Source organism: Hypomesus nipponensis, chromosome 19 (genome assembly GCF_054491055.1).
Source record: "Hypomesus nipponensis isolate SF chromosome 19, ASM5449105v1, whole genome shotgun sequence".
NCBI classification, from domain to species: Eukaryota; Metazoa; Chordata; class Actinopteri; order Osmeriformes; family Osmeridae; genus Hypomesus; species Hypomesus nipponensis.
The window spans coordinates 1,252,850-1,394,406 of NC_140379.1; the positions used below are offsets into that span (position 1 = coordinate 1,252,850).

General features: G+C 50.9%; 4 protein-coding genes across 13 annotated transcripts in view; 2 read left to right on the top strand and 2 right to left on the bottom strand.

The window, feature by feature from the left end:
• Positions 1-18,063: 18,063 nt before the first annotated feature.
• On the bottom strand, positions 18,064-34,139 carry immp1l (inner mitochondrial membrane peptidase subunit 1). The gene is made up of 6 exons (XM_084682319.1): positions 34,011-34,139; positions 27,177-27,287; positions 25,398-25,486; positions 24,908-25,034; positions 19,079-19,189; positions 18,064-18,232 (listed from the first exon to the last, which is right to left on the bottom strand). Exons 2-6 carry the CDS (start codon positions 27,279-27,281, stop codon positions 18,158-18,160), a joined length of 507 nt encoding a protein of 168 aa, XP_084538445.1. The 5' UTR covers positions 27,282-27,287; positions 34,011-34,139; the 3' UTR covers positions 18,064-18,157.
• A 39-nt stretch (positions 34,140-34,178) lies between these two features.
• On the top strand, positions 34,179-90,788 carry elp4 (elongator acetyltransferase complex subunit 4). 2 transcript variants are annotated; one of them, XM_084682316.1, is made up of 10 exons: positions 34,179-34,368; positions 34,913-34,948; positions 40,376-40,497; positions 41,191-41,322; positions 44,022-44,164; positions 49,491-49,575; positions 50,892-51,080; positions 55,124-55,232; positions 58,490-58,596; positions 90,059-90,788. In XM_084682316.1, exons 1-10 carry the CDS (start codon positions 34,191-34,193, stop codon positions 90,191-90,193), a joined length of 1,236 nt encoding a protein of 411 aa, XP_084538442.1. In that variant the 5' UTR covers positions 34,179-34,190; the 3' UTR covers positions 90,194-90,788. The 2 variants fall into 2 exon arrangements, with proteins under 2 accessions (XP_084538442.1, XP_084538443.1); XM_084682317.1 differs by lacking the exon at positions 50,892-51,080.
• Positions 90,789-97,528: 6,740 nt separating this feature from the next.
• On the bottom strand, positions 97,529-111,007 carry pax6b (paired box 6b). Of its 8 annotated transcripts, none has more exons than XM_084682249.1 (13): positions 110,995-111,007; positions 107,965-108,018; positions 107,156-107,179; positions 104,764-104,894; positions 104,427-104,468; positions 104,122-104,337; positions 103,285-103,450; positions 99,858-100,016; positions 99,655-99,737; positions 99,381-99,531; positions 98,906-99,018; positions 98,460-98,598; positions 97,529-97,644 (listed from the first exon to the last, which is right to left on the bottom strand). In XM_084682249.1, the coding sequence occupies exons 1-13, from the start codon at positions 111,005-111,007 to the stop codon at positions 97,559-97,561; spliced, it is 1,377 nt and encodes a 458-aa protein (XP_084538375.1). In that variant the 3' UTR covers positions 97,529-97,558. The 8 variants fall into 8 exon arrangements, with proteins under 8 accessions (XP_084538375.1, XP_084538373.1, XP_084538376.1 ...); XM_084682247.1 differs by having other exon boundaries at positions 107,156-107,185; XM_084682250.1 differs by lacking the exon at positions 107,156-107,179.
• Positions 111,008-132,794: 21,787 nt separating this feature from the next.
• rcn1 (reticulocalbin 1, EF-hand calcium binding domain) overlaps positions 132,795-141,557 on the top strand; it is a 10,572-nt gene continuing 1,809 nt past the window's right edge. Inside the window, exons 1-5 of one of the 2 annotated variants that reach the window (XM_084682937.1) lie at positions 132,795-133,004; positions 133,202-133,381; positions 134,498-134,691; positions 134,898-135,076; positions 138,413-138,473. In XM_084682937.1, the coding sequence (XP_084539063.1) occupies positions 132,820-133,004; positions 133,202-133,381; positions 134,498-134,691; positions 134,898-135,076; positions 138,413-138,473 (799 nt within the window). In that variant the 5' untranslated portion in view covers positions 132,795-132,819. Of the gene's footprint in view, positions 133,382-134,497; positions 134,692-134,897; positions 135,077-138,412; positions 138,474-141,557 lie in introns of both variants that reach the window. The other variant, XM_084682938.1, reaches the window with a different exon arrangement.

Consider the following 141,557-nt stretch of genomic DNA (forward strand, 5'->3'; position numbering starts at 1 on the left):
GGACACACACTCACTCACTCCATACACACACCCACACACACACACACACACTCACACTCACTCCATACACACCCACACACACACACTCACTCCATACACACCCACACGCTCGCTGGTCCAAATACATGATGACACCATATTGCAGTGTAGCAAGTCCCCCAGTCCTCCAGTCCTCCAGTCCTCCAGTCCCCCAGTCCTCCAGTCCTCCAGTCCTCCAGTCCTCCAGTCCTCCAGTCCCCCAGTCCCCCAGTCCTCCAGTCCCCCAGTCCTCCAGTCCCCCAGTCCTCCAGTCCTCCAGTCCTCCAGTCCTCCAGTCCCCCAGTCCCCCAGTCCCCCAGTCCTCCAGTCCCCCAGTCCTCCAGTCCCCAGTCCCCCAGTCCTCCAGTCCTCCAGTCCCCCAGTCCTCCAGTCCCCCAGTCCCCCAGTCCTCCAGTCCCCCAGTCCTCCAGTCCCCCAGTCCTCCAGTCCTCCAGTCCCCCAGTCCTCCAGTCCTCCAGTCCCCCAGTCCTCCAGTCCTCCAGTCCTCCAGTCCTCCAGTCCTCCAGTCCCCCAGTCCTCCAGTCCTCCAGTCCTCCAGTCCCCCAGTCCTCCAGTCCTCCAGTCCTCCAGTCCCCCAGTCCTCCAGTCCCCCAGTCCTCCAGTCCCCCAGTCCTCCAGTCCTCCAGTCCCCCAGTCCTCCAGTCCTCAAGTCCCCCAGTCCCCCAGTCCTCCAGTCCCCCAGTCCTCCAGTCCTCCAGTCCCCCAGTCCTCCAGTCCTCCAGTCCTCCAGTCCCCCAGTCCTCCAGTCCTCCAGTCCTCCAGTCCCCCAGTCCTCCAGTCCTCCAGTCCCCCAGTCCCCCAGTCCTCCAGTCCTCCAGTCCTCCAGTCCCCCCAGTCCTCCAGTCCCCCAGTCCCCAGTCCTCCAGTCCTCCAGTCCTCCAGTCCTCCAGTCCCCCAGTCCTCCAGTCCCCCAGTCCTCCAGTCCCCCAGTCCTCCAGTGCTCCAGTGCTCCAGTCCTCCAGTCCTCCAGTCCCCCCAGTCCTCCAGTCCCCCAGTCCTCCAGTGCTCCAGTCCCCCAGTCCTCCAGTCCCCCCAGTCCTCCAGTCCCCCAGTCCCCAGTCCTCCAGTCCCCCCAGTCCCCCCAGTCCCCCAGTCCTCCAGTGCTCCAGTCCTCCAGCCCCCCAGTCCCCCAGTCCTCCAGTCCTCCAGTCCCCCAGTCCTCCAGTCCCCCAGTCCTCCAGTGCTCCAGTCCCCCAGTCCTCCAGTCCTCCAGTCCCCCAGTCCTCCAGTCCTCCAGTCCTCCAGTCCTCCAGTCCTCCAGTCCCCCAGTCCTCCAGTCCTCCAGTCCCCCAGTCCTCCAGTCCTCCAGTCCTCCAGTCCCCCAGTCCTCCAGTCCTCCAGTCCCCCAGTCCTCCAGTCCCCCAGTCCTCCAGTCCCCCAGTCCTCCAGTCCTCCAGTCCTCCAGTCCCCCAGTCCTCCAGTCCCCCAGTCCTTCAGTCCCCAGTCCTTCAGTCCCCAGTCCTCCAGTCCCCCCAGTCCTCCAGTCCCCCAGTCCTCCAGTGCTCCAGTCCCCCAGTCCTCCAGTCCCCCCAGTCCCCCAGTCCCCAGTCCTCCAGTCCCCCCAGTCCTCCAGTCCCCCAGTCCTCCAGTGCTCCAGTCCTCCAGCCCCCCAGTCCCCCCAGTCCTCCAGTCCCCCAGTCCTCCAGTGCTCCAGTCCTCCAGCCCCCCAGTCCCCCCAGTCCTTCAGTCCCCAGTCCTTCAGTCCCCCAGTCCTCCAGTCCCCCAGTCCTCCAGTGCTCCAGTGCTCCAGTCCTCCAGCCCCCCAGTCCTTCAGTCCCCAGTCCTTCAGTCCCCAGTCCTCCAGTCCCCCCAGTCCTCCAGTCCCCCAGTCCTCCAGTGCTCCAGTGCTCCAGTCCTCCAGCCCCCCAGTCCTTCAGTCCCCAGTCCTTCAGTCCCCAGTCCTCCAGTCCCCCCAGTCCTCCAGTCCTCCAGTCCCCAGTCCTTCAGTCCCCCCAGTCCCCCAGTCCCCCAGTCCCCCAGTCCCCAGTCCTCCAGTCCTCCAGTCCTCCAGTCCCCCCAGTCCTCCAGTCCCCCCAGTCCTCCAGTCCTCCAGTCCCCCCAGTCCCACAGTCCCCCCTTCCCGCTTGTGATGCTTGCTCCCCCAACACACAGGCCGTTTATCAATCCACGTTTTTTTCCGTTCTTGTGTTCTTGCAAACTCGTTGGACGTCATTTTTCATTGGTAAGTACAGTTCCAATCCAAAGAACACAAGTCACCAAGAACGCCAGAAATAATTGGAAATGTTCTTGATCCGCCCCTTTTATCGAGGATGCATCGGATGGTGACTTGGTCAGCGAGAACGCATCTGATTTCCCAGAAGTCATTGCAAGAACACACGCATCTCAAATCAGTCCCCGTCCTCACGGTCTTGCAAGACAAAGGCAAAAATAATTCTCTCTCTCACAGCACATGTTTGATGTGTGCGTCAGGGTTGAAGTCATCAGGCCAGCCGACAGTTCCTCTCCGCAGCGCCCGCCCTCCTCCAGCCTCTAGGTGGCAGTGTTGTCATGTTGACTGCAGGGCTTGTAAACCCTGATCAGTCCACACAGCTGTCTCTACCTCACAGTGCAACGCCACCTCCACACACACACACTGCTGTGGGTCCAGCCTGTTGCTCGTGGCGACAGTACCCAAACTCTCAAGGTCACGCTATGAAGCAACTTTGACCTCTAACATCACTTGACACACAAGATTATAAAAAATATAAGAAAATCCTGTTCATGCATCCACATGAGGCCCAACATGAGCACCCAGTGAATATACAGTTAGAAATGTGACCAGCGAGGCATGTTTCCGGCAAATGAATTGTTCTTGGATGTAGCGTGGACGTGAGCTGAAGGCCCTGGCTTGACCTTGCGGCCCGTAAGTCCGGGATTCTCTCAGAGACATCTGGAGCTCAGAGCAGCAGCAAGTGGAGGCACCATCACCAGACCACCATGAAGCCACCACGACAGTGCGGTGTGCAGGCAACACTACCACACAGGAAACAAGGCAGGGAAACGAGGCAGGGAAGAGACAGCCTCAAGGAGATGGAGAGAGACGGTGTGGGAGGGGGGTGGGGGTGGAAGGAGTGAAATGGGGTTGGAGTGAAGAGAGAGAGAGAGAGAGAGAGAGAGAGAGAGAGAGAGAGAGAGAGAGAGAGAGAGAGAGAGAGAGAGAAAGAGAAGGAGTGGGGGTGGGGACAGAGAAGTGAAAGAGAGGGAGGGAGGCATGGGGGAGGCATGGGGGAATTAAAGGGCCGGATTGCGTGCAAAACTGTGTTTCTGCTGATGAGAAGAAAGAGAGGAAGGGAAATGTATAAAGAAAGAGAGAGGGAGAAAGAGAGAGGGAGAAAGAGAGAGGGAGAAAGAGAGAGGGAGAAAGAGAGAAAGCAAAAAAGGAAAGAAAGAGAAGTAGTCCATCACTGTGCCCGCTCACCTTGTTACTGTATATCCCCTACACACACACACTACCACATAACACACACTACTACATAACTCAAATTCACACAAACTACTACATAATATACACTACCACATAGCACGCACACACACACACACACTACCACATAGCACGCACAGACTACTACATAACTCACACACAAACTACTACATAACACACCCAATGTACACACACGCACACACACACACACTACATTATCACACTCACCACCATCAGTACCAGAGAATCCCTTCCATGGCGATGTGTTGGGTCAACTGGCTCTCCAAGCCTCAAGGCCCACACAGAGCTCCCAATGCTGGGCTGGGGACTCAGGACAGCCCCCGGCTGAAGAGAGGCCTAGTCCTGGGTGAATCCTGGCCTGTATGTCCTGCTTCCCTCCCAGGCCTGCCACAGAGCTGACTAGCCATGCTGGAAAGTTGAGGTATTTATACAGACAGGCCCAATGACATCCCCCCAGTCTCCTGTCATCCTCCCCCTCTCCCCTCCCTCGTCCCTGGGTGCTGGGCTGGGATGCACCTGGGAACCCCAGGAGAGGGTGGCCCTGGCAGGCAGTGACCAGCACTGTGCCGTAGCTCTGATTGTTTTGTTTTCCTGTTTCTCACAGATGAGTTGAAAACCAGCCTGGCTTGAAGACCTGCAGTCTTTAGTATCTGTTCAGGGGAGCTGATAAACATGATGTCACTGTCGTGGAGATCCCAGAAAGGGTGTGTGTGTGGGAGGGGGGCCTGGGCAGTGGGTGGGGGGATGTTGGGCGTCACAAAGGGAGTTCGGTGGCATGTGTCTTGCTCATTGGCTCTTAAGTGCTTCCGATGCCCTCAAACAACAGCTCCACTCACGAACGACAGAGTCGATCCAGATGTCAGAGCAGGTGTGACATCATCCACACTCCACCTCCACAACCTGTTGCTATGGGAAACCGTGGTGTGGGGACCAATACATCTCCTTCCTGCTTTACTCACAGCTGGCGCTGTCAGTTTAACGCATTATTAACGGCGTTAACGCAAAGCCATTTTAACGGTGTCAATTTTTTAATTACGCGATTAACGTTCTTTATGGAAAAAACGTTCGTTTTTTTCACATGCTGTTGCAACTACTGATGTTAGAAAAACGACAACACCACACAGGATCTAGCTGGACCGGAAGCAAAACAACAGGCACGCCGCATACACTTGTCTAGGCTTGCGAGCCGGCTAAAGAGTAGTAGACTAACGTTACGTTTTGAGTGGATGGCAGGCGCGAGACGCCGAAATGGATGCCAACAAAATTCTGAATGGAAAATGTACTTTTAAAAAGTTGACAAATGGTTCCATTGACAAGACCAAAGTGATCTGTGTGTTTTGTCGTTGTGAACGGAACTATCATCTCAGCACATCCAGTCTGAAATACCACTTGATGGCCAAGCACACAGCTGATGAGAATTCTCCGCCCCCTCGTCAAAGCCAGGCGATTGAAATGTTATTTTCAATAAAAAAAACATTTGCACTAAGCAATACTGTCCACTTTTCCATGTTGACAAGAGCATTAAAATGAGCAAAAATAATGGGACAAAAATAAATCAATGGACATTTAGAATAGATGAAAAATGTACGATTAATTGCAATTAATCGCGAGTTAACTAAGACATTAATGCCATTAATCGCGATTAAATATTTTAATTGTTTGACAGCACAACTCACAACGTTAAACGTTAACGTTAAGACTAGGGGACTGGAGCGTGCATCCCACTGATCTGGACTGGAGAGTAGAACCACAGAGTAGAACCACAGAGTAGAACCACAGAGTAGAACCACAGAGTAGAACCACAGAGTGGAACCACAGGTCGTACCAACAGCAGCACCCCCCTTCAAACCACAGAGAGACAAACCCTGTCTGTCTCACCCAGACTGGAGTCAGCTGCTCTCTCCTCTAACAGGAGGCTGGAGACGTCTCCCAGAGAGAGAGGGGGGAGAGACATGTGTGTGTGTCTGCTGCTTGGCAGAGAGGACGGAGGCGGCTGACTGGCAGGAGAGGGAGAGGAGGAGCCTGGTTCAGCTCTCCTTACACTCCTGCTGCCCTCCTTCCCACAGGCAGCACACACCAGAGTTACACTGAGGGAAGATGTGTGTGTGTGTGTGTGTGTGTGTGTGTTTGGGAACCCTTCACGGGGCAACAACACTGCCAGGGAACACAAACGTCAAGGTGGGAGGAGAACATGGAGAGAGAGAGAGGGAGAGGTGGGGAAGAGAGGGAGAGAGTGGGTTAGCATACATCCAATGTAGGTCCAGGTGTTTGTATAGAGAATGACGTCTCACCAGGGAACAAAAGCCTTGTTTTCGTCACACTCAGTAAACACACAGAGCTTCAGATCAAAGCCAGTTCCTGGTCCAGGTGGCTCTTCAATGGAGGACCATCACACATGCAATATTATTAGAACTGAGGCCTCGAAACCACAGAGATCCTGTAGAACTGGCGGTTCTCCCAGGGGTGGGTAAGCAGAACCACAGCTGATGCAGCACTTATCTGGACGGAGAACGAGGAGAACCTTCTGACGGGAGAGAGGAACAACCTAGCTGTGTCATCTGTCTCACACACACACACACACACACACACACACACACACACACACACACACACACACACACACACACAAACATGCTCCCTAGACAGCCATTAGGGTTGTAATGTTTTGATCTGAAGCCGTCAGAGACAGTTAGCCGAGACAGTTAACTCTGTTCCCCGTCACTGTGACTGACAGGTGACCCTCGTGCTGGAGCAGCAGGCAGAGGGATCCACATTCACATGTTCATCCAGCTGACACTTTCATTCAAACACACAACACAGAAAACTAGAGAGGGTATGAGGCGTGCAACTCCAAACCTTTTGGTAAACTAATATCAAACATCCAAACATTTGGAAAAAGACAAGAATTTTCATACCTTTACTTACATCGATGGCTTTCCAAACCAGGACATTTGACGGCCCTCTCGTAGTTTATTGCTTTATTATCTATAGCTGAGCAAAAACGCACATGCATGGACCACATGGCCATTGCTTGTAAACGGGCTATACAAATACATGGGATGTTTTGATAGTAACAGCTAGCATAATGAATGCCTGCGGTCTTTTCGTTGTGTACCTGGTCTAGTCGCATAGTGGTAGACTGATATACAGCTTGAGCTAATACAACTCCCAAAAGCTAGAGCTAGCTAGCTAACAAAAAAATATCGGCAAATCAAACTGCAAAACCGCAGATGTAGCAAGCTATTTCTTGCAATACCACCATGGGCTGTTTTGTCAGCTGTAGCAATATATGCTGGTAAAAAAAATTCGGAAGACTTTCGTTAACTCGAGTGGGTCTTCACTAAACGCAGGCCCTGTTATAACGCGTGCGGCGTGTGACGTTGTGACTTTTTACTGTGGCAAGCTAGTTAGCTACCCTTAACTTCACTTTTTGCCACAAAAACTTTAATTCTGCCTAAACCGTGCAACGGAACTTCGGAGATACAAGCAATGATCGGTATCGAGCATATACCGTTTTAAAAAGACAGGAAAATAATAAGAAATAAATAAAGAAAGCAAAAATATGAGAGAGAATACAGGTTTACAGTTTACAGCAGAAGATCAAGGATCAGAAATGTGTAGTTCTGACTGTGTTTTGGTGCTCAGAGTCAAGGAATGGTGGTGCTGGGGATGTTTCAGATTGGTTAGCTTTTAATACTGTACAACTTGAGACAACTATCAACTCGGGAGGAATCTGCGCCTTGTCCATTAAATGTAAATAGCGGGACACCTTCTCTGCCCTTCTCTGCTTTTCCAGCCCTCGTATAGGGGTTCAGTAATGTCACTCGCCTGTCGTCTCTGAGGGGGGATGTGGTGTCAGGAGTTGTAGTGTTGACATAAAGCCTGTTTACTCGTCTCTGTACAGCCTCTGTTTAGACACACAGCCCTCATTCGGGGTTGAGGGGACCCCCTTTCAGCAGCTTTCAAATGGGATGGCACCTTCCAGGGGGGCCGGGGGGAGGGGGGGCTCAGGCCCCGTCAAGACGACTGACCGGCCCCTCCCAGGATAAAGGAGGTCTGGGGGGGGGGCCGGGCTAGAGGCCAGACAACTGTCACTCAACTACGAGATCCTGCTCCCTCCTTCCCTCCTTCCCTCCTTCCCTCCTTCCCTCCTTCCCTCCTTCCCTCCTTCCCTCCTTCCCTCCCTCCCTCCCTCCCTCCCTCGTCTGACTTTGACATGGATTGATGAGCTTCAGATGAACACAAACATCAGTTCCAGCTTATTATGAATGAACATGCCCTTTTAATGGGTCAGCCATCCTATATTGGCACGCGCATCTGACTCACAGACACAGAGCGAGAGGGAAGAGAGCGGAGCGGTCCTTTCTGCCCAAATTGTGTTCTTAATTATACTCTCCACTTCCAGCCTCCACGCATCCGACCACAAACAACAATCAACAGTTGTGTATCTTTTATATTTAATTGGTAATTACCAAACTGATAATTGCGTGACTGTGCAGTGGCATGAAACTAATTGTTATGGGGATAAAGTACACCGCCTTTTCAATTTGTTGCTTTCAGTCGGAATTATCCATCCATCATTTCTGAAAAACAAACAAAAACGGGGGGGAAAACAAACTTGGAAACAGGAAACGAAGTGTTTCGGCAGTCGGGTTTTACCCATGTGGTCCGACAAGCCGATTGGTGTTCCAAGCAAACAACCTCAAACTCTCATTGGCAGTTTGGGGTTGTGAACCAATCATTAAAGTAGTAGGAAGAGGGTTCTGAGTGACAGGGCCTGTACTTCCTGTCAGGTGACAGGCAGGATGGCAGGCGTCATTGGCAGCAAGGATAGATCATGTGCCAGAGTGTCTGAGCTGATGAAGGATTAGGATTAAGACAGCTGCCTCGCAACCTCCCACAGTCAGGCTCTGAATGTGCCAGAACACATACAACAGAACTATGACTAACACTTCTTACAAGACAAGATATAGCTCAGTGGTGGAGCATTTGGGTGGAGAGGAAGGAGGCTGGGTGGAGAGGGCTGGGTGAAGAGGAGAGGAGGGGTGGAGCAGAGAGGAAGAGAGGAGGGGAGGGATGGAGAGGAGAAGAGGATGAGAGGAGGGGTGGAGGGGGAAGAAGATGAGAGGAGAGGAGGGATGAAGAGGAGAAGAGGATGAGAGGAGGGTTGGAGAGGAGAAAAGAGGATGACAGAGGGAGAGGATTAGGGAGAGAGAATGCATCTGCTTGGGAAAGAGAGAAAAAGATTGTAAAAGTGTATGAGAGAGTATTTGTGTGTGTGTGTGTGTGTGTGTGTGAGAGAGAGAGAGAGAGAGAGAGAGAGAGAGAGAGAGAGAGAGAGAAAGAAAGAGTGAGAAAGATAGAGAGACACACAGAGAGAGAGAGAGAGAGAGAGAGAATGAGAGAGAGAGAGAGAAAAAGAAAGAAAGAGTGAGAAAGATAGAGAGACACAGAGAGAGAGAGAGAGAGAGAGAGAGAGAGAGAGAGAGAGAGAGAGAGAGAGAGAAAGATGAAGGGTTGTGGCATTTAAAGTCTTACAGCCCACGGCACATTTTCAAGAAAAGTTTAAATGATTCATTTCTGTGTTTCTGTTCTAATTTCACTCAATTGATTCTGGGAAAGGAACCAGGTCACACTGGCGGTTCCATATTCTCTTTTTGCTGAGCCATTTTAGGCCCGGAAGGTTCTGCATGGTTCCGTAGGGTTCTGTAGAGCTGTCCCACACCAAACACATCCACTCCACAGCTGTCTTCAAACTGTGAGACTTTTCAGAGCCCCTGGTACTACAGGACACAGCAGAAACAGACCCTACTGGACCGAAGTTTCCCAGCAAGCAGAAACACTCACAGCACACATACTGTGAAACCCCATTAGGAGATGAAAGTTAATAATTAACGGAGATGATTATTGAATTTTGAATGCAATAATTCAGCTAGGGAAAAGCACTCGGTTGAAGCAACATTGTCACCTTTTTTACTGTCATAATAAAAAGACAAAAACCCATGATCTCTGACTGTCTTCTGGTGTTTCCTGCAGTCATGTCGGCTGAGTTTGAACTCTTCATGGCTGAAGCTGTGAATCCAGCCCTGAGCCAGATGGAGGGGGTCTGGGGGCTGGGTTAGATGGAGAGGAGAGGAGGAGGGTTATCTAGGTTAAGTAGCTACATGGGTACTGGAATTGCATGCTCCCACAACTCCCCCAAGCAATGCATTGTGGGATAATCCCGTCAAACCCAGGGAAAATGTCACCGCTGCTTTTAAAGTAGGCTTTTTACATTTCTGAACAACAAATGTGTGTGTGTGAATGTATGTGTGCATGTATGTGTGTGTGTGTGTAAATGTATGTGTGTGTGTCCCAGCAGTGCACTATGGGCAGGGCAGCAGCTCTGTGCGTCTGTGAGAGCGAGCCGTGAATATGTTAAAAAAGGAAACCCCAACATTCATGAAATATGCAGAAACACACACAGCCTGGCCGGCTGACACATCATGCTGCAAACATGGATCCAGTCACAGCACGGCCAGCTCTGCACCTTCACCTCACCTTCACCTCACCTTCACCTCACCTTCACCTCACCTTCACCACACCTTCACCGCACCTTCACCACACCCTCACCTCACCTTCACCGCACCTTCACCACACCTTCACCTCACCTTCACCGCACCTTCACCTCACCTTCACCACACCTTCACCTCACCTTCACCGCACCTTCACCTCACCTTCACCTCACCTTCACCTCACCTTCACCGCACCTTCACCACACCTTCACCTCACCTTCACCGCACCTTCACCACACCTTCACCTCACCTTCACCGCACCTTCACCTCACCTTCACCTCACCTTCACCTCACCTTCACCTCACCTTCACCGCACCACCCGTAGCCCCGCCCCTCATCACCCCTGCCCCCCCCCCCCTCATCCCCTGGCCCCGCCCCCTCACCACCCCCTAGCCCCGCCCCTCATCCCCATGGCCCCGCCAACTCATCACCCCTAGGCCCGCCCCTCATCACCCCTAGCCCCGCCCCTCATCACCAGTAACGAGCCCCTCTCTCTCCAGGGTGTCTGGTTTGTCCTTCTGCTGATACCGCAGGCCGGACAGAGAAGCCTTTCATGTCCACCCGCTCGACAAAGTGGAAACATCAACAAAAACACACAAACAAAAACACACAAACAAACCTCCAGTCATGCACGGCCAACCCTGACATTCTAATTAGTTTTAAAAGTAATTGCTCGAAATGATTAGTTGAGTTGGGTCACTCTACCCTGCAACCTCCGAATTGGAAATATAATTGTGGCGGACAGTAATAAGCCAGAGAGGGCCTTCTGGGTTTAGTAGTGTGCGGTGGACGGCTGCACTACTGCCGTCCTTGGATGCGGTTCAGCTTTTGAACTACAGCGACCAGAGGGGAACACAAACACACACGCACGCGATGCCCTGCTTCCCCCCACCAGCCCCCCTCCGGGGGCCCCTGCACCCTCGGACGATCTGCCCTGTCTTCATCCCGGCCTCATCCTCCACTCCTCCTCTATTCTAACTCTCCTCCTCCTATTCCTTTCCTCCTCGCTTCCTCCTCTTCATCTCCTTCTCTTCCTCCTCCCTCCTGTGATAGAAAGAGAGAGAGAAAGGGTTGTAGTCAGAAAGCTGTTTGCATCTGTGTGGGTGTGGGGGCCTATGTGTGCTGTCCCGTCTCTGTGTGTGCGTGTGTCTGTATCTTTGTGTGTGTGTCTCTGGGTGTGTGTCTCTGGGTGTGTGTGTGTCTGTGTGTGTGTGTCTCTGGGTGTGTGTGTGTGTGTGTCTGGGTGTGTGTGTGTCTGTGTGTGTGTGTCTGGGTGTGTGTGTGTCTTTGTGTGTGTGTGTCTGGGTGTGTGTGTGTCTCTGGGTGTGTGTGTGTCTCTGGGTGTGTGTGTGTCTGGGTGTGTGTGTCTCTGGGTGCGTGTGTGTCTGGGTGTGTGTGTGTGTGTGTGTCTGTGTGTGTGTCTGTGTGTGTGTGTCTGGGTGATCTTTCCAGGGTTGCTGGGTTCCTCAGTATGATGCGATCAGCATGTTTGTATTTGTCGTTCTGAGAGACTCTTGCTAAATTGTCCGTGAGAGAAGGAGCTCGGTCACCAGGCAGAACCCTGACAGCCAGAGGCCCCTGGCTCAGGATTGGCTGCACAATCAGACACAGAGTTAGTCAAGGTTTGTTTAACGAATTACTGAGTAGTCTTTGTCTCATTTCAGAAGGGAAGTAGCTTCCTGTTTCTCTGGCACATACCAAGACGTACTGCAGGTGAACAACACCTGTGAGTGAGGAAGCTTGGGGAGACGTCTGGTCTTGAAGGGAGGACAGTGTGTGTGTGTGTGTGTGTGTGTGTGTGTGTGTGTGTGTGTCTGGCATGGAAGTGAGTATACAGGAAGTGACGGGAGGATATGAGAAGGAGAGGAACAACCCAAATCAGAAGACTGAAGATTGTTGCTCCATCACTGTGTGTGTGTGTGTAAATGTGGAGATGTGTGTGTAGCTGGGTGTGTGTTGAGTAAAAGTGGGATATAGGTCAGACTTGTCAGACTGAGGTTGGAGCCCTCCCTCCCTCCCTCCCTCCCTCCCTCCCTCCCTCCCTCCCTCCCTCCCTCCCTCCCTCCCTCCCTCCCTCCCTCCCTCCCTCCATCCCTCCCTCCCTCCCTCCCTCCCTCCCTCCCTCCCTCCCTCCCTCCCTCCCTCCCTCCCTCCCTCCCTCCCTCCCTCCATCCATCCCTCCCTCCCTCCCTCCCTCCCTCCCTCCCTCCCTCCCTCCCTCCTTGAGTCTACTGCACATGCGCAGCAGAGACTGTCAACACGCTGAGCACATACAGTACACACACACGCTCACATCCCCCATACAAGGCGACACCATTAGGAGAAGCACTTACAAGATCACTGCCTTTGGGGGTAAACACTGTCTGCTGACTTACACACACACACACACACACACACACACACACACACCACACACACACACCACACACACACCACCACTAAACACTGTATCTTGACACACACACCACCACTAAACATTGTATCTTGACACACACACCATACACCCATCTCACCATACAGTATACAGAACTTAGACAAACTCCTCACCGTTTGAAACCGGTAAAGTTTGTCTGGAATACTTTCAGTGTTGTGTTGTGCAGAAGAGCTTTGATCACTGGGCTGTGTGTATTGACAGCCTGCTCTGTCAGATCATAACAAACAGACAAGAAAGAGCTGGATAGCCTTGACATGGCTCACCATGGTCTCCTGAGCCCATCCCCTGCTCTGGGAGGGACCAGGACGCACTGACACACATGGCTGTATCTCTCTCACACAGACACGCAGACACAGACACACACACTGAGAAACAAAACACTGGAACACACCACACACAGTCCTAATTTGCTGTGATCAAACAGGGCTGTGAAGTCTTAATTAAGGATCCTCATACAGGCTTGATTAAAAGGACAGAATGAAAGGACATCTTCATGAAAGGAATGATGTCCTCATCAGTTAAGAGAGAGAAGGAGGAGAGCAGGTAGAAAGTTAGTATTTATGTATGTGTAGACCTCCTGTTTGTATGAGTCTGAGTGTGGAAGTGTGTATGTAAGTAAGTGTGTTTGTGTGTGTGTGTGGGACAGTGTGTGTGTGTGTGGGGGGGACATGGAAACAGGGCTGCTGCAACAAGTCACCTCACTTGGTTTTTGGGTCAGGCTTTCTGCAACAGATATGAAAATAACAAACAAACAAACCCTTGACATTACCATTGACAGGATAACCCTCACCCTATATCTCTCTCCCCCTACCTCTCCCTATATCTCTCTCCCCCTACCTCACCCTATATCTCTCTCCCCCTACCTCACCCTATATCTCTCTCCCCCTACCTCACCCTATATCTCTCTCCCCCTACCTCACCCTATATCTCTCTCCCCCTACCTCTCCCTATATCTCTCTCCCCCTACCTCTCCCTATATCTCTCTCCCCCTACCTCACCCTATATCTCTCTCCCCCTACCTCTCCCTATATCTCTCTCCCCCTACCTCACCCTATATCTCTCTCCCCCTACCTCACCCTATATCTCTCTCCCCCTACCTCACCCTATATCTCTCTCCCCCTACCTCACCCTATATCTCTCTCCCCCTACCTCTCCCTATATCTCTCTCCCCCTACCTCTCCCTATATCTCTCTCCCCCTACCTCTCCCTATATCTCTCTCCCCCTACCTCACCCTATATCTCTCTCCCCCTACCTCACCCTATATCTCTCTCCCCCTACCTCTCCCTATATCTCTCTCCCCCTACCTCTCCCTATATCTCTCTCCCCCTACCTCTCCCTATATCTCTCTCCCCCTACCTCACCCTATATCTCTCTCCCCCTACCTCTCCCTATATCTCTCTCCCCCTACCTCACCCTATATCTCTCTCCCCCTACCTCACCCTATATCTCTCTCCCCCTACCTCTCCCTATATCTCTCTCCCCCTACCTCACCCTATATCTCTCTCCCCCTACCTCACCCTATATCTCTCTCCCCCTACCTCTCCCTATATCTCTCTCCCCCTACCTCTCCCTATATCTCTCTCCCCCTACCTCTCCCTATATCTCTCTCCCCCTACCTCTCTCCTGCATTCCTCAGTCCCGTCTACCCTCCAGTTCTTTCTCTCCTTTCGTGTCCACTGTTGTTTCATAATTCTACCATTTTGGAGTGAGAAAGGGAGAGAAAGAGGGAGACAGAGATAGAGAGAGGAAGGTCGATTGAGAGAGACCGAGGAAGAGACAGAGGGAGATGAAGTTAAGTTATGTCAAGGAATCAAGATTATTCAACCAGTGCCATTTTAAGCCAGGCCTTGTCTCTCTAGCTACCTGTATGACTCCATCCTTTCTCACCCCCCCCCCTCTCTCTCTCTCTCTCTGCAGGGCTGAGTGGAGGACACCTCAGCCATCCTGTCAGCTCCTAGCCTGACCCCTGACCTCCTCACTCAGCACAGCTGTCTGTCTTGTTTCCTCTCTTCCTCTCCTCATCTCTCTCCAAAAGCAGGATCCAGGACTAAGGCTCCAGACCCAGACCCCAGGCTGAGCACCTTGCATGGGGAAGCAGACTGTGAGAACATGAAGATTCGCCTTCTGTCAGCATTTGGACACTGAAACTGTGTTGACACGAAACAGATGAACATAAGCTGGAGAGAATAGATGTGCTCCAAGCAAAACCTTGTGTAAATATTCTCCTCACACACACACACACCCCCCCCCCCCCCCCCCTCCTTCCCCGGACACACACACAGCGTCTTGGTCCACTCTCCCAGAAGGCACGATGACACTCATGCAGATGATGTCTTGTCTCAGAGAGCCAGTTGTCCCTGACCCGGCGGTCCTCCAGGAGAGGCAGCTGGACAGGGAGCCCGCGGCTGCCTTGGACGCTCTGCCCCTGGGGAGCCGAGAGGAGGAGAGTTCCCTGGAGGACCACCACCTGAGCTCCGCCACAGCAGGGGAGGGGAGGGGGGGGTAGAGGGGTTCTCTGTGTGTGTGTGTGTGTGTGTGTGTAAGTGTGATTGTGAGAGGGGAGGAGAACAGAGAAGACTAAAACTGAGTAGATTAAAGCAGCGCACAATAGAGTACAGAACAGTATAGCTGAGTCCTCATCAAGTATTCAATAATGTAAAACCTTTTGGAGAATTTGTTTTTCAAAAATATTTTTTCAACCTTTCCAAATATTTATATCTAAAAGTACTTTTCAACCTCTCAAAACTTTTTTAGAAACCTTAATATTATATATATATATATATATATATATATATATATATATATATATATATATATATATATATATTATAATATTTATATATTTTGAATCATCCTTTTGAAAGAAATTGAAATATTTTTGTTCATCCTTTTGAAAGAAATTGAAGCATTTTTGGGGAAATATTGTTTTAACTTTTCTAAGGTTAAAGCTCCTAACTTTGACAGTAGTTTAGATTTTTTGATTACATTTGAGTGAAAGTAAAAAGATGTGAGAGGAGGACAGATAAGCCTAAAACAGAGTAGAACATTTTGCACCTCAGAGTCAGAGTTAGCAGGGGTTGCATTTCTTGGCACGACACACCAGCCCTGCCCTGAAATGCCCCCCCCCCCCCCCCATGTCATTTCTGTTCTGTGTATCCCAGCATCAAATGATTCTCATTGTACATTGAGGGGATTCGTACCAGTAACCAGTGCAGCTTTCATGCATGTGGCACTTTCCTAGTCAGAGTTACCTGGGGGTGCATTTCTTTTTGAAAGTTTCGAAAAACATTCAAAAGATTTCAACGAAATCTTTTATTGTATCACTGTAGTTGACATGAGGTCATTTTGTGCTGTTCCTGGTATATAAATACAGACTGTTCCTTGATTCTGACCAATGAAACTGCAAGAACTCATCCTTGATCTTCTGCTTTACTTCCTATAGGCACTATGTCTATGTCGATCTGGCTGAAAGCACATAGGCTACTTAAAGACTATAAATGTAAAATGTGGATGTGAGACTGTGGACAGATATTGTGGCTACATGTACTGTACTCTAAGGTCTGTAACGTAACCATAACATCCAGTATGTGTGTGCCTGTGTGTCTGTGTGTGTGTGTGTTCCTGTGTGTGTGTGTGTGCCTGTGTGTGTGTGTGTGTGTGTTGAGTCTTCTAAACAGCCCTCGTTCCTTCCTGAGCTGGAGGAGTCACCCAGACTAAAGCGTTGACTAAAGTAAGTGCCCATAAATATTTCATGTTGAAATGGGAGATGTTAACATTTTTCGATTTCCTTGGCGGATTGACATCAAATATTAAACGTCGAGAGAGCTTTTGTTTTACCACAAGAGTGAGAAAAGGTAAACACAAAATTAATAACGTTTTTTTTCTTTCTTCTTGACAGAAAGAATTAGAGAATTATCTTTGTAGTTGCTGAGGCACGTTGATCACGTTTGCTCTCGTTTTTCAAGTCCCACAAGCAGACATGAAAGACGAGGACTGCGCAGTGGAGTCCACAGTGAGGGGTCCACATGACTTGCAGGTCCAGAAGTTCCACTCCTCAGGACTACAGAGGGGGAACCAGGGTTCCACTCCTCAGGACTACAGAGGGGGAACCAGGGTTCCACTCCTCAGGACTACAGAGGGGGAACCAGGGTTCCACTCCCCAGGACTACAGAGGGGGAAGCAGGGTTCCACTCCCCAGGACTACAGAGGGGGAAGCAGGGTTCCACTCCCCAGGACTACAGAGGGGGAACCAGGGTTGCAGGGAGCAGTGATGACTGGAGAAGGTTCTCCACACAAGATCTCAACTTTTACAACCATGAAAGAGTGTGTTGATGCTCCGGTTCTGAAGTATTTTTTGCAAAGACCAGTAAGGGGGGGGGGGGGGGGGGCACTGTCCCGCACGACCCCCACCCCCCCTCTATCCCCACTACACTACCCTCCCATCACCTCCTCAACTCCAACCCCTTCCCCCCACCCCTTCCAACCCTCTACTCCCCCTCGCTTTCCAGCATAACCACCTCCTGAGGGGGAGAGGGAGGGGAAGCCTGCAGTTCTACTCTCTCCATCACGCGATGGTGTTTCTGTTGTCCATGGCAACCGGGCAGACCCCCTGGTGAGCCCGGGAGGAGACGACCCAGAGACTCATGAAATAATAAACCAACTTGGCTGCAGGGGGCTGTGAGGGGCAGGAGGGGCTGTGAGGGGCTGTGAGGGGCAGGAGGGGCTGTGAGGGGCTGTGAGGGGCAGGAGGGGCTGTGAGGGGGCTGTGAGGGGCTGTGAGGGGCAGGAGGGGCTGTGAGGGGCTGGAGGGGCTGTGAGGGGGCTGTGAGGGGCTGTGAGGGGCAGGAGGGGCTGTGAGGGGGCTGTGAGGGGCAGGAGGGGCAGGAGGGGCTGTGAGGGGCAGGAGGGGCTGTGAGGGGGCTGTGAGGGGCAGGAGGGGCTGTGAGGGGCAGGAGGGGCTGTGAGAGGCTGTGAGGGTCTGTGAGGGTCTGTGAGGGGCAGGCGGGTCTGTGAGGGTCTGTGAGGGTCTGTGAGGGTCTGTGAGGGTCTGTGAGGGGCAGGAGGGGCTGTGAGGGGCAGGAGGGGCTGTGAGGGTCTGTGAGGGGGCTGTGAGGGGGCTGTGAGGGGCTGTGAGGGGCAGGAGGGGCTGTGAGGGACTGTGAGGGTCTGTGAGGGTCTGTGAGGGGCAGGCGGGTCTGTGAGGGTCTGTGAGGGTCTGTGAGGGGCAGGAGGGGCTGTGAGGGGCAGGAGGGTCTGTGAGGGTCTGTGAGGGGCAGGAGGGTCTGTGAGGGTCTGTGAGGGGCAGGAGGGGCTATGAGGGTCTGTGAGGGTCTGTGAGGGTCTGTGAGGGTCTGTGAGGGGCAGGCGGGTCTGTGAGGGTCTGTGAGGGTCTGTGAGGGTCTGTGAGGGGCTGTGAGGGGCTGTGAGGGGCAGGAGGGGCTGTGAGGGGGCAGGAGGGGCTGTGAGGGGCAGGAGGGGCTGTGAGGGTCTGTGAGGGTCTGTGAGGGGCTGTGAGGGGCTGTGAGGGGCTGTGAGGGGCTGTGAGGGGCTGTGAGGGGCAGGAGGGGAAGAAAGATCAAACAAATTCAAGAAGTTGTAAATACTTATAAATACTGCTTTATTAAAACCAAAAAAAAATTATAATATTACGAATAGAAAATTACAAGTCTGTACACAGCTGGTGAGAATCAGTCGTTCCGAGTCTCGATGATTCTTCCTGTTGGGCTCTGGTCGAGCGGCCCGAACTTCTGAGGAGGCCAAAGCTGCAGGAAGAGAGAGAAGAAGTGAGCGAGACAGGAGCCACAACGACAAGACCACCAGGCCTGAGTTACACAACGTGTTCATCATTACTGACTCCCTATTCAGAAAGCCCTCGCTAGCGCCATGCTGACCCTCGCTAGCGCCGCGCTGACCCTCGCTAGCGCCATGCTGACCCTCGCTAGCGCTGCGCTGACCCTCGCTAGCGCCGCGCTGACCCTCGCTAGCGCAGCGCTGACCCTCGCTAGCGCCGCGCTGACCCTCGCTAGCGCCGCGCTGACCCTCGCTAGCGCCGCGCTGACCCTCGCTAGCGCCGCGCTGACCCTCGCTAGCGCCATGCTGACCCTCGCTAGCGCCGTGCTGACCCTCGCTAGCGCCGCGCTGACCCTCGCTAGCGCCGCGCTGACCAAGTGAGCTGCTTCAGAAAAGTATCTTGTTATTATGACGGCCGTACTCATTGGGCCTCTGCTGCCGTTGAACTGGCCAATCAGAGGGGCAGATGGCTGGATGACCCGTTTAGAGGGTCACAGTCGTTATGACATCCAATGCCGTGACAACCGTGGTGAGTTGGAAGCAGGACGATGAGGTGAGAGGGCGATCAGAGACGATTGCCTTTAATTCCCAACTCAATCACCGCTCCGATGAATGCTACTCTTAGACATGGATTACAGTCATCGAAAAACTGTATTCTAATAAAAAGTGAATTATATGCTGCATTTTCAAATCCGGCCCTCCCCCTCTCCCCCTCCCCCTCTCTCTCTCTCTCTCTCTCTCCCCCCTCTCTCTCTCTCCAGAAAGGCCCTAGAAATAAAAAAAGAGAAAAAAAGGCGTGGGCGAGGCAGGGGGGGTACCTTGAGGCAGACACGCCCCCGGATCAGGGCGTACGGAATTGGACCGTAGCTCCTGGAGTCTGTAGAGTTCCTCAGGTTATCCCCCTCCAGCCAGATGTGACCTTTAGGAACCTGGACACACAAAAGGACACACACACACATGATTCCTTTCCACCCTAAAAACCTTACAACACGCACACACAGCACTGATAAGGCAGGTCCTGAGATCTCCTAGTTCTGTCACACACACACACACAAACAATGCAGCAGTTACATCAAACGCACCAGGAAAGAAAATAGCATTTTTGTGCATAAAAAAAAAACTAAAAATGTTCCCCACCCAATAACACGGCACACAAAAGTTATGTTCTTGTTTTTTTTTTAAGTTACACACCACACACACACCCAACAGCAAGCCCTGGATTAATTACTTGGGGGATTTTATATCACCTCACCCCCCTCTCGCCACCTCAATTTAGCATCCATCTCCATCCTACCCCTCTTTACCCCTGCCTGGGCCAGGAGAAAGGTTAGGGGTAACAAGAGGGGTCAGGGGTAACAAGCGGGGTCACAGAGATTTGAAGGGACTTCAAACGGGTCATTAGTCTGCTGGTTGAGAATAGTTGTATCCAGAGAGACAAGCCTGTCTTTAACCCAGAGAGACTAGCCTGCCTCTAACCCAGAGACCAGTCTGCCTCTAACCCAGAGAGACTAGCCTGCCTCTAACTCAGTGAGACCAGCTCGCCTCTAGATAAAGGATAGAGAGTTTGAGAGGGCGGAGAGAGGGAGAGGGGAATAGAGAGTGGGGGGGAGAGAAGGGAGAGAGGGATGGTATATAGAGAGGGAGGAGAGAGGGAGGGTATATAGTTAGGTAGAGAGAGTGAGGGAGGGGAAGGGGGCCTGAGACAGGGCCAGAGAGAGTGAGGGGGAGGGAGGGAGGCCTGAGACAGGGCCAGAGAGAGTGAGGGGGGGGAGGCAGGGAGGGAGGCCTGAGACAGGGCCAGAGAGAGTGAGGGGGGGGGGGGGAGGCCTGAGACAGGGCCAGAGAGAGTGAGGGGGAGGGAGGCCTGAGACAGGGCCAGAGAGAGTGAGGGGGAGGGAGGCAGGGAGGGAGGCCTGAGACAGGGCCAGAGAGAGTGAGGGGGAGGGAGGCAGGGAGGGAGGCCTGAGACAGGGCCAGAGAGAGTGAGGGGGGGGAGGGAGGCCTGAGACAGGGCCAGAGAGAGTGAGGGGGAGGGAGGGAGGCCTGAGACAGGGCCAGAGAGAGTGAGGGGGAGGGAGGGAGGCCTGAGACAGGGCCAGAGAGAGTGAGGGGGGGGAGGCAGGGAGGGAGGCCTGAGACAGGGCCAGAGAGAGTGAGGGGGAGGGAGGCCTGAGACAGGGCCAGAGAGAGCGAGGGGGAGGGAGGCAGGGAGGGAGGCCTGAGACAGGGCCAGAGAGAGTGAGGGGGAGGGAGGCAGGGAGGGAGGCCTGAGACAGGGCCAGAGAGAGTGAGGGGGGGGAGGGAGGCCTGAGACAGGGCCAGAGAGAGTGAGGGGGAGGGAGGGAGGCCTGAGACAGGGCCAGAGAGAGTGAGGGGGAGGGAGGGAGGCCTGAGACAGGGCCAGAGAGAGTGAGGGGGGGGAGGGAGGCCTGAGACAGGGCCAGAGAGAGTGAGGGGGAGGGAGGGAGGCCTGAGACAGGGGCCAGAGAGAGTGAGGGGGAGGGAGGGAGGCCTGAGACAGGGCCAGCAGGAGTCCAGGGGTCTAGGGCTGACAGGGGAGGTCACTGGAGCAGAGGCTGATCTACACTGACACCAATTATGATTAATCTCATCACTGCAGGAGAGTGGGCTTGTCAAGCCCCTAATTAAGTGTGCTGTCCCCTTATATGCGCAGACAGGATCAACAACACATTAGATTGTCATAATGGCATCGCAAGCCACGGGTCTATTTTTGTGTTGCCTAACTTTTTAACGGCTGAAGTCTTGGGCCAGGACAGGACAGGAGGCAGAGGGGACGAGGCAGGGCAGGAGAGGAGGGAGATGAGGCAGTGGGGAGAGGAGACAGGGCAGGGCAAGGGGGAAAGGGGATGAGGCAGTGAGGACTATGGTCAAGTCTTGGTTCACGTTGAGATCAGTGTCTTCAGATCACTCAGCTTCCTGTCACCCCCCTCCCCCTCCCGCCGTATTGATGATGGAGACGGATGATGTGACACAGACAAGCTGAGGTGACAAGCTGGGAGGGGGCAAGCCTGACTGGAGAGGAGGAGGAGGGGAAACTGACTACCACCTCACCTGAGGAGGAGGGGAAACTGACTACCACCTCACCTGAGGAGGAGGGGAAACTGACTACCACCTCACCTGAGGAGGAGGGGAAACTGACTACCACCTCACCAGAGGAGGAGGGGAAACTGACTACCACCTCACCTGAGGAGGAGGGGAAACTGACTACCACCTCACCAGAGGAGGAGGGGAAACTGACTACCATCTCACCTGAGGAGGAGGGGAAACTGACTACCACCTCACCAGAGGAGGAGGGGGGAAGTGGAGGAGAGGAGGAAGGTGGAGGAGAGGAGGGGGGAGGTGGAGGGTGGAGGAGGGTGGAGGTGGAGGAGAGGAGGAAGGTGGAGGAGGGTGGAGGAGAGGAGGGGGGAGGTGGAGGAGAGGAGGAAGGTGGAGAAGGGTGGAGGAGAGGAGGGGGGAGGTGGAGGAGGGTGGAGGTGGAGGAGAGGGGAGGTGGAGGAGAGGAGGAGGTGGAGGAGAGGAGGAGGTGGAGGAGAGGAGGAGGTGGAGAAGAGGGGGGAGGGAGTCATCAGCATATGGCAGCAAGGAAGATTCCCACCATTACACCTCATCGTCATGGCAGCATATGCTGCCTCCCAAGAACCACCCCTCCTACTCCTCCACCCATCTCCCTCTCCTCTCCTCCTCCAACCATCTCCCTCTCCTCTCCTCCTCCAACCATCTCCCTCTCCTCTCCTCCTCCACCCATCTCCCTCTCCTCTCCTCCTCCAACCATCTCCCTCTCCTCTCCTCCTCCACCCATCTCCCTCTCCTCTCCTCCTCCAACCATCTCCCTCTCCTCTCCTCCTCCACCCATCTCCCTCTCCTCTCCTCCTCCACCCATCTCCCTCTCCTCTCCTCCTCCACCCATCTCCCTCTCCTCTCCTCCTCCACCCATCTCCCTCTCCTCTCCTCCTCCACCCATCTCCCTCTCCTCTCCTCCTCCACCCATCTCCCTCTCCTCTCCTCCTCCACCCATATCCCTCTCCTCTCCTCCTCCAACCATCTCCCTCTCCTCTCCTCCTCCACCCATCTCCCTCTCCTCTCCTCCTCCACCCATCTCCCTCTCCTCTCCTCCTCCACCCATCTACCTCTCCTCTCCTCCTCCACCCATCTCCCTCTCCTCTCCTCCTCCACCCATCTCCCTCTCTTCTCCTAGCTAGCTAACGACTAATCAAGATAGTCTAGATTCTGGACAGAACTGAACTAAGTGAGTCCGCCAGCAAGGTCAATCAATATGTACTGATCAGGGTTCATCAAGAATGACCAACACACACACACACACACCACACGCAGATACACATGTAAAGATCCAATTGATTTTGCACCTCATAAACTAATTACTCGCTAGAGGAAAGTGCATTAGCAGTCAGACACACTGCCCTGGAGGTCACAACTAACCCAACACACAGAACTACCCCAGAGCAGAGACAGGTTCTCTTCCTGTTTGGATAACAGAGAGGAGGAGGGGGAGAGGAGGGGAGGGGATAGGAGGAGGAGGAGGAGAGGGGAGAGGAGGAGGGGATAGGAGGAAGAGAGGAGGAGGAGGAGAGGGGAGAGGAGGAGGGGATAGGAGGAAGAGAGGCGGAGGAGGAGAGAGGAGAGGAGAGGAGGAAGAGAGGGTTAGAGGAGGAGGAGGAGAAGGGGATAGGAGGAAGAGAGGAGGAGGAGAGGGGAGAGGAGGAGAGGGGAGAGGAGAGGAGGAGGAGAGGGTTAGAGGAGGAGGAGGAGAAGGGGATACGAGGAAGAGAGGAGGAGGAGAGGGGAGAGGAGGAGAGGGGAGAGGGGAGAGGAGGAGGAGAGAGCAAACTGACTACCCCCTCCCCCCCTTTCCGTCACACCTGCAGCCCACCAGGGGGGAAAAGATCCCAGTGCATTATGGGAGATAAGCCACTCTATGAGTGACAGGCTGGAAGAGATGCACACTGTGAGTTTTCTCCAGTCTAACCCAACACACACACAGACACAGACACACAGACACACACAGACACACACACACACACACAGGTTGTTAGCATGTTGTTCCCCAGCTCTGCAGCTCTCTGCTACAGTCACTTTCTCTCTGTCCGTCTCTCCGTCCGTCCGTCTCTCCGTCCGTCCGTACGTCTCTCCGTCCGTCCGTCTCTCCGTCCGTCCGTCTCTCCGTCCGTCCGTCTCTCCGTCCGTCTCTCCGTCCGTCCGTCCCCCTCCCCCTCCCCCTCCTTCTCCCTCTCTCCAGAGTGGAGGATTGGGTGTCATTGTTTTGACATGAAATCTCAGACGTATAAATGAGTCTTTCAAGGTGACAAGCCAATTAGATCTCAGCTCTGTTACCGTGGACACGAAAGCCGGCCTGTCAGTCACAACCTGTGTGTGTATACGCGCAGACACAGGCCCTCAGGGAGGCTGAGCGTGTATGTGTGTGTTTTGTCAGTTAACCTGTCTGCTGTCATACAGGGCCTCAATTTCATTAGCACCACCACAAACCCCTCAGACACACACACACACCCTCACACCCTCCTTGGCTGTGTGTGTGTGTGTGTGTGTGTGTACCCACACAGCCCTCTCCACCCAGACAGGTGAGAGCAGAACCTTGAGGACAGTTTTGTAGTCTAGGGTTAAAGGTCATTCATTGACACAGTGTATGTATACCAGCAGAGCCTAAACGTGTGGACAGAACACACCATACACGTTTACACACACGCTCATGTGCACACACACACACGCACGCACACACACCCATGGCACATCACACCTATGCGCGTGCACACATACACACACATGCACAAACACACACACAGATTACTGGTCCACCCACCCATCAGCCTGTCTATTCAGCTGGCACTAACTTTAACAGGCTTCAGAGAGATTGCAGGAGAAGAGGAGGAGAGCAGAAGAGGGGAGGGGAGAGGAGTTGGAGTGAGAGGAGAAGAAGAAAGAGGAGAAGAAGAAAGAGGAGAAGAAAGAGGAGGAGAAGAAAGGAGATGAGTGTGAGAGGAGGGAGAGAGAGTCGGAGAGGAGGGGAGAGGAAGAGAAGGTGGAGTAGGAGAGGAGGGGAGAGGAAGAGAAGGTGGAGTAGGAGAGGTGGAGAGGGGGAGGAGAGAAGAAAGAGAGGAGACGGAGAGAGCGGTAATAGTAAAGCAACAACAATAGTTTCCCCATCAGAACCCCCTGCTAGCTTGCTAGCTTGATCACTGTTCTGAGGAGATAGCTGCAGTCAGAAGATGATGTTTGGACCAATGACTGGAAACAGATATGAGCAGTGTGAGGTGTAAACAGCTCCAGCACTCCAGGCGCCAGGGGGCAGAGGAATAACACCACGCATCAACACACCAGCGGATAGCTTCCGCACAGAAACCAAACTTTCCTGTTTGTTGGAGGAGTGAACTCTGATAATTTCAAAAGTCACTGCTTTTCACAGAAAGCTGTTGATGGTCTGTCTTTGTGTCAGTCTGTCTCTGTGTCAGTCTGTCTCTGTGTCAGTCTGTCTCTGTGTCAGTCTGTCTTTGTGTCAGTCTGTCTCTGTGTCAGTCTGTCTCTGTGTCAGTCTGTCTCTGTGTCAGTCTGTCTCTAACAGTTTAGCTGCTCGCAGCAGGTGCACTACTTACATAAGTGTGTGTCTTGAAGACGGCTGAGGGTCCACTCGTACAGACCTTGTCCCCCTCCAAGCCCACGACCCGTTTACAGATGTTCATGCGGGGGTCGAACGGGCTCTTGGCGATGATGATGTCTCCCCTGAGGAGGGATTAGGAGAGGAGTCAGTCTCTCTGGGTCAGGGTTAGGCTGGGTTTAGGGGAAGATTACAGGTTAGGCTGAGATTAGAGGTCAGAGTTAGGTTGGTGTTAGATAAAAGGGTAGAGTTAGAGAGAGGATAAACTGATGAGTGGTGGAGAGAGAGGAGAGGAAGAGAGAGGGGGACTAGAGGGAGATGGGGAGGACAGAGATAGGGAGGAGAGAAACATGGAGGAGAGAGAGAGAGAGAGAGAGCGAGAGGAGAGAGGAGAGAGAGAGAGAGAGGAGAGAGAGAGAGGAGAGAGAGAGAGAGAGGGAGAGAGAGGGAGGAGAGAGAGAGGTGAGGGAGAGAGAGAGCGTACTTACTTTTGGATCCTATAGAGATGTCGACTGACTCTTTCTGAGAAGACCACATCATGGTTCACTATGGTGGGCTCCATGGAGGGACCGGAGCACTGGGAGAGAGGGGGAGGAGAGGGAGGAGAGAGGGGGAGGAGAGGGAGGAGAGAGGGGGAGGAGAGAGGGGGAGGAGAGGGAGGAGAGAGGGGGAGGAGAGGGAGGAGAGAGGGGGAGGAGAGGGAGGAGAGAGGGGGAGGAGAGGGAGGAGAGAGGGTTGGCAGAGGGAGGAAAGAGGGGGAGGAGAGGGAGGAGAGAGGGGGAGGAGAGAGGGGGAGGAGAGAGGGGGAGGAGAGAGGGGGAGGAGAGGGAGGAGAGAGGGGGAGGAGAGAGGGGGAGGAGAGGGAGGAGAGAGGGGGAGGAGAGGGGGGGAGGAGAGGGAGGAAAGAGGGGGAGGAGAGGGAGGAGAGAGGGGGAGGAGAGAGGGGGAGGAGAGGGAGGAGAGAGGGGGAGGAGAGGAAGGAGAGAGGGGGAGGAGAGAGGGGGAGGGGGAGAGAGAGGGGGAGGAGAGAGGGGGAGGAGAGAGGGGGAGGAGAGAGGGGGAGGAGAGGGAGGAGAGAGGGGGAGGAGAGGGAGGAGAGAGGGGAGGAGAGGGAGGAGAGAGGGGGAGGAGAGGGAGGAGAGAGGGGGAGCAGAGGGAGGAGAGAGGGGAGGAGAGAGGGGGAGGAGAGGGAGGAGAGAGAGGGGGGAGATGGAGGAGAGAGGGGGAGGAGAGGGAGGAGAGAGGGGAGAGAGGGGGAGGAGAGGGAGGAGAGAGGGGGAGGGGGAGAGACAGGGGGAGGACACAGGGGGAGGAGGGAGGAGAGAGGGGGAGGAGAGGGGAGGAGAGAGGGGGAGGAAAGAGGGGGAGGAGAGGGAGGAGAGAGGGGGAGGAGAGGGAGGAGAGAGGGGAGAGAGGGGGAGGAGAGGGAGGAGAGAGGGGGAGGGGGAGAGACAGGGGGAGGAGAGAGGGGGAGGAGAGAGGGGGAGGAGAGGGAGGAGAGAGGGGGAGGAGAGAGGAGAGAGAGGGGGAGGAGAGAGGGGAGAGGGAGGAGAGAGGGGGAGGAGAGAGGGGAGAGGGAGGAGAGAGGGGGAGGAGAGAGGGAGAGGAGAGAGGGGAGGGAGAGAGGGAGGAGAGAGGGAGGAGAGAGGGAGGAGAGAGGGAGGAGAGAGGGAGGAGAGAGGGAGGAGAGGGAGGAGAGAGGGAGGAGAGGGAGGAGAGAGGGGGAGGAGAGAGGAAGGAGAGAGGGGGAGGAGAGGGAGGAGAGAGGGGGAGGAGAGGGAGGAGAGAGGGGAGAGGGAGGAGAGAGGAGAGAGGAGAGAGAGGGGGAGGAGAGGGAGGAGAAAGGGGAGAGGGAGGAGAGAGGGGGAGGAGAGGGAGGAGAGAGGGGGAGGGTGAGAGACAGGGGGAGGAGAGAGGGGGAGGAGAGAGGGGAGAGGGAGGAGAGAGGGAGGAGAGAGGGGGAGGAGAGAGGGAGGAGAGAGGGGGAGGAGAGAGGGGGAGGATAGAGGGAGAGGGAGGAGAGAGGGAGAGAGGGGAGGAGAGAGGGGGAGGAGAGAGGGAGGAGAGAGGGAGGAGAGGGAGGAGAGAGGGGAGAGGGAGGAGAGAGGGGGAGGAGAGAGGGAGGAGAGGGAGGAGAGAGGGGGAGGAGAGAGGGGGAGATCATGTGAGACGTGTGGAGCAGGGACAGAAGAGAGAGAGAGAGATAGAGAGAGATAGAGAGAGATAGAGAGAGGGAGGAGAGAGAGAGCAGAAGAAGGGGTCCGTACCGACACAAACTCTCCCAGGTACTCGAAGGCACAGTGAGCTATGCAGCCATACTGCAGCGTGTATCCTAGGAAACCAAGCGTCTTCCCCAGCGCCCGACCAAACATCTCCACCTACACAGGAAGACAAACACACACAGTGGTGAGTGCAGGCAGGCACAGGCTGTCTGCTCTGTCCACACACTGACTGTCCTTCTACAGGATGTCAGCACTACATGTACAGCAGGGGATTCTGTCCACACCCGGTGCCAGACAGGGAGGTGTGTGCGGTGTCACAGACCCCCCCCCCCCCCCCTCCCTGGCGACGTGAGCAGTTGACACCCCCAGCACCAGGCTGACCTTTAACCCTGAGAGAGACGGCCCAATCGACACATCGCCCACAGGTCAACTCTTCCTGTTTGGGAGACTGGCGTCCACGGACGACCCTGACCTGCCTCTACCATGGTTACCAAGCAGCCCCGCTGCCATGGAAACGGCTGCCAGGGGTCTGTGTTGACCGCCACCTCACACACACACACACACACAGATTACAGAGTATCATCTGAACAAACACGTCAGGACCACTCAGTGTGTTGACTTTCACTCCAAGCTGCAGGATGGAGAGAGAAAGTCTACCGAGACACACTCTGTCAACACACAAACACACATTTGCCCCCTACACACACACACATATGTACACACAAACACCAAATGATGAAAGTAGGGTAGGTGGTTGTAATTGAATCCTCCCTTTCAGAGGACGTGTTCTGAATCTCACAGGTTTATAAAGTCCCACCCTGATTTGGGCCACATTACAGCCTCACTCGTTACTCTGGAGAGGAAAGAATTCTACTGTCTCTCTCTCCCCCATCCTCCTATCTCCCACTGCTCCTCCCTCCGTCTCTCCATCCACCCCCTTTTCCCCTTCCCGCCCCCCCTCCCTCCCTATCTCCATGACTACCATGTCACCCCTGGTATTAACCAAACCAGCAGAGTGGAAACTAAAGATCCTTCAGCTCTGGGAATGACTTCCCAAAGATGGACAGGGATTACCCCCCCCCTCCCTCCTCCCCCCTCCCCCAGACCAGGTGTCAGGTGTCTCTCCATTTCCTGCCAAAGGTGTTACCCCTAATCCCCCCCCTCCCACAGCACCTCCTCCAGATCTCAGCACCTTCCATCCTCCATCCCCTCTGCTGTTCCTTCACCTCCCTCATCTCTTCACCTCCCTCATCTCTTCACCTACCCCCACCCTCACCTCCACCCCAGCCCTCACCTCCACCCCAGCCCTCACCTCCACCCCAGCACTCTCCTCCACCCCAGCCCTCACCTCCACCCCAGCCCTCTCCTCCACCCCAGCCCTCTCCTCCACCCCAGCCCTCTCCTCCACCCCAGCCCTCTCCTCCACCCCAGCCCTCACCTCCACCCCAGCCCTCACCTCCACCCCAGCCCTCACCTCCACCCCAGCACTCTCCTCCACCCCAGCCCTCACCTCCACCCCAGCCCTCACCTCCACCCCAGCCCTCACCTCCACCCCAGCACTCTCCTCCACCCCAGCCCTCTCCTCCACCCCAGCACTCTCCTCCACCCCAGCCCTCTCCTCCACCCCAGCCCTCTCCTCCACCCCAGCCCTCACCTCCACCCCAGCCCTCACATCCACCCCAGCCCTCTCCTCCTTAATTCTTTCTTTTCAGATATATTTGGGGGCATTTTCCATGCTTTACTGGACAGTTGTTAAGTGAAGTGTGACAGGAAAGGCAGGGGGGGTAGAGAGAGGGGAAGACATGTAGATAATTCAAACCCAGGCCCCTGCAGTAAGGCCCCTGCAGTAGGGCCCCTGTAGTAGGGCCCCTGCAGTAGGGCCCCTGCAGTAGGGCCCCTGCAGTAAGGCCCCTGCAGTAGGGCCCCTGTAGTAGGGCCCCTGCAGTAAGGCCCCTGCAGTAGGGCCCCTGCAGTAGGGCCCCTGCAGTAAGGCCCCTGTAGTAGGGCCCCTGCAGTAGGGCCCCTGCAGTAAGGCCCCTGCAGTAAGGCAGCTCTGGCTCCAGCCAGTCAGGGGGCTGACCTGGGAACTGTGGCCCAGCCCGGGCTGCCCTCCTCCAGCCACGCCTGGCCCACAGCCCCCTGGTGGTTGACCCCTGTATCGCTGCTCCACTGATGATCTCTACATCTCAGCCCCTCTCCGCAGCTCCGGTCACATGACACCCCCCCCCCCCAACCCCACCCCGTGTCCGTCTCCACCCTCCCGCCCGTGTGCCTGCCGCCCCTCCTGCCTGGGCCCGGGGTGTGCGGAGGGATTAGGGGCTTTGCATAATAACATCACACAGCCACTGGCTGATATCTAGAGGAAGTCCGTATGTAGCCGCCTGGTTTACCATGGCACCCTCTGTCACCAAGAGAGTGTCCATGCAAACAGATGCATGCCTCATTGTCTGTGTGTGTGTGTGAGAGAGAGCGATAGACACACGTGTGTGTGTGTGTGTGTTCAATCAGAACCCATTTGGGATTCAGAATAAGACATTTCCACAGAGACGTCTGATTGGATCTCTATTACTCCGAAATCCCCCAGTGAGGGCCGCACCAGCCCTGACACCACTGAGAGGGGAGGGGGGCGTTAATTGAATGCTGTATTACAGCTGGAAATTAACACAAAGTCTTTCCCTTAATCTGGGATTACAAGGCAAACATGTTCATGAGAGAACAAAAGTCTGTCCTGACCCTCTCAACAGAGCCTTCTGGTGGGTCAGGGGTCCCGGGGGGCAGGGGGGAAAGGGGTCCTGGGGGGCAGGTGGGGGGGGCAGGTGGAGCAGGGGTCCTGGGGGGGGCAGGGGGGCCAACAGAGTCCCTTGTGTGCTTTAACTCTGTGATGGTCTTACTGGAGGACTCTGTCCGTCACTGGGCAGCACGGCTCTGGAGGACTCTGTCCGTCACTGGGCAGCACGGCTCTGGAGGACTCTGTCCGTCACTGAGCAGCACGGCTCTGGAGGACTCTGTCCGTCACTGAGCAGCACGGCTCTGGAGGACCGCCAGGCACACAGGACACGAGAGCAGACACTGACATTCCGCCCAAATACTGTCTGTAAAAAAAATACGACCAGTATGTTGCAATCTGAGTTGATGTGTTGGTTCTCCAGCGCCATGGTAACCCTGAGGGACGCACGCTGCCGACTAGGACCAGAAGAGGAAGTGAGACGCAGATCTGGGAGCGAGCACTGGTGTCCCAAGGTGCGGCTGGAACAGACTTGCTGCATAACCCAGCGCCCAATCAGCCTGTGGCTCAACCACAGAGAGAAAGAGAGGCATCCCTTGTTCTAGTCATCTTACAAGGCTGAATTAGAAAAACATGGCTTGAGAGAGGGTTGGACCACAGGGGGGGTAAGAGGCTTAGAGATCCACGAATGATATGACTTCTCCCCCTGAGAACCCCAGATGGGAGTCTGGAGGGGGGGCAGCGATGGCCTGATTGAAGCCCGCCTCTGATGTCCCCTTCCTGGGCAGCAGAAGGCACGGAGGGTGGGTGCTGGTCCCTGGGCACAGAGCTAGATTTGATCTTAATGCGAGCCTTAAAAGGGGAAGGTCTGTGGACATGCAGGGGGTCCTTGTGCAGCTATCAGTCCAATCAGAGCTAATCCCTGTGATTCAGACACCAGCACCTGCCTGGGTCTGGGGTGACAGATGTAGAACTCAGTCACACCCAGAGAAGCTGGCCTCTATCTCAAGATCTGGACCGACACCCTCCCCTCTCTCCTCTGCTCTCCTCCCCTCCCCTCCCCCCTCCTCCACCACTCTCCTCTCCTCTCCTCCACCACTCTTCGTCTCTCTTCTCCTCTCTCCTCTCCTCCACCACTCTGCTCCTCTCCTCTCTCTCTTCTCCTCTACCACTCTCTTCTCCTCTCTCCTCTCCTCCACCACTCTCTTCTCCTCTCGTCCACCCGACCCACCTATCTCTGCGATGCTCCTTTTGCCGTAGCCGCAGCAACGCGGCCTTGAGAGAGGCTGAGAGTGTTACCACGCCTGTTTGAGGCGTCTGGCTTCTCACCCTGCTAGCACAGTCGAGCACAGACCTAATGGCAGCCTGCTGACATGAGTAGAGGCGCTCTGGACTCTGGTCCCCTACAAAGACAGGGGATGGAAACAGGGCGAGCCAGCTGTGCTGTGTTGACTGGAGGGTGGTAGTCGTGCTTCTGTCGTGGAGTCGATGAGAGAGCTGGCGGATCTTATCACGGCCTGTATTGGTTTCAACAATTGAGTTTGTTTTCTCTAAGTTGTATCTCCCTCTCCCTCTCCCTCTCCCTCTCCCTCTGGAGGTCGGGAGGTCTTCCACCACTCTGAACTGAACCAGTATATTTATAGCCTTATCACTCAGAGTCTCAATATTCCACACAGACCTAGTCTGTAGGGCCAGCTATATTAAGCTGTAACAATAATAAAGTTTCATTCTCCAGCTGTTTAAACCCACAACAATCCCAAAACACAGGACTTGGGCCCGCAGCAAGTTTTCAACATGGAAAAAAATCCCTCACTCCACAGTCAAAAAACAACAATGGCTTACAACAAAAAGAAAAAAAAACGTTCCACTAATTGTCTATTCACCCTTAGACTATTACTTTCCTCCCAGCGCTGAGCAAGCAAACACAGAGTCCGATGATGGCAATCTGCCTCCCCCCGGACAGCCAGCCTGCTCCTTCTACCACCCACACTCCTTCTACAGAAGAAGGAAAACCAGACAATCGTCCGGGGAAACAGCCTGACATGTTTTGACTGCCAGCATTATGAGGCACAATCAGAAACACCGATCGATACAGCTGACATCACTGAAACAATATACAAAGACGGCCACATCGATGAGGGGAAAGGCTGACCGCCATGTTTATGCTACCGCAAACCGACCTTCACTGCCAAGAGAGTGCCACATCCAGGAGAGTACAGTCCTGGGGACACAGCTGTCCTCAGACCCCAAGGAGAGGCCTGCGTGCCTGCCTGCCTGCCTGCCTGCCTGCCTGCCTGCCTGCCAGCCAGCCAGCCAGCCTGCCTGCCTGCCTGCCAGCCAGCCAGCCAGCCAGCCAGCCTGTCTGCCTGCCAGCCTGCCTGTCTGCCTGCCAGCCAGCCAGCCAGCCAGCCAGCCAGCCTGTCTGCCTGCCAGCCTGCCTGTCTGCCTGCCTGCCTGCCTGCCTGCCAGTCTGCCAGTCTGCCTGTCTGTCTGCCAGCCTGCCTGCACTGAACACTCTGGAGGAACTTTCCACTGTGGCGTGGTCTGTCCTCCCACACTAGGCGAGAAAGAGACATCTTTCTTTAGAAAATGTCTTTGGGGCGATGCTGGGAGTTGACAGGCCCGGTCTGTGTTCCCCAGGATGTCAGGGGGTGTAAACCTCCAGGGATGTCACATCCTGTCAGGGGGTGTAAACCTCACGGTGATGTCACATCCTGTCAGGGGGTGTAAACCTCACGGTGATGTCACAACAGCAGGACAGACTCAGATGAGTCTGTGAGGTGAGCAGTCCGACTAGCCAGCTCCTCTAGAGCTTCCTGCATCCTAAACTGGGATTGGGCTGTTTCTGGAACGTCAACACGTACACACACACCTGAACACACACACACCTGAACACACACACACAACTGGAAAGACACACACCTTAACACACACCTGAACACAAACACACACACACCTATGTGCCTGACCAGTGTTTGCTGAGCTTTGTTCCTCTGCGGCCTGCAGGTCTACATGACAGGTAGAATCAGAGTTAGCACTTCACTGTGTTCCCTATGCCCTAAGGGTAAGAGTTAGCACTTCCCTGTGTTCCCTTTGCCCTAAGGGTCAGAGGTCAGAGTTAGCACTTCCCTGTGTTCCCTATGCCCTAAGGGTCAGAGGTCAGGACACAGCAGCCAGACAGTCTCAGCCAGACAGTCTCAAGCAGACAGCCAAGCGTGAGGTACAGCTGTATCATGGATCATATATGATGACATATTGTGATGACTGTGCAAGACTCTAGGCTGACTGGGGATTGTTCAAACATGCACACACTCTGTGCCTTATAGCTCCTGTGCTATGAGAGAATAATATAATGTCATAATAATGTGTTAATTTAACAGGTACTTTTATCCAAAAGTGACATGCTAAGGAGTATTTGAACCTGAGAGAGAGGGAGGGGGGTATTTGAACCTGAGAGAGAGGGAGGGGGGTATTTGAACCTGCAACCTTTTGATCTACACGACTCAAATGCTCTAACTACTGAGCTAAACCCATCCCCATAGACTTGATTGGCCCTCAGGGGGAATGGCATAGTAACCCTGCAAACATCCTAGAATTACGAGAAACGTTTTCAATATGCAGCCTCGTGATATTGTAGTTTCCGAGTATCCTGTTTAGATTTTGTATTTCAAAACACAAGTCTGCCGGACCTTTCTCATACTTCATCGCCATCATCTACACCTAGCTGGCTAATCAGACAGATTATGGCTGGTTATGTTCATTTCTTACACGCCCACAACAAATTCACCTTGTTGAATCCAAAGTAGCGAACGCTTGGTGTTGTGAGGAAATGTTGTGTTAGGACTATACATTTGCTTCATGTTGTGGCCAACTAAGCTATTTTATGGACCGTAAATATATCACGTTTATTTCTGCTGCAAGGTCATGCTGCCTGCTACACTTGGTTACGTGACTGTCCAGTTACTGTATAATGCTAGCTGGTAGCTTTATACATCTTGCGTTTAACTTCCGTGGCACATAGGACGTGTATTATCAAGAAATATGAACAATTTAATGTCATTTGAAAAGTCAGATATCGCTAGGATAGCTTACATTGTGTAGACAACAACTGATATGGCTGTATTTAGTTTTGCAAGGACGTCAAACTCACTCACCGGTTAAATGTTTCAGGAGTCGCTTTGAAACGTGACCGCCCGCATAACGCTGTCAGCGGACCGTTCACACTCCCCTTAACAACCGCTGTAGCGATTGGCTGCAAGTGAGCAATCGGATCTCCTACTGGTTCATGTAAGGTAAAGATTAACAAACGTCACAACATCAACGTCATAGAAAACATGGCGGCTCCCGTGAAAAGCATGAATAAACCTACCGGAGAACGGACACCGTGTAATACCACAAGTTTTCAAAAGAAGTCACGTAGTAAATTAGTTTCAATACCTGGTACTAGACCTTCGATCCAGAATGGGCAGCTTATTGTTTCTACAGGTGTCACGTCGCTCGACTATTTGATCGGTCAGTTTTGCTAACTGGTTAGCTAACAAACTAACTAGCTAGCTGTTTACAATGTTGTCAAAGCCAGCAGGTTGGTCAGCGGTGCTGATAGCCCCTGTGACTTTTATCAACGACACTGCATTAGAGTATTCATTGTTATATGTGTCCATAACTCTCCTTGCCGTAAAAATTTGAATGTAAATATGAAAAATAGATAGCGTCAACCCCCTTTTCGACTTTGAATGAACTCACCCATACAACAATCAGTTATAAAGTAGCACATTAGTATAATCCAGCATTGTAATATTCCTCAGTCATATTTTTGTAGTCTCATAGGAACCATTTAAATTCTCTGAACATAATTTCTTACTTGCTGATATGATAAGACTGTATTCGTGTTAGAAACCCGATAATTCACCAGGTGATGCGTGATAGACCATATATTCAGAATCACAGGGGGAGGAAAGATAGGCCTACTGGAGAGTAAACAGGGCCTTTTTTTCATGATGCCTCCTGTGATCCTACGCCGCTGACTGCATTGCACGTTGTGCTTCCAATCTTCCAGGTGGCGGACTTGCGGTTGGAACGGTCCTATTGGTCGGTAAGTAAATCAGTCCCTCATTCCGTATCACATTCCAAGAGCGAATAAATATGGTACTTAAAGTATGAGAATACAAACATACACTGAAGGTGTCTGTGAGTACGTTAATATACAAAATCACTGCATTTCAACTACACTTCCAACTATGTGGGAAAACATAATAATGAAAATGGATTCGGCTCTCATCTGATTAATTTAAATGTGACTTAAGGATTCTCTTCTTAGCTTGGGTCCCTGGCCTCCTGTCTTGTGGCTTGTCTGTGTCTCACCTGCTCCAGGGGGTTACAGGAAGTTAATACGTGTTGAATAACAAATAGAAAGCGTCACACCTGTCCTATAACTCCTCTCTAAACAACCCCAGTTGTAGATAACTATGTCACTACAGTAGATAATACTGTCACCAAAGTAGGGAGCAGATCTCACAATCTCTCAGTTGTGCTAGTGTTGTAATCTCTTCATCTGGGCTGTGTTAGCTAAGGTTGTTATCTCAGTGATTCAATCCAGAGAACACATCCAAAAGATGTTGTTTGTAAGTCCTGTTTGAATTATAAAAGTTTCAGCGACAGTTTAAGAGATACGCTGTACATTTATTCATTTAGCAGACGCTTTTATCCAAAGCGACTTCCAAGAGAGCTTTACAAAGTGCATAGGTCACTGATAATAACAACAAGATGGCCCCAAAAACATTGCGAGTAGCCAAAGCATGAAGCACATATTGTGAATAAGAGCATATAGTTAAGCAAGTTACAATTAAACAACATTAACTGCTATAAGTGCTAGTGTACTTGTAGAAAAACAAGCAACAATAAAAACAATAGCTCACAGCGAGTACAAAAATGTAAATCAGTTACCATTAACCATAAGAGCAACAAGTCTCTAAGCAAGAGTCATTGTGATCCTTGAGGAAACTAACACTGGGTCCAGCAAACCATTCGTAAGTACCGTTGTACTCCCGGAACAAGTGCGTCTTGAGCCTTCTCTTGAAGGTGGAGAGACAGTCAGTGTCTCTGATGGAGGTGGAGAGACAGTCAGTGTCTCTGATGGAGGTGGAGAGACAGTCAGTGTCTCTGATGGAGGTGGGGAGACAGTCAGTGTCTCTGATGGAGGTGGAGAGACAGTCAGTGTCTCTGATGGAGGTGGAGAGACAGTCAGTGTCTCTGATGGAGGTGGGGAGACAGTCAGTGTCTCTGATGGAGGTGGGGAGACAGTCAGTGTCTCTGATGGAGGTGGGGAGACAGTCAGTGTCTCTGATGGAGGTGGGGAGACAGTCAGTGTCTCTGATGGAGGTGGGGAGACAGTCAGTGTCTCTGATGGAGGTGGGGAGACAGTCAGTGTCTCTGATGGAGGTGGGGAGACAGTCAGTGTCTCTGATGGAGGTGGGGAGACAGTCAGTGTCTCTGATGAAGGTGGAGAGACAGTCAGTGTCTCTGATGAAGGTGGAGAGACAGTCAGTGTCTCTGATGAAGGTGGAGAGACAGTCAGTGTCTCTGATGGAGGTGGGGAGACAGTCAGTGTCTCTGATGGAGGTGGGGAGACAGTCAGTGTCTCTGATGAAGGTGGAGAGACAGTCAGTGTCTCTGATGGAGGTGGGGAGACAGTCAGTGTCTCTGATGAAGGTGGAGAGACAGTCAGTGTCTCTGATGAAGGTGGAGAGACAGTCAGTGTCTCTGATGGAGGTGGGGAGACAGTCAGTGTCTCTGATGGAGGTGGGGAGACAGTCAGTGTCTCTGATGGAGGTGGGGAGGTGATTCCACCACTGGGGGGCCAGACAGGAGAAGAGCTTGTGTCGGGACCGGGCGGTCTTGAGCAGTGGGACCACCAAGCGGTTGTCTGAAGAAGACCATAGGTGACGGGTGGGGGTGTAAGGCTGCAGGAGAGACTTGATGTAGTCGGGTGCAGTCCCGTTCACTGCTCGGAAGGTCAGTACCAGGGTCTTGAATCTGATAACTATTAGTTGTCTATCCATACTTTCTTTCATACCTGATCCAGGTATGAATGGATGATGAAAGTAATGCCAGGGGGTTGAAACCAGAACAGTCTATCCCCAACCTGGGTACTCCCCCCCCCCCCCCCCCACTCTCCTGATCCTCCTCCCACATCCAGGGCCTGTTGGCCAGGCCTCCCCTGGGTTCCCAGGCCTCAGGTAGTGTTGCTACACCTTGAAGCTGTAATGTGCCTGTGTGTATTTGTGTGTGTGAGTGTTTGTGTGTGTGTGGACCCGCTGATGGTGTTGGATTGCCCTTTAATTCATCCCTGGAATTGATGTGGATGTCGCTGATTACACACTAATGCATTTTTCCCTTCCATTTTGTGAATCAACGTATGGTTGATTTAATCTGGTAATGAGAGACTGTAAAAGCTAAGTGTGTGTGTGTGCGCGTGTTTGTGTGGGTGGGCTGTGGGGTATATATGTCAGTGTGTGTGTGTGTGTGTGTGTGTGTGTACACATGAGTTTCTGCAGACATGCATTTGCTATTTTATGACAGGGTTTTCTGTATGTCGTCACTCACCTCATGCAGACCACAGTGGCATCACCAGGCTGTGACTGGCCTCCTCTCTTGGGCCCCTGGCCTGTCCCTGGTCTGCCCCTGGCCTGTCCCTGGTCTGTCCCTGGCCTGTCCCTGGCCTGTCCCTGGCCTGTCCCCGGCCTGTCCCTGGCCTGTCCCTGGTCTGTCCCTGGTCTGTCCCTGGTCTGTCCCTGGTCTGTCCCTGGTCTGTCCTGGCCTGTCCCTGGTCTGTCCCTGGTCTGTCCCTGGTCTGTCCCTGATCTGTCCCTGGCCTGTCCCTGGTCTGTCCCTGGCCTGTCCCTGGTCTGTCCCTGGCCTGTCCCTGGTCTGTCCCTGGCCTGTCCCTGGTCTGTCCCTGGTCTGTCCCTGGTCTGTCCCTGGTCTGTCCTGGCCTGTCCCTGGTCTGTCCCTGGTCTGTCCCTGGTCTGTCCCTGGTCTGTCCCTGGTCTGTCCTGGCCTGTCCCTGGTCTGTCCCTGGTCTGTCCCTGGTCTGTCCCTGGTCTGTCCCTGGTCTGTCCTGGTCTGTCCCTGGTCTGTCCCTGGTCTGTCCCTGGTCTGTCCCTGGTCTGTCCCTGGTCTGTCCCTGGTCTGTCCCTGGCCTGTCCTGGTCTGTCCCTGGTCTGTCCCTGGTCTGTCCTGGCCTGTCCCTGGTCTGTCTCTGGTCTGTCCCCTCAGACACAGACAAGCTCCTAATCCCCCGGCCTCTGTCCGACCTGTCTTATTTGCATCTTCATAACAGCACCAAGCTAATCAGCGTTTAGCTAAAGCATCCGACTGCGTTGTCATGGCTACTTGACATGCTCTCAGCCAGTTCTGCCCTGATTGCTTTATGGTAATTATAATCCTGTTTACGTTTCTGCATTACTGATGGCGTTGATCGTCCACTTTCAGCACACGCACGTAAACGTGTTTACCGTGTAGTCCTGTGTGGGTCACATGGGGTAGGCCGGTCCTGGGCCTGCTGAGGTACAGTAACTGAAACACCGCAGATGGTCGTTGCATGTGTGCACTAATTACAGGCTTCTGAATGTGCAGCGTGTGTGTGTTACTGTAACAATACAGGACTCAGCTCCACAGAGTCAGGATGGAGGGCAAACGTTGTGACCTAGATATACCCTCCCTCCCTCCCTTCCCCCCTCCTCTCCTCCCCCTCCACCCCCCGAGCCTCAGCCAGTGTTATTCAGGACCTTTTATATCCTCCCTTCTCTCCTCCCCTCTCCTCCCTCTCCTCCCCTCTCCTCCCCTCTCCTCCCTCTCTCCTCCCTCCTCTCTTCAAAGGCAAGAGGAGGCAAAACTGAATTCTGATTCATTGAAAATGCGCCAGAAAAAAAAGGAAAAAACAAGAGTTGAAATAGTCCCTGTGACAGTCTAGAGTGATGGATCTGGATACACCACCCCCCCTCCTCCACCCACCCCCGCCAATATGACCCCATTCCCCCCCCCCTCCTCCCCCAGGCACCCCCAGATCGCCCCCCGCCCCCGCCAGCCTAATGACTCCTGAAGGTTCCATTTGTAAGGCGTCCATAGAAACGCATCCACAATAGTCATGTCTGGAGAGGGCCCATCTGGGAGCCTTTGTGGGGCTGAAAGCCACAAAGGCCTGGTGACCTAGAAAGCCATCAATAAGGGGACAGGGAGCCCCACCGACAACAAATAGAAGAGCAGAGGAATGTCCTGGGCCATCCTTAGTCCCTGTGGGTGGAGAGGACGACTGGAAGCATGTGTGTGTGTGTGTGTGTGTGGGGGTATGGACTGTGTGTGTTAATGTGGTTTAATATGAGGTGTGTGTGTGTGTAGGAGGTGTATGTGTGTACGTCCTGTGTGTGTGTGTGTGGGGTGGCATTCTCCGCATGCTTGAGGGTGATGTGTGTGGAGAGTGGTTCCTGAGCTGTCAGCCGTAGGAGGGCTGCATGGCTGTCAGCTTCCCCCTGTTACCCCCTCCCTGTTTAGCCCACACGGTGAGCTCCAGCCAGCCTCGAGAGATGCCATCACCCATCAGGACCTCCAGGGAACAGGAAGTGAATCTGCGTCGACCTGGAAGTCATGGAACAGGAAGTGATCGCTGTGCTGGGTTTGTGACCAGGACAGAGTTAGGCTACCTGTGTCATTTGGGGTGACAGGTGGCACCTTCCTCTCCGGTCGCCCTGGGAGACCAGGGGACCTGTCCTGACAGGTGCCCCCCCTCCTCCCTTCATCCTGGGCGGAGGAGGCTGCAGTCTCAGGTGTGCAGGTGAGGTGAGGGCGGCATACCTGTCACCGCGTCTCCCTTTCCAGGCGACACCCCTGCTCTTGTGTGTCACAAAGCTGTGTCTCTTGTCCCTTACTTGTGAGGGGGACAGTCATTATGTGCATTCCAGACAGGCACTGTGACACACAGCCCTGCCTCCTCAGCCTGAGACAGTGACATGGGGCCTGATACCTCTGAAGGCAGGAAGTGTGTGTGTCTCTGGCTCCATTATCTCGGGAAGCGGACTCTTCCAAGTTGAAGATTGTCAGGCGTGTTCCTCAGGACCCACGGAGACGCAGGCCTGTGAAGTCTGGATGAGCTTGGCGACAAATACATCTAAATATATGAGCTCCTTCACCACGTGTTGGGCTGCACTGAGTGATTTGTTGTTGATTCTGTCAGACTCTAGTCAGAGGTGTCTGTTGTTGCTGTGGAGAGACACTGGGATTTTCTCCTGTGAGAAAGCAGTTTCTCCCAGCTGTGTGTGTGCGTGCGTGTGCTCAGCTTCCAGCCTGCTCACAGACTTCTGCTGTGTAGTGAGCTCAGTGTGGCTCAACTGTGTGAAACCCTGTGTTCGCACAGTGATACCAGACCAGTACATTAATACTGTGTTCCTAGGCTACATGAGTTCTTCAGCAGTGTTCATACTGTGTTCATAATAATCATGATGCTCTTGTTTCGTCTTGTTTCCAGAGGAGGATCGTTACGACAGCTACTCCAGGATGCTGCTGAAGTACTTCCTGTCAGAGGGCGTGGTCTGTGGTCACGAGATCTTCATAGGCTCCGCCCAGGACCACCCCCATGATTTTCTACAGGTGTGGCAGGGTGGTGGGTGATTGTGGAAGGTGTGTGTGTGTTTACAGTTATACTGAGTGTGTGTGGTATTTTGATGGTAAACTTTCAAAAGAAATGCCAGTTCTCAACCCACCAGTCATTCACACATGTGTGTGGAGGGGTGGATGAGGGGTGGATGAGGGGTGGATGAGGGGTGGATGAGGGGTGGATGAGGGATGGATGAGGGGTGGATGAGGGGTGGATGAGGGGTGGATGAGGGGTGGATGAGGGGTAATTGTCAGTGTGTTTCCTCCCGTCTCCCAGTATGAGTCTGTATGCTGCTTGTGACAGGAAGCAGATTTCCCCAAGCTGGAGGGGGGGCAGGGGCAGGGGCAGGGGCAGGGGAGGGGGTGATTGATAGTGGGAGGGGCCACCCCCTCACCCCTCCTCTTTACATATGAAAGGCTCATGAAAAGGGACCCTCCCCTGTGGAGCTGCATCCTGTGTTTCCTCTTCCTGGTTCCTGTTTCTCTCAGCTCCTCCTGAGGTCATCCCTCAGATGACGCCTGATTGGAGGATATGGATGTGTGTGTGTCTCCAGGTGTGTGTGTGTGTGTGTGTGTGTGTGTGTCAGCTGTCACCAGGAGTCTGAGATGAGGGTTTGAGTAGGGAGGCATGTGAGGACAGACAGAGGAATGAGAGGAATGTCTTCATCCCTGCTTCCTGTCTGACAGGAACTTCCTGCTCCCATCCTGGACGATGTTGCCAGCTCCAATCCCCTGGAGGCGCGAGCCAGGTCATGTGACCCCGACTGTCAAGACTCCATGAAGATCGCCTGGCGCTACCAGAACCTTCCCAGAGTACAGGTAACCTGGTCACCACGACAACAGCCTGGTCACCGTGACAATAACCTGGACAGGGAAACTGAGAGAGAAGGGTTGTAGGAGGAGAATGAGATGGAAGAGAGAGGAGGAGGAGGAGGGGAGAGGAGGAGGAGGGGGGAGAGGAGGAGGAGGGGGGAGAGGAGGAGGGGAAGCCGTCTACCGCCTCCATGTTTTGTTGCTCTGATTGGTTGTATCTATCCAGTTGAGTCCGGAGTGAGAGGGAGCAGGATATGGTGACCCAGACCCTCTCTCTCTCTCTCTCTCTCTCTCTCCCTTTCTCTCCCCCCCCCGCCAGGTCACCATTGCAACACTCTTTCTTCTCTTTCTCTGTGAGGAGAGGGGGACCCTCCCCTCCCTCCCCTCCCTCCCTCCCCAACACCCCTATAATCCATATCGCTATGTGGATTAACATCACACCAGAGATTCCCTGGAGACCCCCACCTCCACCCCCGCTTGTCTCCCTGGAAACGTCTTCATGTGTGGGTCCTCACTCCCCCCTGCTCTCCTCCCCTCCGCCCTGCTCTCCTTACCTCTCCTCCCCTCCCCCTGCTCTCCTTACCTCTCCTCCCCTCCCCCCTGCTCTCCTTACCTCTCCTCCCCTCCCCCCTGCTCTCCTTACCTCTCCTCCCCTCCCCCCTGCTCTCCTTACCTCTCCTCCCCTCCCCCCTGCTCTCCTTACCTCTCCTCACTCCCCCCTGCTCTCCTTACCTCTCCTCACTCCCCCCTGCTCTCCTTACCTCTCCTCACTCCCCCCTGCTCTCCTTACCTCTCCTCACTCCCCCCTGCTCTCCTTACCTCTCCTCACTCCCCCCTGCTCTCCTTACCTCTCCTCCCCTCCGCCCTGCTCTCCTTACCTCTCCTCACTCCCCCCTGCTCTCCTTACCTCTCCTCACTCCCCCCTGCTCTCCTTACCTCTCCTCACTCCCCCCTTCTCCCCCCTGCTCTCCTCCCCTCCCCCTGCTCTCCTTACCTCTCCTCACTCCCCCCTGCTCTCCTTACCTCTCCTCACTCCCCCCTGCTCTCCTTACCTCTCCTCACTCCCCCCTGCTCTCCTTACCTCTCCTCACTCCCCCCTGCTCTCCTTACCTCTCCTCACTCCCCCCTGCTCTCCTTACCTCTCCTCCCCTCCCCCCTGCTCTCCTTACCTCTCCTCACTCCCCCCTGCTCTCCTTACCTCTCCTCACTCCCCCTGCTCTCCTTACCTCTCCTCACTCCCCCCTGCTCTCCTCACCTCCCCCCTTCTCCCCCCTGCTCTCCTTACCTCTCCTCACTCCCCCCTGCTCTCCTTACCTCTCCTCCCCTCCCCCTGCTCTCCTTACCTCTCCTCACCTTCCCCCTGCTCTCCTCACCTCTCCTCACCTTCCCCCTGCTCTCCTCACCTCTCCTCACTCCCCCCTGCTCTCCTTACCTCTCCTCACCTCCCCCCTGCTCTCCTTACCTCTCCTCCCCTTCCCCCTGCTCTCCTTACCTCTCCTCACTCCCCCCTGCTCTCCTTACCTCTCCTCACTCCCCCCTGCTCTCCTCACCTCCCCCCTGCTCTCCTCACCTCCCCCCTGCTCTCCTCACCTCCCCCCTTCTCCCCGCTGCTCTCCTCACCTCCCCCCTCCTTCTCCTCACCTCCACCCTGCTCCCCCCTCCTCTCCCCTCCTCCCCCCTGCTCTCCTCACCTCCCCCCTTCTCCTCCCCTCCTCTCCTCACCTCCCCCCTGTTCTCCTCACCTCCTCTCCCCTCCTCCCCCCTGCTCTCTCCTGTGTCGTCTTTACAAACTGCCTGTAAGCCCACCGGAGGATTTGCATCCCAAATTCACAGCCAGAGTCCAGCCTTAGCATCCCTGCCCCCACCACACACACACACCCCTACACACTTTCACACACCCCTCCAGACACACACACCATCACTACCCCTACACACACACACACACACACACACCATGGCTCTTGTCCAGTGAGGACATCAGATCAGAGGTGAGGCTGTGTCTGAGCAGGTCGCCGCTTACAAAGAGAAGATGAGCCCCCTCCGCCCCCCTGCCCCCTCCGCCCCCCTGCCCCCTCCGCCCCCCTGCCCCCTCCGCCCCCCTGCCCCCTCCGCCCCCCTGCCCCCCCACCAGGAGAGTGACACAGTGGGGGCCCTAATCCAGATTAGGAGTAGATTAAGGGCCTCTCTGACAATGGAATCCCTGCTTTCACTGGTGGAGCTGAGTTGAAACTCTCTCTTACAGCAGTGTAACTTCCGCCTCTCCCCCTAACACACACACACACCACACACACACACACACACCGGCCCCCATCCCTGTGTAGTCAGCCACAGGTGTGTGTGTGTGTGTACAGAGTGCTACACTCCTCTGCTGTCTCCTATTTTAAGACGACTGAAAATGGGATTTGATCTCTGATCTGTCTCTTTGTCCAGTCAGATAATCATAAGATAATGTGTCCAACTCAGTGGTTATAGACATGACTGCAGATCAACAGGTCACAGATTTGAATCCCCCCCCACTCTATCTACGTTTCTGGATACAATTGTTACATTGAAATGACACTAATAGATCAAATGAACACATTATCAATCATATCAAATGATAATGATTATTATTGTTCCAGGACGATGTATCTAAGTCTGTCTCTCTTGGCCGGCTCCTGTGGTGTGACCTATGACCTGTGACCTCTGACTTGTGACTTCTCCAGAGTGCGCTCTCCTCCTCCTCCCGGTTCGGACACTACTACGACGTCTCCAAGACAATGGACGCCCAGATACGTCAGGCGGCCAACTGCCACGGCTTCTTCCTTCCGGAACATTCCGCTGCGCCGAACTCGGACTCAGAGCGCAGGTACGAACCCGTCCTGGAGTGGCAGTCTGTAACCCAGGGTTACGAGTCCTCTACCTTCACACAGGGCTGCCTCTGTTGCAGCTCGGTGGTTAGACCATTTGACGGGAGGCCAAGAGGTCGCAGGTTCAAGTCCTCGCTGTTGTGCTGCACTCGGGATAACGGCATCCTCTAATGATCACAGTAAAACGAGTCTGAGATCCACCGTAGCCTTGCAGAGCTTCTCGCCCTCGCTGAGGCAGGATGGAGGCACAGCTTAGAGGCAGGGCCTCGCTGAGGCAGGACGGAGGTACAGCTTAGAGGCAGGGCCTCGCTGAGGCAGGACGGAGGCACAGCTTAGAGGCAGGGCCTCGCTGAGGCAGGACGGAGGCACAGCTTAGAGGCAGGGCCTCGCTGAGGCAGGACGGAGGCACAGCTTAGAGGCAGGGCCTCGCTGAGGCAGGACGGAGGCACAGCTGAGAGGCAGGGCCTCGCTGAGGCAGGACGGAGGCACAGCTTAGAGGCAGGGCCTCGCTGAGGCAGGACGGAGGCACAGCTTAGAGGCAGGGCCTCGCTGAGGCAGGACGGAGGCACAGCTTAGAGGCAGGGCCTCGCTGAGGCAGGCTGGAGGAGTGGGAACAGAAAGGCTTGTTTGCCTTTGCCTTGTTGATTTTCTCTGCTGTTGGAGTGTGTTCAGGGTTCAGAGGTCAGGCTGGCTCTTTACATTAGAGAGCGCCGCTCGGCCACACACACACAAACACACACACACACACACACTCTGACTGAGTACCCCCCCCCAGGCTGGTGAGCAGCCTGCTTTATAGATGTCCTCTGCTTTTATATCTGCAAACACTGGTGTTTAACTCTGCTCCACGCAAACACATTAAGGCCTGTGTGTGTGTGTGTTTTCTGTCTGTTTAAAGTAAGCTTTTAAATGTATTTCTTTAGACTCCGCCAAGTCTATTTCACTTATCTACTGTTCATGAACCAGTCTAATACGAGCAGGGCTTGTGATAAGATTGCAGTTGGAATGGTGTGGTTCCCTGTCTCAGTCCTGTGGATCTCTAATTAAGATGGTCTGCCCTCTCTGTTACTCAATAGGTCGCTTGTCTGACAGACAAACTGTCAGCAGGATACTACACCTGCACTGGGTCTTTCTGTCACTCACACACACACACACTCTCACATCACACACTCACACACACACTCACTCTCACACTCACACACACACTCACACACACAAATCAAATCAAATCAAATTTATTTGTATAGCCCTTTTTACACGCAAGCATGTCACAGAGGGCTTCACATACGCCCATAGAACTGCCCCTCAACCAACCTAAACCCTCAAGGAAGACAAGGAAAAACTCCCAGAAAAACTCCCAACGGGAGAAAAAATGGAAGAAACCTTGGGAGGAGCAATTCAGAGAGGGATCCCCTCCTCCAGAGACGGTTGGCAAGAGAGAGGAGCAGAACACAAGCTAAACATAGTCATACAGTGTCAATGGGTTTTAAAACACCAAAAATCCATTGTTCGGCTTTATAGACGTTGGATGGGACCTGGAAACTCGCTGTTGACCGTCATGGAGGCTGGTTTCCGGTTGACGACCTGGTCCAGCGTTGGTAGACCGACGACCAGGCAGGTCCTGACAGCTCAGACCCCCCACACCACAAGGGATGTGTGGGGGGGACAGAGAGGAGAACAGGGATTAGAGAATGCCAGGAGCAGCTAACAGTTTCAGTCGTAATAGAATGAGATCCCCACCGGTCAAGTGTGGACTAGTGCAGCAATTTAACAAAGCTAAGAGGGTATGTGATGCAGCCCCACACACCAAGACAGCGACAGCCCCCCTTGGTTGGAACATGAAATCTGTTCCAGGGGAAACAACTCTAAAATAGGTTATATTTATACGAATAAGGATGAAAACAACCAGCCCCCCGTTGTCTCCAACTAGTAAACTATAACAATTAAAATATACAGCAACGGAACTATTACAGTAACAATATACAATAACAGGTTTACTTTATTTGTAACATTTAAATGGGCAGTGTGAACATAAGCTAAAATTACAATTTAAAAGTTACATGTGATACACACATAGGCAAACGCACACCCCAGGTTTACATAGAAAGTACACACATTTAACAATCATAGGATTGACTAAACAGGAACGTTTTTAATCTAGTTTTAAATGTCGAAACAGTATCAGCCTCCCTAATTGAGACAGGTAATTTGTTCCAGAGAAGAGGTGCTCTATATGAGAACGCCCTACCTCCAGCAGTTTTTTTCTTAATTTTGGGTATTACCAGATAGCCGGCATCTTGAGATCTTAGAGTCCTTGCGGGGCAATAGGGTGCAAGGAGACCGGAGAGGTACAGTGGTGCCAATCCATGTAGAGATTTGTAAGTTAGTAGTAAAACTTTGAAATCAGCTCTGGCTTGGATAGGGAGCCAGTGTAAAGAGATAAGAGTAGATGTTATATGATCAAACTTTCTTGTTTTTGTCAATAGTCTAGCAGCAGCATTTTGTACCCGCTGTAAATTTTTCAAGTAGGTAATTGGGAGGCCAGAGAACAACACATTGCAGTAGTCCAATCGGGACGTAACAAAAGCATGTATTAGTTTTTCAGCATCATCCTTTGAGAGGAATTTTCGTATTTTGGCAATATTACGTAGATGGAAAAATGCAGTTCTGGTGATTTGTTTAATATGGTACTCAAACGAAAGGTCTGGGTCCAATGTGACTCCTAAATTTTTTACCAACTGGCTTTGAGATACTTTGACACCATCTAAGTTTAAGGTCAGATTGGATAAATTATTTCTGTATTTTTTAGGGCCGAAAATTTGAACCTCGGTTTTATCCGAATTAAGAAGAAGGAAATTTGCTGTCATCCAAGTTCTCAACCCGGAAACACATTTTTCCATAGCATGTGGAAATTCTCCAGGCTTTATGGACATGTATAGCTGAGTATCATCTGCATAACAGTGAAAATTTACCCCAGAGCTTCTAATTATGTTTCCTAAAGGCAACATATAGAGTGAAAATAACAGAGGGCCTAGAACTGAACCCTGTGGTACTCCGTATTTTACAGTAGTGCTCCTGGATGAGCAACCATCATAGTGGACATATTGTGATCTATCAGATAGATACGATCTAAACCACTGAAGTGAAGTACCAGAGATCCCAACATAGTTCTCCATACGCTCCAGGAGAATCTCATGATCCACAGTGTCAAATGCTGCACTAAGGTCTAGAAGAACCAGAACAGAGATAGAGCCCGCGTCAGAGGCTAATAATAGATCATTGACTACCTTAGCTAATGCAGTTTCAGTGCTGTGGTGAAGACGAAATCCAGACTGGAGAGGTTCATAAAGCTGATTTGAGGAGAGGTGCTCAGTTAGCTGTTGTGCCACAGCTTTTTCTAAAATTTTGGAGAGAAATGGCAAATTTGAAATTGGCCTATAGTTGCTAATACAACCTGGATCCAGGTTTGGTTTAACACACACACACACTCACTCTCACACACACACTCACACTCACTCACACCGCAGCCTCTCACTGAAATACTGGCTGATAAATTGCTCTGTTTCACCCCGTGGTATAATTGGCAGAAATTGCTCTCTTGGTGATACAGATCCTGCTGTTTAAGACTAAGCACCCCCCTCCCTCTTCTTTCCTTCCCCCCATGTCCGTCCCTCCTCTCCTCTCCTCCTCCCCCCTCATCTCTCTCTTTCTCTCCCCTCCTCTCTGCCTCCTCCCTTTCTGTCTTTTCCCTCCCTCTTCTCACCTCCCATCCTCCACAACTAGCCACCTAGCCTCCACAACTAGCCACCTAGCCTCCACAACTAGCCACCTAGCCTCCACTACTAGCCACCTAGCCTCCACAACTAGCCACCTAGCCTCCACAACTAGCCACCTAGCCTCCACAACTAGCCACCTAGCCTCCACAACTAGCCACCTAGCCTCCACAACTAGGCACCTAGCCTCCACAACTAGCCACCTAGCCTCCACAACTAGCCACCTAGCCTCCACAACTAGCCACCTAGCCTCCACAACTAGCCACCTAGCCTCCACAACTAGCCACCTGGCCTCCACAATGAGACACCTAGCCTGCAATGCCTGCCAAGTGGAGGAAACCAGCTAGTGACAAGCTCTCTCGACGACACACCCCGCGTCAATCAACTCAGCACGGGGGCATGGGAGGCCAGAGAGGGGCGTTCCCTGCCCCCCAGCCCCCTCCGTCATTACCCTCAGCAGGGTCACAAACCTCCATTGTCTGGGAGGGGGGGGCGCTGAAAGGCAGAACATTCTAGACCTGCGCGATCTGCGTGCTGCACGGGTTCAAACTGAAAGATCTTTGTGTGCCGGGGCGTGAGGCCGGGGGCGTGAGGCCGGGGGCGCGAGGCCGGGGGCGCGAGGCCGGGGGCGCGAGGCCGGGGGGCGCGAGGCCGGGGGCGCGAGGCCGGGGGCGCGAGGCCGGGGGCGCGAGGCCGGGCTGGCAGTTAAAGGCCGGGGGCGTGAGGCCGGGCTGGCAGTTGAAGGCCAGAGAAGAGGCCAGATGTGAGAGAAGGGAGAGAGCTTGCTACTGTTGAGTAGTGATCTGAAGGCCTGGGTGTAAAATGAGGGGTTAAGTTGGGGGGGAGGGGGTTGGTTGTTGAGGAAGGCCAGGTGATGAGATGGTGCTGAGGCCTGCTGGTTTGGGCCATGTCCCCAGTCAGCTATGCACATCTTACCCATGATTAAACACCACAACACTGGGCCAACCTGGCCTGGCTGACTGCCTATTAATATGCCCCTCCGAGCTATTATACTACTGACTGTGTGTGTGTGTGTGTGTGTGTCCACGTGTGTCCGTCCATCTGTGTGTGTGTGTGCCTGCATGTGTGTTAGTTTGTTAGTGTGTGTGTGTTGGCTGCCTTGTCCAGCCCTTAGGGTGCTGACAGCACCAGTCAGGTTGTAATTCAATCAACCAAATAAATTAATTGAATCTCTTGATATGGTTTATCTGTCTGCTCTGCTGGTCATAGAACAGCAGTGTCAGTTTCAGTCCTGGGGGGGTCGGGGGAGGGGGCAGGGGGGCAGAGGAGTAGTTAGTGAGCTTGGTAGGCAGGTGGGGGGGGGGGGTGCTTGCTGTACTTGCTGTGCTACTGAGCACTGCATGTCATGATATACATCCTAACATTGATCTTTTCCCTGAATTGTACCCCCCCACTCTCTCCCCTTCTCTCTCCCCCCTCTCCCTCCTCCCCCTCCTCTCTCCCTTCCCCTCCCCCTCCTCCTCTTTCTCTCCTTCCTCCTCTCTCCTTCCCCTTCTTCCTCCTCTCTCCTCTCCCCCCTCCTCCTCTCCAGTCCACTACTCCAGTCCTACTCTGCTCTGCTGCAGAGTCTACAGGAAGTCATCCACAAGGAGGGCTTTGACACAGCAGCACCCCCGGTCAGTATGCACACCCTCCCAACCACCCTGCCTCCCTGCTTCCCTCCCTCCCTCCTCTGGTGGAGACATACAGAATCCTCTCCAGGCGTGTCCTGGGCCCACTCCATCTGTCCTGGCATTTCTGTTTTGTTGTTTGTGTGCATGCCTGTGTGTGTGTATATATGTGCCTGTGTGTGTTTGTATATGTGCGTATATCTGCATGTGTGTGTGTGTGTGTGTGTTTTGCTCTGTGTTGGCACGGCACCCTGTCTCTATAGGGTCAGCTATAGGAGCACTCTCAGGCCTCACCCGCCCCAGGTTACCACAGCAACAGGCATGTTACCACGGTTTCACTCATGCTGGGTCTGGGAGACTGGCAGGAGAGGATAGAGAGACTGTCTGAGGGGAGAGGAGAGGAGGGGAGGGGAGAGAGATCTGACCCCTTACCTTCTTCTGGGAACGTGCAAAGCTAACGATGGAAAGCCACAGAACAATAAAGTTTATTTATCTTAGATGGTCCTGGTGCTGATAACAGATTCAGCCCAGGGCTAGGGGGAGGAGATAGAGGGAGGAGGAAGAGAGAGAAAGACGGGCCAGGACCTTAGTGTAGGAGAGAGAGAGACAGAGAGAGAGAGACAGAGAGAGAGGGAGAGCGAGGGGGCAGGAACGTTCAACTCCTCTCTGTGGAAGACTCCCTGACTCTCCTCCCCCTCTCTCCCCTCTCCTCTCCCCCCTCCTATCCCATGACCCCCTCTGGCTGGCTAGCCTGCTAGCGGTGCCAAGAATGTGCCTGTGTTCCTGGGTGGCAGCCATGTTGGAAGCTGCTCTGACAGGTCCATTGTGCCCATGTCAGATGGACCCTGTGATTGGACGCTGCTGTCCAATCTGGTTTGGGCGCTGTGTTCCGATGGTGTGTGCTGGGGAGCCGACCCCTGTTGCTCTCTCACCGCTCTCTTCAGCACTGCGGCCGAGATACAGGCTGACTCTGCAGATCAGCCCTTCTCTGATCCTCCTGGTACAGATGTTCAGCCCCTCTGATCCTCCTGGTACAGATGTTCAGCCCCTCTGATCCTCCTGGTACAGATGTTCAGCCCCTCTGATCCTCCTGGTACAGATGTTCAGCCCCTCTCTGATCCTCCTGGTACAGATGTTCAGCCCCTCTGATCCTCCTGGTACAGATGTTCAGCCCCTCTGATCCTCCTGGTACAGATGTTCAGCCCCTCTGATCCTCCTGGTACAGATGTTCAGCCCCTCTGATCCTCCTGGTACAGATGTTCAGCCCCTCTCTGATCCTCCTGGTACAGATGTTCATGTTTGTCTCCTTCTCCCCCCCCCAGTCTAAGTCGAGAAACGTTCTGAGGGTCGGCCTCCACTCTCTAGGCTCCGCCCTCTGGGGCGACGACCTCTGTTGCCGTGACAATCCCAGTCATGGCCACGCCCTCTCCACCTTCCTGTACGGCCTCAGGGCGCTGCTGCGGTCATCCCTCTCCGTCGCCATGGTGACTGTGCCCTCACACCTCATACAGGTACGCGTGTGTGTGTGCCCCATGAGTGTGTGTGTCTGTGTGTGTTTGGCCACACCAGCATCCTACACCAGCATCCTACACCAGCATCCTACACCAGCATGCTACACCAGCATCCTACACCAGCATGCTACACCAGCATCCTACACCAGCATCCTACACCAGCATCCTACACCAGCATGCTACACCAGCATCCTACACCAGCATCCTACACCAGCATGCTACACCAGCATGCTACACCAGCATGCCACACCAGCATCCTACACCAGCATCCTACACCAGCATCCTACACCAGCATGCTACACCAGCATCCTACACCAGCATCCTACACCAGCATCCTACACCAGCATCCTACACCAGCATCCTACACCAGCATGCTACACCAGCATGCTACACCAGCATGCTACACCAGCATGCCACACCAGCATGCTACACCAGCATCCTACACCAGCATCCAACACCAGCATGCTACACCAGCATCCTACACCAGCATCCTACACCAGCATGCTACACCAGCATGCCACACCAGCATCCTACACCAGCATCCTACACCAGCATCCTACACCAGCATCCTACACCAGCATCCTACACCAGCATGCTACACCAGCATCCTACACCAGCATCCTACACCAGCATCCTACACCAGCATCCTACACCAGCATCCTACACCAGCATCCTACACCAGCATGCTACACCAGCATGCTACACCACCATCCTACTCCAGCATGCTACACCAGCATCCTACACCAGCATCCTACACCAGCATGCTACACCAGCATCCTACACCAGCATCCTACACCAGCATCCTACACCAGCATCCTACACCAGCATGCCACACCAGCATCCTACACCAGCATGCTACACCAGCATGCTACACCAGCATCCTACTCCAGCATCCTACTCCAGCAAACTACAGAGAAACTACAGTATAGAAACTACAGCATAGAAACTACAGCAGAGAAACTACAGCAGAAAAACTACAGCAGAGAAAGGAGACTGGGCGACAGGGAGATCCTGGTCTGCCCTGGTTGCAGGTGTGTGTGGTCAGACTGGAGACATGCATTATGAAGAGGCTGGTAGGAGCAGGACGAACACAGGCCCTCTGAAACATTCATTCTCATACACACACAGACACCCCACACCGCCCTACACACACATACACACACATGCGCCCCACACCACCCTACACACACACTAAACAAGCAAACAAACCTTGTTAGCATATGTGTATGAGTGAGTGTGGGCCAAACAGGACATGTCTCCAGATCCCAGCCTGCTCCACCCCACAGACAGGCAGACAGGCAGACAGGCAGACAGACAGACAGACAGACAGACAGACAGACAGACAGACAGACAGACAGACAGACAGGCAGACAGGCAGGCATGCATGCAGACAGACAGACATGCAGACAGACAGGCAGACAGACAGACAGACAGACAGACATGCAGGCAGACATGCAGACAGACACAGGCAGGCAGGCATACATGCAGGCAGACAGGCAGACTGACAGACAGGCAGACACAGACAGGCAGACACAGACAGGCAGGCAGACAGACAGACAGACAGACAGACAGACAGACAGACAGACAGGCAGACACAGACAGGCAGGCAGGCAGGCAGACAGACAGACAGACAGACAGACAGACAGACAGGCAGGCAGGCAGGCAGGCAGGCAGGCAGACAGACAGACAGGCAGACACAGACAGGCAGACAGACAGACAGACAGGCAGGCAGGCAGGCAGGCAGGCAGGCAGACAGACAGGCAGACACAGACAGGCAGACAGACAGACAGACAGGCAGACAAGCAGACACAGACAGGCAGACTGACAGGCAGACAAGCAGACACAGACAGGCAGACTGACAGACAGACAGGCAGACACAGACAGACAGGCAGACACAGACAGGCAGGCAGACAGACAGACAGGCTCCAGTCCTCATCATGTCACTGTCCTCCCTGAGCAGTTTAACTGGCTTCCTCATCCATTATAGAACTCTCTCCATCTCTCTCTCTTTCACTGTGTGACCCAGTTCTACCTGTTGTGATCCAGTCGCTGTGGGTACATGTAGGCTTTGACAGTGTGTGTGTCTGTGTGTGACTTCAGACAGCCCGCCCCCCCGGCCCAGCACAGTTTGGTTGGCCAGACCACAGACCACACCTACAGCCACGACCCCTAAATCTCCTGGGTGTGGCTGCTGTGTGTGAGTGTGTGCGACCTCAGACAGCCTGCTCTGCTCTGGGCAGCAGGATATGAGCTGCTCTGGGCAGCAGGATAGGAGCTGCTCTGGGCAGCAGGATATGAGCTGCTCTGGGCAGCAGGATATGAGCTGCTCTGGGCAGCAGGATAGGAGCTGCTCTGGGCAGCAGGATAGGAGCTGCTCTGGGCAGCAGGATAGGAGCTGCTCTGGGCAGCAGGATAGGAGCTGCTCTGGGCAGCAGGATAGGAGCTGCTCTGGGCAGCAGGATAGGAGCTGCTCTGGGCAGCAGGATAGGAGCTGCTCTGGGCAGCAGGATAGGAGCCGCTCTGTGTGTGTGACCTCAGACAGCCTGCTCTGCTCTGGAACTAGGACACCCACGAGGAGGGAGAAGAAAGGAGCACAAACGGGACATGAAGGCATGAAAACTGCATTAGACTGCAGCCACACAGAGCAGGATGTTAATGATTCAGGAGACCTGGGGATGAATAATGAAGGGCTCTCCCTTCATCCCTATGTCCCTCTCTCTGTCTCTCTCTGTCTCTCTCTTTCCTTCCATCGCGTCATCCCTCGCTCCTTTCCTCCCTGTGGCCATTTCTCTGCTACCCCTCCTCTATTTTTTTCTACCTTTTTATGATCTATGTCTCCTTCTGTCTCTCCTTCCATCCCATCACCCCTTTCTTCTTTCACCCTTATTGAACACTCCCTCTCTCCCCCTCTGTACCTCTCTCTTTCCCTCTCTCTCCCTCTCTCTTTCCTTCTCTCTCTCTCTCTCTCCCCCCCTCTCTCTCTTACCCCCTCCCTCTATTTCTCTCTCTCCCCTCTCTCTCCCCCTCTTTCTCCCTCTCTCTCTCCCTCTCTCTCTTCACCCGCTATCTCATTTCCCCTCTCTCTCTGAGTCATTATAGCAACCTGACCAGTAGATGGAGCTCTGCTCATCAAGCCTTTCTCTGTCCCCCCAACACACACACTGTTTGGTAGACGTCTTTATTCAGTTTGCATCCCTGTAGCTACTGTGTTCATGTCCATAATCCTGCCCTAGCTGTCCTCCTCCCCTTTCTCCCCTCTCTGCCTCACCCCTCTCTGCCTCACTCCTCACCCCCATCTCTCTGTCTCCCCCCTCTCTGTCTCCCCCCTCTCTGTCTCACCCCTCTCACCTAATCGGCGGGCAGTGACCTGGCGGCGGGTAATGATGACCTCACTTAATTTTTGTGCTGATTGCCCGTCAGGAGGTTTTTAATTACCTGTACGTGCTCACCTCTCTCTCTCCCCATCCCTCTCTCTCTCCCTCCCCTCTCTGTCTCCCCCTCTCTCCCTCCCCTCTCTCCCTCCCTCCCTCTCTCTCGCTCCCTCTCTCCCTCCCCTCTCTCCCTCCCCTCTCTCTCCCTCTCTCCCTGCCTGTCTTCCTCTCTCTCTCCCTCCCTCTCTCTCCCTCTCTCCCTACCTGTCTCTCTCCATCCCTCTCTCTCTCCCTCCCCTCTCTCTCTCCCTCCCCTCTCTCCCTCCCCTCTCTCTCTCCCTCCCTGTCTCTCTCCCTCCCCTCTCTCCCCCTCTCTCCCTCCCTCTCTCTCTCCCTCCCCTCTCTCCCCTCTCTCCCCTCTCCTCTCTCTCTCTCTCCCTGCCTGTCTCCCACCCTGTCTCTCTCCCTCCCCTCTCTCTCCCTCTCTTCCGGCCTGTCTCCCTCCCTCTCTCTCTCCCTCCCCTCTCTCTCCCTCCCTCCCTCTCTCTCTCCCTCCCCTCTCTCTTCCTCTCTCCCTGCCCGTCTCTCCCCCTCTCTCTCTCCCTCCCCTCCCTCCCTCCCTGTCTCTCTCCCCCTCTCTCTCTCCCCTCTCTCTCTCCCTCCCTGTTGTAGAGCAGAGCCCTGCTCAGCAGGATCACCAGGCTGTGTGACACGGCCGTCTGTCTGGAGTCCTTCAGGGGCTCAGAGAGAGAGACCAACCCTCTCTACAAAGACTACCATGGTAAGACCATCACTCACACTCTCACACACACACACACAGAGAGGCAGCCCATTACTGCTGGGACTGGGGCCGAGGCTGGGGGGCCAGGGCTGGAGGAAACAGGGAGAGGGTGGGAGGAGAGGGAGAGAGGGAGGGCAAGAGAGAGAGAGGGAAGAGGTAGAGAGGTATAAATAGAGAGAGGGAGAGGGAGGGCAAAGAGAGAGAGAGGGGGACAGGTAGAGAGGTATAGATAGAGAGAGAGAGAGGGGGAGAGGTAGAGAGGTATAGAGAGAGGGGGAGAGGTATAGAGAGAGAGGGGGAGAGGTATAGAGAGAGAGGGGGAGAGGTATAGAGGTATAGATAAAGAGAGGGAGAGGGAGGGCAAAGAGAGAGGGACAGGTAGAGAGGTATAGATAGAGAGAGAGAGAGGGGAAGAGGTAGAGAGGTATAGATAGAGAGAGAGAGAGAGGGGGAGAGGTAGAGAGGTATAGAGAGAGGGGGAGAGGTATAGAGAGAGAGGGGGAGAGGTATAGAGGTATAGATAAAGAGAGGGAGAGGGAGGGCAAGAGAGAGAGAGGTGGAGGGAGAGGGAGGGCAAATAGAGAGAGAGGGGGAGAGGTAGAGAGAGAGAGGGGGAGGGAGAGGGAGGGAGGGAGGGCAAAGAGAGAGAGGGGGAGGGAGGGCAAAAAGAGAGAGGGGGAGGGAGAGGGAGAGGGAGGGGGAGGGAGAGGGAGGGCAGGGCGGCAGGGCAGCCCTCCTCCCAGGCCAGGCTGTCAGAGTGAGTTAGGCTGCTGCTGCTCAATCAGACGTGTTCCTCAGCAGACACACACACACACACACGCAGAGACACACAGACACACAGACAGACAGACAGGCCGGGGGGGTTCAGCTGCCACGATGCCCCCTCCCTCCCCCCTTCCCCCTTCCCTCCCCCACCCTCTCACCCCCCCAGACCCATGCCCCTAGGGTTTGAAGAGGAGCAGACACACTGGGGAATCGATAATCTCCTCGCTCGCTCTCTCGCTCTGCCTCTCCTCCTCTCCACAGCCATGGGAAGGGAAGGATGAGGCTTTACTTCTTTACTTCTGGGGATGTGAAAATAAAAGACTGGTGGAAAGAGGTGGGTCAGAGAGGCAGAGAGAGAGAGAGGCAGAGAGAGAGAGGCAGAGAGCGAGAGAGGCAGAGAGAGAGAGAGGCAGAGAGCAAGAGAGGCAGAGAGAGAGAGGCAGAGAGAGAGAGAGGCAGAGAGAGAGAGAGGCAGAGAGCGAGAGAGGCAGAGAGCGAGAGAGGCAGAGAGCGAGAGAGGCAGAGAGCGAGAGAGGCAGAGAGAGAGAGAGGCAGAGAGCGAGAGAGGCAGAGAGCGAGAGAGAGAGAGAGAGAGAGAGAGTATAGTTTTATCTGTCGTTTCTCTTTCTACTCAATATTTCACCATTCCTAGGTTTTTTCACATACTCTCTCTCTTGCTCTTTTCTGTCTCCTCTGCCCTCTCCCTCCGCCCCTCCTCTCCCTCCTCCCTTCCTCCTCCTCCCCTCCTCCCCTCCTCTCCCTCCTCCTCCCCTCTTCCCCCTCTCCCACCTCTCCCTCCTCCTCCCCTCCTCCCCTCCCCCTCCTCTCCTCCACCCATACAGCCACAGCAGATTATGGTTGGAGAAGTGAGAGCCTTCTCCTTCATACAGCATGTTATAGTGAAGACAGCACAGTACACAACACTGCTATTATATCATGATCAACTTATGAAACAATATTCCTTATTCTCAAATATTCTACATTTTGAATACAAATAAATCAATTGTAATGTCAAAAGACAGGCATGAATTGCATCTCTCGGTAAAGATATGTATAGGAACATATCTAAAAGATATCAAGAGTAAAACAAATGTGTGGTTGTGTTTTCATCTGCACTCACGAGTGCTTATGCATCTCTGTGTGTGTGTGTGTGTGTGTGTGTGTGAGTGTGTTCGTGCACGCATGTGTGTATGTTTGCGGCAGCAGTTCAGGGCTGCTCAAAGCATGCTGGGACGCCTGTCACAGTGAATCAGGAGAGAGAGAATCACCCAAGTGCACAGAGGAGAGAAGCCACCATCCCCCTCTCCCTCCTCTCTCTCTCTTTCTCTCTTTCCCTCTCTCTCTCCCTCCTCTCGCTCTCTTTCTCTCTTTCCCTCTCTCTCTCCCTCTCTCTCCCTCCTCTCGCTCTCTTTCTCTCTTTCCCTCTCTCTCTCCCTCTCTCTCCCTCTCTCTCTCTCTCTCTCTCTCTCTCTCTGCCTCTTTCTCTCACGTTCTTTTTATACCACTTGCTTTTACTTTTCCATTTGATAAAAATGTCACTTTGTGAAGGGGAAGAGAGAGACAGACTCCCCTCACCACACACACACACACACAAACTCCCCTATAACACATTTACACACAAACTCCCCTATAACACACACACACACACAAACTCCCCTATAACACACACAATCTCCCTTCACATGACACATACAGACACATACACAATCTCCATTTACATTACACAGACACACACTGAATCACATACACACTAAGAACACCCCCCCCTTCCCAGTGTCCACTGTCATTCTTGCCTCTGCAGATCTGAAGAAGACGAAAGCAATGAGTTAGTTCTCTGGAACAGCAGTTTGTGTTAATCTTGTTCTGCCTCATTACAGCAGCACAGTCCCTTCTCTCTCCCCTCAAGCTCTCTCGCCCAGCTTGGCTCTGGGAGGGAGGAAGAGAGAAGTAGGATTTGTGAATCTATTTGAGTTCAATTGTCCCTTTTGAAAAGATGAGTGGATTTGACAGGTAGCAAATGCATTGCGGGACAGGGCGTGTCAATCTACAGAATTCACCTGCTCTGATACCTGATGTTCTCCACCATGTCCTGTCAAGTGGAGCTAATCCTTCTTCTCTCTCCTCCCCTCTCCTCCTCTCTCCTCCCCTCTCCTCCTCTCCCCTCTCCTCCTCTCTCCTCCCATCTCCTCCTCCCCTCTCCTCCCCTCTCCTCCCCTCTCCCCCTCCCCCCCTCCCCTCCTCTCCTCTCTCCCCTCCCCTCCTCTCCCCTCTCCTCCCCTCTCCCCCTCCCCTCCTCTCCCCTCTCCTCCCCTCTCCTCCCCTCTCCCCCTCCTCTCCCCTCTCCTCCTCTCCCCTCTCCTCCCCTCTCCTCCTCTCCCCTCTCCTCCTCTCCCCCTCTCCTCCCCTCTCCTCTCCACCTCTCCTCCCCCTCTCCCCCTCTCCACCTCTCCTCCCCCTATCCCCCTCTCCTCCTCTCCCCCTCTCCTCCTCAGGACTTCTTCATGTCAGACAGGTTCCTCACCTGAACTGTCTGGTCAGTGAGCTTGCTGACCACAAGGACCTGGCCTTCCAACTGAAGAGGAAGCAGTTCACCATCGAGGTAGGCCCCGCCCTCAACCCCCCCCCCCTCCTCACCAACACTCCTACCTCATCAGGGAGTAGCCCCCCCCCCCCCTCCTCACCAACACTCCTACCTTATCAGAGAGTAGGCCCCGCCCCCTCCTCACCAACACTCCTACCTCATCAGAGAGTAGGCCCCGCCCCTTCCTCACCAAGACTCCTACCTCATCAGGGAGTAGGCCCCGCCCCTTCCTCACCAAGACTCCTACCTCATCAGGGAGTAGGCCCCGCCCCTTCCTCACCAAGACTCCTACCTCATCAGGGAGTAGCCCCCCCCCCCTCCTCACCAACACTCCGACCTCATCAGGGAGTAGGCCCCGCCCCTTCCTCACCAAGACTCCTACCTCATCAGGGAGTAGGCCCACCCCTCATCAGGGAGTTTGACAATGTTTCATTATTATTCTTGAAATCACTACTGCTTCCAGTAAAAAAATAATAATAAATATGTCAAAAAATATGATGGATTTTGCTTCCATGGTAGCTGCACACGCACTCTCACACACACACACACACCCCCACACACACACACCCCCACACACACACCCCCAGTCACACACACACACACACACAGACAAACTCACACCCCCCCCCACTCACACTCACACAGACACACACTCCAGTGTGATCCTTCAGTTACTATCTTACTAAAGCGGCTTAGTGTCTGTGGTCCTGTTGAACTTGAAGACTCTTTAAAGAGTTTCCTGTAGCATGAGGCTCCAGCGGTGAGGCGTGGTTCTGAGACTCGGAGCAGGAACGCCAAACTGACTCGGCCGCAGAGCGTCTGTTGACGTTGGCATGTCACATGATGTTCTTCCAACCAGGCCCTCCGGCCAACGGCTGTCTTCTTGTTTGGGGAATTTCCATGGACACATCGAAACACATCACCACTCACCAATCTCACATCCCACCAATCAGGAAAGAGACGAACCCTCATAATCCATTGTTTTGCGGCATTCTTTGCCGTACGGTGTTGTGATTGGCGAGTGACAGCTCACATGTCAGGAGAGATAGCTGAGGTGACTAGGAGAAGGGGGGGCTGCCATCTCTGCTGATTCATTGACACACCCCGGGTTGATGTGTGTGTATACAGGTATGTGTGCGTGTGTATGTGTGTGTGTGTACAGGTATGCGTGTGTTTGCATTTGCACATCCTCGTGTGTGTTTACGCTGGCGTTCCCACAGCATGTCTCAGCATAGCTGTGACCCATTGGTCAACCATCTCCAAGGCCAGGTGATTGACAGGTGAGATAGGAATCGGATTCCCGCCCCCTGAGTCTGGAAGGGTGTCTTACTAATCACCTCGTTAACTCCTGCTGTGAGACGAGCCTCGGGACATATCCAGCTACACACGCTCTCTCTCTGTCTGTCTCTCTGTCTGTTAGTCTGTCTGCCTGTCTATCTGTCTGTCTCTCTATCACTCCCTCTCTCCTACACCCTCCTCACCCTCCCTACTCCTCACCCTCCCTCCTCTTCACCCTCCCTCCTCCCTCCCCCCTCCTCCCTCCTCCTCACCCTCTCTCCTCCCCCTCTCTCCATCTGTCCTATACCATGACCCCTGAGCAAGTGACAGTTGATTGACAGCTGTAGTCTTCGTCAGCAGGGTCAGATAGCAGTGGCAACACGTCATCCAACCTCTCTCACCACACGCACACACACTCACTTACACACTCACACACACACACAGTTGACTCAGGCTCCTATGACCCAGGTCCTCTGGAACGTGGACGTTGTCAGGGTGACGAGGGGGTAAGGAGACAGCCCTCTGCCCTGCCCTGGTCTGCCCTGGTCCAAACCAGCCCTCTGCCCTGCCCTGGTCTGCCCTGGTCCAAACCAGCCCTGATCTTTACCATACGACACAGAGAGGTGCTGCTGGGGGAGGGGGGGGGGGGTTCCATGGTTACCGTGGGGAGAGTTCAGGCTGCGGTTGACGTAGTTACCCATAATGCCCCGAGACAGGTTTAACCCAGGGCTCTGTCTGAGCAGGTAGAAGGCTAGGTGTTCACACAGGATTAGCACACTTACACTTGCATACATGAGAATGCACACAAATACACTTTCACACACACACATCTATGAAACGCTTTCAGACATAGCTATACTCCCTGCTACTCATCTCTCTCATCTCTCTCTCTCCATCTCTATCTCATCTCTCTCCATCTCTCTATCTCATCTCTCCATCTCTCTCATCTCAATCTCATCTCTCTCCATCTCTCTCATCTCTCCATCTCTCTCTCTCATCTCTCCATCTCTCTCTCTCATCTCTCCATCTCTCTCATCTCAATCTCATCTCTCCATCTCTCTCATCTCTCCATCTCTCTCTCTAATCTCTCCATCTCTCTCTCTCATCTCTCTCTCATCTCTCCCTCTCTCATCTCTCTCTCTCCATCTCTATCTCATCTCTCCATCTCTCTCATCTCTCTCTCATCTCTCTCTCATCTCTCTCTCCCTCTCTCATCTCTCCATCTCTCTCATCTCTATCTCATCTCTCCCTCTCTCATCTCTCTCTCATCTCTCTCTCTCTCATCTCTCCATCTCTCTCATCTCTATCTCATCTCTCCCTCTCTCATCTCTCTCTCTCCATCTCTATCTCATCTCTCCATCTCTCTCATCTCTCTCTCATCTCTCTCTCCCTCTCTCATCTCTCCATCTCTCTCATCTCTATCTCATCTCTCCCTCTCTCATCTCTCTCTCATCTCTCTCTCTCTCATCTCTGTCTCTCATCTCTCCATCTCTCTCTCTCATCTCTCCATCTCTCTATCTCATCTCTCCATCTCTCTCATCTCAATCTCATCTCTCTCCATCTCTCTCATCTCTCCATCTCTCTCTCTCATCTCTCCATCTCTCTCTCTCATCTCTCCATCTCTCTCATCTCAATCTCATCTCTCCATCTCTCTCATCTCTCCATCTCTCTCTCTAATCTCTCTCATCTCTCTCTCATCTCTCTCTCCCTCTCTCATCTCTCCCTCTCTCATCTCTCTCTCATCTCTCTCTCTCTCATCTCTCCATCTCTCTCATCTCTATCTCATCTCTCCCTCTCTCATCTCTCTCTCTCCATCTCTATCTCATCTCTCCATCTCTCTCATCTCTCTCTCATCTCTCTCTCTCATCTCTCCATCTCTCTCATCTCTATCTCATCTCTCCCTCTCTCATCTCTCTCTCATCTCTCTCTCTCTCATCTCTCTCTCTCCATCTCTATCTCATCTCTCCCTCTCTCATGTCTCTCTCTCTCCAACTAGTCTCCCAGTCTCATCTCTCTCGCTCTCTCTCCCACTAGTCTCCCAGTCTCATCTCTCTCGCTCTCTCTCCCACTAGTCTCCCAGTCTCATCTCTCTCGCTCTCTCTCCCACTAGTCTCCCAGTCTCATCTCTCTCTCTCCCACTAGTCTCCCAGTCTCATCTCTCTCTCTCTCCCACTAGTCTCCCAGTCTCATGTCTCTCTCTCTCCCACTAGTCTCCCAGTCTCATCTCTCTCTCTCTCCCACTAGTCTCCCAGTCTCATGTCTCTCTCTCTCCCACTAGTCTCCCAGTCTCATCTCTCTCTCTCTCCCACTAGTCTCCCAGTCTCATCTCTCTCTCTCTCCCACTAGTCTCCCAGTCTCATCTCTCTCTCTCTCCCACTAGTCTCCCAGTCTCATGTCTCTCTCTCTCCCACTAGTCTCCCAGTCTCATCTCTCTCTCTCTCCCACTAGTCTCCCAGTCTCATCTCTCTCTCTCTCCCACTAGTCTCCCAGTCTCATCTCTCTCTCTCTCCCACTAGTCTCCCAGTCTCATCTCTCTCTCTCTCCCACTAGTCTCCCAGTCTCATCTCTCTCTCTCTCCCACTAGTCTCCCAGTCTCATCTCTCTCTCTCTCCCACTAGTCTCCCAGTCTCATCTCTCTCTCTCTCCCACTAGTCTCCCAGTCTCATCTCTCTCTCTCTCCCACTAGTCTCCCAGTCTTAGGCCCTCTGCTGTAGAGGACTTGAAGAATGTAAACGTTTCGCAATCAAGTTTCCTGTGGCCCCACCTGACCTCTTAAACTGACAGACAGGGTGAGGAGGGGAGGGGTCGGTCAGGGGTCAGGGGTGGTGTACAGTACGTCTGGGGAATTAGTGTCAGAAGGGTCTGCTGCTGAGGGAGAGGCTGAGGAGGGAGGTGTCTGGAGGGATCCACACCGCAATGTCAGTTATCTGGATGGTTGGGTTAGACTGTGTGTGTGTGTGTGTGTTAAACCTGTTCAGAAGGTGACATATCTTTCTTGAGCAGGTCCAACTTTCCTTTTAAGGTCTGAGGAACTACGGAGAAGAGAGGAGAGGGAGGGAGGGAGGGAAAGAGGGAGAGACGAATGAAGAGGAAGAGAAGGAAGGAGGAAGGAATGGAGGGAGAGGAAGAGAATGATGGATGGAAAGAAGGAAGGAAGGAGGGAGAGATGGAAGGAGGTCCAGGAAGTGTGGAGGAGGGGCAGGAAGTGTGGAGGAGGGGCAGGAAGTGTGGAGGAGGGGCAGGAAATGTGGAGGAGGGGCAGGAAGTGTGGAGAAGGGGCAGGAAGTGTGGAGGAGGGGCAGGAAGTGTGGAGGAGGGGCAGGAAGTGTGGAGGAGGGGCAGAGTAGGTTAATGCCCCTGGCGTGTCCTCAAAACGTCTCAATGAGCCTGTTAGAGCCTGGGGAGGGGGGAGGGAGGCTAGGAGGCTGGGGGGAGGGAGGGGGTTAGGGAGGGAGGCTGGGGGGGAGGGAGGGAGGCTGGGGGGGAGGGGAGGGTGAAAGGAGGGCTGTTAATGGAGCTCTGAGAGGAGCAGAGCGGAGGGTTTGGTAGGGGTGGAGGAGGAGGAAGGAGGGGAGGGGGGAGGGGGGGAGTTAAGTGATTTCCGGGTCAGGTCTAATTAAAATGAGGGCTTCCCCTCAGAGGCAGTCTGAGAAACAAAAAGGAGGGAAAAGCAGACAAGGAGAGTGGAGCCGAGGTTCTGGCTGGGACTGTTTGCTTACGTGTGTTTGTTGTCGTTCTACACCCTGTCACACATCCACAGACGAGCGTGTGAGGGGGTGTGGGTGTGGGGGGGTGTGTGAGGCTAACTGAGACTGTCTCATCTAGTAGTTACTGTATTTTCCCAATATCTGTCCATGATAGATGACGCTTCCCCTGGTGCAAGGAAACACTCCCTTGGTGCAGGGAAACACTCCCCTGGTGCAGGGAAACACTCCCCTGGTGCAGGGAAACACTCCCCTGGTGCAGGGGCAGCAGCAGCAGGGGCAGCAGCAGGGGCAGCAGCAGGGGCAGCAGCAGCAGGGGCAGCAGCAGGGGCAGCAGCAGCAGCAGCAGCAGCAGGGGCAGCAGCAGCAGCAGGGGCAGCAGCAGCAGGGGCAGGAGGGGCAGCAGCAGCAGCAGCAGGGGCAGCAGCAGCAGGGGCAGGAGGGGCAGCAGCAGCAGCAGCAGGGGCAGCAGCAGCAGGGGCAGGAGGGGCAGCAGCAGCAGCAGCAGGGGCAGCAGCAGGGGCAGCAGCAGCAGTGGCAGCAGGTCATCTGCTCATCTGTCAGCCGTTCTTTTACACACTTTGGGAATAACAATCGGATTGAAATGGACGTCTTAAATAAAAACTCACAGTGAATAATTCATACTTCCTCCCTTAGTGCACTCTGGCCCCTGACGCGTTTTGGGATGAGGTGTGCGTGTGCGCGCGCGTGTGTGTGTGTGTGTGAGAGGGTGTGTGTGTGTGTGTGTGCGTGTGAGAGGGTGTGTGTGTGTGTGTATAGGCCAGTCAGTAGCACGCGATCGAGCCCCGTCATACCCCAGTTGAACACTTTGCAGTGGGGGAATATTCACCACATACATCAGATCTGCATTCATAATTCATCCTGGCTTTTTTATCGTCATCTATTCTGTGTGTGTGACTGGTTGCATTTTTCAGTCCGGTATCCAAAAAGTGTTTGTGTTTATGTTAAAGTGTCTCTTGGAGTTTGATTATGGATAGATGGATTATGGATGGATGGATTATGGATGGATGGATTATGGATAGGCTATATCACTAAGATCATGAGAGAAGAGAAGACATGCCCATTTATTACCCGAGAGCCTTTGTGGGAGTGACTTGCTCAGGGACTGTGATAGGGGCCTTGCTGGATGCGTTGGACAGCAAGATGAGCCAAAGGATTCACATCTACATAGTTGTCATTGTGTATAATTACGCAAAATTAAAGTCCTGTTTTTAGATTGACTTTATATACATTTGTATAATGATGTAATTTATATGGATTTTTTTTGCATATTTTGTTTTTTTAACGAGCAGCAGTTAGGCAAGGTTAGCTTTTAGCTAATTTAGCGTTCTGTTGCTAAGCATGACAAGTCATCGCATAGCAACATCCCAGGAAAGCCAAAGTTCTGCGTTGCCATGACGTCGATGTCTGATACTTGATATATTCAACCTGACTGCATCGTGGTTATTTGGCTCTGAATATCAGAGGTCATTAAAGCCTCAGTATGAAAACTCTAACTTAAGGCTGTCTTGTTAAGTAACTGAACATGAATCCTTGTTTTGTTTGTTTCAATTATCCGCCGGCTAATCCTTACGCACTGATCTACCCGTCATTCCTGGTCTTGATTCAGACGAACCTCAGCAAAGTCTTAGTTTTGATCCTTCTGCAATAAACCCCGGCTCGTCCTGCCCCTAGTGGCTGAACGCAAAACCGTCTTTTATAAACCGTCTTTTGCAACACCAGCTTCCTGAAGGTTGGAGGTGAACCACGCCGGTCCAGGCACATCAGCTCCCTGCAGAGAGCTCAGAGGTCAGGTTTCCTGCTGCCCTGCCTCCTCCTGCTGCCCTGCCTCCTCCTGCTGCCCTGCCTCCTCCTGCTGCCCTGCCTCCTCCTCCTGCTGCCCTGCCTCCTCCTGCTGCCCTGCCTCCTCCTCCGGCTGCCCTGCCTCCTCCTCCGGCTGCCCTGCCTCCTCCTGCTGCCCTGCCTCCTCCTGCTGCCCTGCCTCCTCCTGCTGCCCTGCCTCCTCCTCCTGCTGCCCTGCCTCCTCCTGCTGCCCTGCCTCCTCCTGCTGCCCTGCCTCCTCCTGCTGCCCTGCCTCCTCCTCCTGCTGCCCTGCCTCCTCCTCCTCCTGCTGCCCTGCCTCCTCCTGCTGCCCTGCCTCCTCCTCCTGCTGCCCTGCCTCCTGCTGCCCTGCCTCCTCCTCCTGCCTCCTCCTCCTGCTGCCCTGCCTCCTGCTGCCCTGCCTCCTCCTCCTGCCTCCTCCTCCTGCCTCCTCCTCCTGCTGCCCTGCCTCCTGCTGCCCTGCCTCCTCCTCCTGCCTCCTCCTGCTGCCCTGCCTCTTCCTGCTGCCCTGCCTCAGCGAGGCGGCCCTGCCTCCTCCTGCTGCCCTGCCTCCTCCTGCTGCCCTGCCTCCTCCTGCTGCCCTGCCTCCTGCTGCCCTGCCTCTTCCTGCTGCCCTGCCTCAGCGAGGCGGCCCTGCCTCCTCCTGCTGCCCTGCCTCCTCCTGCTGCCTCCTCCTGCTGCCTCCTCCTGCTGCCTCCTCCTGCTGCCTCCTCCTGCTGCCCTGCCTCCGAGGCGGCCCTGCCTCCTCCTGCTGCCCTGCCTCAGAGGCAGCCCTGCCTCAGCGAGGCGGCGCTCGGCCTGCAGCCTGGAAGATGAACTGCTTCAGGGGTGAGCAGTGAACCCTAAACACCGTCCACGCTCCGCTCACCATCCATTAGTTTAGACTGGCTCAGCGGAGCCAGAATGCTCAGACCAGATTAAACGATGTTCAGCTCTGATTAGGATGAGAATGCCGTGCTTTCTGGGTGTCGTCCAACACAGAAGTGTTGTGTGTACTGTGTGTGTGTGTGTGTGTCTGTACTGTGTGTGTGTGTGTCTGTACTGTGTGTGTGACTGTACTGTGTGTGTGTGTCCGTACTGTGTGTGTGTGTCTGTACTGTGTGTGTGTGACTGTACTGTGTGTGTGTGTGTGTCCGTACTGTGTGTGTGTCTGTACTGTGTGTGTGTCAGTACTTTGTGTGTACTCACTGTGTGTCTGTGTGTGTATAATGTGTGTGTGTGTGTGTGTGTGTCAGAGCGCAGCGTTAGCATAATGGTAGAGACTGGAGTAACCTCCACTCACTAGGGTTTGTTGTTTGTGTTGATGTGGATGAAAGCCTGCGACACGACCATCATGTGTGAGTTACTGCGTCAGCACTGCTGGCTGCATGCTGCATGTAGGCCGCAGCCTGTCCTGGGATGACTGTTCTGGAGAAACTGGTTTCCCCTCAAGTCTACAGATAGTATATTTATATATCTAGACCTCTATATATCTAGACTTTTTATGCAGACCTTTATATTACTTTAAAAAAAAAGTGTAATTCATTTAGCAGATGCTTTAATCCAAAGCGACAAAAAGTGCATTTAGGAAGGCCATCAGCAGCGTGCAGTTCAAACAGTGTTGTGATGGTCTGTGTTTACCAGGAACAGGGTCAAGTAACCACATCTCAGCTAGCAGACACAGAGAGCACATCTAGACCTCAAATCAGTCTATGACTGATTCAGGACGTCCTCCCTCACCACCCTCACCTTCCTCCATCCCATCATCTTAGTGAAGCTGAGCTGGTCTCCATGGTCACAGGAAGAAAGAGTGTGCTGGTTGGAGGGGTTCAAAGGTGGAATGTTGATCCCAAACAGCAGTGTGGAGGCCAGGACACGCCCCTCTCCCATCCTCAAAATAACTTTCCCACACTTTCCCTCTCGCTCTGCCAGGGGGGGTTCGCTCTAGGGGGGGAGGTATTTGTTGCGATAGCACGGAGGTGTGTGTGTTTAAGCCTCAGAAAGTGTCTAAAATAACGGGTGGATGCTGGTGTTGTTTCTGTTTAGCTGACTGGACCATGTTCCTGTTCTCACCCTGGACCGTACGTGTGTGTGCGAGTGTGTGTGTGCCTGTGTGTGTGTGCCTGTGTGTGCGAGTGTGACCACAATCCTCAGTAGTCAGTGTATTGGAACCTTGTAGCTCCAAGAAAACAAATCATGTATCAGTTTAGTTCTTATTCAGCTAACACTTTTATCCTCCTCACCTGCCCACAGCCTCCAGCTAACCTGCCCACAACCTCCACCTAACCTGCCCACTACCTCCTCCTCACCTGCCCACAACCTCCACCTAACCTGCCCACAACCTCCACCTAACCTGCCCACTACCTCCTCCTAACCTGCCCACAACCTCCTCCTAACCTGCCCACAACCTCCTCCTAACCTACCCACAAGGGGGGGGGGGGGGGGCTGGAGGGGAGGGGCTGGTGATTATGTCTTTATCGCCCAAGTGTGTATTTGTGTGTGTGCGTCTGCATGTGTGTATGTAAGCATGAGTGTGTGTGTGTGTGTGAGAGAGAGTGACAGAGGCCCAGAATAAACACTCTTACCGCTTTTCCACCGACGCGTTTTGGGTGATGGTTCGGAGCCGGTGCTTTAATGTCAAACCAGTTTTACTTTCAACAGCCTGGGAACCGGCTCCGAACCAGGGACAGTGGTTCGCAACGGGCAGCACTTTGAAGCTGGTCTTACCGTGACCAACAACAACAACCTTTATTTATGAAGCACATTTATTACAAACCTCATGGATCCAAAGTGCTGTACATAGTACATAGCAGAACTACGAGAACTAACAAGTTGCACTCTACAGCAAAAGTTTATAAAATGTTGCGCTGACAATGCCAGTGTTGTCACACTGCTGCGAGTCCAGGGTATTGCGCAATAGCCATGAAAACACGCATCTCAACCTGCATTCTCAGGATTGATAAACAGCCTTTAGACTCTCTCCCCCTCCCCTCCTCTCCCCTCTCCCCCTCCCCTCCTCTCCCCTCTCCCCCTCCCCTCCTCTCCCCTCTCCCCCTCCCCTCCTCTCCCCTCTCCCCCTCCCCTCCTCTCCCCTCTCCCCCTCCCCTCCTCTCCCCTCTCCCCCTCCCCTCCTCTCCCCTCTCCCCCTCCCCTCCTCTCCCCTCTCCCCCTCCCCTCCTCTCCCCTCTCCCCCTCTCTGCTTTGTGTTTGGAGTCTCTGCCGCGCTAGCGTTGCTGGGACAGAGGAGACGTATACAGTGACGTCATGACGTCACTCTGTGGTGGCTCTCTAGCCCCTGGAAAAACAGACCCGTTCTTAGAAGGCTCCCAAAAATTGAACCAGCTCCAAACAGGCTCTAGCACCAGCTCTCAACTAGCTCCCGGTTCACCTTGGTAGGAAGGGGGTACTGGAGCAGTCTGTGAGGGGTGACACAGGTGTTTGCCACTTGGCTGGGGGACAGAGTGACTGGACCCCTCAACACACCCTGGGACCAGCAACTCACACCCTTTCTTCAGGCTTTACCAGATCGTTTATTGTTGTACTTCAGGACGTCGCTTTTACTGCACTGTATGGTGGAATATCCATTTACAACACTCGGACAAGGACTACTGAGCTAGTCAGCCGAACTGGAGAGGGAACTAACTGTGTGTGTGAGGGAGGGAGGGAGGGAGGGAGGGAGGGAGGGAGGGAGGGAGGGAGGGAGGGAGGGAGGGAGGGAGGGAGGGAGGGAGGGAGGGAGGGAGGGAGGGAGGGGAGGGAGGGAGGGAGGGAGGGAGGGAGGGAGGGAGGGAGGGAGGGAGGGACTTACAAAAGAAATTCTGCACATTATCTCTCTCTCCCCTCTCCCTCCCCACCCCTCCAGCACGTAAAATTTTAATCAGCACAGCACTTCACTACTGGGGGCAACATCTCTTAAAACTGCCCCTCTCTCCCTCTCTTCTCTGTTTTGAATCTCTCTATGTCTGTCTCTCTCTCTCTCTCTCTGAAACAGATAAGAAGCTTTTGTCCAGTTCGTCTTCCTGTTCAGATTCTGCTCACTCAGCAACCCCCTCCACACACAAACCCAGCCCCCCCACACACACACACCCAGCCCCCCCCACACACACACACACCCAGCCCCCCCCACACACACACACACCCAGCCCCCCCCACACACACACACACCCAGCCCCCCCACACACACACACACCCAGCCCCCCCCACACACACACACACCCAGCCCCCCACACACACACACACACCCAGCCCCCCCCACACACACACACACCCAGCTCCCCCCCACACACACACACACCCAGCTCCCCCCCACACACACACACACCCAGCCCCCCCCCACACACACACACCCAGCTCCCCCCCACACCCCCACGTCACAGGGCCTGGCTGCCTGGCTGCTCCTCTCCTCCTTACTACCTCAACCTCCCTCTTCTCTCCACCTCCTGTCTTCCTCATACCTCAACCTTTCTCCTCCACCTGCCACCCACCCCTCCTCTCTCCCCCCTCCCCACCGCCTCCTCTCTGCCCCATCCCCTCCCCCTCCTCTCTCCCCCCTCCCCTCCCCCTCCTCTGTCCCCCCCTCCCCTCAGCTCCTCTCTCCCCCTGTCAGAGGCGAGGTGGTGATGGATATCTGGGGTGACAGCTCTCCTATCCCTGGCGTGCCTACAACCCTCAAAGCGCTAGACCCCTCCCCCCTCCCTCCCCCCTCAAAGCTCCCTCCCCCAGAAGGGCACTAAGGTTACTCCATATGTTCGTCTGACAATTCTTAGGATTTTTCTTTCCTTCCTATCATTTGTGTGTGTGTACGTGCGTGTGTGCGCGTTTGTGTGTGTTCCAGTCCTCTCATCATTAAACCTCTGTGAGGGAGGGGGGGGAGAGGTTAGGAGGTCGGCTGCACTTTGAGGTGTGACTTTTTTGATTGGATGAGAGAGATTTGGATGTGTGTGAGTCTCTGAGCTGTGAGTCGTAGTGTGAGCTGCAGCATGCAGCCCTCTATCGTACCGTCCTGAACAGCCCTGTGACAGCCCTCTATCGTACCGTCCTGAACAGCCCCCTGACAACCCTCTATCATACCGTCCTGAACAGCCCCCTGACAGCCCTCTATCGTACCGTCCTGAACAGCCCCGTAACAGCCCTCTATCGTACCGTCCTGAACAGCCCTGTGACAGCCCTCTATCGTACCGTCCTGAACAGCACATCGCTTCATGACTCATTTTCACGCCGGTGACAGAAGTGTCATCTTGTGAGAGTGTTTTCTGTGAGTGTGTGGTGGTGGGGGTATAATATGGCAATCTGACAGCTGACATCTTCACATAAACGTATTAATTTACATTCCAATTAGAGGACATTTCCATGTTAATCACACAGGGCGTTTGCTGGCCTCGTTGCTACGGTGACGAGGTGGGGGTCTCCGTTGTGCTCTCTCATCCGGAGGTTCAGGACGGTACGATAGAGGGCTGTCGTAGGGCTGTTCAGGACGGTATGATAGAGGGCTGTATGGGGGCTGTTCAGGGACGGTACGATAGAGGGCTGTCAGGGGGCTGTTCAGGACGGTACGATAGAGGGCTGTCAGGGGGCTGTTCAGGACGGTACGATAGAGGGCTGTCGCAGGGCTGTTCAGGACGGTATGATAGAGGGCTGTCACAGGGCTGTTCAGGACGGTACGATAGAGGGCTGTCAGGGGGCTGTTCAAGACGGTACGATAGAGGGCTGTCGCAGGGCTGTTCAGGACGGTATGATAGAGGGCTGTCACAGGGCTGTTCAGGACGGTACGATAGAGGGCTGTCAGGGGGCTGTTCAGGACGGTATGATAGAGGGCTGTCACAGGGCTGTTCAGGACGGTATGATAGAGGGCTGTCAGGGGGCTGTTCAGGACGGTACGATAGAGGGCTGTCGCAGGGCTGTCACAGGGCCCTCAGCTCTCAGGATGCTCGTACCTACGGGTGGCAGCGCACACCTTGCTGGTAGATCGGTTTGAACGTCTGTTACCGGATCACGCTGGCGGCTGGCTAGCGGTGGCGTCTGTGTCTCTGCCGGTACCGGGAGCTGTCGTCCGGCGGATGAGCTCCGGATGAGAGAGCACAGCGGAGACCCCCACCTCGTCACCGTAGCAACGAGGCCAGCAAACGCCCTGTGTGATTAACATGGAAATGTCCTCTAATTGGAATGTAAATTAATACGTTTATGTGAAGATGTCAGCTGTCAGATTGCCATATTATACCCCCACCACCACACACTCACAGACAAAACTCTCTCTCACACACACACACACAGGTTTGTGGCTGAGACCATAGCTCTCGTTGAGGGATCTAGAATGTGTCGATGTCCGTCAGCCTGTCTCATTCATCCTTTCATTTTACTGCACCTTTTTGTTTGAATTTTTATTTCCTCTGGCTACCAGTGTTTGTTCCTCCAGGCGTGTGTGATGCTTTGGGCTTCAGGGAGGAAAGGGGTGGGGGGGAGGTGGGGGGTCATGTGGTAGTGTTATGGTGTGTGTGCATCGATTACTTCTGCTGAATGTTCCTCAATGCAAATAAGGCTGTGGCTCAGAGCATAAGCACATGTATCTGAGGTCATTAATTTGATCCTTGAACGCCAGCTGAGTTGAGTCGCCGTGTATGACTTTTTTGCCAAATTGAGTCCTCTCGCCAAGAAAAGGGTGCTCATTTGGGGATTTGGCAGCCAGCACAACGAGAGAAGCTTTCAGGCGCGTAGAATGTTTTCTGTACGTAGAGAACATAGAGAGGCCCAGACACCTTGGATCACCTACAGACTGAAGTCCAGATGTGAGACAGATCTTAGAGATCTGAGATAGATATTAGCGATGTGAGACAGCTATTAAGATATAGCCTTCCTACTGATCTGCAGTCAGAGACAGTTTGTCAATATCTAGAATACCTAGCCTTTGCTTGTATGGGTTTGTATGCCTGGTAGCTAGCTAGCGAGCTCACTTACTAAACCAGAAAAATGTCAAACGTTATCATTGTGTTTGTAGAGTGACCAAACATCCTAGCTGGAGATGGAGGAGAGTCTGAACATTGTGGTGTTTGCAGACTTGACGAGGGAGGGAGGGAGGGAGGGAGGGAGGGAGGGAGGGAGGGAGGGAGGGAGGGAGGGAGGGAGGGAGGGAGGGAGGGAGGGAGGGAGGGAGGGAGGGAGGGAGGGAGGGAGGGAGGGAGGGAGGTGTAGGCAAGGGTGTGTGTTTGAGCATCCTGCATAGTTGCTGTGCGTTGCTCCCAGGGTCACATGGTTGTCATGTGACCTAGCCTGGTCACATGACCCAGCGCTGGTCTCACGCATGTTGTCTCACGCGTGCTGTCTCTCACGGCAGGCACATCGTTGGCATGTTTGGATCTGCATCCCTTGTGTTTCTCACACACGCTGCATAGCAGTCATTTCCTCTTTAGAAAGGAGTCAAATACCTGACTGGGGTGTAAAGGAGAGTGTGTGTGTGTGTACTAGCCTATGGCAGAATAGGCGGGTGTGGGAACATACTGTCTAGGTACCGTACACCTGGTGTCGTACACCTGGTGTCGTACACCTGGTGACCCTCTGGTCTTTGGCTTGTTTGACTGTGTGTGTGTGTGTGTGTGTGTGTGTGTGTGTGTGTGTGTGTGTGTGTGCGTGTGTGTGTGTGTGTGTGTGTGTGTGTGTGTGTGTGTCAGAGTGTCAGCTTCCTGAAGTTCCCCTGTGCCAGTGTCAGACTCCTGGAACCCTGACTGTGCTGAGCTGCCTACCCTAACCCACCCTCAGGGTCCACCCTGCCCACCCCGCCCTCGTCCAATCCCCCTTCATCTCCCGCCATCCTCGTCCAATCCCCCTTCATCTCCCGCCATCCTCGTCCAATCCCCCTTCATCTCCCGCCATCCTCGTCCAATCACCTCTCCTTACACAGGAGTTCCCATCAGCCTGTCTCCTCCCCCTCTCCATCCTTCACCTCCTGCTCCTCACCTGAGCTGACGGAGCGGAAGGCAGGCTCGCTCCCAAACTGCTCCTCACCTGAGCTGGCGTCCACCTGCCGCTCACGTGACCTGCTCGGGGGTGTGGCTTTGTGGGCGTGTCTGGAACGGTGCCATGTGATTGGTGGTTGGAAGAGGGTGACCTATCAGAAGTGAGACACACCCAACTCAGCCTGACCGAGCCAGGTGGAAAAAAACACGTTAAATATGTTAGGACAGAGGTCTTCAACCCTGGTCCTCAGGGACCCCCTGTCCTGCACGTTTTAGATGTTTCCCTGCTCCAACACACCTGATTCAAATGAATGGTCGTTAACAGGCTTCTGATTATGCAGATAACGACCCATTCATTTGAATCAGGTGTGTTGGAGCAGGGAAACATCTAAAACGTGCAGGACAGGGGGTCCCTGAGGACCAGGGTTGAAGACCTCTGTGTTAGGATATACCGGACCTCCAAAAAACTAATATAGTTAAAAAAATAAGAAAGAAAGTTTGCATCGATGAAGACTACTTTACTCTACTGTGCTCTGCTCTGCTTTACTCTACTCTGTTTTAGTATTTTCTGTTCAGTGTTCCCCTCCTTTCACTGTGTGTAGGGAAAAAGGTTTTAAAAAAGGTACGTTATGGATGTCGACATGACTGAGAATAGTGACCTTCCTGATCACCCATGGCCACATGAGGGAGATGTTCGAAATTGTAGGTGTCAAAAAGGATTCCTGGCAAATGCGCTGCGTGTCTTTTTCTATTCATATATTAATATGATGTGAGTTCCAGTTACCAGCGAGACACTAAATCAGGTGTAGTAATGGTTACGTTCTACTTAAGTGTATGTGTAGGCTGTACTTAACCTTTGACCAGAGTCTTTTTATACATGAGTATCTGTACTTCTACTTGAGTGAAGGATGTGTGTACTTTTGCCATCTCTTTGCCTCCTCTTTTCTTCTTCTCCTTCCATCCTCTCCCCCTCCTCTCCCCCTCCTCTCCCCCTCCTCTCCCCCTCCTCTCCCTCTCCTCTCCCCCTCCTCTCCCCCTCCTCTCCCTCCCCTCTCCCCCTCCTCTCCCCCTCCTCTCCCCCTCCTCTCCCCCTCCTCTCCCCTTCCTCTCCCCCTCCTCTCCCCCTCCTCTCCCTCTCCTCTCCCCCTCCTCTCCCCCTCCTCTCCCCCTCCTCTCCCTCTCCTCTCCCCCTCCTCTCCCCCTCCTCTCCCCCTCCTCTCCCCCTCCTCTCCCCCTCCTCTCCCTCTCCTCTCCCCCTCCTCTCCCCCTCCTCTCCCTCCCCTCTCCCCCTCCTCTCCCCCTCCTCTCCCCCTCCTCTCCCCCTCCTCTCCCCTTCCTCTCCCCCTCCTCTCCCCCTCCTCTCCCTCTCCTCTCCCCCTCCTCTCCCCCTCCTCTCCCCCTCCTCTCCCTCTCCTCTCCCCCTCCTCTCCCCCTCCTCTCCCCCTCCTCTCCCCCTCCTCTCCCCCTCCTCTCCCTCTCCTCTCCCCCTCCCAGAGGTAGAGAGATGGGAGAAAAGGGAGAGAGAGAAAGAGGTGGGGGGGTCTGGAAAAAAAGACAGCAGTTTGTCCCCCAGGTCCCTTAGAATCACTCGTGCAGAAGAATCCTTCATGGAGAGAGGAAGAGAGGGAGGTGGAGGGGATGGGGGTGTTTATATCTCATTATACCATGGTCTGGTTAAATACTCAATTCTGATTGGCTGCAAGGGTGTCCATTATCAGGTGATATACGGACACCTATTACGTAGTTGCAGCAAAACTGTTCTAGTCTGTTCAAGTTCTAAGTTCTACAAGTCTGTTCTAAATGATTACGCTGGCTACATAGCCTATACTCCACGAAACTGTACGTGTGTGTGTGTACTGTGTGTGTACTCACTGTGTGTGTGTCTGTGTGTATAATGTGTGTGTGTGTGTCAGAGCGCAGCGTTAGCATAATGGTAGTGACTGGAGTAACCTCCACTCACTAGGGTTTGTTATGTGTGTTGATGTGGATGAAAGCCTGCGACACGACCATTATGTGTGTGTTACTGCGTCAGCACTGCTGGGTGCTCCGCTGCACGTCGGACGGTTCACGCCTCCGCATCGTCCATGATCAGGTGATATTGTTCACCTCGTCGCATTGTCCCTTACACAGCTCCCATCGTCTGTACACACATCTGTCTCCCTCACTTGTCTTTTCATCACTCGCTTTCATTCTCTTCATCCATCTCTGCCCCTTTCTCCTCAGAACAAGTTTCCTCTCAGTGTTTCTCAGTTTCCCAGCATGCAATTGTCCTCGTTCCACCTGCCATGTGGAACTGCGCTCACGGTGTCTGACCAGAGAGACACTCTCTCTGCTCTGTCTTTTTCTATTTCATATTCTCACTCTCATTCTCTCTTTCTCTCTCTCTGTGCTTCCTGTGTGTGGGTGTGTGTGTGTGTGTGTGTGCGTCCGACAGCTCCTTGGCCCGTGTACGTACGCTGCCAGTGTCTCTCCCCAAGCGGTCCGCCTGACATGCAAATATGAGTCGGCTCTAAAATGATCACTATTTCAGTCTTTAGAGGACAGATCTCATGGCTGCCTGCATTAAAACAATTAAACTTTGCCCCTCCTTCCCCACAACAATCATTTTCGGATGTGTTGGGTGCAATTTAGCACGAAATGATCCTTTTCTGAATCACTTCACTTCTTCTCCCCTATCCTTTTCTTCCTCTCTCCTCCTTTTAGCTCCATAAAGCATCCAGCCCCCCTGCCTCTGTGCCCTGCTGCCTCGCTCTGCCTCGTCATTATCCAGCAGGCTGTCTGAACAGCCCCCCTCTCCTCCCTCTCAGCCTGGACCTCATTGTCGCAGCCTGTGGGGCTGGGGGTATTTGTTTAGGGGTAATTGCTGTGTGGATCTAAGAGGTAATGAGGTGCGTCAACACTTGGCTTCTTCCTCTTTTCTGAGAGGCTGTGACAGACGCAGCCATGCCTGGTCTGGGTCCTGGGTCTGGTCTGGGTCTGGGTCCTGGGTCTGGTCTGGGTCTGGTCTGGGTCTGGGTCTGGTCTGGGTCTGGTCTGGGTCTGGGTCTGGTCTGGGTCTGGTCTAGGTCCTGGGTCCTGTGTCTGGGTCTGGTCTGGGTCTGGTCTGGGTCTGGTCTGGGTCTGGTCTGGGTCTGGTCTAGGTCCTGGGTCTGGTCTGGTCTGGGTCTGGGTCCTGGGTCTGGTCTGGTCTGGTCTAGGTCCTGGGTCTGGTCTGGGTCCTGGGTCTGGTCTGGGTCCTGGGTCTGGTCTGGTCTGGGTCCTGGGTCTGGTCTGGGTCCTGGGTCCTGGGTCTGGTCTGGTCTGGGTCCTGTGTCTGGTCTGGGTCCTGGGTCTGGTCTGGTCTGGGTCCTGGGTCTGGTCTGGGTCCTGGGTCCTGGGTCTGGTCTGGTCTGGTCTGGGTCCTGTGTCTGGGTCCTGTGTCTGGGTCCTGGGTCTGGGTCTGGGTCTGGGTCCTGGGTCTGGGTCTGGGTCTGGGTCTGGTCTGGGTATTAATGCAGGTGGGCAAAAAGGTGATGTGTGTGTTCCTATTCAGGATGTTGTAGCTGTGTGTGTTGCTGTTTGTTCTGAGTCAGGGAGTGTGTGTGTGCATGGTCGTCATGGTGACTACGGTGTGTGTACCGGATCTCAAGGAGGATGTACTCTGTCTCCCCCCCCAGCCCTCCCTCCCCCTCCCCCCAGTGTTGCCATCCAGAGCTACCTAATGATTTCAGTTTCACCTCGTCTCTCTCTCTCTCTCTCTCTCTCTCTCTCTCTCTCTCTCTCTCTCTCTCTCTCTCTCTCTCTCTGTCTCTCTCTGTCTCTGTCTCTCTCTCTGTCTCGTGTCAGGGTACTGGGTCAGAGGAGGTCTCCAGGGCTGAGTGTGTCTTGGTGTGCTGTGTGAAGGACAGTCATGGTGTCAGCTCTGTCCACAGGTGTTTCACAATATTATGCGTGTGCTTCTTTGTTGTAAACAGCATAATAGGAGTAGGCCTGGCCCGCCTCCGGCCCCCCTCACCCCGACCCCCTATACCCTGGCCCCCCTCACCCCAGCCTTGCACTGGAGGTGTAAGTGACCCATTACAGAGGAGGGATTTTGAGTCGCAAATGGCGCATTATTCAGCTTGTAGGTCTGTCCTCAAAAAGTGCCCCGACCAAATCAAACGTGCCGCTCCGGGGTAATTGAGGCCCGCTCCCAACCCCCCTGTGGAGAGCCGAGGGCAGGACTCTAATCCCCGATGACTCGGCTACGGTCCCAAACCTGGCAACCCGCCTGGTTCCCAGCAAAGCTCTGTGCCTCCCCTCTGTCCTCCTGGCTACTCCTCACTCCTCCTCGCTACTCCTCACTCCTCCTCACTCCTCCTCGCTCCTCCTCGCTCCTCCTCACTCCTTCTCACTCCTCCTCACTCCTCCTAACTCCTCCTCAATCCTTCTCGCTCCTCCTCGCTCCTCCTCACTCCTCAGTCCTCGCTCCTCCTTGCTCCTCCTCCTCCTCGCTCTTCCTCCTCGCTGCTCCTCCTCCTCGCTCTTACACGCTCCTCCTCCTTGCTCCTCAGGGTTGTGAGTGTGGGTGTGTTTACGGCTGTGCTGACTCAGGACTCAGTTCACCTGGCTGCATGTATAGTCTTCCTAAGAAAATCCCTTCACACACACACACACACACATCAAGACACACAGACACATTGAAACACACACACCTCTACCTGACTCACAGACACCTCGACCTGACTCCCAGCTTAACATAAATCTCTCATGACCTTCAACACCAAACAACATGGCCGCCGGTGCAGGTCTGGATCTGGGCCAACAGACACTATCGTCCCTCTCTACCTCTGTGTTTCCGGAAGCATCCGGAGCACCATGGAACGCACACACACGTGCTCACACTCTCCACACACACACACACACTCTGGAAACACTCACTACCCCCCCCCCAAACCATGTCTGTCTACATACACTCTAGCTTGGAGACCTGGAGGTTCTGACATGTTTGTGTTTGAAGGTTTTGGGGGGTTTTGAACCTGCAGACAGACGGCCTCCAGGGTTGGTAGTGTCAGCCCCCCCCCCCACACACACACCCTCAGTCTCTCTGATTGGCCGATTGGTCTCTCTATAGCGTGCGTTCACCCCAGGCCCTGCCTCCATTTTTAACAGCCACAACAATGTTCCTCAATTAACACTCCAGCCAGCTCCAGCCTGGTATGACATAGCTGGTGTGTTTCCAGATAAATTAGACAGCCGAAACACAACAGCGCTGGTTTTAGGACCTGGGGGAGTGTGGAGGGCAGGGGAGGTGGTGAGGTTTTTGACAAGGCGGCCTGGGTGATGTGTCATTCTCCCTGACATCAACACACCCTGAAGGAGAGCAGACCTGCTCCCCTCCTACCCAGGGTGCACCTCACCTAGCCGGGACTACATTTACACCAGCACCAGCCCACAGGGAGGTGGAGGTGAGGAGGTGAGGAGGGGAGGGAGGGAGGGAGGGAGGGAGGGAGGGAGGGAGGGAGGGAGGGAGGGAGGGAGGGAGGGAGGGAGGGAGGGAGGGAGGGAGGGAGGGAGGGAGGGAGGGAGGGAGGGAGGGAGGGAGGGAGGGAGGGAGGGAGGGAGGCTTAGGGAAAGGTTACTGTGTGTCCTATCGTGTGGAACAGTGAAAGGTAAACTCTATCTGGGCCCATCACCCCCAGGGGTGATGGAGGGGATGATGGATGGGGTGGTTAACCTGTACCAGGTCCTGATTGGCTGGTTAACCAGCAGCAGGTCCTGATTGGCTGGTTAACCTGTACTTTTACATTACATTTATGCATTTAGCAGACGCTTTTATCCGAAGCGACTTCCAAGAGAGAGCTTTACAAAAGAGCATAGGTCACTGATCATGACAACGAGGTAGTCAAATCAAATTAAAACAACATGAACCCCACAAAGTGCAAGATTGTACCTGTAGAAGAACAATCAACAGTAAAAATATTTCACAGCGTGTACAAGAGCTCAAGAGTTAACTTTGTTATTACTAACCTACAACAGCAACAAGTCTCTCAATAAGAGTCATTGTGATCCTGGAGGAAACTAACATCAGGTCGATTCAAGCATTCCTAAGTACCGTTGTACTCCCGGAACAAGTGCGTCTTGAGCCTTTTCTTGAAGGTGGGGAAACATTCAGTGTCCCTGATGGAGGTGGGGAGCTGGTTCCACCATTGGGGGGCCAGACAGGAGAAGAGATGTGTTGGGACCAGGCGGTCTTGAACGGTGGGACCACCAGGCGGTTGTCTGAAGAAGACCGTAGGTGGCGGGTGGGGGTGTAAGGTTGCAGGACAGACTTGATGTAGTCGGGTGCAGTCCCCTTCACTGCTCAGACGGTTAGTACCAGGGTCTTGAATCTGATACGGGCGTTGATGGGTAGCCAGTGGAGAGAGATGAGGAGTGGGGTAACGTGGGAGCGTCTGGGTAGATTGTAGACCAGGTGTGCCGCTGCGTTCTGAGTCCTCTGAAGAGGGCGGGTTGCACATGTTGGGAGACCAGCGAGCAGGTTCCCTCCGGCTGCACCAGGTCCTGATTGGCTGGTTAACCTGTACCAGGTCCTGATTGGCTGGTTAACCTGTACCAGGTCCTGATTGGCTGGTTAACCTGTACCAGGTCCTGATTGGCTGGTTAACCTCCAGCAGGTCTGTGTGTGGGCTAACCCAGTCAGCAGTAATGACTGGCTGTGGTCGGCATGCCTGTCAGTGTGAAGGCTGTTACTCCAGCAACACCTCTTCATTCCTCTGTGAAGGCTCCAGGATGGAGGTCTTTGTGCCTCACAAGCACCATCCTCTTAGCCAGCAGGGCCCAGGGGGGTGCTGCTGATGGATTGCCCCCCACCCCCCTTATAACTTCACCCGGCCACACAGTCAAATAAACACTCTCACACACACACACACACACTCATAAAAGACTAAAGGATTACGTACACACCCTGACATTATCTGTTTATTATGTATTAAACACTGGCTCTTCAGCAGACTGGTACACAAAACACTGAAGCACTAGCACTCTCTCTCTCTCACACACACACACACTCAATCTTGTGCCTATTCACTCACTTGATCTACGGCCTCCTCCACATCTCTGTGAAGAAAAGGAGTGCTGTCTCTGCAGCCATCCTCCTCTGCAGAAAGGAACCCTTCTCTTCCCCCTTCTCTTCCCCCTCTCTTCCCCCCTCTCTTCCCCCTCTCTTCCCCCCTCTCTTCCCCCCTCTCTTCCCCCTCTCTTCACCCCTCTCTTCCCCCCTCTCTTCCCCCCTCTCTTCACCCCTCTCTTCACCCCTCTCTTCCCCCTCTCTTCCCCCTCTCTTCCCCCCTCTCTTCCCCCCTCTCTTCCCCCTCTCTTCACCCCTCTCTTGAAACCCACCCTGACACTCTTCACCCCTCCCTCCTGTCCTCCCTCCCTCTCTCCCTCCCCTGTCCACCCCCACTCTCCGCTCCATCCCTTACTCCTGTCTCACCCACTCTGCTCATCTTTAAACACATCCCCTCAAACCCTTTCTCTCTCCACCACTCATCCCCCCCCCCCCCCCCACTGTCCTCCGCTCCTCTGGTGGAGGCTGGTGAGATATGTGGTGCCCAGGCTGCTTCTGCTGGTGTTGAGCAGGGAGCTGTAGAAGCCATGTGAACAAGGACATTGTCATTCACAGCTGGGTCACGCTGAACTTACCTCTCCTCAGTTTGTCTCCTGCTCTTCTCTTCTCTCTTCTTTCCCCCTCTCCTCTCTTTTCCTCTCTCTTCTCACCTCCTCATCTCCTCTCTCTGCTTGTCCTCCTCCTCTCTGCTCCTCTCTAACACAGACAGACTGTTGTCTGAGAGCTTCCTCTCTCTTCTCACCTCCTCATCTCCTCTCTCTGCTTCTCCTCCTCCTCTCTGCTCCTCTCTAACACAGACAGACTGTTGTCTGAGAGCTTCCTCTCTCTTCTCACCTCCTCATCTCCTCTCTCTGCTTCTCCTCCTCCTCTCTGCTCCTCTCTAACACAGACAGACTGTTGTCTGAGAGCTTCCTCATCTCCTCTCTCTGCTTGTCCTCCTCCTCTCTGCTCCTCTCTAACACAGACAGACTGTTGTCTGAGAGCTTCCTCTCTCTTCTCACCTCCTCATCTCCTCTCTCTGCTTGTCCTCCTCCTCTCTGCTCCTCTCTAACACAGACAGACTGTTGTCTGAGAGCTTCCTCTCTCCTCTCTCTGCTTCTCCTCCTCCTCTCTGCTCCTCTCTAACACAGACAGACTGTTGTCTGAGAGCTTCCCCTCTCCTCTCTCTGCTTGTCCTCCTCCTCTCTGCTCCTCTCTAACACAGACAGACTGTTGTCTGAGAGCTTCCCCTCTCCTCTCTCTGCTTCTCCTCCTCCTCTCTGCTCCTCTCTAACACAGACAGACTGTTGTCTGAGAGCTTCCTCTCTCTTCTCACCTCCTCATCTCCTCTCTCTGCTTCTCCTCCTCCTCTCTGCTCCTCTCTAACACAGACAGACTGTTGTCTGAGAGCTTCCTCTCTCCTCTCCCGAGGGGTTACCCGCTTACCCAAGCTGACACACTAACCTTCTGACGACCTTTTCGCTTGCCAAATGTTCTGCCTGTAAACTGAGGGTGAACCCAGTTCGAGAGCTTGGGCAGGGGGGAGAAGGGGAGGTGATGGAGAGAGAGAGAGGGTCGCATTTTTAGGAAAGGTCCAAATTGCACCAGCCAGCTCTCTCCATTCATTGTGCCATTCTAAATATTGCGTGTGTGCATGAGGCTCAGTGTTGCAGAGAAATGCATGAATAATATATCGTTTTCATCTCCTAAACATCCTTGGAAAATTCTCTCAGAAATGTTCTTAACGTGTGGTAGAGAACGAACAGAAGGATCCATGGTCACGACCTGTCTGGGGCATTGTGGGAAATGTAGTTATTTTGTCCCACCCAATGCTGTTCCCTGTGTCCACATATTTGCATCAGCCATGCTAATATCTTTGTACTACGTCATAAACACAAAATCTTTTTCAGTCAGTTTACCTGTTTACATACAGAGATTTTAAAAGTATTCTTTGATCAGTTATCATGAATGCTAAAAGAAAGATGAATTGTAATGATGTTCTTTAAGGTTGTTGTCTGTGGAGTGTGATCCCATGTTCGGCATGTTGAGCTGATGTCCGTCTGGTATGATCCCTTCTAACTGGGTTCTAATCTCTGGAGAAGGATGTTCCTCGATGAGCTGGGGGTGTTGCATGGTGGACTATAGTATCACATGGTCATGGTTTCGGGGGTTAAGAGGAGGGTCTGGGGGAGGGGGGATGTGCTGTCATGGTTCATGCAAGCCTGGTTACAAACTGAGGGCCAATCAGTAGTGAAGGCAGCACTTAGATGTGTTTGTACTATCTGCCCTCTACCCCTCTTTCCTCTGTCTCTCTCTCTTCTCCCTCTCTCTCCCCCCCCCTCTCTCTCCCCCCTCTCTCTCTGTCTCTCTCCCCCCCCCCTCTCTCTCTCTCTCTCTCCCCCCCCTCTCTCTCTGTCTCTCTCTCCCCCCCCCTCTCTCTCTCTCTCTCTCCCCCCCCTCTCTCTCTGTCTCTCTCTCCCCCCCCTCTCTCTCTCTCTCCCTCCCCCCCTCTCTCTCTCTCTCTCTCTCTCCTCCCCCCCCCTCTCTCTCTCTCTCTCTCTCTCCCCCCCCCCCCTCTCTCTCTCTCATGGCCTCTGTCCCTCCAGGGTTGGATGACCGCTGCCTGGTTGTGCCTCAGTCTATAACACCAGAACTACCCTCTACACCCCCCAATCCCCTCCACCCTCAGCCTCTGCTCTGGGGTCAGCCTGCCCTCAGCCCTCACCCCCACATAGCCTCCAGTGGGGGCTATTGCTTGCCAGAGAAACTAAACCCAACTGAAAACAAACAAGATGGTCGCTTTGCTGCCCAGCCTCCTCCAGGCCTGGCTCCAGTGCCCAGACGACGACAGTAGCCATGACGATGGTGGTTTGGGAGTTTGGTTCAGCGACCTCTCCCAGATGTCTCGTCAGAGGTCATCACACGCGCGGCGGCGTGTTGTGATGCGTTAACGAGTGGCTAGCTATCCAGGTGTAAAACAAACATTCCATTCCGTATTAAAAATCCCTCCCGAAATATTACAGTTCATCTGCTTCCTGATTTAACAGGTTTGGGCCTAATGAAAGAGATTACTCACAACGGGTGTATCTGCTCGACGTTCATGACTGTAATTATCCCCCCCATCCCCCCTCCTGCTTTTACCCCTCGCCCCCCCTCACCCTTCACCCCCCTCCTTCTCTGTCAGACACATGAGATTGAAGCAGAAGGGACATGGAGCCTGTCTGTCTCTGTCTGTCTGTCTCTATCTGTCTGTCTCTGTCTGTCTCTGTCTGTCTCTCTCTGTCTGTCTGTCTCTGTCTGTCTCTGTCTGTCTCTGTCTGTCTGTCTCTGTCTGTCTCTGTCTGTCTCTGTCTGTCTGTCTCTGTCTGTCTCTGTCTGTCTTTGTCTGTCTTTCTGGCTGTCTTTCTGCCTGTCTGTCTGTCTGTTCCCCTACCTAAATAGTATTTAAGGGAATGACTTTGTGGTTTAAGTATTGAACTGCAGATCAAGAGATCCCCCGGTGTCTTTACACAAAAGTGTCTGTGACCCGGCTAGCAGGTGACCCGGCTAGCAGGTGACCCGGCTAGCAGGTGACCCGGCTAGCAGGTGACCCGGCTAGCAGGTGACCCTCCACCCAATTACAGGGGCTTGTCACGAGAGAAACATGAGTTGAGGTGACAAAATCTCACCTTCTTTCTTTACACACACACCACCCCTTGCCCCCTCTCTCATTTTCAATAACTCACTCACCTAAACACTCACACACCTTCACAAACCAACTCTCACAGTTTACAACAAGGGAACAGTTCAGGAGTTAGTTTAGTAATATTTAATTGTAATCTCATTTGCCCTTACGGGCAATTTGTCCTGCAGCAAGGACGTTTACCTCCACCACATATAAAGACAAATACACATCAATAATACCTAACATTTTCTAGAACTGTAAAAAGGACAAAGTAAGAAGTTATCCAAATACCTATGTGTGTGCGTAGTAGAGTTGTGCAGTGCCTGGTGTCTGGTAGAGCGAGCTTGGTCACCAGCAGGTTAGTGAGGACAGGCCCAGATCGTGTTGCACTCTCTCCAGCATCACAATAGGAGAGGAAGGCTCCCCTGCTTGTCTGCCTTTGTTGCGTCCAGGTGGGCAGGGGTTACCTCCTAGCAGAAGGGATTTGTTTTAGAGCCGTTTCTGCTTTTCTCTGAGAAAGTAGCGGAAGTATTTTCTGAAATTGCCGTTGAAAATGCCACGATAGTTCTGTCCCCCAGCGTAGAAAAGAACATAGTTCTCATTATCTTAGCTTTTTTTTTTTTTTTTTTACTGAAGTTAATGTGAGTTCCTCAAAGGCCCACAATTGATTTCCCACACAATGCTGTGTAACTCTATAGTGGGAAGGGATTAAGGGCTGTGCAGGCCTCTCGTTTGGGTCGGTTTAGATGGAACAACTAGTCTGAGAAACCTTGACGCGTTTAACATAATTTACCGTTGACATTAACATCACCATTTTTATATTTGCTTTCCCGTTTCAGATTTGATCCATGAAGCAGAGATGCTTTCAACCAAAGACATTTAGAAATAGTGCATGTAGAAAGTATAGCAGTAGATTAATTATCAGTAGTGCACAGTTCTGACTGTGTTCTGGTTTTTACCTGAGAAAATCTCCTCCTGTTTGACCTCTGGCATGGGGGGGGGGGGGTGGTGAGGGGAGCAGCCTTCTCGGACTGACGTAATTTCACAGTTGTTGCACTGTGGCCAATGGGGACACTGTAGAACTGTCCTGACACCAAGAAGTGCCTGGTAATGGAACTGGACCAATATCCATCTTCCATTTTCCTGGACGGTACAATACGGCCAATGTTTATATTGCATCTTGGTACAGCTAGGATCTTATTTGTCTTGCCCGCGGGTTTAGTTTGATGGTTTTTCATGAATCCTATCATGAAATGATTGCTTTTCACATGACATTAACAACGGATTAGCATAACTTCTTGTGCACTTTTTTTTCTTCCTTTGTTTGGAGTGCCACAACCGAGGCTAAAGTGTTCTTGAAAAGACACCAATATTATCCCAAGTCCTCTTAAGTGTGTGTTTTCCATTAAGTAGATGTTTACCGTAAACAGCATGTCATTCAGCAAAGCACACTTTTATAGCGGCTAATCTGATTGGAGCAGCCAGACCATTCACAGTGTTTCCGGGCTGGGTGTCATGTTTCCCAGGGTCCTGAGCGCTACAGTGACACAGTAAAACTCAGGAAAATAAATGACTCGTTAAATTAGCACCTAATACTCAAGTCATTAGCTGGCCGTTACCTCTGTGGAATGCTTTTGAAGGGGGGTGAGGGTTTAGAACCAGCCCCTTTCTAAGCTCCGTCGGGAGAAAATCTGGGTATTTGGATCATGGAAATGACGCGCTTACATAAAGTGATATAAACACAGTTGAACCGAAGCCGTAAGCACTTGAACCAGGGATATACCTCCCCGCTCTCAGAAACAGTTTGACAGTATTTACAGGCAGCTCTGTCTATGTGCAGCAGTGTGACCAGGTCTGCATGAGGGAGGGCCGGGGTTTGGGGTGGAGGGCTAAGCTGCTGTGTCCATTGTGGGGTGATATTAGTAACCCTCTTAGACTGCACTAGTCTGTGGGCGGGGCCAGAGGGCTCATTTCAAGTGCTTAGTGATTGTCGAGATTTGTCACCCCTCAGCCCTGTTAAGAGGGTCTCGTTCTCCCCCTGTCCTCCTATCCTCCTCTCCCCCTGTCCCCCTCTCTCCCTCTCCCCCTGTCCTCCTCTCCCCCTGTCCTCCTCTCCCCCTGTCCTCCTCTCCCCCTGTCCTCCTCTCCCCCTGTCCTCCTCTCCCCCTGTCCTCCTCTCCCCCTCTCCTCCTCTCTCCCTCTCCCCCTGTCCTCCTCTCCCCCTGTCCTCCTCTCCCCCTGTCCTCATGTCCCCCTGTCTTCCTCTCCCCCTGTCCTCCTCTCCCCCTGTCCCCCTCTCTCCCTCTCCTCCTCTCCCCCTGTCCTCCTCTCCTCCTGTCTCCCCCTCTCCCCCTCTCCCCCTCTCCCCCTCTCCCCCTCTCCCCCTCTCCCCCTCTCCCCCTCTCCCCCTGTCCTCCTCTCCCCCTGTCCTCATGTCCCCCTGTCCTCCTCTCCTCCTGTCTCCCCCTCTCCCCCTCTCCCCCTCTCCCCCTCTCCCCCTCTCCCCCTCTCCCCCTCTCCCCCTGTCCTCCTCTCCCCCTGTCCTCCTGTCTCCCTCTCCCCTTGATCTTTCTGATCACACACACACTAACTCATACCATTGGTATACTCCGCCTCACCCTCCCTCATCCCTCATACCATTGGTATACTCTGCCACCCTCCCTCATCCCTCATACCATTGGTATACTCCGCCACCCTCACCCCCTCCCTCATCCAACCCTTTCTCTGTTCTCCTGCTCGTGATGGTTGCCAGGCAGCAGGGAAAGACTTCATACACACACACACACACAACCCATAGCTCCCAGGTCTTTCCGGATGTCCTTGTTTACATCATGGTGTTGTATGGAAGCTGGCTAGCTGGCTGGCTGGCTGACTTTATTGGCCGAGGGTTAAGAATATCATGTCTGATGCCAGCAGATGCATTGTATAGAACGCAAGGAAATGTAAAATGGTTACATTCACGTAGATGACGAACTTGAGTCCACAAGAGTGTTGTCAATTTTTGCAAATTTTTGGGAATTAGCTAGTACTTGTTTATTTTTTGAATTAGCTTGTTCTTAAACATTTTTTTTTTGAATTAGATAAAGAAATATAATAAAGAAATCATTAAAAAAATTCAAATATTTTTTCTTTCTTTTTTTTGGTATTTAACCTTGAATTAGCTCTCACATGCACATGCCTGGATGAGTGTGCTTGTTCCTTACGTGTGATCGTCGCTGCAGGGCATTTCACCAGCGAGGGAAAACCAGAACGATGGATGCAGGAAGGTACTGCAGACACTGGGGACTCCCTGTCAAACAGACAGTCCTCTCAGATGGTGACCTGCTTGCTATCCTACTCATCTGCATGTCAAAGTCCTTGACTGCTTCTGTCTAGCCCCCTCCCTCCCCTCCTTCAAAATCAAACTTTGTTGTTACCATCGATTGCTTTGGTCTGGCCCCCAGCCCAGAGGTTAAGGGAGGCAGTCTTCGATTGGTTCGACCTTCGGTTTAGCATGTGCCCAGTGTGTTACTGGAGTCCGAAACTGACACACACACTCTCACACATACTCTCACACACTGACACACACCTGAGATGGCTGGCTGGCTGTGTGTGTGTGTGTGTGTGTATGTGTGTGCGCTTGACAGATCCTCAGTGGTGTGATGTAACTTTTATTGTTATTTTTCTGTTGGGTGGAGAGGATGTATACGTGATCGATCCTCCTCTCTTTCCGCCGCAGTGCACTTAGAGAGATGAGGCCTGATCAATGATCAGTTTTTGTTTTCTTTCTTTAGTCACACCTGAGTGAGCTGGAGACATTGAAGGTTATGGGGGGGGGGGGGGGGCACGGTCAGGGGCAAAGCTTCTGGAAGGTTCGTTGATCCAGGAAGCTGGAGGTGTCTGTGTGTTTTCACACTCAATAGAGGACGCACACAGTGTTCCTCAGACCCGCTCTCTTCTGAAGAGCCGTGGCAAGTGTCTCTCGTCCCCCTGATTGTCGATGTCTCTCCCAACACACTCCGCCTCACCCCCTGATCTCTTTCTCTCTCTCTCTCTCTCTCTCTCTCTCTCTCTCTCAGGATTAACTCCTGACCTCAGCCCTCACCCCAACCATCTACACACACCCCTCACCCCAACCATCTACACTCACACCTCACCCCTCACCCCAACCATCTACACACACCCCTCACCCCAACCATCTACACACACCCCTCACCCCTCACCCCAACCATCTACACACCCCTCACCCCCCCACACACACACACACCTCACCCCTCACCCCAACCATCTACACACACACCTCACCCCCCCACACACACACACACCTCACCCCCCACACACACCCCCACACACACACACCTCACCCCAACCATCTACACACACCCCTCACCCCAACCATCTACACACACACCTCACCCCACACACACACCTCACCCCCACTCACACACCTCACGCCCACACACAAACACACACACCCCTCCCCTCGGTCCCTGTCTGGTCTCCTGCAGTCAGAACACATCCTGTCACACTGAGCTCTCCTGATTGGCTCAGAGGGAGTCCATGAGGCAGCGCACCTGACCCCTGACCCTGAATTTTAAAAACATTGCACTTTTTCGAGTTGTGTGGGAAAATGAAATATATATTTAACTTTTTAAACATGAGGATCTGAACTTCTACTTGAGTACTACTACTTACTTTTGCCTTCTCTAATCTGATCAACTGAAGCACTTCAGTAAAGCACTGTGTGCTTACTGTAAGTACCCTCTTGACTGAGCAAGTGACAGTACAGATACAGGACTTGACACCATGTCCTTGATTGAGGAAAGTTCCAGAACGCTACAGTGAATCGGTGACGATAGTGAGATATTTTGGAATCAAAAGACAAGAGCAGTGATTCTGGAACCCAAGGCTTATAACAAGCCTAGAAAGAGCCTGCTTCATTGTTTGTTGTGTTCCGCCCGGGGCTGGACTGGAAGTAAGATAGTGACGTCCTGAGTTCTGTCAGCTTGTAGGGACACTGTTAACCCCTGCGCCCAAACACCCAGTCGTTACTGGGCAAGATAAGTATCTGGCACTGGAGAGGGGCTCTCTGGAGAGGGGCTCTCCCTAAGCCCTGCGGCTGGAGGCAGTGAGGCCTGGCCAGGCTGGGGAGGTTTAGAGGGGTGGGGTGGGAGTGGAGCTCTGGATCTCTGGGTTTCGAATGTCTTGGTAGATTCCTTCTCAAACTTAATTACAGGGTTTTAACTCCTCGACGAACAGGGCAGCCTTAACTTGGGTCTCTCCTTTCGACACACACTCTACCCAACCACCAACACGAAAAAAGACGTTTTGCCTTTTCGGCGTTCGTAAGGTCGAACACTCTGGAGGGACTTCAATCCCCTCCCTCTCATCTCCTCAGCTCGTAGATGTGACGAGGGTCTGACCTGCTGTGGGGGGGTTGACAGGAAGGGAGAGCAGCCTTTCTGAGGCTTGTTAGCGTGTCAGTGCTGGGGCCGTGTGTGCTTGGCCCAGGTTGACCCTCAGGCTTGTATTTGCTGCTCGGGGCAGCTCTGCAGATTAGCTAGCTGTGGAACAAGCTGCTCCGCTAAAACGCTTGATTGTAATGACTCTGGTATTAGCACGTCTTAATCAACTTTGTCAAAAATACTTCTGCATGCTTTTGCGATCCCTTCCTTTATGCTCAACACACACACACACACACCTTCACAAACCGACACACACCTTCACAAAGCACCCCATGCACACTCACCCCCTCCGGCCCCCTCAGAGCAGTGAGAGATGTAAAGCTGGGGGAGCATTTAGCTGCACGCTAGCAGGACTCCTGCTGCCTGGCAGTGAGGAGAGCTGTGGCAGGTGATGTGATACAGGCCTGTTCTCTGGCTTTAGACAGAACCACAGTGATGCCTGCATGCTCTCAGTCTGGAGCTTAGTCCTGTTGTATAACACCATTCCTCTCTGCCCCCCCCCCCCGTCCCGCACACACACCTTGTCTTCCCCTCTCTCTCTCCCTCTCTCTCTTCAGCGGCTACACCTGCCTCCAGACCTCTCAGAGACAGTGAGCAGAGTGAGCAGGGGGGCAGGGGAGCAGGGGGGGTCATCTCCCGGGGCAACAGCCTGTGGCTCTCTGACCTCCAGCAGCAAACACCTGGACTTCTAGAACCCTGTCACCAGGGCAACCAACACCTGGACTTCTAGAACCCTGTCACCAGGGCAACCAACACCTGGACTTCTAGAACCCCGTCACCATGGCAACCAACACCTGGACTTCTAGAACCCCGTCACCAGGGCAACCAACACCTGGAACCTGGATCTCTGCCCTCGCTGCCATAGCAACCCTGGACTGTGCCCTCTTCTCCCCCCTTTGCCCCCCCCACCCTCCACCTATCAAAGGTTGCCAAACGAATTCAACCCATCTGGCCCCAACTGACCCAGCAACAACACCACTGTCCGACTTGGGAGACCCATGACTGACCAGGGTGATGGGAGACCCATGACCAGGGTGAGCGGGGATCTGGGCCGTTTGGAGCAGGGCAGGATTTACAACAGTAACTGTTGTGAAGTCTGACCTTCTGGTACTCAGATGTGGTTACGGCCTCATGTGTTCCGGGAGAGACTGGAAGACACGACCTAGTTCATGTTACTGACCTGGATGGGCAGACCTGCTCCTTACAACCTGCAGCACTGTTAACATGTTCAGAATCATTTACAGCCAGGGTTTTTTTTTGTTAAATTGAATAAAAATGTCGCTAGTCTCATGGATTTGGATTTTACTTTTATGTCCCACTTTCTGTGCCACAAATTAAGTTAATCAAGAAGTAGATATCGTAAATAATCAACAGTTAAAGCGTGAACCACTTCCAGCGCTGCGTGAATGTCTGTCAGAATGAGCAGGCTGCTCTTACAGCTGATCTGGGGTCTGTTGCTGGCTACGTCCTGAAGACTGACGCAGGCCACAGCTGGGGAAGGCTGGTCCTGGAGCAGGGCTTTAGTCTATCTCTGCTGGGCGGGGAGGCTAGCTAGGGGCTGGGGGGGCTGGAGGAGGGCTGGGGGGGCTGGAGGAGGGCTAGAGGCTGGGGGGGCTGGAGGAGGGCTAGAGGCTGGGGGGGCTGGAGGAGGGCTAGAGGCTGGGGTGGCTGGAGGAGAGCTAGGGGGTTGGGGGGGCTGGAGGAGGGCTAGAGGCTGGGGGGGCTGGAGGAGGGCTAGAGGCTGGGGGGGCTGGAGGAGGGCTAAGGGGCTGGGGGGGCTGGAGGAGGGCTAGAGGCTGGGGGGCTGGAGGAGGGCTAGAGGCTGGGGGGGCTGGAGGAGGGCTAGAGGCTGGGGGGGCTGGAGGAGGGCTAGAGGCTGGGGTGGCTGGAGGAGAGCTAGGGGGTTGGGGGGGCTGGAGGAGGGCTAGAGGCTGGGGGGGCTGGAGGAGGGCTAGAGGCTGGGGGGGCTGGAGGAGGGCTAAGGGGCTGGGGGGGCTGGAGGAGGGCTAGAGGCTGGGGGGGCTGGAGGAGGGCTAGAGGCTGGGGGGGCTGGAGGAGGGCTAGGGGCTGGGGGGGCTGGAGGAGGGCTAAGGGGCTGGGGGGGCTGGAGGGGCTGGAGGAGGGCTAGGGGCTGGGGGGGCTGGAGGAGGGCTAGAGGCTGGGGGGGCTGGAGGAACGCTAGGGACTGGGGGGCTGGAGGAGGGCTAGGGGCTGGGGGGCTGGAGGAGGGCTAGGGGCTGGGGGGGCTGGAGGAGGGCTATGGGACTGGAGGAGGGCTAGGAGCTGGGGGGGCTGGACTCGGGGTTCAGGGTGGGGTGGGGCTGAAGGGGCATAGGTGGGGGGGGGGGCTTCACAGATCATCAGGCGTGCTATTCGGATGGGCTGCTTTGCAAAGACAAGCCCAAAAGAATAAATTAGATCAAATGGTGACATGGAGAATACACAGCATGAAGAACTGAATGTTTTTTGTTCTGTTTTGTTTTTGCTCTTCTTGTGACGGTGTCAGTTGGAGTGTGTTTGTCTGTGATAGCTGGCAGTGTGTGTAACAATCACCAACTGTGGACTGGGGAGAGGGCGTTAGGTCAGGTGTGTGTGTGTGTGCATGCGTTTGTGTGTAAGCTGCAGTACTTCAACCAGATTCCTTATAACAAATAAATACTGGCCAACAACATTCAGTGTACTAGCCTATATTTCAATGTGGTGTGTGTGTGTGTGTGTGTGTGTGTGTGAGCATGTTTGTTTGTTTTGGGCAGTGTGTGTGTCTGTCTTTCTGTGTCTTTGGATTTGTACACTTGGTGTATTAGACAGAAGCCTATTTCACTCCAGGGAAGTATTCATAATGCAGAAATCCTGTCAACCATGAATTATTCATCTTTCTGGTTATATAAATCTACTTATGTAGGGGGGCTGTTGCTCGCTTGTGTCAGCCTGCCTGCGTACATTTACCGTAACGCCAGTGCAGTCTTCAGTTTCTTCACCCTCTGATATGTGTTTGAATACGTGTCTCAATACCGCCGAATAATCCTGCTACACATCCTGTTTGTGTGTGGATCGTTCCTGCTGTGAGTTCCTGCTGTGAGTCAGAGTGTGACAGTTGAGGAGCGTGTGGAAGACAGGAGCCCCCGACACCCTGCGCTGGCAGGCAGGTCGGAGCCGAGGCGGTGAGGGGAGGAGCCGGGGTGGAGCCCTCACCCGGGTGAAGCGTCACCTGACTGGCTGGGCAGGTATGGGAGGTTTAACGTCTTCTCAGAACCATCAAGGTCTTTAATTTCCTTCTCCTACCTTCTCCTCTCCTTCCCCTCTCTCCTCCCCCTCTCTCTTCCCCCTTTCTCCTCCCCTCTCCTCCCTTCTCTACTCCCCTCTCCTCTTTTTCCCCTCTCTCCTCACCTCTACCCCTCTCTCCCACTCTCCCCCTCTCTCTTCCCCTCTCCTCTCCCCCTCTCCCCTCTCCCCCTCTCTCCTCCTCCCTCTCTTTCCTCACTCCACATGACAGGCTGCACTCGCATGTGTCCCAGGTGACTTCCTGGATCATCTGGTTGCCTCTGCCCGGCCAATCGGCAGAGACAGCCTTCCTGTTGTCCTACAGCTCCCAGCCTTCACCTGGTTCTGTCACCCGGCAACACTGCGCTTTTGCTTTTCCTCACACAGAGTGCCGTGGCTACAATACCTGTTCTGTTGAGTTTTTTTCACCTAAGTCAAAAATATTTTATTTTTTGTTTGGCATTGTGTTCACTTGCCAACCAACAATGAATGTATCTGGTACTCTTAAAGTGCCATCCGTAAGTTTTAGGACAGTAAAGTTGACATTTTACTTTTGGAATGTTTTGTTTGAAATAGTCAGTTTGGAATATTCTGGTTGTACTATTCCATTGTAATAATGTATCCACATTGACAACAGTTTATCATTAGTTATTAACTACCATGTAACTACACAACAGTACCTATAGTAAAAGGATTTGAGGGATATAGGAGTTCCTCTGTAATTAAATGGTATCAAATGTTTGTGGTGTCGATTACTGCAAAAGTGTAAGGAGCTACAGTCTGGTAGTTAATGAAACCTTAATGTAAAGTGTTGCAGCTGTAGTTTTGTCTGCGGAGCGCAGAACGAAAAGGAGAGAGGAGAGACCAGTCTGCAGTCATCTGCAGTGTGTCTGTCTGCAGTCATCTGCAGTGTGTCTGTCTGCAGTCATCTGCAGTGTGTCTGTCTGCAGTCATCTGCAGTGTGTCTGGACAGCAAGACCTGGCCTGGAGGGCTTTTAGGCACTGTAAACACTTCTCTTTTTACAGACACACACAAACACACACGCTCTCACACACACTTAACTTAGGCCCAGAGCCTAGGATTGGAGGCGCTGTATTGAAAGCGACTTCTCCCAGTCGACACCTTTGAGAGTGACCGAGGATGTTCCCTGCTGGAGGTGAGCTGAGTCTAACAGACTGGGATCGCTGTGTCACCGTCCACAAACCATGACGAGGAGAGAAATCTCCTCCCAGTCTCCTCCCAGTCTCCTCCCAGTCTCCTCCCAGTCTCCTCCCAGTCTCCTCCCAGTCTCCTCCCAGTCTCCTCCCAGTCTCCCTGGACCATGTGTGTCTACAGGCAGCATCTGACTGTTCTCTAATTATCTATTTGTTTTTTTCCTCTTCTTTCACCCCAACCCCGTTATGTAAATATTGATGTTCTTCAACTGATTATCACTTTGTGTGTTTTGTATCTCTGTGTGTCGCTTCTGTTAATATTGATGTTCGTCTTTTAGCCTCTCTGTTTGCCACACGACACTCCTGCTGTCTGGTGTCCTGTTCTGGTTTCCTGGTCTGGTGTCCTGGTCTGGTGTCCTGGTCTGGTGTCCTGGTCTGTCCTGGTCTGGTGTCCTGGTCTGGTGTCCTGGTCTGGTGTACTGGTCTGTCCTGGTCTGGTGTCCTGGTCTGTCCTGGTCTGGTGTCCTGGTCTGGTGTCCTGGTCTGTCCTGGTCTGGTGTCCTGGTCTGGTGTCCTGGTCTGGTGTCCTGGTCTGTCCTGGTCTGTCCTGGTCTGGTGTCCTGGTCTGGTGTCCTGGTCTGGTGTCCTGGTCTGTCCTGGTCTGGTGTCCTGGTCTGGTGTCCTGGTCTGGTGTCCTGGTCTGGTGTCCTGGTCTGTCCTGGTCTGGTGTCCTGGTCTGGTGTCCTGGTCTGGTGTCCTGGTCTGTCCTGGTTTAGTGTCCTGGTCTGTCCTGGTCTGGTGTCCTGGTTTGGTGTCCTGGTCTGGTGTCCTGGTCTGGTGTCCTGGTCTGTCCTGGTTTAGTGTCCTGGTCTGTCCTGGTCTGGTGTCCTGGTCTGGTGTCCTGGTCTGGTGTCCTGGTCTGGTGTCCTGGTCTGTCCTGGTTTGGTGTCCTGGTCTGGTGTCCTGGTCTGGTGTCCTGGTCTGGTGTCCTGGTCTGGTGTCCTGGTCTGGTGTCCTGGTCTGTCCTGGTCTGGTGTCCTGGTCTGGTGTCCTGGTCTGGTGTTGGTATAGAAGACTTGTTCATCTGTGTTTCTCTGGTCAGGGAGCCCTCTGGGCCAACAGGAAAGTAATCCAGCTGTAACTCACCTAGCGCTCTCTTGTCCCACCCCTCCTACGAGGTGCACCCATCCCCCTCCACACACACAGCCCCCTGCTGAGGCAGCAAGTGAAGCAAACTAATTCACTCTGCCACACGGTCGCCCCTCCGCCTCACTCTGGGCCCTGCCTGCTTCATCCTTCCCTCCCTGCCCCCCTCTCTCCCTCTCCTCCTTTTTTTCTCTTTCTCTCTATCCTTTCCTCTCCTTCTCTGTCTCCCTCCTTCTCCTTCTCCTCCCCCTCCTTCTCTCACCCTCTCTCTCTGTTTTTTTCATACCATCGTAACTCTACCAAAACAAGGGTGAGTGGTGGTGAATTGCTTGACCTTCTCTTTTGTGTGCTGTTGTTGTGGTGTGTGGTCTGTATGGGCCTGTTGTCGGCCCTCCTCCACAAGAGCTTTCTGCTGATTTAGAAGACGTTTGGTGGGAATCTGACTCTGTTTTTTGCCCGTGTCAAGAAAATTCCCAGTTCACGTGATTGTGTTCACACCAGATTCCCCTAAATGTGCATCGGTGTGGAAGTCCACATGTGATGTGTACTTGTTCTTGCACCAGTTTTAATTTTTTTTAAGTACAAACAGTAATGCCACGCAAAAATCTTTCATTGAGACACAATTTTACTGTACAAAATGTTTTTTTTTTTATAGTTTTCACAAAATACATTTAAAAAGCTCCATTTTAAATAAAATTAAATTGAAATATAGACAGTGTAGATGCATCATCTCTGAAACGTTGCTCAGATGTCGACCCCGCGTACTGTACGTGTTTATACTCTACGTACACAGAAACAAAACGCTAAACTTATAGAAGCATGACAGAAGATGCTTGACAGGAACCCCTCCCCTGGTCTTTGATTATAAATAAGGACTGCTGGATTAGATTGCAGTCAAACATACGCGAAGCCAATGTAATAGAACATAAACTGTTTACAAAATGTTGCAACACAAGACTAATATCTTTAAAAAAAACATTGTGTACTAGATGAAATACAAAGGCTTTGGTCTGTTTTACAATCAACAATGATTAATTCTGATATGTACTTGTAAACAACTGCCAAACACTTATGTTTAAAACTCTGTCAAGCATGTTTAATCATAATTATAAGAATTAAATATTTCTAGTCGCACAAAAAGAATTGACCATTGGACACTATAATACAACTATACCTAAGAGACATATTGTACCCTAAAGAAATGTATTTCATGATGCATGTGTAAAAACATTTATAGAATATTCTGGGGGGATATAAATGAAATCAACTTTTATTGTAGAAATATTTTCTTCTTTCTGGAAGATTTCTAGGGAAGACAAGTACTTACAATTTGACATAAACAAATTGAGTTTTAATCGAGGACACAGTCTACTATTCTCTGACTAAAGCTGTTTCCATCCCCATCTGGCTCCTCCCCTCTCCTCTGGCTCCTCCCCTCTCCTCTGGCTCCTCCCCTTCCCTCTGGCTCCTCCCACCAGAGACCCAGCAGGAATTCTTCCAACCAAGCAGGGAACCGAGCATAGGTGTTTTATGTCCCACTATCTTCTCACACCTCACCCAGGACATACCCAGACCCAGAAACATGTCCCTGGTCAATTCCAGGCCCAGACCCAGACCCAGACCCAGACCCAGAACCAGGTCTAGGCCCATTTGGCTCATTTGATGCCCAGGAAACATCCAGCACCACAGAGGGTGTAGATGGGGTCTGAGCCTCCTCCATCAACGTCCATGTTGCAGGGATTTGACCAATAAATACATTTTAAACACGGTAAGAATCTTCCCCCAGCTTTTCCTCTTTAAATGATATGCAAAAGTTTAGCCAGAGATCCGCTGACCATGCAAAAAGTCTGGTAAAAAGTCTGGTCTCGATATGAGAAGAAATGGGTGGGGGGGGGGGGCTAGGGGGGGAATTGTCATGGCAGAACCTCTCAGGAGTTCATGGCAGAACCTCTCAGGAGTTCATGGCAGAACCTCTCAGGAGTTCATGGCAGAACCTCTCAGGAGTTCTCTTTACTCAAATAAACGCAAGACCAACACGGTTCTCTAGCAGTCCTTGATCTTGGTTTTTCATGTTAACATACAAACGGCCATTTACAAAACACACCAGAGAACAATAAAAAGAAGCATCGACTGGAGAAGTGGAAATGGATGAAGAAAAAAAAAATGAAAAAAAAACAAAACACGGAGATAAGTTTTTGTTCCATGAAGATTGAACACCGGGCACTTCTATACAGAGGTCCGTTCATTTCTCTTGTTTCTTTCCGTCCTCCTGGGCTGTTCTGTCCGGCCTGTCCCAGGGCTTGCTCTCCTGAAGCCCCAGAACGGCCGCCCAGCAGGGAACACAGACCTAGAAGGCCCAGGGCTCACCCAGAGTCTCTCTCCCTCTCCTCGTCTCTGCTCCTCGTCTCTGCTCCTCGTGTGGGGAACCGCCAAAGGGAGGTGGCGGGGGGGGGGGTTGGGGGGGGGGCAGTTAGAGGGTGAAGTAGCTCTTCTCTCTACTGAAGTCTTGACCAGTACTGAGACATGTCAGGGTCGGCCCCTGGGACCTGCACTGGGACAGACACTCCAGGAGAGATGAGTCCTGCAGAGAACAGAGACACATAGCAACAGAGGTTAGCGTCCAGGAACTCTTAAAACCTGACACTAATCAAGAGAGTCGGTTACCGTAACAGTAGTTGGTTACGGTAACCGACTGACGTTTGATGATATCGCTCCAAGCACGCGTGGCGTAACCACCTAGATATTCAGTATCAGGAAGCATCGCCGCAGTGGAGTGGCTGAGCTCTAAATGATTCAGATCAATGTTTTTACACGGACGAGAACAGTTATATGAGCAAAAATAGTTATCACTTTGCCACAGACAGGGGTGACAGTAAGCCTAATACGCGAGGTAGACAGATTGAGACCTCAGCATTGGTGTTTAAATGGGGAGGGAACAACAGCACATGAATCAAATTAATTAGCAATTTGAGGGAGAGGAAACGATGCTATGCATGATTAACTCCTCATGACTGTGAGCAGTATGTATGCCCCATAACAGCTCTCTAATGGGGTTGAACTGAACTTGGGGCTGGCGTGCTTAATGTGACAAGATGGCACTGAGTTGGAATGGAATGAACTTTGTTCGTGCAATTAGATGGTTAGGGAGAATGGTGTGTGATGTACAGGTACTGATCTATACAGCGTGTTGGACCAGGAGTTGTTTTTGGAATGGTTTTTATTCGTCTTTTTGCAGAGGATCGTGATAAAAGATGCCATGAATTGAACATGGTGTATGTAGCTATGCAGTACCACCTAACTAAGGGGAGAATTAAGGCAGATTTCAATCACAAGTGACTGGTTTGCTTTAAATAAAATCGCCAAGCATGTTTTGTAAACAATGAACTTTCTGCCTACCTGTTGAGGTGGTACCAGAAGTGGTCATTGATTGGCTGTTCATATGTTGCATATGAGGGGGGGTGTAAGTGTCGTAGCTGCGCCCGTTCACAGGCGGGCTGGTAGGCAGCATGCAGGAGTACGAGGAGGTCTGGCTGGGCTACAGACGGGGAGAGAATGTTTATACATTAGCTTCGCCAACGACGCTCCTCAGCTCAGAAAGACTCACAGCCATGCCTGAATACAGGTACCACTCTAGAATTTAGAGAAATCCCATCATAGCTTTTTTTCCCCTTGTAACAGCAAACAGTATTGCTCATACTTATAATATTTGTATTTATTTTTTGCTGTCGTTGTATAGTTTTTTTTTACATTCATTTTTTTTCCTCCATAACAGGAGCAGATATGAATGTCCTTTAACACAAGAGATAAGGCCCACAGGACAGCTGAGCTGGTTGTTCACTCACTTGCATAGGTAGGTTGTTGCCCATGGTGAAGCTGGGCATGGGAGGCAGAGCGCTGTACGTGTTGGTGAGAGCGGTGTCAGGTCTGCCCAGCATCGACCCTGACGTGAACGACACTGAGGGTGGGAGGGAGAATGTGGTTACAGAACTGTCAAAGTCGTACATTCCAACGGTGCAACAAGTGGCGTTCATTAGTCAAATATCGCGTGCGCGAAACGACGCTTTCTCTGACAGCTGGATGAGTCTAGACTCACGAGTGTTCGGGGGTATTTCAGTTCTACTGTTTACCTGTCATGGTTGAATTACTGACTATACGGAAAAAAAAAAAGTCTAAAATATTAATTATAAAGAGTAAATTACCTTTTATTTATTTTTAATTTATGTTTTACTCCTGACAGAATGATAATATTATTAAGTACTTCTACCTCAACAAACTCCAACAAACGACAGGCTCTACAAATCCCTGTCCTGGACCTACCGGGGGTGGTGGGCTGGGGCATGCTCTGGTACACGCTGGTACTGAAGCTGCTGCTAATGGGAATGTGGCTCGAGGAGTTGCTGGCCTGCCGACGCTGGTTCCGCAGTTTCTCCTCGCGCCTCCACTTCGCTCTTCTGTTGGAGAACCATACCTGCGCGCGCCACATCAGCCAGACGTTAGCCACAGATAACCTAATGCATGATTTACGTATGATTACGCAGAAGAAAAAAAATAAAAAAAATAAGCCAATCAGATCATTTAAAACGTCTCTCACTTGTATTCTTGCTTCCGGCAGATCGATTTTCGCTGCTAGTCTTTCTCTTGCGAAGACGTCAGGATAATGAGTTCTTTCGAATTCTGAAATCCATGACGGAAGTAGTTAGTTAAATATTATAAAAGAGATTTAATTCAAACATGTCGTGAACCTCTATTCGGTTATTTGTTCAATGAAAACAGGAGTTGGTTGTAAAAGTTCACCTTTTTCCAGTGCTTCAATCTGCTCTTGAGTGAATGAAGTGCGGTTTCTCTGTAGCTTTCTCTTGAGCTGCAGTCGCATCTGCGTCTCGTCTGAATCCTCTCCGTTGGAGCTGATAGAGTTTGTGTTTTCTCCAGCTCCGTCCTGTTGCTGGCAACCATCTACAAAATAATCAGTAAAGATACGCTCACTTTAAAAATCAAGTTAGAAAAAGTATCTACAAGTTGCCTACAATATAGGCCAAGGAAATATTCGTTATAGCCTAACGTTTAAATTAAATGGTCAAATAGCAAAACCACATTCGACAGGATACAGCCTTTCTTTACATTTTTGTTTGTTTAAGTTCCATTGCATTTAGTCCAGGTATATTACCGTTAAGTTAGGCTACTTCTGGCTCATTAATATGCCCACATTAATAGCCTGAAAGATCAGTTATTTGTAAAATATTGTGGGAAAAAATACCCTTCCTAAGCAATCGCTGCACCAACTTCGATCCTTTATCACCCCAAAACAATAGTAAATCTGCTCAAAGGGTTGAGAGAAATGTGACAAGATGGGGAGCTCCTTTCATACCCTCTGAAATGTTTTAAAACCCCAACTCTTTCCCTTTTTAAGAGCACAACGATGTCTCAATGGCCGTCCCCATATGGGCGTTGGTATAGCCATTGAGCTGACCACAAACTCTTGAATGGAAGAAACCGCCTTTCACAAAGATACAATACCGTTAGGGGTAAGGGAAACCATTAAACTATGGACACAGCGAGAGGCGACCAGCAAACTCTTCGTGGGCAGAATATCTTGAGATGGAGACGAGGAGGAGGGGGGGGGGGGGTCGGTAGAGGAAAACAATCGAACGAGACTACAAAAGGATTCTCTCGCTTGCTCTCTCTCTCTCTTGCGCGTATAGTGCTTTGGCATTGTGCGCACGAGGAGCCCAGTCAACAGAGCTTTGAGACCAGTGTGTTAACCCTTATCCACTACCATCATTAATCACGTCCCCCGGCCAGCTAAACGCCAGTCAGGATTTCTGTCTTCAATTGGAAACAAATGAGTGAGGAGAGAGCATGCAACCTCCTGAACAACCTAAATAAGGGGCAATCTATTCACTGCTCCTGGTTATCCGTGGTGGGCCTATAGGGACTTCGGCTACAGGGCGAGGCTTATCGACTAATGCCTGTCTTGTTGTTGGACATCATTATCACACCGAGAGGTTAATGTGAAATTAAGCAGCATCGAGAAGAATCGTTAGCATGCATATTTTTGGTCGTTGAATTGAAGTGTAGGGCAAAGACATCAACATCTTAAAAGAGACTTACAATAGAAGTCACAATATTACCAATTTTCGATACATTGACCGTGTTTGAATTAATCAAATGAATGAGGCCATGAGTGCTGGAGACGATGGTAAATTATTGTTAATTGAAATGTTGCATAGCAGGACTTTAATCAACTTTAGACTTTAGGATAATATGTTAGAGTCAAAAACTGTGTATTCTTTAAAAAAAAACATAGACACGTAGGCCTACAAATAATGTAAAAAATTATATTTTTAAATAGGTATTTTTTTTAACCATGCCGGCGCAATTTCTTTCTCTCAAGAAAAAAACCCCAAGGAGAGGTGCTGCTTATTATCCGTCTGCCAGACCCACTGACGCTAGATTTGGGATTTGTTTTCTTCATAAAAGCTCTGGAAAATAAACTAATTCTTTAGTATCTAGGAGTCTCAACCAGTGAAGCGGAACAGCACCAAAAGAGCTGCCGCACCAAATGCAGCACCAGGCTGGATCAAAACACCCCAAAAGACGCTTAAAATGAAAACAGCGTCTAAATCCTATAGACTGGATTTAGGGCTTTTGCCTATACGACCACGACGAGAGAAAGAGAAGAAAGAAATTTCTCCGTTGAGTTTTATTCTTCTTCCCTGGATATAGTTGTCTCCTTCTGGGCCCTGTCACGCCACTTGTAGCCATTATTTTTTTGCAACTGTTTCTCGTATGTTGCCAGACGTGGACCATATTTCGTTTTCCTTAGAGACCTCACGTCGCCTTACGGTTTGGGCGTGGAGGCCAGATAAAATTAATTTCTAGTCTGAGACTATGTCGACGTCCCTGTCTCAATCTTCCCTGGATTTGAGTAGCGATGGAAATCAGAAAGTAATTCTAAGAGGAAATTTTGTTTAAGAGACAGTATTTTTTGTAGGCCTATAATGCTATTTTGAAATCAACACATAATAATTATAATAGGCTACCCTATTATTATTATCACTATGATTGTGGTATTGTTATTATTAGGCATAATAAAACAATAATATTTTCATAAATGTTGTTATTACTCTTTTTTATATTACTCATTAATATTTGTTGTCATAATGGTATTCCTATGGTTGTTGTTAATATTATTTTTATCATTATTATTATCATTATTATTAATGGTGGTGGGGATGGCACCATTGTTATCATTGCTATTCTCCAACATTTAACATTTCAAACTTTAAAATATCATATTTTCAGTCAAATCTTAAGGCAAGGACCCTATGAAGAGTTTCTGCTGAAAAGACTCATCGCCCGGCGCCAGCAGCTCGTCTGTGTGCGTTAGAGTCATGTTGCATGACTGCTGTGTCCTGGACTGCAGCACTGAACAGGCCATGAGCCCGGCCCATACCGACCCCCGGGCATGTCGTCATAACCAGAGACAATACTTCCTCTAATGAGCAATTACACACCGCCAGCACCATTCCCATAACCAATCATTGCGTGTGAAGGAAAACATTCCTTTGTACAGATACGGCCGCACACTGCCCTCTCCAGCCTGCTCCCCCTCCAGGAGGAGGGGGCGGATGCTGTGTGTTGGGGGGACACCTCAGCACCAGGATCAGGGGCCTGTCACGCACATAGCCGTCTGGGACAGAGGAGGCATTGAGACCGCCCGATTAATTAGAAGTTATGCTTCGCACGGGCTGTCCACTAATCGTCCACTTTTAATTGGGTGACTTGACATCAAAAGCATGCGTTTACAATACCTGCTTGAGAAATCATTAACCGTGTGCACCAGACTACTGTGCTGGTGAAGGGCTTAGGACCGACCCAGACCAGCCTGCAGTGTTTTCAGAGATGTACATGTAGTATGTATGTATGTGTTGTATGTATGTATGTGTTGTATGTATGTATGTGTTGTATGTATGTGTAGACCTGAGGTCTGAATTCCTGCTTGTTTTGTCGCAAATTCATTTAATCCCTGACAGTTTCCACAGGAAGCAATAGAGTTTATGCTATTTGCTCAATTTGAACCAAAACAGTGTTTCGACAATGTCAACCCTGCCCCCTGTACATGTGGCTAGTGGGCTGACATTCTTCCCTCTCACGCTACGTTTCACAGCATGATTAAACGGATCAGGATTCCTATACGGTCGTTTATCATGGTTCTGCGTACCTGGGTTGGGCTGTCCTGGTACTGAAGTTCCGGGGTACCAGCCAGGGCGTGTGCCCCAGCTTCCTGTCTGACCGTTAAGCATTCTCAGTTTGTCATACATCCCATCTGCACCCATCTGCTGCTTCTCACTAGCCAGGTTGCGAAGGACTCTGTTTATCGATGACACCTGAAATGCAAAACAAGACATCAAGAAGGGAGCAAGGGCTTGGTTGCAGTGTGTGATGCACGTTGAATGTTGCTGTGCTGTGAAGGCATACGTAACAACACACACACACGTACACACACACGTACACACACGTACACACACGTACACACACGTACACACTGTCAGGCCTATCCTGTTGACTAGAGGACTAACAGTTATGCCTAACACCTAACTTTTGCCTTTTTTTGACAAATGAATTTGCTGATAAACAGTGTTTAAAGGCATAGTAACGGTGTCATATTTTGGTAGAAAAACATTTTTGAAATCATTTGTATTTTAATTGTTGCCTATTTTTGTACAAATTCGAAATACTGTAAAAAAAAAAGTTGGCAATATTTTGATCAAGAAATTTGCAAAATTATGTACAAACAATTGTTGTTTATATTGGATACAATAAAATATAGCATCATATTTTATTAGTATGCAAATGGACATAGTCTATGTGTTGCTTGTCTTGTAAATATGTAATGGGTGTTGCAGTCAGGCCTGTGTACCTATAATATCATATGACTGAATGGTTGGTTGCCCATAATCCTTACCGTCCATTGCATGTGAAAAGTCATTTCATGTGGCAAATTAAATCATGCTCATAACTTACAGTCAATGCACTTACACTGGGAATGTGCACTTACACTGGGGATGTTGTCGTTGGTGCAGACTCCTTCGGATAGGAGCCTGTCGCGGATCTCCCAGGCGAAGATGGACGGGCACTCCCTCTTATACTGCGCTATCTTCCCAACCACCTCCGGTGTGGCGACCCTGGGTTTGCTTCCTCCGATCGCTCGCGGTCTTATGGAGCCCGTTTCATAGTACCTTCCCAGAATCTTACTCACGCACCCGTTCGATACCTTAATAGAAAACAAAAGACACAATTCACATACATTATTTACGACTATTTGTGAATTTTTAAGATTACGTCAAACAATGATAAGCTTACGTTTTCATTGTCCAGCACTTGGACTTTTGCATCAGCATGGTTCTATAAACACAGAGAATATGCCTTGAATGGTATAAGATAAGGGATTATGCACTTTCTAAAATGCACGTTATAGGAACTAAACCGTTATCCCATACGTTATTTGCCTTTAAAGTTATATTGCACTTAGTTTGGCAAATTTCCAGGCTTTAAAGATGAGTAGTTAAATCTTAATTAGCCTGTATTTATTAAACTGACTCAAAACCTAAATGTAGCTTGTGCAATATTACACTTCGCTACAGTTTAGGTAGGGCTGTTGTCTCTTCTATATAAACAAAACAATGTGCCCTCGTGTCACCTGCAGAATCCTTGAGATGTCGCACGGGCGCGCGCCACTGTGTGCAAGTTCGACAATTTTCTGCCTGGTGGAATCCGGTAGCGGTCTACCGTTAACGAACACACCGCCGAGTTGGTTCACACCACTGTGACCTAAACGGAGACAAAGGAAGCACCGTTATGTCAAAAAAAATTAAGCAAAATCATGCTACAATAAAGGCACCGCTGAGCAGCAGTAATAGGCTAAATATGTTAAAATAATTGTCATTGGCATAGATAAAGATATTACTAAATAAAAAACAAAACAAAAAACAACACAAATATGAACTCAATGCATTTATAAAGAAAAGATATACAGTGCATAAGCTATGTAGGCTAGTTATAGGGTTAGTTGAATGTCCAGTATGGGTCAGTCCGGTTCACAATCATTGTGCGGTAATTCAATAAATCAACACATGCAAAGCATCGATTAAACGTCAGAGCGCTGGATGATCTCAAACCATCCAACTGAGTTAAAATCAGTAATACAGACGAATAGTGTCCGGCATCTTTCAGCAACAAAGTAGCGAGCACGTACACGACCCAAAACCCTCTTTTGAAATCCTTAAAGTTGAATTTGTCAAAGATAGAGGCTAAATACAGCGCTGCAGCTTGTCTATGTTACGCTTCACTGGTACAACATACACCGTTATGCTACAAAACCAATGTGAAATAAAAACAACACAAGCCTAGTATTATCTTTGTAAAATAATTTTCAAAGCAAGGTCTATTCGGTGAGAAAGTCCGGTAAAGCACAGAGTGAGCTGTAGCAAACCTGAAGCCAAGAGGGCCAAACGCTTCCCCGGTGTGCCTGAACTGTTCTCCGTTCCTCCGCTCCCTTCCCCGGTGCTGCCGCACAGTACATTGACTCTGGGAGCACGAGCTCCTTAGCAATAAATAGCTCCAAATATAGAAGAGGGGGAAATATGATGAGGCTGCCTGACATTTGTCTTTAAAATAAAGCTAGCTGCACGTCAAGTTTGAGCTTAATTTCTGGAAATAGGCGGAAGTCGTCTCGGATCATGCATGGAAGGCTAATTGAAAAGATCAGTTGGAGCACTTGTGGCAGGCATGTCACTTTATGACACCGCTCTGCTTTTGAAAATCGCATCGTCACGACAAATAGTAGCATGATAAAACGACCCTTTCTGTCTGCATTTGGATATCACTCAGACTAAATTGGACGCAACTCCTTTACCCTCCGAGGCAGGCTTCGTTTTAAGGTGGCCATGGGCTACGCGCGGGCACGGTCACAAGGGCGCGCAGGGAATCTTAACATATTAAAACTGACATCCAGTTTTTTTTCTCTTGTTTGTATTTGACAACAAATGCTCTGAGCCACTACAGCCCCTGTTGTGTGTGGACAGTCGGCTATCTCAGCTTGGAATGTGCTTCATAAACGTGCCCACGCGCACGTCCCATAGCTATCAACATGGGATGTTTTGAGTGAAAATAAATCTGTTTAACCGAATATCCACATCTCTTTCGCCACTATGAGTAGCAAATCCTCCAACGTGGACCTGATTATTAGTTAATCCATTATCATCCCGTTGGTAATTCCAGGATTAAGTGGAATTAATTGAGTCCTTACTCTCAAATTGGCCTGTGACCACGGTAAACAGCGGCCTGCTGTGAAACAGGGTCGTAGCTCGATAATTTCTGATTTACAACATTATAACTGTCTAATATAAACCCACAGGATCGATAAAACCGTCAGATAAGCGCATCACAATTCAATTCTCATAAGGATGCGTCTTCATCATGGCACAATTCCCCACGGCGCGCGGAGTCGATCTCGCCCGCTGGTGCTTGTTACGCGCCTTGTATTCTATTGCAAGTCAACTAATGGGAAAACATATGGTGTCAATTTGGACGCTCCGCACCATATACACCCAGGAGTTATTAGCACAAAAGACACCGAGGCCTCCGCGACCTTTAGACTACCCAAAGGTCCAGGCCCAGTGATATATCCTCGGCAATTCGCACCAGATATCACAGTACAAGGGAGCCTCCTATTAACATCCGTCCTGGGTACGGCAGGCGCAGAGGGAGGCTTTGATAAGGCCTTGTTAAAGACAACGTCTCAATAGAGGCCCACTGGCACTCTGCGTGATAATTACGCAGCGAGAGCGCCATATACTCTTTTGATCGAGGAGGTTGGACTGTCTGTCAGAATCCCCAGAAATTCAAAATACACATAATGTACAGAATTACAGTTGAAGGTACATACATTGTAACATGGTCATTAAAAAAATGGCCCATGGCCATTGACCCGGGCCCTTTAAATACATGTAATTAGACTAAATACGCACAGGGTACAGCACACACACGTCATCAAGGTGAGGAGAAAAGCAAGAGAGAATCATTCCACACACCTTCATCACAGATGTCATACACCTCTTGTCCAGCAGAAAGAGAGAAAATTTGGCATGTTTATCCTGTATGTTTAGCTTAGCCAGTGATAAGACAACAATATAACCCAAATGTGGGCCAAGTTACACAAAAACAACACAGTGTAGTGAAAGCAGTGTACGCCCTATCTGCAATATATGTTACCTCAAGTATTATTCATGTTATTCTGCAATGTGTTTGCTATACCTTGATACAGCTATTCTGTGTTAGTATAATCTGTGCATCCCACTGAAACTCCGGCTCTGTTCATGAAGACTAATCTACATAAGGCAATATTGCTATTCCTCATGTTTCATGCGATGTTCTTTTTGCGCTGTTAATCTCGTATGCAGCATGGCAGGCTGCTCTAACGCTAATGCAGACGGCTGTGCAATTATTTAATACCAACTCAAGCAGAAACAAAAATCTCCCCTTCATCCCAACCCTCTCCATTATCTCTCTCTATGTGTGTGTGTGTGTGTGTGTGTGTGTGTCTCTCTCTCTCTCTGTTTTTTTCTCGCTGTCTGTCAGAAAATAATTCCCAGTGTAAATGCATAATCTAATTGAACAGAGGCAAGTACAATAGTATATTAACGGTTAATTTTAAATAATCACTGCGTTGCCTGGTATAAACCTATCAGATATACTTCTTGTGTATCTCACTTAGTTAAAGTTTGCATGTGCTAAACAGCTAGCCTACCTTACAATAGGACAGGAATGTACATGCATTTCTCTGTATTGGTAAATACTATACAAGTTTAAAAAATAAAAATAGGTATGTAAATCAACTTACTGTTCTGCATCATCGAAGCAACGCCAGACTCCCACGCAGCTTGGTTGTGGTATTCTATGTCATAAGGAGATAAAACTAATGATTAGGATGAAAGATGACTGTTGCTTGTTCCATATACATGCAATTTTTACAAGGACATTTTGTTTCTCATCACGCTTCGTATTTCAAGGAAGTTTGCGGATATTACGGTAGGAAAAAATCCATGTTGCTGTATTATAAATTTCACATAATTTAATCTGTATTTCTCCATATATATTTTTGTATTAAACTTGCCTGGAAACAGAGATGACTGTCCGCTTAAAACAATTTAGCCAATCATCTGCCGTTTTCACTATCTTAATGTTTCCCTATAGGACAAAGCAAAACAAAATATTAGTACACCCAAGACAATTGTCCACGGGCGGCCTACATTTTGCTATTAGATATTAGCCTCTTTTTTAATCGTTTTGGATTTGTATTAATTTTTTATGGTATTAACCTGTTTTACTCCGGTCCATTTGAGCAAAAATACTTAGGCCTACTGTCCGCCAAGATTGTCAGTTCATGTCAAAATATTGATAATGGGCCCGTGTTCTGAAATGATTGGGAACTACTTTATTGTTTTGTTTCCTGCTGTTTTGCTGCATGGTTTGTGAAGGGGCCCAATGTTTTCTATGACCGCTGAAAGGCTGGTTTCTTGACCTAAAGAGTGTTCTCGGTATGAGTATCCGTCTCACTGGTATCCCATACAATTCGTTTGTACTAGTTTCCCTCGTCTTCTGGTGCCTGTCGTCTAAAGTGTACAGTGACACACGTTGTCTATCTCGCCTCACTGCTCTGTAAAAGTACTAACCAGGAGGGGGTAGAAGCGAGTGTACAAAGCCTGCCGGACTACAACAATGCGCCCCTTTCTGCTTCCATACCCAAACCCGGGGCGCAAACTCGGCCTGCACAACTAGCTACACAGATTCCCACTAAACGTATACAACAACTCCAGAATACAAAGAGCCAAAGGCATGCATGCACTCCCCCACTCCTCAGCGCGCGCGCACACACACACACACACAACCTCGCCTCGACACCTCAGTGTCACCACTGGTGACCGTGACCTTAGTGGCCATGCTTCAATGTGAGTTTGGTTGGTGCAGTTTTTTAGAACTGGAAAAGTAATTCACGTTATACATATTTGAAAGTAATTGTGTAGCTGGTACGGCCGTTTGGGTTTCTCAAACAGATACAACAGCTCAGCGGGGAGTCCAATTGGAAAAGACGACCGCAAAAAGAACCCATTCAACTGGGCCGTTAAGAGGGTGTCCAGAGAAGGGAAGCTAGTTTTCTTCTTTTACATCAAAACAACCTTGTTGCCGGTGTGGGCCTGTTTCTCCTCGAACCGTATAAAACACGCCTCACACTAAGTAGACAGCTAAACATTTTCGATCATTTCTTGTTGTGGAAAAGAAAACGACCTCCATTAAATGTAAAGATTCCTTTACATAATGTTCGTCCGTCAACGGGCAACTGCATTTTTAAGTTCGAAGAAATTCTAGTCATATCTTATCCAAATCCCCAAGTGTGGAGAAAATCTGGCGACATAAGCCCACTTTCAACTCTAGGTTGAAAATATAATGCATAATGTATTCAACCCATTACATTCCGGAAGAATACACTAAGAAATTGAAGATTTCTTACGCGTTCAAGCTGGCCGCAAAGTTTCAAACAACAGCATACCTATGCGTTCATATAAAATGTTTACATTTTATTAATTTAGCTAACTCGTTTTGTAGAATGCAGCGTACAGTACAGAAAGCAGAAAATCAAGAATCAGAAGGGCATAGTTGAAGTAGGTTGGTGGTCAGAGGCCAGGAAACTTTAGACACATCGCAAAGTAACCACAGCTCAGCTGCATCCTATATCCCGAGCCTGGTAGTTAATCATTTATTGAGTGTTGAGGTTAACTAGGGTCTAATCTGCATTTCTTTCCTCTAGTAATCCGTGATAACAATGGCTTAATTAAACATGCTTATTCAGGTCGTTGGATCCTGCGTTCACAACATTCATATGCACAAATACATTACTATCTCGACAATGGCGCTGTAGGAAGTAACATTTACATCCAGTAAGCATCTTAGTGTTATCTTAGTGTAATGCCGGTTTATTCGCTGTTATTATTTTGAAGGGACTGTATTTACCGAAAACATCATGTAAATGTATAATTTCAAATGTAGTTTAGTTCCATAATTACTCTCGATAATAAACGTCTATGCTATAGCCAGTAATAATTGTTTATCTTTAAAGTATGTGGCAAAAACAGTGAAAAGATATTAGAAGACATCAAAAATAAAACAATTGAAATAGATGTTTGGCGTTAGTGCATATGTTTGTATGTTATCATTATTAATATATGCCTAGGTTATAGTAACATTTAGCATAATTTGGAAATAAGTTACTTTAAGTAACAGCCTAACAAAATAACCTATATGGACGATAATTGCAGTATGATCTAAGTTTTAATCGCTATCATCAAGCCTAAAAGAAGATTGGAAAAAGTCCAGAAATATGGTCTTTGGCACAAAAACACAACAAAAATAGTAAGCGGGCTCTGCGTTGTCTTGTGTGTTGTTTTTTTTTTTTTTGAGCAAGCGCTTGGTTGACTCTCCTATATGAATCAAGCTGACACCTTTCCTAAACGGGTCATTGCGCCCCATTCTCCACGATGATCACTGTCTTGGCCTAAAGTGACTTTTTACTCTTTGCTGTCATAAATAAGAAGTAAGCTATCCGTAAACAGTAACACAATCGAGCTTTTAGGAGCACATCAAATAAACAAGAAAGCCGGCCTGGTTGGCTGCATTGTAAAACTAGTATGCGAGCGAACAACCCAGCCATGACCCCAATCCAGACCTCAACAATGACATCAATATTTTTTTAAAGAGGTTTACTAAGACGAACAATATTAACTTTGCTAATATAAATAGTAACGATAAGCATAACTCTTCATGGTATTATACCAACAGGCTAAATATAATGACAAAAAAATAAGCACTTTCTTACCTTTTTGAGGCATCCTGTGTCTGTTTCAAAGTCCTCGAGAAAATATTTCTCCGCACCACAGAAAGAGAAGAAACGTACTTCAGTCTCTCGTGAGGGTTTTGTAGTAAAATGAAAAAATAGTGTTCCAGTGATCTTGTGCGGAGACGGAGGGGATATCCCTGCGAATGAGACAGAGATTGACAGTGAACTCAGATGTCAGGACCGGAGTTATCGAAGATGTGCGCTCGTGTGTGTGTGAGTGAGCGAGCGAATGAGAGAGTGGGAAAGAGAGAGAGAGAGAGAGAGCGAGAGAGGGAGGGAGGGAGAGTGGGAGAAGGGGGTGTGGGTAGGAGGAAGAACACACCTATGCTGATTGGTGATGGAACAAGTGTATTAATGTATGTGTTCCTGCTCTGCTCTTTGCCTCGCCTCCTTCCACCACTCCTCACTGGCCCATTAGCGCGAGCCGACCTCTGTCATCATCCCCCTATAAACGCCTTCCCCCTGCGACACAGCCAAAGCGAGAAACGGGGCAGAGCCAGAGAAGGAGGCAGCCTCGTCTTTCCAACCCGCTAATCAGCCCACACATGCAAATACCCAACTCCCTCGCCTGCCTGAATATTCCCATGTGCAAACTACACTGCCTCTGGAACACTCATTGGATATACATTTTATATTCATATAATATTCGTCCAGACTAATGTTAGTTTTCTTGGTGAGATTGGAAGACGTGCTTGTTTTACGTTCAAACTTTATCTCGTGACTCCATTGAAATCCTGGATGCAACGATTTGTTTTTGAATGTTTTAAGATTTAAGACCGTGGATTACCGATGCTTAGGCTACTCCGTGACTAAACTGACACGGTTGAATCAAGCATTAGGCTACATAACTTATATTCTTCTAGTAGAAGATATCTTATAGATTCTGCCACCTAGCAGGCAAGACAGGCAGTCAGTATATTCAAAAACACTTTAGAACCAATAACATTAAAATAATAAATAGACGATGAAAGGTGTCAAGACTAACACACTGTGAGGAATTACGAACATCAAAGCGCCTTCATGGACTGTATTCTGGCAGTTATGTTGGAACGTCCTTTAATGTGTTAGCCTACATATCAATTTAAGCGTCTCGTTGTGACATATTCGTATTCCGAGGGTGACATAGTTATCGAAATTAACGTTTCACATTACTCCTGTGTGGTTTACTTTGCTTACAGGGCTCCGGTTTGTTTTCAAGCGGTGATCTCGTCCCAGTCAAACTATAAACCTCCTATCTTGTTGAGGCACCTCTTAGAAGTGATACGGTCCTTGATGGTACTCACAGGGTCTTCAGTGAGATGCATTGAGAAGAGTTAAACCGTAGAGCCCCTTTACCTTGTGTATGAAGTGCAACTTGAATGCTCTCTAGTGTCCAAAAATACGCAATGTATTCATGAGCCTTTGTTGACGTTATACGGTTATCCCGTTAGGCATATCCCTGTCGGAACATAGCACGCGGATGAGGGGCCTGGTTTTAGCCAAGCTCTGTTGCATTTTATGGTCACATTTGCAGGGCGCGCGAACGTCACCCCTGTGAACCTGACAGCAAACAGCACGCGTAAATAAAGTATGGCAAATGACTGTGCAGCCATGACCACGCGCTCCCTAACTTCGTTGAATGACTTGGCCATTAAGGCACACCTCAGCGAACCAGAAAGCAAACCTTCTGCGTCCGTGTTTAGGCACACATTCGTGGTTCGCGCAGCACCAGTCTAAGCACTGGGAGTCCCCGTCAGGACTACGGCCGGTGGGACCGGGAATGTGAGCTGTATGGATGACAAGCCAAACCCAAAACAGAAAAGGGGCACATAAAGGGGGGGAAAGGGACCAGAGGGGGAGGGGGTGTCCTCTTGGTTTTTGGAGGGCGAGGACCATGAAATGAAGCCATGGAGGCCTACCCTTGACTTCCTTTGACATGTGAAAAACTGCGAGAAGTCAGAGCTCATCAGTAAACTACTTTGGAGGTGAAAGAAGGCTCCCTAACAACCATCGCATTCCTGACTACGGGTTCAATGAGGAGACAAACGACGCTGCCAGGGAGAGAGAGAGAGAGAGAGAGGGGGGGGGGGGAGAGAGAGAGGGGGGGAGAGAGAGAGAGAGAGAGAGAGAGAGAGAGAGAGAGAGAGAGGGGGGAGAGAGAGAGAGGGGGGGGAGAGAGAGAGAGAGAGAGAGAGAGAGAGAGAGAGAGAGAGAGAGAGAGAGAGAGAGAGAGAGAGAGAGAGACTGCAAGGCCTGAATGGGGGACTCAGTGGGCGCGCGAGATAATGAGCCGAGAGGACCAACTCAAACTGTCACCCGGGGTCCTGCGGTGAGGAACAACACTTTGGCCAAAACTTTCCCTCAAACAAGCTGTAAACTAAACGGGCATTTCACCTATATCTCCAACAGTGTTTCAACACGCTGAACTGGTGGCTGATTTGGTTGTCAAGCAATAGGCTGGTCCACGCGGTCTACACGTTTTCTCTCTTGAGCGTGCAAAATAATTGTTTTGGTTTTTGTGGCTGGTCTTGTGAATTTCGTATGAGTTGTAAGGTAATTAATATCTTGGTAGTTTGATCTGCAGATAATATGGGGTATAAAAATACACTTATGATTAGCCTAAAAGATATGGAAATGTCAGTTTGTACACCTGTTATAGAGTATATAGAGTATAAAGATATCTATAAGCCTATAGGTATAAAATACTACTACTTGTAGGATTACTTAAGTGTATTCCTTTTGTGACTTTTCTGTCTGCCTCTTGGCCTAGTTGTATTTCCATAACAGTGATTAAGTTGTCATTAACTGGATGAAATTGAAAGCAACAACAATAGAAAATATGAGTTACCCTCCACGAAACATGTTGAGAGCTACAATATTTAACGTGTGAAGTTAGATGACGTCGCCACTGAATATGAATTAGAGTCCAAACAACAACGACACTATTATGATGCTCTATACTGTAACCACTTACACACAATATCAGGCTATCGTGTAGGCTATGCAGAAAGTGAATACCTATTGCTTACACTTTTAGTGTTTGCCTTCTACATCCCATTGTAATTCTAATGTTATTGTGGTCCTCTTGTACTAAAGCTACAGCTGACAGAATTTCTCTCCACTAACCTGATTCTCTGAAAGACCGGTTCCCCGATGAGAGTGTCGAGTAGTTTTCGCTGGAAACAATACCTCCAATAGATTATTGATTTCTTTAGTAAAGCTGTAAATCCGCTCCAAGTGCTAATTCGTTGTCTTCATCCTCCCTAAAGAGAAGTTGTTTTTATCTATAAAGGCCACTTACTTCAGGGCAAAAAAAATGCAAGAAGCCAAATCATCCCTCAATGCACGATAAGCATGTTGAAGATATAGGGCATCATATTTCTCTCTTAAAGACTAAGTCATGCCCGGCATCTGTAGGATATATACTAAATCGTGAAACACGTACTAGACTAGCAATTAGCCCAATTCGGATTAGCAGCTACTAATGCCACAGACCCTGAAAAGGAATCCTAATCTTGTCGCTATTTTCCCTTGGGGCAAAGTGGGCTTTGTGCCCCCTCTAAAAACTTTTAAACAAAAAAATCATAAGGGGGAGGGAGAACCGGGGGCGAACACGACTGACGTCATTCTTGGAGAGCGAAAGGGAGGTCTGTTAGAAAATGTCAACAAAGAGGAGAGGGTGCTTCTGCTCCTATTGATTTATCAGAATATGAGACACGCGGGCCAATGAGAGAGAGAGCAGAGCGAGTTTCATCATCTCAGTAATTATCTAATTGTGGGGCAAGCTGACAAGTCTTCCACGAGGGGGGGACGGCGGGGGCAAGGCGCTACTGCAGCTCCGGACTTTGCAGAAGGTTGGCTTGAGTGTATCACACCCATTACCTATTGACAACATTTAATGTGTGCTTGACAAAAGTGTAATGAAATTGACAACTGTTGCATATATGTTGCAACAACAAAAAATGAAAGAAGAACATATTTTCATAGTACTAGGACGTGGTGCCTCACATGAGATATTGCATACATGTGCATTTTCAGTCATAATAATAATTGCATTATAGCACTTTCATGATATATTATAGCACACAAAACGATTAATTATCCATAAATGTTGAGTAACAGTAACAGCAACAACAATATGGATAATAATATTAAGTTATGAGTAATAGGCCTAATGGTGGCAACAATAATCTAAATAATTTAGCAAGGTAATGTTTGTTTTTTTACTTGTTAGGCCTATAATAATTTGTACCGTTGTTATTATTGCTGATGATGAGGTTGCTATAGTCCAATAATAGGCCTCCAAAAAATAGCATGTGATTATTTAAGTATTTGTAATTAGACTATATAAGAATTCCCATAGGCCTATACCATGTTTGTATGTTAAATACAAAATGAAAATCTGCCCTAAAAAACATATGCGTAATAGGCCTTGTGAGAAAATACAGTTTAATTGTTCCTGTGTGTTGTAGTAGCCTTACACGTATAAAGCTACTATAATTCCCAGGTATATAGGCTACAAATATGAACTGTTGCCTTAATTAACACATTTCAGTACAGTTTCAAGACAACGTTTGAAAAAATCCCTTATATTGCCTATATGTGTGTTCAATTATTGACCATTTGTTTTTATAGGAATTGTTACCAGTACGTGTCTCTTAACTACAGCTTCTCAATTATTGTTTTGATTTGGACGCAACAAAGCTGAAATGAACTTTGTAGCCTACGATACGATGACTACTGTAGTGAATGTCCTGTCATTTTCAAGACCAGGGCAACAGAGTCAGTCCACTTCAGTCCAGAGTCCTTTCCTGGCACTCGGCTCCGGGGTAATCATGCCACGGTGAGCCCTTTCCTGGCTCTCCGCTCCGGGGGAATCATGCCACGGGGAGACTCTCAGGTCTGCCAGGTGCAGAAACGCATTCACGATACGCAACCTTATGGCTATTTGGAGCTATGTGTTTTCAATACCCCAAAACTAATATCCTACTGAATCTAGACTATACTGTGCCTTCCTCTCCTTAGAGTAATTGATGAACTTCACAATAGCCTTTACATTTTTATTTATTTAAGGCATTTAATAATTTTGACATTATGTTTTTTGTTTGTTATGACTAGCGTGTACAGAGTAGGCTTATGCCAATAATATTAAGCATGTGATAGTAAGATTAACAAAATAAGCGTCTTCTTGGTTGAACCAGAGAAAATAATGTTGTTCCACCCCTTCTGAAATAGGTCAATTTAACAAAATTGTATAGGACATCAACCTTATTAACTGAAGATGTTTTCGTCATCAAGTTTTTTTTATGTGTAGTTGACTGTCGTTTTATGACATTTGAGATACTTTGAATTAACCGACATTGGAGGGAAGATACTGGACATAAATAACAATTGTAGCATTGGTCACAATCATTAAACAAATATTTGACTTTACCGAGTGGTAGGCTGAGGTCTGAGTTCAGAGCATGAAAGTGCTGGCCTGGCCAATATTAGAATATCAATAGACTAAAAATAGTATTGAAACTCACCAGACAGTTTGACAAATGAGAGATCTCTGACCGATAGGCTATCCTGCTGATACCAGCACCCGGTGTCCGGTTTCCTAACCCAGATCTCTGAATCAAGTCAAGGCAATAGTATTGTTCCAGATTACGTTTGGATGCGCCGAAGAGTTAAAATGTCAATGAGAGTGAAAAACAAGCTGCCTTGCTCTCTGCTAACTTTCACTGGGCACCAGACTCAACTTAACAGTGATTGGCTGGAGCGACGGCTCGACGTCACCTTTAAAGGCACTTGTGCACAGAACCGGGAGAAGCGCGTGCAGTCTATGCTCTCCAAACATATTTTTTATATATTTATATACGCTATATACGTATATTTAATCCCCGTCCCCCTTCTAAACTCAGTTTAGAAATAGACCTCAAACGAAGAAGCAGACAGTTTTGCCCAGAAGCCAAATATTGAAAAATTATCAATATACTCGTTTAAATGAAAACTAGATTGTTTGAAAGCATACAAATATCTGCAAATTTGATTAACATTAAACGTTAACAATTACGAGTTTCCTCTTGTTACCCTTCACACATCTCAAGCAATATGCCTTTTATTAATATAGCCTAGCCTGGTTTGTGCATGTATAGGCTACAATGACAAAATTAGCCTATAACAGAAAACAAACAAAATTATAAAAACCACACAACCATAAAAGTTGGTATTTAACTCCACATAGGCAGATTTAGTATGGGCAAATTAAGCCGAGGCTATAGAATGAGAGCGGGAATGTAATCATTCGTTCATTTGACGCATTCTGTCTAAAATCCATAAGATTATGGCGCTGCAAATGCGTTTACATTACATGGTTATGTCACCCTTTTTCACGATACAAACCCAAAGTTTACAATTTCTGACTACAAATGACATTTATTTTAAACATGTTAACATGTTTATAGATATCATCTGTAAACATCAGTTAGCATATGCATTTTGTAGATGCATGCAACGATCTAGTCTATAAACACATATTTACTGTAACAGATGTTTGTAAAGTGACATATACATTGGCTTGTATATCCTATAGGCCATTGGCTGGACAGATATTTTATGATTTGATATATTGTTATAGACTGACTCTCTGCTTTCAGGTGTTTCGCTGACTACGGCAGGTGACTGCACGGTTCTCGCCGTTATCCTCCGAAACCGTAAAAGCTTTTACAAAAACTAGAGAAAATGCAATACCGAGACTTAAGGCCTAGTAGAGCTTTACAAAAAAAATCTTAACATGAACTTTTTTATTCAGGCCATTTATTGGTCCATAGAAATACAGGCAACCTTCGGGTTACCTCTTACAAAAGGCAAGGCTTAAAAGCTCCTATGGTCACATTTCACAACCTTTGATGTTTGTGTCAATTTGAACAAGACGGTGAGTAAATGGGCAACCGCGCCATCGTATGTCTCTCAGGAAGCAGCCGGGCGCGCGCAGGTACGGGGCGGTCTGGACTGGCTGTGCTCGGGCCATTATTTGGAGTAACCACTATTAAGAAGCCACGAAACTGTGCAACGCAGCAGGGTTCTCGACATCCGCGCTGGAAACCGCACGGCTTCGCCTCTCTTATCAGGCTGTCAATAAAACGAGACGGGAAGCAGCGGGCCGGGCCAGGTGCTCCCGTTCCCTCCCCACACAGCCCGGCTCTCCTGAAACCGATCAGGCGTGAACGCAAATCTGTCCAGCCGGTCTTCCCTCTACCGTCACCACGCTTCCAAATGCATGCAGCCACCAGTCTCTCCCTCCCTCTCCCCCTCTCCCCCCTTTTCTCTCTCTCTCCCTCTCTCTCTGTCTCTCTGTCTCTCGCTCTATCTCCCTCTCTCTCTCTCTCTCTCTGTCTCTCTCTCTCCCTCTCTCTCCCTCTCTCTTGTTCTCTCGCTCGAACAAAAATATTGTCATGGGCATACAGTATCCTAAAAACATATAAATAATATTGGTTATTTTGCCTCTTTCCTACTACAACTCTCAAGAATAGGAAAATATAGGTTTCCTAAGACGAGGCTGTAGCTTCTTAGGGAATGCCAATCTCTTGCTCGTTCAGACTGATCAAATTTAAAACAAATTCTGTAATGATCGGCCTCTGCTCTCTAGCCAAGCAGAACATCATGCCACCGGATGCGTCACGAGCTGTTTGTTTACTGCCGCTGTTGCACACATCTACAAAAGTCCAAGGGAACGAGCACGTTACCGGAAAGCTAAGAAATCGTGGAAATAGATGAAGCCGTTAAAAGGCATTTCATCCATCTAGTCTTGGATTGATTGCAATGGCTGTAAGGTAGGATATACCTTGGACAGGCTTCATGTTAAACTTTTTGGGCCTATAACTTGTGTACTGCAATTGCCCATATTTTGAGGTCTAGTCAATTTGACATGTAGCCAATGTCGTTTTTCTGTCGTTTAACGTTAATCATTTAGTACAGTTTAATTACAGTGATCAAATATTTTGCTTAATTACCATCTCTGCACTCAGACAGCTGGCCATTGGCTGTGTTCCTGACACAATCTCGAGTCCCTGACTTTTATCACCTTGTCCTCGCGCTCGGGCATGGACACTGTGGATGTAGATGCTTTAGAAATAAGTCATTTCCTCCTCCTTTCTCCTATCACTCTCTCTGTCTATCTCTTCTCTCTCTCTCTCTCTTTCTCTCTCTCTGCCCCCTTCTTTCTCTTTTTTACTATCTCCTTCCCTCTCTCTTCGTCTCTTTTTCTATCTCCCTCCCTCTCTCTTCATCTCTTTCTCTATCTCCTGTGTGAAATGTTTTAATAAGCACATACAAGCTCTGTGTGGAAGGCTTGATTTGTCTCCCACTCAACTCTCCGGCCCTGGATCGAGACATTAGCCGAATTCCCCCGGGGTGATTGGATGCAATTTGTCCGGAGTAGACAGGCACGTCCTGGATGTTAGGAATTCACTTTGTCTCGACGTGACAAGGCTGACTTCGATCTACAATTGCATCTGAAAGTGCAGCGAGCGGAAGGATCCCCCGCCATTATGCGCTTCTCTCCTCTGCGAAATAACAAGATCCTCCATTTGCGAACAAATACTCGTGTAACAATTCAATTTGTGACACCTCTGATCTACGAACAAGGCCTACATTTACACTGTAAGCGCTGTAATTGTGGCGGCGCACTTGGTCAGTCCACCTATGCACAGTCGAGAACGGCGTCCAAACGAGTAAATAGGTTCCAGATCCCTGACCCTTAAAATTAGATTAAAGATTGACAATGGGTTGGATAAAAAAAAAAACAGTAGATTGACACCTGCCAGACAGACTCCCGCGTGATTGATTGTGATGCTTCATGCTGGACACAATAATGTTGCGTTTTGCGCGAGGTTGTGCAGGCGCATTTTTACTGTTCTGCCAGGCGAAACTGAAGTCAGTGTCCATGTCGCGCTGCGAGCTGACAGGGGAAAATGGGAGCTAACGAGGTTGTCAGATGTCCTGACAAGACAAATGAGAGCTCGTCACTCCCTGAGCTTTAATAACGTTTAATGGAAACGTATTGCACCGTTCAAAATACACGTGCTTGGCTTGCCTCTCCGAAGTCCGGCGCGAGTGGACGCGGCGACGCAGTTAATTACGCACGGTGAGGTAAATTACGCGTCCGTGAAAGGTTGCTGGCCCGAATTCAACTCCATCACCGTATCCATGACAAATGGGATTTATTTCTTAGGGAATATTTCAACCCAGCAAATTATGCTGTTTTGGTCTTTTCAAGATTATCACTCAATAAAGAAAACATTTGTATTGTCGAATCAACCCCCAAAGACAAGTGTGAGACATACCAGTCATCAAAAATCAGAACTCCATTATTGATTGTGGGCTGGAGATATCATACAAAATATAATATGAGGATCCCGAATACCAGCATGGTTGCTCTGCAGTAGTGCACCAATAGGAAGGTATAGAGTCTGTAAGTCAAGACTTATAACAACAGCGATCTTCTCCTCAAATGTCCAACTTCCCACACTCCTGTCATGTACAAAAGCTCACGAGATCTTAGAATTGTATCATGACACACGTGTCTTTCTACTTGAATTCCGCCCTTTGGGAGGGCTTGATTCCAGTGTGCTTGTCTTTATTTACAACGTGTGTTTGAAAGCTTTACGCACCTGTGGCTGACAATGTGAGCGCAAGAGGCGAGACACTTACGATGAAGCTTTATATCACACGAATCCTCACACAGATTCTTTCACGCCCTGATAATTAGAGACCAAAACACATAGTTACTGGTAGCCTAAGTTTAGAGCGCGTCGCGGTGGGAGGGTGGCAATTACACGAGCTTTTGTTTAACTCTAGTCTAGCATAGTACCTTTATTTACTCATGCTCCCTTCTCCTCTGATGAAGGGGGCGGAATGAAGGAGGGGGTAAAAATAGACATAATTTCACTAATGACATCACCTGCCCTTTGGCGCTACTCACAGCCAGGACTCTACCCTGCCCGTGTCTCTGCGGGGTCAGGAATGAAGGCCGCGGCACCTGCATTCGAACAGCATTGGATCCGGCTGGACACAGAGGAAGGTAATTACACTCTCAATCCTGCGCTACCTCTGTAAGGCCAATAGTTCCAAATGTGTGTGTGTGTGTGTGTTGTGCTGCAGTCCTAGTTGAGGCCTACTTAAATGGGACTTTGCCTATATTACAATTACATGCTTACGGCCCTTTCTCGAAAACGTAACAGGAGTTAAAAAGAGAAAAAATATAGGGCACAGGGACCTCCAGTAGTCAAAAGTAGCACTGTGGCAAACCGGAGTGGGCTAAGCACATAAATGCGCTTGTTTTTAAAATGAAACGCATACACCGTTAGTCATTAAGCTGGGGCCCATATTGTTGCTCTAGGCGAAGTAGAGATGCGACATAAAAACACCGAATGTGACAAACTCAACGCGGATCGTCGTGATATGTGTAAATGGCCACAACAGTGACACTGAATGTGAATTCATACAGATAACCAGGCCTATGTAGAAACAACACACACTAAATCAGGCAATAACGACGACAAACCGTCTGGAAAATGGAAGCACAGAGCTGCAAGAACTCACTTTGTCTCTCCTTCCCTGCCTGGGTGACAAGGTCTATCCTGAAGTAAACATTTGAGTATAATTGAGCTGATTGTTATTTACAAGTTCCGTACTCGTGAATATAAAAGTCTACGGACATGGTATGCCAGTCTTATAATGACTTTCAGACCACCGGCAAGATGTTATGCATTAATGCATAAAGACTGCATTAATGTCTTGAATTTTAAAATATTAATATGCCATTCTCTCGACTATAGGACTAGCGTAATGAATTATTGATGTGGGTATTTTTTTTATCTCCCATTTGCTGTGAGACTGATCCTGATATGTCAAAAATCATTCTCGCCATCTTTAATTCAAACCTGTCCTGACCGTGTGAACGGTGTATCTCATCACCTACGAAGAAGTGAAGACCACAACAACTCTGACCAATGACCACAGACCGGAGAGGTCTGAGTATATACCTAAAGTTAAAGTTAATTTCTTCCTTAAACAATGTTATGACAGGGCCTACGTTTAATCAGTCCGCTTCAGTTTGGTTTTTATTTATAAAGTTTATGACGGTTAAACCTTAATGGAAGGGAGTTGAATAGAATTCAAACCGTAAAATAAATTGTTCTCAGATCCGTTGTTAAACACATACAGAATGTCATCACAAACTAACCAAAATCAGGCGCGTAATAACAAGTCATTTTGCGCTTGCATTGCTTTGAGATACTAGCGGAGACTATGCGCGCGTTACGGCACAGGCGTCAGCAAATGTCTTTCAAATGTTTATTGTTGTTGTTGTTATTGTTAAGATCCATCTGGTTATGGTCTTGGCTGAGCTCACCCCTAATCAAGATTTTAATTAAAGATGCTTCAAGGCCATGGAGAACATGAAGGTAATGAAGACATACACAGATGCGGTGGTCCTCCTCCGATTGGGATGAAGGAGAAAGACCCGGTCGGTCGGAAATGTAAACATGCATAGAAGTTTGTATAGGCCACGCTATGTGTTAATCCGTCGTCTTGAGAATAGAAGCACATTTCCTATTCGGTTATAGGGACTCGCATCGGCCGAGAATTCGGTTCCGTGTCATGGTTGTTTTCATATTTCTTTGACATCTATTGATTTGAGGACAGCTGTACGGCATTGTCGCAGGAGAGAACCCCGGTCACAACGCATTAGCGTGACACGTGAGCACAAGCTCCACATCTGAGGATCCCAACAGGCGCTGGAACGGCTTGACAGGGGCCATTACAACATAATAATTATAATGGAAAACACATACGTTTACTTAGTTTGCCAGAGCATCGGTTTTTGTTCTTGACAAAGACAATTGTGTGAATCAGATTTCACGGGTTACATCAATCATGACCAAATTAGGTATATGTTAATGAGCTTGAATGATTTTAATACGCTGTATAAATATTTAAGACATTAATGAAGCAACCTAATCTAATCTAGCCTTTACAAGCACCACAGTTCATTTTCTAAATACATCCTTGTTTGTTTGGAGGCTATACCTTGGATCTATTCAATAATAATAAATACCGTAGCCTACGCAAGATTTGGGGGGTAAAGCTGAAACGATTTTGCTTTTATATTAGCTACTAACATGGATCTTTTTTTATTTGTTTGTTTTTTAGTAACGTTTCATAGAGTTGTTGTTATTTTGTAAAACTGAACTGCACTTGGTCTTTAGTGTCCAGTTGTGGCACTCAAGTAAAACCGTAATCATAATCCTCGGATTCTATTCAGATTTTGACAATAACAGGCATTTGATATTCATAACAATTCATCACAATTATTATCGTCATTGATTATCAAAACGAGCAAACGCCCACCCCACCCCCTCACCCGCATAGACACTGACACAGACTCAGTTATTCAAATACACTTGTGGGAGCGTTTAGAAAGTTTACTGCGTGGGCTTTCCCAACCTCTGATTTGGTCAGGAGAACAGATGGACCGGACACTTAGCCAGAACCCCCCGCATATTGTTCTCCAGCCCGCCCCCTCCCGTAGACGGGGGCCAGGCTTCATTCAGTGGCGGTGGTATTTCAGTGTCTTCAAACCCCTACAACTCGTTTTTAACAAATCAGCTACCCACTCTTATACTCTGAACAAAGCAGCAAGATTTAAAGATGCCGTGACTCCTCCCCCGCTGGCAGAAAAAGGCTATTTCGGGCATTGAAACGATGATTTACGTGTAGCGAGTTTTGACCTGCTGAAGTCGTTCACCGGAAGCAAGGCCCGGTACACATAATTTTGAAGCCGAGAGTTTGTAAAGCCAGTCCTATAGGTGATCTCCAATAGAACCACACACACACACCATACAAGCGAATGCAAACTTAACCTGAGATACACTACGTGTTTTACCAGTCATAGGCTATCTGATCTCAACACAGCCAATGCCACGGGATGGATAGGCTACAGGCCTACAGATCTCGAACTCACTCAACGTTTTGTTTCAATTTTGCCTAAACGATGTCAGCCTTTTTCTACATCAGATTTTACAACAAATATTATTTAGTCAGATATTAAATGAAGTAGCCTAGTCGATTAAGAAACTGTACAGGCGATTTCCTAACGTTAACGTCACATTTTGTAATGATGAAGGAAAATGGTGCGCAGAAGTGTTTGATGGAAACGAACTACGTCAGTTTGCATGAAGTGATCTCCCTCATTCTTTGGCCTGCGAAGTATGTGTGGAGAGAATTCAGGTTGTTTTTTCCATCCGGCTACCATTTCCAAAGCTTTCCACTTGTGGAGCTCGCGTGCCCCCTAGCGCATGGTGGAGGCACAGGAACTGTGTTGCATTGCAGCCTGCACGAGCAAGGCTTATAAATCCAACCGATTATCGGTTTCAGTCATATTTTTTTTATTCGGTTGATAACGCCAAATGTTTAGATGTTTTGTGATCACCGTAGGCTGAAATTCAAAAAAGTCTCAGATTTACAAAAAAAGGCGAGTTATAATATTGATCAAATTTGCTTAGAAATAGGAGTCAAATGTTTGGCATAGGCTGGAACAGTAGGCTACAATCGTTTGGGAAATCAACTTATCCTAGTTGTCTAACCCACCGTGTACGGTGATGATCTCGTATAGTACTGCGTTAGAGCGCGTGGTGCTGAACCGACAACTCTCAATACAACCAGTTACATAAGTGATTAATTAATTAATTAAGCGTATATTAAAAAAAAAATTGTATGAAGACGAAAATGGCCAAATAAGTTAGCTTTTAGAAAAAATTCGACTGTCGTCTGAATTTTGAGTTAACGACCAGATTTGAGCCTACCATAAACGTCAAAATCACCGACTGGTCGTTCACGTTGTTTATGAGTCCGGTTATTGAAATAAACGAAAGCGTTTCAACTAGCCCTCGCTTTTTTTCCGTTTACTGACCGTCGAGCAATGCTACTCCGATTCTATAAATAATTTATTAGGAGTCTCAGCCAACATGGTTTTAGCCATGGAGCGGACTATTTTCTGCACTGGTGAAGAATCGTTTAGGGCACGCGTCAGGAGAAGTTCATTAAGCCCAGACTCGCATGGACGCTGATAGGCCTCTTCTCGCAGCATTTAAAAGAAATAGCTTCTGCCCAAATGGAAAAACAAAAGAGGACGACTCGTCACCTTCCACAGTCGAACAGCCAAAGGAGTTCGAAGTATGATATTCTCGAAATTACGCGAACGCTAAAAGAATTATGAGGTAATTTTTCATCTGGTCGCGAGAAGGAAAATGTCAGACACAATGAAAATACTCTTCTATGCTTTCCCGTTTTTAATAAGAAAGTTTAGGCAGTGGGTAGGAAAGTCGGTAGACCACAGAGATGTTCTTGCTCGGTCCTGTTGTAAATGTGTTAAATCATGTAGGAGACGATCTCAGTCACAAGGTGAGAGCAGGCCTGGCAGACCATGCAGGCTATGCTCATATCTCTCTCTCTTATTTCCCTCTTGTTCTTTATCCCTCTTTCCTTCCCTCCCTCCCATCCTCTCATGGGGGATCCAGGCATTTACTTGACAATTTCTGCCTTTAAGTGCATGCTTTAAGTGCAGTGTTTTATCTACACCTAAGATATGCCTCAGACTGTGACAATTTAACAGGCAATTTAACTGAGCGTGTGTTAGCGAAGCTGTCTGACTCTTACACACTGCCAGAGCACCAAGCAATGATGGATGTAGGCAGTTTGTGCTTCAAACACAAACAGACACGTTCACAACACACACAACACACACAAACAGAATCCTGCCATATTTCCGTAATACGAACGCACATGTTGCTGCCCAGAGCCAGTGCGGCTCCATTAAGAAAGCATCTTGAGCAGCGCGGGAGCCAGGTCGACCAGGCCCGTCAGGGTAAGGAACCAGAGGTGTTCGTCATCCCTCTCTGGGCACCTTGTCCTGCAGGCTGGCAGGGCAGCGGAGCACCTGGGTCTGCTACCTCCAGCTGGAGGGGGGGGGGGGGGGGGGGGCAAGCCAGTCCCCAGCCCAGGGGAGGGGCAGGGATCCTGTAGCCAAGCCCCCAACACCACCCTGGCTGCTGGAGGGTGGTGTTGGAGGAGGGGGAGCATGTTTGTCATGAAATAATTACAAATATTCTTTATTTTACATGGACATGCAGAGGGCGGGGACGATACCGCCAGGGGGGTGGGCGGGGGGGGGGCGGCCATGATGTGCACACGCTTTTATTGAAATCCACACAAACCTCTGTATTCATATATATGTTTTCAGTTCATTCCGTTCCTCGATTCGAATGTTATCTCGCACCCACACATGTGGAGACCCCCCCCCCCCATCTGCTGCAGCACCGTCCCCTGGTTAAACACACTCAGACTGGAAACAGTTTAAGGCAAGGCTGCTGTGGTCAGGCTGCTGTGGTCAGGCTGCTGCTGTGTCCAGGCTGCTGCTGTGTCCAGGCTGCTGCTGTGGTCTGGCTGCTGTGGTCAGGCTGCTGTGGTCAGGCTGCTGTGGTCAGGCTGCTGCTGTGTCCAGGCTGCTGCTGTGGTCTGGCTGCTGTGGTCAGGCTGTTGTGGTCAGGCTGCTGTGGTCAGGCTGCTGCTGTGTCCAGGCTGCTGCTGTGGTCAGGCTGCTGTGGTCAGGCTGTTGTGGTCAGGCTGCTGTGGTCAGGCTGCTGTGTCCAGGCTGCTGCTGTGGTCAGGCTGTTGTGGTTAGGCTGTTGTGGTCAGGCTGCTGTGGTCAGGCTGCTGTGGTCAGGCTGCTGCTGTGGTCAGGCTGTTGTGGTCAGGCTGTTGTGGTCAGGCTGCTGTGGTCAGGGTGTTGTGGTCAGGCTGTTGTGGTCAGGCTGCTGCTGTGGTCAGGCTGCTGCTGTGGTCAGGCTGCTGCTGTGGTCTGGCTGCTGCTGTGGTCAGGCTGCTGTTGTGGTCAGGCTGCTGTTGTGGTCAGGCTGCTGTGGTCAGGCTGCTGCTGTGGTCAGGCTGCTGTTGTGGTCAGGCTGCTGTGGTCAGGCTGCTGCTGTGTTCAGGCTGCTGTGGCCAGGCTGCTGTGGTCAGGCTGCTGCTGTGGTCAGGTTGCTGTTGTGGTCAGGCTGCTGTGGTCAGGCTGCTGTTGTGGTCAGGCTGCTGTGGTCAGGCTGCTGCTGTGGCCAGGCTGGATCACATGTTGTTAATGTCCCTGTGCTTCTTCAGGCAGTCAGGCAAAATGCTCACTTAGCTCAGCCCCGCAGCAGAGAGAGCGGCGGACATGACAGTGTTTGTTTGTGGGGCTGCTTGTTTGCATGTGTGTGCGCTCGCATGTGTGTCTTCCTCTTAGCATGTGGCAGTGTGACCCCACAGTGTGCAGAAGGTGTGAGGGATATCCCATAATGCCATCTGACTGGCACTTTGGACTAGAGGAAAATGTCACCCAAATGATGACCCACAAATCAAGAGGTCCTGAAGGGCCAGGACCATTACAGAGCCAGGGACTGGAGGCAGTGCACAACCCACCACCAGCCTCTAGCGCACACTTAGCACAAGGCTCAACAACCGCCTGTAGGAACGTCACATATCCTGTCTGTGGATGATTCACACTCTGTCGAGGGCAGTTTAGCATTAGCATTTAAAGGCTAACAGTTCCAAGGGGCCTTGTTGGGACATGAGTCAGGGTGATTGATGATCGTGTATTGAGCAAGAGGGGGACGAGGGGGTTGAAAGTGTGACCTTTGCTGGGGGAAGAACCACAGGGGCCTCTTGTTAATCTGAGAGTCTCCTCCAGGATTAATTAGCCCTAATCTGTTTTTAGGCCCATGGGATTATGGGAAATGTCCTCCAGTGGTTTGCTGTGGCGTTCGGAGGAGGGAGGGAGGGAAATAGTGCGATAGCCTCTTGCCCAAACGATAGTAAGATGTGTGTTTGAGGAGAAGAGAGGAGAAGGGTGTGGTGCTGTGTTTTTGTGACCCTTGGCTGGTTCTGGTGGGGGGGGGGGAACCTGTGTACCCCACAGTACCCCTGTGACAACAAGTTTGGCCCCCCTTGTGGACCCCCCTAATGTAGAGTCTGAATCATTATAAACATGGTCTTGCCTGTTAATGCCTCCAATGCAATGAAGAAAACAATATGAGAACCATCATGTTTAATGGTCCCAGCCTACCCCCCTAGTACAAACAGACTAAAACCTTGACTCCTTCACAGCTGCACATCCATCCACAAGGCAAGATCATTCACATGTTCATTTTTCTGCAGGGGGATTTGAACCTGCGACCTCTGGTGCTGAAGTGAAATGGTCTAACCACTTTTGAAAAAGTTTTAAAAAATGGTCAGTGAATGATGTGTGTACTTTTGCCATCTCTGATCATCACACACACACACACTCACTCACATATATACTAAACACACACACACACATTCACACACACATACACTACACATTCACACACACACACACACTAGACACAGTGCTACTTAGCCAACAAAACCAATCAAATTAGCGGTGGTGAGAGGGGGGTGGGAGTGATGGTGAAGGCTGGGGGGAGAGGGAGGGAGTGGAGGGGGGGTCAACATAATGTTGTTGCTCACTGCTCCATTATGGAGGCTGTGGGGACAGGGTTATAGTGCCTGTGGGGACAGGGTTATAGTGCCTGTGGGGACAGGGTTATAAATGAGTGTCTCCAAGGAGCCTAACCTCAGTCTGTCTTCTTCTCAGGGTCTTCATTATGACCTGTCGGGACATAAATTGAAATTAAATTGCCATGTTTATAAGCCTGGCAGTAAAACCCAGCGTTTACCGCTCTGCCCCCCTTCACTGTTAATGGTTAACAATGACCGAGGAGATGAATTAAGGTCCTGCATAAAACAGTAATATAGGCTATCCCACACACACAAACACACACACATAGACACACACACAGACAGACACAGAGAACACACACACATACCCACAGGGACACACACAGAACACACATAGACACACACACATACCTATGGAGACACACACACACCGACAATATCCCTCTTCCGAGACAATTATAAAAATATATTCTCCTCGGTTTGTCGTTACTCGGGTCATGTTCCGTGTTCAGAAGGTGCTTGAAGTTTTCTCTTGTCCTGAGGGCGACCTCAGATTTGTCCAGAGAACAGTGCAGGGAACCTGGCTCGCTGACGCTCACATAGCACAATAACAACCTGATCAGCTGTGTTCAGATTCCACCTACACTGTTCAGTGATCTATCCAGCCCCAATCTACACACTGGCCTAATGTATGCCTCCATGACTATAAATCGCGGACTTAATTAAAAACCAGGACCTCTCTTTGATCTAATTACAGAGAGAAAAGGTTATTGCTTCGATGCAATTTTCCAAATAGGATTCCTTCACAGTTATTAAGGGCCTGTGTGTCGTTTACTGTCTCAGATTTTTCAATCTGGAAATGGCCCCTGCGACAGACGTAATGACTCGCGGAAGAGGCCTCATCTCGATAGGGACCTGACGAAACCATTTGTCTGAGACAAGTGGAGCGCACGGGAACGGGGAAATGTCACAAGAGGTATCCCATGATTGCCTCCACTTTACAGTCGTCATTAAACAGAGCAAAGGTTTCTTTTCTCTTCCGCGGCAGGGATGAGAAGTTTATTAATCTATCTGGAATGGTGGGGGCGGTGAGTTATTATAATTATGGAAGTTCATGAGGAGGGAAGGAGGGAGGGAGAGAGAGAAGGAGGGAGAGGAGGAGGAAGAGGAGGGATTGGAGGATGGAAGCCTACTGACACTTGAGATGTTTTTTTCAAAAGATTGCTTGAGTCAAATCACTCTCCCCTCTCTCATCCCTCTTTCTCATCCCTCTCTCTCATCCCTCTCTCATCCCTCTCTCTCATCCCTCTCTCTCATCCCTCTCTCTCATCCCCCTCACTCTCTCATCCCTCTCTCTTCCCTCTCTCTCATCCCTCTCTCTTCCCCCTCTCTCATCCCTCTCTCTCTCACCCCTGTCAGAGTAAATCTTCAGCCAAACTTTTCTATGTCTGTCCTGTTAACCCTGTCCCAGACTGAAGCTTGACTAAGATCTAACCTTTTTCAAAACTCAAATCATGACTGTCATGGAAACTGCTGCTGGACTGGACTTACAAGGTCTGCTGAATGACTACATGTACATGGTTATTAAAACATAAATAATTGAGAAGTTATTGTTGCACTGAAGTATTCTTTTTGTTCAGGGTTCCTGGTAGCTGTAATTTGGTTACTTCACGATGTGCTTGGTTAATATAGCCTGTTCCTCGACCCTGACTGAGTACTGTTAGAACCAACCTGTTCCTCGACCCTGACTGAGTACTGTTAGAACCAGCCTGTTCCTCGACCCTGACTGAGTACTGTTAGAACCAGCCTGTTCCTCGACCCTGACTGAGTACTGTTAGAACCAGCCTGTTCCTCGACCCTGACTGAGTATTGTTAGAAACCAGCCTGTTCCTTCACTCTGACCATCACAACATTGGTAAAACTCCTCTCTTCTGATCCTTGATCTTCTGCTGGACTTTCGATAGGCACCGGATCTTAATGAGGCTTTGGAGGAAAACGTTTGCTGAATCTATGACATCTACATGTCCTGTTATTTGACAACATGGGCCCTTGTCTTTCACCACCGTCTGGGACAAACCAGAGGATTACACAGGGGTGGATGGAGCTCAGCCCAAGAGAATCCGACTACAGATCAAGAGGTTCAAATCCCCACTCTAAATCGCTTTGGATAAAAGCATCAACTAAAACGAACACATCTAAACGATCTTCCTCTGTGGAGGGACATGCAGCTGAGAAACACATCAGAGACACACCCCATTAACCTATCAGAACAGGACCACATCCTCCCCCATTAACCTATCAGAACAGGACCACATCCTCCCCCATTAACCTATTAGAACAGGACCACATCCTCCCCCATTAACCTATTAGAACAGGACCACATCCTCCCCCATTAACCTATTAGAACAGGACCACATCCTCCCCCATTAACCTATTAGAACAGGACCACATCCTCCCCCATTAACCTATCAGAACAGGACCACATCCTCCCCCATTAACCTATCAGGACAGGACCACACTCTCCCCCATATACCTATCAGGACCACAGGACCACACCTCCCCCATTAACCTATCAGGACAGGACCACACTCTCCCCAATTAACCTATCAGGACCACACTCTCCCCCATCAACCTATCAGGACCACAGGACCACACCCTTCCCCATTAATCTTGATATCATTCCACATAAACATGGTATTATTACTTGATAACAAGCTGGCTCCCACCAGTGTTCACCCAAACCAGAGGTGAAGGCTGGCACTGAGGCACAGAGCAAGGGAACAACTACAGTTCCATGAAACTGTACTGTGGACACTAATGCCCTGTGTCTCCTAGCATAGGGGTTTCTTAATCACATTAACCAAATGCCTTGTGCAGTGTGTGTAATCTCATGGTAGGATGAACACCCACTGCTAGATCCTTTCCTACCCCCTCTCCTCCCCGCCCTCTGCCCAAACCACCACTCATTCTCTTCTTCTGTGAAATATTCATGTTGAAAGCCACTCCTCTCCTCCGCCACCCACCCTCTCGGTCTCCGCTACACGCTAGCGCTCCGAAGTGTTCATCCGTGCTGGGATTGTCTTGGTGCGATCCTAACTTCACCCGACCCGTCAAATGCTGTAGGATCTGTTTCAAATACTGCGCTGTTCTGTTCTAAACTGCTGCCGGACACACATGCGAAGGATTAAAATCGCTAATACAATTGTGGAATCATCTTAAATTGAACACCGTTTTGATCTATGTTCAGGTTGATTGCATTCTTAACACAATGCAAACACGTAAAACAGCAACAATCGATTTTTATTTCAGGTCAAAAATACATCCTCTGACTATTACTTGGAGTGACACTATTACTGTAATGGTGAGATGAGATCTGAGAGACAGAGGGAGAAGCAAGTCTTACTGGGAAAACACGTGATTTTTTTCACCGCTCTGCAATACGCTGATTCAAATTGACTGGGCGAGACTAATTTAAATAAATTAAGTATTCATTAATTGAATAAAAAGGCCATCTAGCCCCAGGGTCCTTTTAAAATCAAAAACGGGGCTGTACTATTTATGCAAAACAGCAAAGTGCCATGTGTTGGCTTATTATGCAAATCATGAATGACAAAGTAGCTACATGATCTCCTGCCCACTACTGGATTAGATATGACAATGTCAGCAAGTCGTTTCCAGGATACACAGACTCGAATATTCCACAGAGTAGCATTATGGGAAACATGTTAATTAATGTCATTATAATTTGACAAACGTCTTACTATGTCTAGTTACATTTGTTGAAGAATTGTGTTTGTTTCTTTCTCTCTCTCTCCCTCCATCTCTTCTCTCTCTCTTGCTCTGTCTCTTGCCTTCACACACACACACACACACGCACGCACGCACACACACACGCACACACACACACACGCACACACACACACACACACACACACACCACAAACATGACCTACAAATGTATCCCAAAGCAAAAAACGATTTAAAATACGGAAAAAAATTGTGTTTCGGTTCAGACAAGTAAATCCAATAAATTATTTAATCAGGGATATGTAATTAGAGAGTTAATTGACAAGAGCTCAACAATTTTGGCAGCCCAGAATATACCACGGGACAGTGAGTTTGCGTGTCAGCTTGCTACGTGGCGTCCATGACCGTCTCGTGTGACGGACAGCTAATGGACCAATAGCAGCGACACTAACAACAAATGAGGCAGATCTTGAGATGAAACAGACTTTATGAGTGGCTGTGCATAAAGTTACACGAAATATGTTCGGTAGTGCGCAGTGGTGTCCCGTAGCAACCAGTCGGATACGTTTGAAGCGAAAGTACTACCTAAAGGCGGGCTATAGCGGTTCTGAAATGACCTGCAATGTAACAAAACCCACTCTGACTTTGCAGAAAGACTTGGTAGTTGGATACAGCGTTTCGGCAATACTGCCGCGCTTCGCAAAGTAAGAAACATAGCCAGGGTTGTTGAAGTTAGTGTCTGGGGCAGGCTAAAAACATTTGCCTACATTTGTTGCTGTCTGTAACCTCGGGTTGTTCACATAGCTCCACACAGACAGCATTACGTTCCTAAACAGCAGACCTGTAAACGCGCTGTACTGATGGACGTGCGCACCTACGTGTGTGCCCTGCTCCTATGCAGCGGCGCAGTGTTCGCTAAACCCACACTGAGGAAAGATCGGGTCCACCACGAACCCGAACTAGCGAGGCCAGCTAACGAAGACAATCAGAGCCATCAGTTCGACCACGAGGCCTTCCTCGGTAAAGAGGAGGCTACGACGTTTGATCAACTAACCCCGGAGGAAAGCAAAGACAGGCTCGGGTAAGATTCCTTTGCTCGCCCCCTCCCCTAGGCTGGAGTCGTTCAAGTGAAAGATTTGCTCAACTTCATCCAGCTGTGACAACGAGGCAAGTCGGCTTCGTTCCATGATGTATTAGCAAGCTAGCAGTGATGGAACTTCTCATTGTCTGACTTGCATTTGTCCGAAGTTCTGAGTGCTTTGTGGGTCAAAGACAGTGTTCTTATGGCTGTGTCGCGTGTATTCCGATTTGAGGATATTAACATTTCACTACGGCCGCCCAAACGAGACATCTGCATGCTACCGCATCTAAGATTCAAGATTCAAAGGATTAAACCGGAACATTATTATGCGTAAAAATGTAGAGTGCTCTGCGCTCGCACACATTCCCGGGTCATGATTGCCTAGTGTAGTTCTTAATTATGGATAATGCATTAAAGAGTCAGGAGGAAGTTTTGTGGTGTTGAGAAAGTTAGAGATATAACTGACAGAACGTTGTTAACTGCCTTTTGAATGTGTCTAGTAGCACTCAGTGCTACGTGTCATGAAGACTGCCTCGGTGTTTTTCCCTGTAGAGAAACATGTCTTTAACACTGATCCTCTGAAGTAGTGATCTGCGCCTCTCTGCTGAGATGACATGTTGGCACAGTTGTACACACGTTGGCTGAACTCGACTTTGGCTGAACTAGGCGTGGGTTGCGCTGTTGGCGGTTTTCCCCCACGATCCCCTTCCCTGAAGAACTCAAGTGGGAGGGTCCACGTAACATCACAACGTGGCAACTTGCGATAAAAATAAGTTTCCCAGGGGTAGAACCCTTCTTTCCTGGGTAGAAAACCCTCATAACATCACTACAGGCCTCTCGCTAGAAAACCAGAGTTGACTAATATGTAATTAGACAACTCTCTGTTTTTTTTAGCCAACAGCAGCCAACAGAATCCAGCTGATGCGTGATAGTGCTGTATTCCACTCTAGACTGACGGTGTTAATTCGTGTTTTAGGATATAGTGCTTCAATTTATTGGCGTTTGCTTCTTACTTTAATCACTTAGACACAACTTGAACAAAGAGCTTATCCATGGCGGACAGAGTGACCCCTGATGTACTGACTAACGGTGGATGCACTACTTTGTTCTCCGCAGTAAGATAGCGGACCGAATCGACGGCGACGGTGACGGCTTCATCACCATCGCAGAGCTGAAGGCGTGGATCAAGCGCGTGCAGAAGCGTTATGTGTACGAGAACGTGGCCAAGGTGTGGACCGACTACGACCTCAACAAAGACAACAAGATCTCCTGGGACGAGTACAAGCAGGCCACATATGGATACTACCTGGGTGAGGCTGGACCCACGTCACATGACCTGCCTCACGGGCCTGCTGCACCCACGTCACATGACCTGCCTCACGGGCCTGCTGCACCCACGTCACATGACCTGCCTCACGGGCCTGCTGCACCCACGTCACATGACCTGCCTCACGGGCCTGCTGCACCCACGTCACATGACCTGAGTGTTTATGTGTTTTCTCTCCTGCTGCGTCAGCCAACCCTGGGGAGTTTGAGGACACCACCGACCAGTTCAGCTTCCGGAAGATGCTGCCGCGAGACGAGCGGCGCTTCAGGACGGCCGACCTGGACGGAGATGCGGCCGCTGACCGCGAGGAGTTCACCTCCTTCCTGCACCCTGAGGAGTTCGACCACATGAAGGACATTGTGGTTCTGGTGAGACACGGGGGGGGGGGCGAATAGGGGATGCTCAAAGAGAGGAGGGTGGAAGAGAGAGGAGGGTGGAGGAGAAAGAGGAGGGTGGAGGAGAGAGAAGAGGGTGGAGGTCTTTAACCCTGGGATCCCTTCTCTTGTTCTTGGGACATGTGGGAGACTCCATCTTCGTCCGTGAGGAAGATCACTTCAGCAGGATGGTCTTCCTCCACTTGTCTTGTGCATTTTTTTATGTATTTTTTTTTTTTTTTTTTTGACGCTCGACTGATAGTAAGTTCAGGGACATTCCCCCGGGGCAAGTAGGGTGAAGTGCCTTGCACAACGACACAACGTCATTTCGCACGGCCAGGAATTGAACCGGCAACCTTCTTATTAATAGCCCCATTCCCTAACCGCTCAGCCATCTGACCCCTTATCTTCCTGTTTTGACGTGGATGTTTTGGGAGCGTTCCTCTGGGACAGTGTCCGCCCACTTAAGGTTCCACTCCAAATCGGAGTTCCATGTGCGGGGATGGCAGTCGCGTGGCAAACACAGGCAGGAATGCACTAAGATTCTGTGTTCATTAAAGTTGGATTAGCCATTTGACACAGTTAAATATTAATAGTTAATTTTTTGCTGAAATGCTGCTGAGAGTATGTGAATTCCTGCTCGGAGCTTGATTATGGTGCTCTGTCTTAATGGGTGTGCGGTTACAATGGCGGACATTAATATGTGACAACTTAGTTAAGTCCTTAAGGTATGTAGTCTCTATGAGGTGTGATGTGCTTAAGATATTTAGCCCTCTATATAACACACACATACACACAGGATTTCCTGTTAAGGTGGTTTACAGACCAGTCATTCTCTATGTGGTTTATAGAGCAGCGGATACAAGAGCTTGTGTGTTTGTATGCGCGGGCACACACCAAGTGGTCTGAATGAAACTTTAATTTGTATTTTTAATGAACATCTGCTCGTTTATTATTAGACATCCACTTGACAGGGGAGGTTAAGTGGTCATAAAGCATTTAGCAAGATTCAAACGAGACATGGAGCCTGAATCAGGAGAAGGGGAAAGGAAGGGAGGGTTGGGTAGGGAGGAGGGGTGAGGGAGGGGAGGTGAGAGAGGTAGGGAGGAGAACAGGGGTGAGGAGGGGAGGTGAGAGAGGTAGGGAGGAGAACAGGGGTGAGGAGGGGAGGTGAGAGAGGTAGGGAGGAGAACAGGGGTGAGGAGGGGAGGTGAGAGAGGTAGGGAGGAGGGGTGAGGGAGGGGAGGTGAGAGAGGTAGGGAGGGGAGGAGAACAGGGGTGAGGAGGGGAGGTGAGAGAGGTAGGGAGGAGAACAGGGGTGAGGAGGGGAGGTGAGAGAGGTAGGGAGGAGGGGTGAGGGAGGGGAGGTGAGAGAGGTAGGGAGGAGGGGTGAGGGAGGGGAGGTGAGAGAGGTAGGGAGGGGAGGAGAACAGGGGTGAGGAGGGGAGGTGAGAGAGGTAGGGAGGAGAACAGGGGTGAGGAGGGGAGGTGAGAGAGGTAGGGAGGAGGGGTGAGGGAGGGGAGGTGAGAGAGGTAGGGAGGGGAGGAGAACAGGGGTGAGGAGGGGAGGTGAGAGAGGTAGGGAGGAGAACAGGGGTGAGGAGGGGAGGTGAGAGAGGTAGGGAGGGGAGGAGAACAGCGGTGAGGAGGGGAGGTGAGAGAGGTAGGGAGGGGAGGAGAACAGCGGTGAGGAGGGGAGGTGAGAGAGGTAGGGAGGAGAACAGGGGTGAGGAGGGGAGGTGAGAAAGGTAGGGAGGAGGGGTGAGGGAGGGGAGGTGAGAGAGGTAGGGAGGAGGGGTGAGGGAGGGGAGGTGAGAGAGGTAGGGAGGGGAGGAGAACAGGGGTGAGGAGGGGAGGTGAGAGAGGTAGGGAGGAGAACAGGGGTGAGGAGGGGAGGTGAGAGAGGTAGGGAGGGGAGGAGAACAGCGGTGAGGAGGGGAGGTGAGAGAGGTAGGGAGGGGAGGAGAACAGCGGTGAGGAGGGGAGGTGAGAGAGGTAGGGAGGAGAACAGGGGTGAGGAGGGGAGGTGAGAAAGGTAGGGAGGAGGGGTGAGGGAGGGGAGGTGAGAGAGGTAGGGAGGAGGGGTGAGGGAGGGGAGGTGAGAGAGGTAGGGAGGGGAGGAGAACAGGGGTGAGGAGGGGAGGTGAGAGAGGTAGGGAGGAGAACAGGGGTGAGGAGGGGAGGTGAGAGAGGTAGGGAGGGGAGGAGAACAGCGGTGAGGAGGGGAGGTGAGAGAGGTAGGGAGGAGAACAGGGGTGAGGAGGGGAGGTGAGAGAGGTAGGGAGGGGAGGAGAACAGCGGTGAGGAGGGGAGGTGAGAGAGGTAGGGAGGGGAGGAGAACAGCGGTGAGGAGGGGAGGTGAGAGAGGTAGGGAGGGGAGGAGAACAGGGGTGAGGAGGGGAGGTGAGAGAGGTAGGGAGGGGAGGAGAACAGCGGTGAGGAGGGGAGGTGAGAGAGGTAGGGAGGGGAGGAGAACAGCGGTGAGGAGGGGAGGTGAGAGAGGTAGGGAGGGGAGGAGAACAGGGGTGAGGAGGGGAGGTGAGAGAGGTAGGGAGGGGAGGAGAACAGCGGTGAGGAGGGGAGGTGAGAGAGGTAGGGAGGGGAGGAGAACAGCGGTGAGGAGGGGAGGTGAGAGAGGTAGGGAGGGGAGGAGAACAGCGGTGAGGAGGGGAGGTGAGAGAGGTAGGGAGGGGAGGAGAACAGCGGTAAGGAGGGGAGGTGAGAGAGGTAGGGAGGAGAACAGCGGTGAGGAGGTGTGTGTGTGTGTGTGTCCACCAGTGTGGTCATGCTGGTGCTCCAGTCTGCCAGAGCTGAACACGAGTGAAGAGGATGGGTACAGCTACCTCCAGTACACGTTGAGGTGTCAGAGTTAAAACACCAAGTGAACCAAGTCAACAGAAAATGATTGGGCTTGCTTCTCCCTTAACAACCTGGTGCTAAGAAAGGCCAGTCCAATCTTGAATTGCATCCAGACAGTATCGCTACTGTGCGAAATCTCAGCATCAGTACTGTACAAAATCTCAGCATTGCTACTGTACAAAATCTCAGCATTGCTACTGTACAAAATCTCAGCATTGCTACTGTACAAAATCTCAGCTAGCATTGCTACTGTACAAAATCGCCAACATCTCCAGGATGGCATCTCTACCATGGGGGTGAGGCCAGCATCAGCAGCATATCTGTAATCGTTGTGTCAGCCCTGTGAAGAGCAGATCATCATAGCTCCACTTGTACTGCCTGGGGCTGGTAGCTGCTCCCTGCAGGACTCTCAGAGACCCACTGACCCTCACGTCCCCCTTTTGATGACATCATGCACTCTGACCCAAACAGGAAACCCTGGAGGACATTGATAAGAATGGAGACGGCCATGTGGATGAAGATGAGTACATCGGTGAGTCCACAGGTCCTCCTTCACCTCATCTGATAACTGCTCACCACTGTTTCACCTACATGTTCAGAAGGGGTGGGGGGAACAATCGATTCACATTTGAATCGTGATTCAGTCTTCTAGCGATTCCCATTGATTTACAAATGTTTTTAAAAAAAGTATCTTTTCGCAATGTTTTTTTTTGTTTTTGTGACCCCAAGAATTGATTCGAATCGTGAGGTCCCAAAAGATTCCCACCCCAAATGTTCAGTCATGGATATGTTTTTCATAGACCTTTTCACTTTCATTCATTCCACATTGGTTATTCATTCGGGCTGAAACACTTTGACCCTGTGTCCCAGACATTGATGAAGCCTAGTCTTAAAGTAAGACAGAAATTCAGCAAAGATCTTTCATCTGGGACTGCTGACTTGAGACCAGTGTTGACGGTTTCCGCGGAACAGCAGTAGCCTGGTGTTGTCATGGTCTAATCATGAGCTCAAAGCTGTGTTTGTTAGTGGCTGACAACACTGTTTCTGTGGCTGGGAGTCATTCAGGTCCTGCGTCCTACTAGGTATAAAGCCTCCTTGGGTCTCTTGAAAGGTGCCATATCAATTCAAGTTAATGTTATTATTACAAAGGCCTTCCAAACCATAAACGTCCAGTTTTTATGGCATCTCCCCTTGTCATGAGCACAGCTCAGTGGTAGAACATTGACTGTGTGTTTGCAGGTTTACATCCCCTCTTGTGTGTGCTGCTTTGAATGAAACAATCTGCTAAATTAATAGTTATGATTATTCATAATGTCGTCCTTTCCCATGTGGGCGTACCCTCCTTGACACTGTCGTTGTTGGTGGTCTTTGGACTTTATACACCGTATAGTAAATATAACTGACCTTTTACTCAGCAAGTGGTTCCCTGGGTTATGACCTTGAGCCAGGTTGTAACATTAATAAACAGCTGTGAGGAACAGCTCATCACTAAGCTGCTGGGTGTGTGAGGAACAGCTCATCGCTAAGCTGCTGGGTGTGTGAGGAACAGCTCATCGCTAAGCTGCTGGGTGTGTGAGGAACAGCTCATCGCTAAGCTGCTGGGTGTGTGAGGAACAGCTCATCGCTAAGCTGCTGGGTGTGTGAGGAACAGCTCATCGCTAAGCTGCTGGGTGTGTGAGGAACAGCTCATCGCTAAGCTGCTGGGTGTGTGAGGAACAGCTCATCGCTAAGCTGCTGGGTGTGTGAGGAACAGCTCATCGCTAAGCTGCTGGGTGTGTGAGGAACAGCTCATCGCTAAGCTGCTGGGTGTGTGAGGAACAGCTCATCGCTAAGCTGCTGGGTGTGTGAGGAACAGCTCATCGCTAAGCTGCTGGGTGTGTGAGGAACAGCTCATCGCTAAGCTGCTGGGTGTGTGAGGAACAGCTCATCGCTAAGCTGCTGGGTGTGTGAGGAACAGCTCATCGCTAAGCTGCTGGGTGTGTGAGGAACAGCTCATCGCTAAGCTGCTGGGTGTGTGAGGAACAGCTCATCGCTAAGCTGCTGGGTGTGTGAGGAACAGCTCATCGCTAAGCTGCTGGGTGTGTGAGGAACAGCTCATCGCTAAGCTGCTGGGTGTGTGAGGAACAGCTCATCGCTAAGCTGCTGGGTGTGTGAGGAACAGCTCATCGCTAAGCTGCTGGGTGTGTGAGGAACAGCTCATCGCTAAGCTGCTGGGTGTGTGAGGAACAGCTCATCGCTAAGCTGCTGGGTGTGTGAGGAACAGCTCATCGCTAAGCTGCTGGGTGTGTGAGGAACAGCTCATCGCTAAGCTGCTGGGTGTGTGAGGAACAGCTCATCGCTAAGCTGCTGGGTGTGTGAGGAACAGCTCATCGCTAAGCTGCTGGGTGTGTGAGGAACAGCTCATCGCTAAGCTGCTGGGTGTGTGAGGAACAGCTCATCGCTAAGCTGCTGGGTGTGTGAGGAACAGCTCATCGCTAAGCTGCTGGGTGTGTGAGGAACAGCTCATCGCTAAGCTGCTGGGTGTGTGAGGAACAGCTCATCGCTAAGCTGCTGGGTGTGTGAGGAACAGCTCATCGCTAAGCTGCTGGGTGTGTGAGGAACAGCTCATCGCTAAGCTGCTGGGTGTGTGAGGAACAGCTCATCGCTAAGCTGCTGGGTGTGTGAGGAACAGCTCATCGCTAAGCTGCTGGGTGTGTGAGGAACAGCTCATCGCTAAGCTGCTGGGTGTGTGAGGAACAGCTCATCGCTAAGCTGCTGGGTGTGTGAGGAACAGCTCATCGCTAAGCTGCTGGGTGTGTGAGGAACAGCTCATCGCTAAGCTGCTGGGTGTGTGAGGAACAGCTCATCGCTAAGCTGCTGGGTGTGTGAGGAACAGCTCATCGCTAAGCTGCTGGGTGTGTGAGGAACAGCTCATCGCTAAGCTGCTGGGTGTGTGAGGAACAGCTCATCGCTAAGCTGCTGGGTGTGTGAGGAACAGCTCATCGCTAAGCTGCTGGGTGTGTGAGGAACAGCTCATCGCTAAGCTGCTGGGTGTGTGAGGAACAGCTCATCGCTAAGCTGCTGGGTGTGTGAGGAACAGCTCATCGCTAAGCTGCTGGGTGTGTGAGGAACAGCTCATCGCTAAGCTGCTGGGTGTGTGAGGAACAGCTCATCGCTAAGCTGCTGGGTGTGTGAGGAACAGCTCATCGCTAAGCTGCTGGGTGTGTGAGGAACAGCTCATCGCTAAGCTGCTGGGTGTGTGAGGAACAGCTCATCGCTAAGCTGCTGGGTGTGTGAGGAACAGCTCATCGCTAAGCTGCTGGGTGTGTGAGGAACAGCTCATCGCTAAGCTGCTGGGTGTGTGAGGAACAGCTCATCGCTAAGCTGCTGGGTGTGTGAGGAACAGCTCATCGCTAAGCTGCTGGGTGTGTGAGGAACAGCTCATCGCTAAGCTGCTGGGTGTGTGAGGAACAGCTCATCGCTAAGCTGCTGGTGTGTGTGAGGAACAGCTCATCGCTAAGCTGCTGGGTGTGTGAGGAACAGCTCATCGCTAAGCTGCTGGGTGTGTGAGGAACAGCTCATCGCTAAGCTGCTGGGTGTGTGAGGAACAGCTCATCGCTAAGCTGCTGGGTGTGTG

Bases quoted from the DNA above. Each gene is read 5' to 3' on its own strand.
- immp1l (XM_084682319.1), bottom strand. From the start codon at position 27,281: ATGTTTGGTCGGGCGCTGGGGAAGACGCTTGGTTTCCTAGGATACACG. The intron at 19,190-24,907 runs GTAAGTAGTGCA...TTGTGTGTCCAG, and splicing joins TCTTCAAGACACACACTTAT to GTTCCTAAAGGTCACATCTG. The intron at 18,233-19,078 runs GTACCCCCCCTG...CTCTTCCTGCAG, and splicing joins GGGGGCGTGTCTGCCTCAAG to CTTTGGCCTCCTCAGAAGTT.
- elp4 (XM_084682316.1), top strand. From the start codon at position 34,191: ATGGCGGCTCCCGTGAAAAGCATGAATAAACCTACCGGAGAACGGACA. The intron at 34,949-40,375 runs GTAAGTAAATCA...TCTTGTTTCCAG, and splicing joins TGGAACGGTCCTATTGGTCG to AGGAGGATCGTTACGACAGC. The intron at 44,165-49,490 runs GTACGAACCCGT...CCTCCTCTCCAG, and splicing joins AACTCGGACTCAGAGCGCAG to TCCACTACTCCAGTCCTACT.
- pax6b (XM_084682247.1), bottom strand. The intron at 103,451-104,121 runs GTAAGTGCACAT...TTTGCATTTCAG, and splicing joins CCAACGACAACATCCCCAGT to GTGTCATCGATAAACAGAGT. The intron at 99,019-99,380 runs GTAGGTCCAGGA...TCCCACCCTCAG, and splicing joins GCCCCAGCCCACCACCCCCG to TGTCGTTCACGTCAGGGTCG.